General features: G+C 41.3%; 3 protein-coding genes across 3 annotated transcripts; 1 reads left to right on the top strand and 2 right to left on the bottom strand.

Annotated features, from left to right (window-relative positions):
* Nucleotides 1-9,092: 9,092 nt before the first annotated feature.
* On the bottom strand, nt 9,093-33,158 carry psen2 (presenilin 2). The gene is made up of 11 exons (XM_060852378.1): nt 33,022-33,158; nt 30,068-30,255; nt 24,592-24,827; nt 22,524-22,665; nt 18,313-18,380; nt 18,010-18,230; nt 17,136-17,234; nt 15,694-15,771; nt 12,051-12,185; nt 10,630-10,748; nt 9,093-10,209 (listed from the first exon to the last, which is right to left on the bottom strand). The coding sequence occupies exons 2-11, from the start codon at nt 30,197-30,199 to the stop codon at nt 10,054-10,056; spliced, it is 1,386 nt and encodes a 461-aa protein (XP_060708361.1). The 5' UTR covers nt 30,200-30,255; nt 33,022-33,158; the 3' UTR covers nt 9,093-10,053.
* An 18,403-nt stretch (nt 33,159-51,561) lies between these two features.
* Nucleotides 51,562-58,044, bottom strand: fam89a (family with sequence similarity 89 member A). Its single transcript, XM_060852366.1, has 2 exons — nt 57,651-58,044; nt 51,562-54,584 (listed from the first exon to the last, which is right to left on the bottom strand). The coding sequence occupies exons 1-2, from the start codon at nt 57,909-57,911 to the stop codon at nt 54,300-54,302; spliced, it is 546 nt and encodes a 181-aa protein (XP_060708349.1). The 5' UTR covers nt 57,912-58,044; the 3' UTR covers nt 51,562-54,299.
* A 31,542-nt stretch (nt 58,045-89,586) lies between these two features.
* Nucleotides 89,587-143,688, top strand: LOC132835818 (E3 ubiquitin-protein ligase TRIM9). Its single transcript, XM_060854910.1, has 10 exons — nt 89,587-90,372; nt 102,279-102,374; nt 105,793-105,915; nt 121,716-121,826; nt 126,437-126,590; nt 128,843-128,988; nt 133,605-133,743; nt 140,271-140,574; nt 141,622-141,784; nt 143,596-143,688. The coding sequence occupies exons 1-10, from the start codon at nt 89,587-89,589 to the stop codon at nt 143,686-143,688; spliced, it is 2,115 nt and encodes a 704-aa protein (XP_060710893.1).
* Nucleotides 143,689-144,179: the final 491 nt, after the last annotated feature.

The raw sequence follows: 144,179 nt of genomic DNA, 5'->3' as shown, positions 1-144,179 counted from the left end.
GAATCCACAATCTGTGGAGTTGAGCGCTCAGCCAAGCTAAGATAGCAGGAGCTGAAAATGTGTTGCTGGAAAAGCGCAGCAGGTCAGGCAGCACCTAAGGAGCAGGAGAGTCGACGTTTCGGGCATGAGCCCTTCTTCAGAAAGATAGGAGGTAAGGACCATTTCAGATGGCCAATAATCAAAATATTTCAATTGTTGGCCAGTTTTGTTTTTGCAATTGTGGCGTTATGAATTTCAATGATGCTGTACTGAGATACTCCTTGGCCCATTATAACTTTGCCAGCTACTTGATAGAGAATGATGGTTAGGGATGGTTTTCTAGAACACACTGGAGATACCAACATGCCATTTTAGATCTAGTATGAAAAAGTTGTCACAAAGCTAGTCCCTTTTTCCTCTTTAAAAGCTGTTCCTTGGCTCAAAGATACTGTGTCCTTGAATTTTTTTCAGTGGGCGGCACGGTGGCACAGTGGTTAGCACTGCTGCCTCACAGCGCCTGAGACCTGGGTTCAATTCCCGACTCAGGCGACTGACTGTGTGGAGTTTGCACGTTCTCCCCGTGTCTGCGTGGGTTTCCTCTGGGTGCTCCGGTTTCCTCCCACAGTCCAAAGATGTGCGGGTCAGGTGAATTGGCCATGCTAAATTGCCCATAGTGTTAGGTAAAAGGGGTAAATGTAGGGGTATGGGTGGGTTGCGCTTCGGCGGGTCGGTGTGGACTTGTTGGGCCGAAGGGCCTGTTTCCACACTGTAAGTAATCTAATCTAATCCAGGGGTAATAAACCAGGCCGAGCTCCGATCAGTCTGGTTTGGTATAGAGATTGAGGGATATCGAGAGGCTTTTTGTTTATATGTAAATAGATGAGACTTCAAGCTAAAGTGGTCATGTTTTACAAGTGACCTATATAAAGAAAGGGGAGTGGTCAGCTCTCTAGCTGAGCTGAGCAATTTAGTTCAGTCCAGAACTGGTTGGGAGTTCAACAGTGAGCTGTGTGGAAACTCTCTCCTTTTTATAGGAGGTTTGCTTATTGGGACTGTCATGTATATTTGGAACAGTATAATTAAGTCTAGTTTGGATATACTGAGTCCTGTAGGGGTTCTTTATTCTATTCTTGGTGTTTTATTGTGTAATTTTATGAATAAATTTGTTTTAAACCTGGTAGTCAACCTCACTAATTTAATCTGGGTAATTTTCACTGTACACTCACCGAAACAAATTGCAAAGTTATGGTTTGGGCTGCCTGCTTAAGAATGTTTTGAGTGGTCTGGCCTAGTCCATAACAAAATCTAAGTAGTAATCCTGTTGTAAAAGAAACTTCAGAGATTAGTGCTCACAGTAAGACAGAATTTTACATTGTTTTAAAGGAAGGTAGTTCAATCTGTAGCAAGGGTTTCAGATTTGAATAAGCAATGTAATGGAGCATGAGGCAGAAAGGCTGAGCTAGACTGGGAACAGACTTTAAAACACATGACTATACATGGGTATGGACTGCCTTTAAAGAACTACCACATGACTGGCAGGAAATGTCCAAAAACTCAAAAGGTCAGTCAACTATTACAAAGTAACTTAAGACTTCTTGTATTACATTGAGGCCAATAAAGTTGCCAGAAATTATTGTAATTCTGAGGATTGGGAGGTTTATAGAATATAACAAAGGGATCAAGAAACTAATAAGAAAAGGGAGAATACAATATGATATAATCTTTTAAAAAAAAGACATGACTAAATGCTTCTGGAGGTAACGTAAAAACAAGATATTTGCTTAAAACAAATCTGGGTTTAATATAGCTTGCTTTCTCTCAATGGATGCTGCCTGACCCACAGATCGCCAGCATTTTTTGTTTTCAGTATAGGTTCAATATAAGTAGTCAGGAGAAATTATAATAGGGAATAGAGATATGGCAGAGAAGGTAAATTATTACTTTTGTGCAGAGTACTTCCTAAATAGCAAGAGGATGGAAAGTGTAGATGTAAAATGGAAATAAGAGGCCTTGTCAGTAAGTCAATTAAGCAAGGCAAAAGTGAGGACAGCAGATGCTGAAAATCAGAGTCTAGATTAGAGTGGTGCTGGGAAAGCACAGCAGGTCAGGCAGCATCCAAGGAACAGGAAAAGAGGGGTTTCGGGCAAAAGTCCTTCATCAGATTCATTCCTGATGAAGGGCTTTTGCCCGAAACGTCGATTTTCCTGTTCCTCGGATGCTGTCTGACCTGCTGTGCTTTTCCAGCACCACTCTAATCTAGTAAGTCAATTAAGACAACATAGATTCAGTAAGTATTAGGAAGACCAATAGATGTTAGCCTTTATTGCAAGAGGATTTGAGTACAGTAGTGAAGTCTTGCTTCAATTGCATGGGAGCTTGGTTAGACAGCACCTGGAATTGTATGTTGTTTGATCTCCATATCTTGGGACAAATATTACCACGGAGAGAGTGCAACAAAAGTTCATCAGACTTATTCTTGTGATGGGAGTTTGTCATGTGAAGAGAGATTGGGCAAACTGGGTCTGTGTTTTCTAGAATTGCAAAGAATGACAGGTTGAAACTGTCAGTGGAAACTACAAAATACATAAAGGGATAGATAGGTTAGGTTAGGTTAAGACCAGATATCCTAAATTAATCTGATTCCATTTGCCAGCACTTGGCCTATATCCATCTAAACCTTTCCTATTCATAGACTCATCCAGATGCCTTTTAAAAATGTTGTAATTGTACCGGTCTCCACCACTTCCTCTGGAAGCTCATTCCATACATGCACCACCGTGTGTGTGAAAAAGTTGCCCCTTAGGTCCCTTTTAAATTTTTTCCCCCTTACCCTAAACTGATGCTCCCTAATTCTGGACTTCCCCACCCCAGGGAAATGACTTTACCTATTTACCCTATTCATGCCCCTCATGATTTTATAAACCTCTACAAGGTCACCACTCAGCCTCCAACACATCAGGGAAAACAGCCCCAATCCATTCAGCCTTTCTCTAAAGCTCAAATCCTCCAAACCTGGCAACATCCTTGTAAATCGTTTCTGAACCCTTTCAAGTTTCACAACTTCCTTCCAATAAGAAGGAGACCAGATTTGCACGCAATATTCCAAAAGTGGCCTAACCAATGTCCTGTACAGCCACAACATGACCTCCCAACTCCTATGCTCAATGCTCTGACCAATAAAGGAAAGTATACCAAACGCCTTCTTCACTATCCTAGGTGAAAATGTGTTGCTGGTTAAAGCACAGCAGGTCAGGCAGCATCCAAAGAGCAGGGAATTCGACGTTTCGGGCAAAAGCCCTTCATCAGGAAAAGACATGATGAAAGGCTTTTGCCCGAAACGTCGAATTCCCTGTTCCTTGGATGCTGCCTGACCTGCTGTGCTTTAACCAGCAACACATTTTCAGCTCTGATCTCCAGCATCTGCAGACCTCACTTTTTACTCACTATCCTAGGTCTCCACTTTCAAGGATGCAAGGTATCTTTGTTCAGCAACACCCTTCAGGATCTTACCATTAAATATATAAATTCTTCCCTGATTTGCCTTTCCAAACTGCAGCATCTCACATTTATCTAAATTAAACTCCATCTGCCACTCCCCAGTCCATTGGCCCAAATGATCAAGACCCCATTGCAATCTGAGATAACCTTCTTCGCTGTCCAGTACACCTCCAATTTTGATGTCACTTGCAAACTTACGAATCATACTTCCTACCTTCACATCCAAATCATCTATATAAATGATGGAAGCAGTGGACCCAGCACTGATCCTTGTAGCACTCCACTGGTCACAGGCCTCCAGTCTGAAAGGCAACCCTCCACCATCACCCTCTGTCTTCTACCTTCGAGCCAGCTCTGTATCCAAATGACTAGGTCTCCCTATATTTCATGAGATCTAATCTTGCTAACCAGTATCATGAGGAACCTTGTCAAACGCCTTACTGAAGTCCATATAGATCACATCCACTGCTCTGCCCTCATCATTACTTCTACAAAAAACTCAATCAAGTTTGCGAGACATGATTTCCCACATGCAAAGATGATGACTATCCCTAAAGTTCTTGCCTTTCCAAATACATGTAAATCCTGTCTTTCAGGATTCCCTCCAACAACTTCCCACCACAATATCAGGCTTACCGGTCTATAATTCCCTGGATTTTCTTTACCACCTTTTTTAAATAATGGCACCATGTTAGCCAACTTCCAGTCTTCTGGCACCTCACCTGGGACTATCGATGATGCAAGTATCTCAGCAAATGGCCCAGCAATCACTTCCTAGATTTCCATGGACTTCTAGGGTACATCTGATCAGGTCCTGGGGGTTTATCCACCTTTATGCATTTCAAGACATCCAGCAGCACCACCTTTGTAATATGGACATTTTTCAAGATGTCACCATCTATTTTCCCACATTCTATATCTTCCACAGTAAACACGGATGTAATATACTCATTTAGTATCTCCCACATCTGCTGCAGTTCCACAAAAAGGTTGCATTGCTCATTTTCTGAGGGGCCCTATTCTCTCCTTAGTTACCCTTTTGTACTTAATGTATTTATAGATTCTCCTGAACCCTATTTGCCAAAGCTAGCTCATGTCTCCTTTTTGCCCTCCTAATTTCTCTCAAGTATATTCCTACTGCTTTATACTCATGTAAGGATTCACTTGATCTATCCTGTTTGTACCTGACATATGCTTCCTTCTTTTTCTTAACAAAAACCTCAATTTCTCTAGTCATTCAGCATTCCTGACACCTACAAGCCTTGCCTTTCACCCTAACAGAAATATACTGTCTCTGGACTCTTGTTACTCAGAGTGGTGTGAATTCTCTAACGTAGACAGCTCTGGAGGCAGGTCCTTGGGTATGTTTCAGGTGGAGATTGAGAGATCTCTGACTACTAATAGCATACAGGATTATAGGAATAGGGTAAGTAAAAGGACATTGAAGCATTTGATCAGCAACAATCTTATTGAACGGCTGCCTCCATTCCTTTTCAATTAGTCCCATTTTGCTCTCTGCCTGCAATTCTTTTGCCTTCAAGTATTTATCCAATTCTCCTTTGCAAGTTGTTATTGAATTCCTTTTATTGTTTGGTGTATTCCAGATCATTATAACTTGCTGTAAGAGAAATAGCTCTTTAGTCAATCCTAACTTTATATACTGTTTTAGTATTATTTCATGACATGTTGGCATCACTGACAACATTTGTTGTCCATCCCCAAATAGCTCAAATTGATTGGCTTTCTGGGACTTTCACTGGGTAATTAAGAGTCAACCAGAATACCATAGGTCTGCAGTCAGATGTAGGTCAGACGAGGTAAGGAGAGCAGATTTCCTTCCCTAAATGATATCACTAAGTCAGATGGGTTTTTATGATAATCAGTACATAGTCACCATTAGTCACTTTTTTAAAAACTCCAGATTTTATTACTACTGTAATCAGTTTCTGTCCTTTTCTTCATCTTTAAGAGACATAGAATCACTAAGACTGTTACAGCTCAGAAGGTGGCTATTTGGCTAATGATGCATGCACCTGCTCGCTAAATGAGCATCATGCTGGTACCATCCTCCTGCCCTTTCCCTGTAACAATGCACATTATTTCTACCAAAATACAGAAATTGTCTTATGCCCTCTTGAGCACCTCAATTCTTGAGCACCTTTGCCACACTTCCAGGCAGTGTACGCTAACTACTCACTGAGTGAAAAGGGTTTTTCTTACATCACATTTACTTCTTTTGCAAATCACTTTAAATCTGCATCCTCTCATTCTTGATCTGTTTACCAGCACAAAAATAATTTCCCAATCTACTCTGTCCTAATCTCTCATGATTTTTAAAACTTCAATCAAATTTGTTTTTTGCCTTCTTCTTCCTAAGGAAAACAAGTTTTCCAATTGCGTACAGTTCTGGACAATGCATTATTGGAAGGATGTGGAAGTTTTGGAAAGGGTTCAGAGGAGATTTAGTAGGATGTTGCCTGATATGAAGGGAAGGTCTTATGAGGAAAGGCTGAGGGACTGGAGGTGGTTTTCATTCGACAGAAGGTTGAAAGCTGACTTAATTGAGACATACAAAATAATCAGAGGGTTAGGTAGGGTGGACAGCGAGAGCCTTTTCCTCAGATGGTGATGGCTAGCACGAAGGGACATAGCTTTAAATTGAGGGGTGATAGATATATAGGACAGATGTCAGAGGTAGTTTCTTTAGTCAGCCTGGAATGCACTGCCTACAACAGTAGTAGTCTCGCCAACTTCAAGGGCATTTAAATGGTCATTGGATAAATATGTGGATGAAAATGGAATAGCATAAGATAGATGGACCTCAGATTGGTTCCACAGGTTGGCACAGCATTGAGGGCCAAAGGGCCTGACCTGCGCTGTAATGTTTTATTTTCTAATCTATCTTCAGAACTGAACTTTCTTTTCCCGGAACCATTCTTGTAAACTTCTACTGTGCACACCCCAATGCATTCACAATTTTTCAATTTTCAACCTCCAGTATGTTGTGGTTGTCTGGATACTTTTATGCATATTACCAATAGAGTTTTCTCCTCTTGCTAACTTGTTTACTGATTTATTTGAGAAGATGTCATATTAAAAGTTACCACAGAAAATAAGTGTAGGTAATAGCATATTGGTATATATAGCAGTTGGCTGGCAAACAAGGAAAAAGGTGCATAAAATGGGCCTCAGGTTGGCAAGATCTAAGGAGTGGTGTGCCACAAAGATCAGTGCTAGGCCCTCAATTTTTTTTTTAATGATTTATATAAAAGGAACAGATGTTACATTTGATGATGTTACAAAGCTTTGTCGGAAAGTAAGATGTGAAGACGACAAAGGATCAAGATTGGTTAAGTACAGGTCATTCTGCTAAAACATGCATCTCATCAGTGTGAATTAGCTATAACACGATTGATGAAATGTGGACATTGTTTGGATAACACAAACTTTCTACAGAACGGGTATAGCAATTTTCTATTAGCAATCTTTTACAGCGCAATTTTCTATAGCAGTTTTCCATTGCACGAGGTTGCAGAAGAACACAACTGTTGCGTTACAGTAGAATGGCCTGTAAGTGGGCAGAGATCTGGCAAATGGAATACAGTATGAGACACTGAACATTTTGGTAGAAAGAATAAAAGGAAACATATTATCTGAACAGTGAGAGATTGCAAAACTCTGAGATGTAAAAGGATTTGGGTACCCTTGTGTATGAATCATAAAAAGTTATTATGCAGGCATCGCAAGTAGTTAGGCAAGTTGATAGGACATCACCATCTGTCGTGAGAGGAATTGAAAATATAAGTAGAAAGGTTATGCTGTCTCACCAGGACACTGGTGGGACCATGTTGAGAGAACTATGTACTTTATTTGAAGAAGGATGTAATAAATTGGAAGCAATTCAGGGAAGATTTACCAGAATAGTAGCTATAATGCCAGGATTTTAAAAATTATTTTCACTCGATGTGGATAATGTTAGCTAAGTTAACATTTATTGCCCAACCCTAATTTCCCAGAAGGCAACTGTATCATTGGGAGTCTGGAGTCACACCTAGATCAGCAGTTTTCTTCCCCAAAGAATTAGATTATATTCCCTACAGTATGGAAACAGGTCATTTGGCCCAACAAGTCCACACTGACCCTCTGAAGTGTAACCCACGTAGACCCATTCCCCCTCCAGACTAATGCACCGAACACTATGGGCAATTTAGCATGGCCAATCATCTGACCTGCACATCTTTGGATTATGGGAGGAAACCAGAGCACCTGGAGGAAACCCATGGACACAGGGAGAATATGCAAACTCCACGCATACAGTCGCCTGAGGTGGGAAATGAACCCAGGTCCCTGGCGCTGTGAGACAGCAGTGCTAACCACTGCGCTGCCCCAGCATAGATTAAACATAGCTAAGGTGATTTTGTTTTATTCTGAAGCACAAGTGTCTTTTGGAATATGCTTCTTGAAAAGGTTGTGGAAACAAAATCCACGAATTTATTTTTTAAGGAAGAGGTGGGTAGATTCTGGATATTAGTGAACCAGATGGCTTTTCCTGACAATCAACAATGTTTTCAAGATCATCATAATGCTCTTAATTCCAGATTTTTAGGAATTCAAATTCCACCAACTGGTCATGTCTGGATTTGAACCAATGGCCCTAGACCCTTACTTGGGTCTCTGGATTAACAGTCTAGCTATAATACCACACGGTCATCACCTCTATTCGAACGAGAAAAGATAGGACATACTGGACTTGTATCTAGTGGAATTAGAAGTGTAAGAGGTGACTCAATTGTATGTTTGAAACATACAATCCTAAGAGATTTTGACGGGTAGATGTGTTTATCAGAGAACTAGTGTAAAAATCAGTGGTCATCTATTTAATTCATAGATTAAATGATTTTTAAAAAATTTTGGAATAGGCTTCCCAAAAAGGTTAACGGAACAAAATCCTTGAATTTTTTAAGGAAGAGGTGGACAGATTCAGGTTGAGCAAGGGGGTAGTGAAAGGTTGTCAGGGTAGTTAGGAATGTGGATATGAGGTTACAATCAGACCAGCCATGATCTTATTGAATGGCAGTGCAGGCCTATTCCTGATTCATATGTCACTAGTGAATAATTGTGAAGTTTCAGTTCTGGGACGAGACTTTGCGAGGCATGATTTGGAACAGTGGCCAAGTAACATTATTACCCGATCCCAGTACTGTCTTTCTGTTGGATTTTGCTGGATCATGGAATATTACAGCTTAATTTAAAAAGATCAGAGGCATACAGCAATGGAAACAGACAGTTTGGTTCAACCGGTTCATGCCAATCTTAATCTGTAAATTAGTCCCACCTGCCTGCACTTGGTCCATATCTTTCTAAACATTTCTTATTCATAAACTCATCCAATTTTTAAAAATATTCTAACTATACCTGCATTTACCACTTCCTCTGGAAGTCCATTCCACACATGAACCACCACTAAAAAGTACCCCTCATGTTCTTTTTAAAATGTTTCTCCTCTCACCTTAAAAATACGCCCTTTCGTCTTAACAGCCCCGACCCGAGGGAAAAGACACTTGCCAATGCATTTGGCAAAGCAATACAGAGTACGTCACAAATACTGACTGACATAATTGTAAAATTCTATTTTACTTGCTTAAACTTTACAAAACCCTGAGGTAATGTTTTGGGGAGGTTGGGTACAAATCATTTCCTCATACAATCATGATTTGGTACAAATAGTCCAGTGTGATCACATGATCAAGTTTAGGTGACATTAAACATTTGTTTTATAGTTCTTTCACATGATTAGACAAACAGAATGAATCTTGTAGTAAACAGTCACTACTAAACATAGCATAGAGATGATGAAGGACTTTTGCCCAAAACGTCAACTTTCCTGCTCTTTGGATGCTACCTGACTGCTGTGCTTTTCCAGCATCACTTTAACCTTGACTCTAATCTCCAGCATCTGCAGTACCACTTCTGCCACAGCACAGAGATGACTCCATTCTTACATTGACTGGAGAGCACTGATTCTACATTTTATAGGTTATATAAACTGAAAGAGCATCTTTCACCTTCATATTCAAAGTATGACAATTCAATGCTAGGTTAATAAACTCACTTCACTTCCAACTCCTTGCTCCCCTAAACTTTTCCATCCACCTTGCTGACCAACTAAAACACAAAATTCCTCTAACACTAAATAAATAAAAGCTTCTACATATTTAAGTCCGAAACCTCATGGCACATTTTCCATCCTGCACGCTCATATTCCATTTGCTTGTTTACATTCTAAATCCTTTGTGGGGGTTGGTGTGAGACAGAGTGCTCTTACATAACTAAAAGTGGGGTTGTTAGATACTAATAAACATACTTTTATTTCTATAAAGACACTTCTTAAAATTCAATCTTGCACAATTGGTCAGACTCAAAATGGCTATAACATTTGCATCATTAAATTATGAATATATAAAATGATTTTTCTTTTTCTTCTGGACCTCTACAAGGTTAAGATCAGTGCTGAAATTTCCCCAACCCTGCACCTACTATCAGCAGTCCAAGTGAGGTGGAGTTTAAGTCGAGTTCTTAAATATAAAACTGGTGAAAAGCAAGAGTGTCCATGAAAGGCCGAACCAGGTTGTCAGTGGAGAAGTAGAACACCAGGCCAAAGGTGATGGAGATGGGGAGTGCTGGCAAGGCTTTCTTAAACACAGCCAGCAACAGGAGCGTGAGGCACAATCCCTGTTGAAAATAAAGGAGGATGTGACTTTGCTGTTTCCAGTGTACCTAAACAGGAGAAATGTGGGACTGCCAATGCTACAGGCACATACTCCCAAGAGGTGGCATCGTATAAACAAGCCTGCGTTCCTCTTCCACATATTGGTCATCCCACATATCCATCTTTGCATTACACCAAAGTCTGACCAGGTTTCTTAGCTAATTATTGACTACTATACTTTCAAAGCTTTTCTCACCATGTCCAATATGGTGCAGCACATTTCTTCATTGTTTTAAAGAAAGATGTTAAAAACAACTTAAGAGACCCATGATTTTGCACTTTTAGTTTCTGTTTGCAACTGCCTTCCCTGGGAGATTTTAGTTCCTGTAGTGTTGACACAATCCCTTGTGAAACAATCAGAATCAGTATTTTTCTAAACTTACAATCAGAATGGCAATGAAGCAGGCCAAGGTTGTGTTCCAGTCTCCACTGGCACCTGCAGCAGCCTTGCCCACCAGGACACTGTAAAAGATGAAGTCCCCCAAGCCAAGTTTCACGCCCTCTGTGAATAGAGTCACAAGGATACCATCATTGAGAGATTAGAAAGTGATCAAAAACACTTGAATAGGTTAGAAAAGAAAAGGGCTAAAGGGATGGCCTGATTGAAGACACAAACATTATGAAGAGATTTGATTTGGTAAACATTCTACTTCTGGGAGAATACTAAACTGGGGACTATCAACAGAAGATATTCACTCATAAATTCTTTTTGAAAGCATGTTTGTCTAAAGGACAATAAAAATTTGAAATAGGCTTCATCATGATGGAAATAAATGCATTTAAAGGGAAATTGAGTAACATGAGGGAGAAAGGAAGTGAAGGATCCACTGATAAAATGGACAGGAGGAGCTCATGTCGAACATAAACATAGAATAGACCAACTGGATCAATAGATCTTCTGTGTTGTTTAATCTAGCTATAGCCTAGCTCACTATACCTGAAACTGAAACTTCTTTGGAGTATTTTTCTAATTTTTAAGAGGGTGAAAATGCTAGTTAAAGGCAGATGGTAATGAGGGGAATTATAAAAAGTTTACTGCACAATAAGACACTGCGAAAAGAACAATCCATCTGGCCGAATCGCACCAGCACTTGATCATAGCCCTGCAGGTTAAAATACTTGAGCTGCATATCCAGACTCCCCCTGCTAAAGGAGCTGAGGGGTTCTGCATCTTTTAGGCAATGATTTCCACACTCCAACTACCCTTAGGAGCATACTGTTCTGAGAATTATATGAATACGGGTTGCATAACCATTGTGAAGTGATTTTAATGAGCCCAATACTACAGTTACAATGTAAGTTATTTTTGAATTTGGAGTCAGGGTCCAAGCCTAGCCGAGGAAAACAATGCTTGGAGCCAATTCTGGCTTTAACATCTGTCTGAGGGAGGAATGTTGGCCACGACATTATTAGAAAACAGGGCAGTTTTCCTAATGTCAGTGGAAGGCAGGAACAACATTTTAGTTCAATCTCAATTTAAGTTTTCCCTTGGAAGAATTACAGGAGAGTGTGACCTCACTGCACCAGGTGGAGGCTGTGCTAGACAAAACATTGCATTTTTGTAGCATGAAAATATCCCTAAAGTGCTTCACAGGAGTGTAATCTGGCAGTAAACAGCAAAAAGGTTCAGAGTGACCAGCAGCTGTTCAAACAGATGGATTTTGTGGAAGTCTTAAAGGAGGTGGAGAGATTTTAGGGAAGGAATTCCACAAGGTGTTGCCTAATACTTGCATGAAGTTTAGGTTGCATGTGTGTGCACGTGGATGAGGAGATTTAATAAAATGAGCAGGATACGGTCACATACTTTCTTCCTCGAGTTCCTCTCCCCCGGCAGCTGATTGGCGCACCCCTTGGATTTGAGTTGGAGGCAAATCAGCAACATTCTCCAATCCTTCAGTAGGCTGGTGATTTGCCTCAATCTCCACATCAGGATAATTATCTAGGCAGAAACACAACAAGATATCAGCACCTGGCCTGAATGAAAGAATTCTCACTAAATACTGCAACAGAAATAAACAATTCCACACATGCAGTTGATTATGGTCTTAGACTGGATATTTGACTCTAACCACCTCGCCCACACCCACATACTCCTGCCAATGGTCATCCCAGAGGAAGGTGGAAGGGTTCTTTAATGACCTGGTTGGACCATTTTCAACCCTCAGTTAAACAGTCTTTCTTCCCTATTCCAAATGGTGTTACAAGCAAAAACACCACCTTTTTAAAAGAACCCCTGATTTTTCTCTTGGGATTTTTTTTTGCTGAGGGTAATGTTCCAGAGATTAATCTTCAGTCCTGGAGGACTGGAACACCTAATTCACTGTTGCTATGGGCTGACAATTTTGAGAGCGCATTGCTGGGTGAGACCTTATGAGACCATTTTAATGAGTTCAAACCACGCAGCATGAAACCCATCACAGGTAGCAAATCTACTCCTCACCTGTTCCCAAAGCTTCCTTTCCTTCAGATTTCTACTGTAGCCTTTTCAAAAGACAACTTATAGGACACATTTTACTGAAAATAACTTGGAAATCTGTGAAACTTATTCAATGAATGTCTATGCACCATTCATCTTCCCTCTCACAGGTTTTTCTTTACTGTATTTTCATCCTCAGAATGTGAAGCTCCTATCGCACAGTGGGTTGTGCACTCACTGAAGAATAGCTGGGCGAGTTAAAACCTTCCACTGAATGCCTCAGTTGAATTGGAAGCAAGGAGGAACCCTACTTGTGGGGAGAAGATGGTAGTATAGTGGTAATGTCACTGGACTAGTAATCCAGAGTACTAGGCATGTGGGTTCAAATCCCACCAGGACTGATGATGATATTTGAATTCTTCTTTTAAGAAGAATTAAGAATTAGAAGTTAGTTTCATAATAATATGTAATCACTGTCAGCTGTCAGTAAAAGAATCATTTGGTTTCACTAATGCCCTGTAGAGAAACAAATCTGATCTGACCCACATATGACTCCAGACCCCAGGCAATGTGGCTGACTCCTAACTCTGGGCAATTAGGAACAGACAATAAATTCACATCCCATGAGTGAAATGCTGGCCTGGCAACACCCACATCCCATGAGCGACCTTGTAAAAACTTATAAGCAGACTGTTTCTGATGGTTTTGCCACGGCAGACAGTAAATTACTGATCTCAAACACAGAACCAGAATGTTCAGCCCCTCAAGTCTGTTCTTTTGGGTGTTCCCAACACCAGGGTGCACCACCCTGTCATATCTGAATGGCCTTCTTTGGGAAAAGAGGGCAAAGCAATTTCATTGCTATGGCAATGTCTTGAACCTCCCCCCCCCCCCCCCCCCCCCCCCCCCTCCCTCACCGACAGCAAATACTGGGAAGTTTGGTGCTATAGTGCTCCCCCGAAGCCTACCCATACACAGAGACATGTTGTAATATTATCCCTCATCTCTAGGATAGCAAATGGTGTCCTAATTTTCATTATCATAACAGCATAATGTTAAAGATGAATAGTACAAGATAGTTATAGATGAAGGAGGCCATTTAGCCACTCCTGTGACCCAACCATTCCACCTGCTTCTCTTTTCATTACAGCACCCAAGTATTTGCCAAGTTATGCCAGTTCCTATAGAGTCATGAAGTATAGAAACAGGCCCCTCAGCCCACCAGGTCCGTGCTGACCAACAGACTACAAACTACACTGATGCCATTTACCTACATTTACTTCATAGTTTACTATGCCCTGGTATTTTAAGTACGCATCAAGATGCTGCTTAAATGTTGCAAAAGTACCTGCCTCCACCACCATCTCAGGCAGCGTTTTCCACATTTTCCACACCGCCTGGGTGAAAAGCTTTTTACTCAGATTCCCTCTAAACAACTTACTCCATATGTTAAATGTATGCCATTCTGGTCTTAGACACATCTGCCATGGTGGAAAGATTTGCACAGTCTACCCTGTCTATGCCTCTCATAATTTTGTAAACCTTCAGAGGACTGTTGCACAGTGGGGGGGGGGTGTCTGTCTGTGTAACAATTCAGAATTTTTGTTCATGCTGCGCCTTTCACTAAATTGGACCTATTGCCTATTCACTCCCCATATATCATTTGATGTAATATTCAGTCTTTAATCTTTCCACCCACTGAACTACGTGCACAAACTTCCTGTAAGTGGCCTCCAGGAAGCCAGGCTTGCTTCCTCGAAAATAAAATGAAAAGGTAAAAATACAACAGGATCCAATATTAGAAAATGAACTTCTCCTCTGACAGCCAGATTTTATTGTGACTGCAAGGCAATGTTTAGCCCTCAGATGGTTATTTACCAGATACCTTTTGAACTGCCTCAGCTAATTTGTCAGACCTGTATACCACTTGCCTTCTGCAGATAAGAACTGCTTTTCAGATGACAGACAGTAGAAATTTCAGCACTTGATTCTCAAGATATAGGCATTACAAGCAAGGCTGACATTCCCAGTGCTTCCTTGACAAGGTGGATTTTCTTTAGTCCATGTTTTACAGGTATTTTCATGGTGCTTTTACATTGGGAGTTTCAGGATATTAGCCAAGTGGAGATGAAAGAATGGCCACTATTTATCTAAGTTAGAAAGAAGATAGAAATTCAGTTGCAAGACTGTGAAGAAAGAGTGGGAAAGTGAGACTTAACGCAGGTTGGTGGAAGAGATGAAAGTTGTGCTACAACTGGAGAGAGACATTGGTTAGGTCTACATTTAATTCAGTCTGGGCACTGTACCTCAGATGAATGTACCAACCTTGAAGAAAGTGCAGTGTGAAGTGAATAGAACAATATCAAAAACAAAATGGTTACCTTATGACAAATGGTTGGAAAAGCTGGTTTTATATTTTTCTGAAAGATATCAGATTCAGGGTGACCTTAACAAGATGTTTTAAAATGACTAAAGATAGGGTAGATACCAAAAAACTGTTTCCCCTGGGGAGGAAGGGGTCAGACCACTCGGGGGGAGGTCAGGAAGAACTTCTTCATACAGGGAAATAGAAGAAATCTGGAATGTTCACTCAACTAAAATCTGATGAAGCTGGGGTCTTCTGAAAAATGTTGAGATGGAGACTGATACGCTGGATGAGGGTATTAATAGCTAGGGAAGAAATGTGAATAAATGAAGTGAAATTTCAGATCAGCCATGATTTAACTGAATTGTCTCTTCCTACTCTGGCAACGTGAAAGTGTTTTCAATCAGACAGCTACCAGCATTCAAGATAGATTACTACCATCAACTCCAGAGAATTAGAGATACTTCAAAAAAAAAATCAGCACAAGACATAGTGGGTTGGATGGTCTCCCTCTATGCTGCCAAGATCCTACAATAACACATGATTAGCACACAGTGATTGACAAATTGAGTTTGGGAGCTACATTCCACAAACAAACTACCTGGATGGGTTCTAAGATTTTAAAGTGCTTTATGGAAGTTACTTCAGCACGAGTCTCACACTGACCTGCATTACAGGTGTAGTTCAGAGGCTCCTCAGTGTCCACACTTCGCTTCGCCATCGTTACCAACCAAACCATTGTGGCTGCAGAGAAAACGAACTGGTTAGGACACAGTCATAAAAGCAAAATATTGCTGGAGTTGCAACTGAAAGGAGTTGTAGAACTCCGTTCTAGAGGCTGTAAAGCGCTTAAGTAGAAAATGAGGCGTTATTCCTCCAGCCTGTGTTGAGTATCATTGAAACACTCTAGCAGGGCAAGTACAGAAATGTCAGCATTGGAAATACTGAATTCCACAACTTCAACCAATTACCTCTGTCCTCCATTTTTCTTATACCCCAGCCTTCCCTGGCCATGTCTTGTTGACTTTGCCCTCAGCAGAGCAAACCTATTTTCTCTTTTATATGCTTTCATTCTACATTCTATATCTCCTTTACTATCATTCTCACTTCCGATGTCTTTTGTTCCGTTACAATCTGTTACATTTGCTTCTCCACCTCTGCTGTTAACAACAAAAAAAAACACCATTTCACAGTTCTTTTTAGTTCCAAAGAAGAGTTATCTCAGACTTGAAACATTAGCTTGGTTTCTCTCACCAAAGATGCTGCCAGACCAGAGTTTCTCCAGCACTTTATTTTTTTTAATTTTCTAGTTAGAGTCCACTTGTTACGCTCAAGACAAGTTTGACTTGTGTTCTTCTTCCTGTCATATTCCAGCCAGGAAAGAGTGTGAGCTAGTCTTTCCCAAACTAAATAAGGTAAAGTTGCCACGGTCCTACCAGACCGTAGGGCTGCTTTGTCATTAGAGACAGATGTCTGTTGGTGGTTTAGCCCAAGGGTCACCATGTCTCAGGCCGGGGTGAGATTGACAAAGTACATCCTTCAAAGGTAACCTCAGCCAATATAGGAATTGAAACTGTGCTGTTGGCGTGACACTGAATTGCAAACCAGCCATTCAGCCAACTGAGCTAACTGACCCACCCACAAACTGAATATCTTGAGAATCAAGATATGTTATGCCTCAACATGAGCCTGAATTCCAGAACCAGCCTTTGAAATATAATCAAATGTTAAGCCAACTCACCAAACCAAACACAGAAACTGATGTACTGAAACTTCAAATATGCAATTTACTACATTTCTATGCACCATTCATTGAGAATGTTGGGGTATAAATTGGTAACAAACTCGATAATACAACATCCGAACCTCTTCCCACTTGCACTGCACAGTTACATTTCCAAATGCCCTCTACAATACACTGAACCTCACCATCCCAAATCAGTTCCTATTAGACTGAACCCTAGCATTCCAATTTAATCCCTATGATGCTGAATTCAATCAGCCTTTGTGGTGTTCTCATACTTCAAGGCGTTTCCTTCCTTTACAATCAGTGATATTTGGATTTTAAAAATTCCAAAATGTGTAGGTGCAGTTTAATGTATATTTACAGGAATATATTAAGGCAGGAAATATTGGTTCATTCCTCTCCTGTGCTGTTTCCACAAGCATACGCAGGGGACCTTTCGGGCACAACACTGCTATTAGATCTGTAGAAAAAAAAGACATAATGAAGTATCAACACAACCACATTGAACTCAATGAAAACCACTATGTGCAATAGTTATAAAATATCATATTGGTCAGGTGATAGCCTGAGTTAATTTAACGATGATACTAGCTCTTATACTGCTTTCATTTCTATCTGCTGAACACTTAGTTACATTAAAGAAAGATTTCAATCTCGATGGAGCTGGATGCTGAGTGTTCAAAGCTGAAGAAGTATTCTGAAGTGTCATCACCATCGTAATTTAAGAAAGGCAGCAATTTAACTGCACCCTGCAAGCTCCCACAAACTGCAGGATTTTTTTAAGGCATCAGTGGAGGACTAAATATTTACAGGGACAGTGGAGAAAATTCTCCTGCTCTTCTCTGAAATAATGCCGTGGGGTCTTTTACAACTGCCTGACCTTGCTTAGATGTTTCAGCTGAAAGGCAGCACCTCTTGACAGTGCAATACTCCTTCAGCATTATACCATGAGTGTCTGGAGAGTGTGCTAAGTTCCAGACAGGCACTCAGTAAGATAGGCTCAGAGAAGACAGGACTACCCACTGAGCCACGCTGATCACAGTTATGTTAGCACAGCCATGATAACATCTTGTTCTCCATTATTTTTAGGCACATATTGCACCTTACTACACAAACTGTTGTCATTTAATTTTTGGTAAAATAACCCACTGAGACTATCCTGTACTCAATCAATGTGATACATTGAATATTAAATGCTTTCTGTTTATGAATCCTGATGAGAGTTTTGCACATACCATAAATAGATATTGCACCAAGAATGACCCAAGCTGACCATTCAGGGAGGTATTTAATGAAGACCAAGGCCATCAGTGCACTGATCATGATGAGGTAAGCCTGCTGGAGCTGCAGAGGTCCCTTCCAGTGGATGCAAACCATTCCTACTGCTCCAAAGTTCCAAATGATTAGGATCAGGGTGGGATAATCCATGGCCACATTGTATGTCTTAAAGACTTCACTAGAAGTGAGACAAACTGAGCTGTAAGTTTAGCAAGTGACAAAAGCTTGAGGAAGATGGGAGGGAAAATACAAATACATACCCTAGGTAAATGTACGTGAAGAGGAATAGCAACAGGAGAGAGGATAGAATCAGCCATCCATGGATAAACTGGAAAACATGAAAGCTCTGGTTAGGTGACCATTTTCAGTTGTTTGTTCCATCTGCTGCTGAATCCAAAGAGCAGTGAGAAAAAAAACTCACATTCTTCAGTGCTAGCTCAATATCAAACTCCAACTGAAGTTCTGTGGCAGGTTCACAGAGTAATAATAAATTAGACAAAAAGTGCATTTTTACAGCACCTTTCACAGTCCCCAATAAAGACCTGTTAAAGTGCATCCACTGTCATCATGCAAGGTATGCAGTGGCCAATTTACACACAGCAATGGGGTAATGACCCAGTACTTTCTTTTAAAGTTAACTGAATGTTAAATATTGACGTGGATACAAGGGAAAACACATTGCCCCTGCCCATTCTCTGGAATGAGATGGATCAGATATAGAGAAAATATAATGCAAGTTCTTACTTCTTCTTTGCTATTGCGGTGTTGTCTTGATCTGTTATTAGTCTTTAATGCAGTGGGTACTGACGTCATGTGAGTGAACAGCGAGTTGAATGCCAGTTTTGTTTTCAACACAATTATAGAAAGGACTTGTTGTTTGGAGACTCACATGATTGAAATACATGATTGATCCCACTGCTACGTGGAGTCAACAGTGAGAAATAAAACCTCCCTTGGTGTATTCGTCTCATGGTAAAGAAGGCTCCAGTTGCTGGGTAACCTTCAGAGAGTAAGTGACACAAGGCAGGCCTTTTCTGCAGTAGCACCATTAAACAACCATCTTTCTAGTGTATATGGCTGAGCCACGTCTGCTATCAATACCTTTGCAAAGAGGTAATGACTCAAGCTGAAGGTGGTTCCTCCATTGCATCCTAATGATTCCAATTTAATATCACCCACTGGTCACATTATTGGGTGCGGAACCGATATCAAATACCAACAATAGTTTGCAACATTTCATAGTTTTGCGCTAACTCCTTTATAATCTCAAACATACGTTACTGAACAGTCCACAATCTGTAATGTTGCATGTTTCTACACAGCCTATAATATCTCACAATTTAAATATAGTCCAGTGTATAATGTCACAGTGATTAAACACAGAACATGAATTATACAATGCCACTCACAACAATGTAGTGCCCCGATGTGCTATACAACAAGTTAAGTACTTTTGAAGTGAAGTCACTGGTGTCACATAGGAACAGTATAACTCCTGCTGCTAAGTAGAAAGGCATCAGGAATGGCTGCACATGTCCACTTGGCTCACATTATGAACGTTGGCAACACATATCTTTCCAAATACTAAAATTGCTCTGAAACATTGCTGTTAAAGTCCCCAGGAGAGTTATTGTTTGTGGAGCTTAGGGACAGTTTTGAAAAGGTTCAACCACTGTTAACTGGAGATAGCAAGTTTAGAATAAAAGCTAATCTGTGCAAAGGCTGATATTCAGAAATATGAAACATTAACTGTATTAATAAAGTCTCCTTACGAAGGGTCACAGCTGTCCCCAAAGTCAAAAAGGCTTTATGGAGGGAATTATTACATAGCCTGCTGGCTCAGCTGGCAGTGAAAGGGATTGTTAATCCCAGGGTCATGTCTTCAGTTCTGCAAATGACGATTATTATTAATTTTTTAAAAAAAATAAAAAACACATAGCTACAAAAGAAACGCATATTCAAGCGCTTCCGATAAACGTAAACTTCTATTTTCAGCAATGCATAGGTAGATTTCCTCAGCCAGTTATGAGAACTCTCAGTTGTTTATAACAAACTGACGTCAAAAATTCTAGGTGAATCGATATTGAAACAAACTATTGAAAATAAACTACAATCATTCATAATGCCATTACAAGAAAATGCCTGTTAAACTGTTCGCTTGCTACAAGTTGCATTTTTCTGTGAACTGATTTTATTATTGAGAAGACAGTTATGAAAGACCAGCTTGCAAAACAAAATGCATAACTGACTGTCAGAAAGCACAAAAATCATCACTCACTTTTAACAGTCACAGATTCTGATACACTGTGGCTGACACTGCATCTGCAGTGGCACGAATTACACTGCCATATAGGAAACACAGCAATAAATTATAAATGGCACACTCCTACAATCAGCAATGGGCTAATGATCAGGTAATTGATTGTCAGGACACAAAAAAGAGAACTCCCCTGTTCTTCAGCAAAATAGCACCATGGGAATTTTTTACATTCAGGCAAAAGCAGACAGAGCCCTGATGTAATGTCTCATGGCACCTCCAACAGCACAAGCATTGTCTCAGTACTAGATTGGAAGCATCACAGTAAGTCTTCAAGGGTAAAATATTGCTAATACTGGTAATCTGAAATAATAAAATGTTCAAAGTAAGCAGGAGCTCAGGTAATACTTATGGAGAAGTAGTTAATGTTTACTGATGAAGAAATCAACCAGAAAGGCTGTCTATTTCTCTCCACCAATGCTGCTGTTCAAGTCAGATTTGAACACTGTCATTATGACAGGTGAGAATGCTACTTACCGAGCCATAGCCAATGATAGTTCATTAATGGCCGACAGGATCACAGAGTTCAAGCTCCTCTCAGTTAGTGATAGTCCCCGAGGAGTGCAGGCTACTAGATCAGTCTGTAGTTTTATAGTCCTATCTCTGTGGACTCTAGTTCAGTGAACAAGAATCCATCCCAGGCATGTGGGACAACTACATTTTCCCAAAATGAGGTGCTTTGCTCCTCTCCTGCATTTTCAAAATTCCATATTACGCCCCCATAGTTGCTGATCAAAGGGAGGAATGTTCTTAGATCTTAGTGATCAAGTGGAGACAGAAGTTTAAGACTGAGGGAATAAATGGTTTTAAGCCCCAAATACAATTAAGTGGCAATAATAGTATTGTTAGAGTAGGAGTTCCAGGATTTTGACCCAGTGACTGTGAAGGAGAGCTGACATATTTCCAAACTGTGTGGCTTGGAAGTGAACTTGCAGATGCTGGAGCTACCATTTATCTGCTGTCCCTGTCCTTCTCAGAGGTAAAGATTATGGGCTTGGACTGTGCTTTTGAAAAATCCTTGGGTGAGTTTTTGCAGTGCATCTTGTAGATTGTCCACACTGCTGGAACTGTACATCAATGATGGAAGGAGTGAGTGTTTAAGGTGGTGGCAGGGATGCCAATTTATCAGGCCACTAAGGTACAAAATAGTCATAGTGATGTACAGCACAGAAACAGACCCTTCGGTCCAACCCGTCCATGCCGACCAGATATCCCAACCCAATTTAGTCCCACCTGCCAGCACCCGGCCCATATCCCTCCAAACCCTTCCTATTCATATACCCATCCAAATGCCTCTAAAATGCTGCAATTGTACCAGCCTCCACCACATCCTCTGGCAGCTCATTCCATACACGTACCACCCTCTATGTGAAAAAGTTGCCCCGTAGGTGTCTTTTATACCTTTCCCCTCTCACCCTAAACCTATGCCCTCTAGTTCTGGACTCCCCGATCCCAGGGAAAAGTCTTTGCCTATTTATCCTACCCATGCCCCTGATAATTTTGTAAACCTCTATAAGGTCACCCCTCATCTTCTGATGCTCCAGGGAAAACAGCCCCAGCCTGTTCAGCCTCTCCCTGTAGCTCAGATCCTCCAACCCTGGCAACATCCTTATAAAACTTTCTGAACCCTTTCAAGTTTCACAACATCTTTCCGATAGGAAGGAGACCAGAATTGCGCACAATATTCCAGCAGTGGCCTAACCAATGTCCTGTACAGCCGCAACATAACCTCCTAACTGCTGTACTCAATACTCTGACCAATAAAGGAAAGCATACCAAACACCGCCTTCATTATCCTATCTACCTATGACTCCACTTTCAAGGAGCTATGAACCTGCACTCCATGGTCTCTTTGTTCAGCAACACTCCCTAGCACCTTACCATTAAGTGTGTAAGTCCTGCTAAGATTTGCTTTCCCAAAATGCAGCACCTTGCATTAATCGGACTTCAACTCCATCTGCCATTTCTCAGCCCATTGGCCCATCTGGTCCAGGTCCTGTTGTGAGCTGAGGTAACCCTCTTCGCTGTCCACTACACCTCCAATTTTAGTGTCATCTGCAAACTTACTAACTGTACCTCTTATGCTCGTATCCAAATCATTTCCTCTTGAAAAATGTATAATTATATAATAAACACAAATTTAAAAATCCCTACCTTATAACATCGATACTTGTAAAGAAAAACAAGAATTATAGTCATTACGACAATAACACTGATCATTATTAATGTGTTCAGGATGGAGTTAAGGATACGTTGTCCAACAGAGTCTGTATCCTCGGTAAATGGGGTGTAGATTCTGTGGAGGAAAAAGTGAAAAAGAAGTTAATAGAATTTATTTCATTCCCAACAATTCAGTTGTTGTTCAAGTCTTCCTAGATAGCTGTAGCAAGAACAACGTACACTTTAACATACTTTAACTATAAATGGTGGAGGAAAGATCACAGAAGCGCTTCACAGGAGGCTCCCAAGCACTGAGGATGTCACCTAGACAGGGGACGAAACGTCTGCAACACAAATTCCCAGCTCGGCGAACAGAACCACAACAACGAGCACCCGAGCTACTCCCAAACTTTGAACTTTAACATACTACATCTCAATACACTTCCCAATTAAAATTTCACATTGTAACAAATTCAGTGATGTTCAGAGGGAAGGCCAAAAGTTTAATCAAAAGGACAGGTTTTCAGAAGCATCTTAAAAAGAGATGTGCAGAGATCTGGAGACACAAAAGCAAAGCTTAGGCTCTCGTCAGTCATAATACAATGATTAACACACTCGCAGATTTACAGATCATATTAAAGGGACGATAAGAATTTATGTTGTTGTGATGAAAATCTAAAGTAGCAAAATTTGTTATATCTACTAATGATCAGCAGCATCATCATTTAACTATTAAGATTTCCTGTGTCTGCCATGTAACAAAAGGATTAATGCGTGTAATAATTGAAAATATCCTGTCCTGATGGTACACTTGGGAATTCTTTTGTACTGGAGCACATCTAGAAGAATTAAAAATCCTGAAACAAGGGCTGTCCTTTCAGTGTGGACTTAACACCAACAAAGAACATCTTTTGGGCTTTACTAGACTGCATGAAGTTAGAACTGGAGCTGTTGCTGAAACTAACAGGGCCTTAGAGAGCCCCTTCACACACTCAGAAAAATTACTTTTGAAATTGCAACAGCAGGTGCCCTGAGCTCCGTTTCTCCGAGATTCCAAATGAGAACCTGCCCTGGGGTCACTCAGGCAGCTGAAACTCTTCTGCTTTTTGCAACTAGCAAGTTATAGCCAGCATCATGAACTGAAGCTGGAGCAAGTGGTCTCGATTCATGGCCAGAAACTAATTTCTGTTCACCCCTTTCCATCTGCTCACAGAAGGGACACCTGAAGACAGTGCTAGAATAAAGGATTTCCAAATCCACAACAGTTATCCTGGCTTGTTCTGGCTTTGGTCTACAAAAAAGCCTGCAACCTGGGTAACATTTGAATGAGTGTCTCCCTCAGATGGAGCGTGTATGATCAGGAGGGGGAACTGGGAATAAATAAAACATCTTTGAATCATTATAGGAAAGGAAATCCACTTTTCTTCCCAAACAAGTTCTTAAGGGTTACATTAGCTTGCTCTAGTATAATTTAAAAATAAAGCCTAAATTCAGCGTAGTTAGACCTACAATTACAACATTGTGCTCAGTTCTGGTTTCCACAGTATAAAAAAGTCATACAGACACAGGAAAAAGTGCAAACAAAACTCCAAGTCCAATACCAGACCTATATGTGTGAGGAAAGACTGACTAGGCCAAGGCTCGTTTCTCTCAGTTTTGGAGATGTCTGAAGAATGACCTGATAGAAGTCCTTAAGGTCAGACAGGGCTTTGATATAATAGACGTAAAGAACATGCTTCAACTTTCGGGAATTCAGTAAAAGCTTCTTTACCCAAAGAATGATGAGAATGTGGAACTCAATACCAACAGGCGTAGTTGAAGTGAAGCATGTAGATGCATTTAACAGAAAGCTAGAGAAATGCTTGAGGTGAAAGAAATGGAAGACAATATAAATAGAGTTCAATGAAAAGAGTGGGAGGAGATCTGTATGGAGCATTAACACCAGCTTGGAGCTGTTTGGCTGAATGGTGTCTGAGCTGTCTAAATACAGGAGACATGAGCAAGGTTTGCAAGAGATCCTCAAATCTCCAAATCAGAAGGCAGTAATTTGCAGGACACTTACAGTTGCCCATCCTTCTGTGTGTAGAAGCTGACGGATTTAATTGTCACCACCACGACTGCCATACAGAGCGTAACAGGAACAAACAGCATGATGACGTGCTTCGCCCCATACTTTAGAATTAGCTCCTCTTCCTCTTCCTCCTCGCCCTCTCCACCTGTATCTCTGTTTGCAGGCCCACTCTCGGTGCCATTGCTCCTCTCTGCAGGATTTGCTGGTTGACTGGCTGCCAATCGGCGCTGTGCAGGCAAAACAACACAAGGTACCATTAAAGGTCATATTAAACCATAAAGAACCCTGCAGACAGCACACTGCTGGAGTATCATGCACAGATATGGTCTTTGTTACAAAAACCTTAAAGAAGTAATGACAGAGCAAAAATACTTACAAGAATGACGCTACACTAAGATTCAGTATATGGATGTACCTACTAGGGAAGGTGCAAAACTTGACCTACTCTTGGGAAATAAGGCAGGGCAGGTGACTGAGGTGTCAGTAGGGGAGCACTTTGGGGCCAGCGACCATAATTCTATTAGTTTTAAAATAGTGATGGAAAAGGATAGACCAGATCTAAAAGTTGAAGTTCTAAATTAGAGAAAGGCCAATTTTGACGGTATTAGGCAAGAACTTTCAAAAGCTGATTGGAGGCAGATGTTCGCAGGTAAAGGAACGGCTGGAAAATGGGAAGCCTTCAGAAATGAGATAACAAGAATCCAGAGAAAGTATATTCCTGTCAGGGTGAAAGGGGAGGCTGGTAGGTATAGGGAATGCTGGACAACTAAAGAAATTGAGGTTTTGGTTAAGAAAAAGAAGGAAACATATGTTAGGTATAGACAGGATAGATCGAGTGTATCCTTAGAAGAGTATAAAGAAAATAGGAGTATACCTACGAGGGAAATCAGGAGGGCAAAACGGGGACATGAAATAGCTTTGGCAAATAGAATTAAGGAGAATCCAAAAGGTTTTTACAAATATAGTAAGGACAAAAGGGTAACTAGGAAAAGAATAGTTCCCTTCAAAGATCAGCAAGGCAGCCTTTGTATAGAGCCGCAGAAAATGGGGGAGATACTAAATGAATATTTTGCATCAGTATTTACTGTGGAAAAGGATATGGAAGATATAGACTGTAGGGAAATAGATGGTGACATCTTGCAAAATGTCCAGATTACAGAGGAGGAAGTGCTGGATGTCTTGAAATGGTTAAAGGTGGATAAATCCCCAGGACCTGATCAGGTGTACCCGAGAACTCTGTGGGAAGCTAAAGAAGTGATTGCTGGGCCTCTTACTGAGATATTTGTATCATTGATAGTCACAGGTGAGGTGCTGGAAGACTGGAGGTTGGCAAACGTGGTGCCACTGTTTAAGAAGGGTGGTAAAGACAAGCCAGGGAACGATAGACTGGTGAGCCTGACCTCAGTGGTGGGCAAGTTGTTGGAGGGAATCCTGAGAGACAGGATGTACATGTATTTGGAAAGGCAAGGACTGATTTGGGATAGTCAACATGGCTTTGTGCGTGGGAAATCATGTCTCACAAACTTGATTGAGTTTTTTGAAGAAGTAACAAAGAAGATTGATGAGGGCAGAGCAGTAGATGTGATCTATATGGACTTCAGTAAGGCGTTCGACAAGGTTCCCCATGGGAGATGAATTGGCAAGGTTAGACCTCATGGAATACAGGGAGAACTAGCCATTTGGATTCAGAACAGGCTCAAAGGTAGAAGACAGATGGTGGAGGGTTGTTTTTCAGACTGGAGGCCTGTGACCAGTGGAATGTCACAAGGATCGGTGCTGGGTCCTCTACGTTTTGTCATTTACATAAATGATTTGTATGCGAGCATAAGAGGTACAGTTAGTAAGTTTGCAGATGACACCAAAATTGGAGGTGTAGTGGACAGCAAAGAGGGTTACCTCAGACTACAACAGGATCTGGACTAGATGGGCCAATGGCCTGAGAAGTGACAGATGGAGTTTAATTCAGATAAATGAGAGGTGCTGCATTTTGAGAAAGCAAATTTTAGCAGGACTTATACATTTAATGGTAAGGTCCTAGGGAATATTGCTGAACAAAGATCTTGGAGTGCAGGTTCATAGCTCCTTGAAAGTGGAGTCGTAGGTAGATAGGATAGTGAAAGCGTTTGGTATGCTTTCCTTTATTGGTCAGAGTATTGAGTACAGGAGTTGGGAGGTCATGTTGCGGCTGTACAGGACATTGGTTAGGCCACTGTTGGAATATTGTGTGCAATTCTGCTCTCCTTCCTATCGGAAAGATGTTGTGAAACTCGAAAGGGTTCAGAAAAGATTTACAAGGATGTTGCTAGGGTTGGAGGATTTGACCTACAGGGAGAGGTTGAACAGGCTGGGGCTGTTTGAGCATCGGAGGCTGAGGGGTGACCTTAGAGAGGTTTACAAAATTATGAGGGGCATGGATAGGATAAATAGACAAAGTCTTTTCCCTGGGGTAAGGGAGTCCAGAACTAGAGGGCATAGATTTAGGGTGAGAGGGGAAAGATATAAAAGAGACCTACGGGGTAACTTTTTCACGCAGAGGGTGGTACGTGTATGGAATGAGCTGCCAGAGGATGTGGTGGAGGCTAGTACAATTGCAACATTTAAGAGGCATTTGGATGGGTATATGAATAGGAAGGGTTTGGAGGGATATGAGCTGGGTGCTGACAGGTGGGACTAGATTGGGTTGGGATATCTGGTCCTCATGGACAGGTTGGACCGAAGGGTCGGTTTCCGTGCTGTACATCTCTCTGACTCTATCTATTAGGGGAAAAAGAAATGAACAGACTAAGGCCCTTTCCTCTAGAAAATAGGTATTTCTTGTGTGATTTTAAAGAAGTCTTCATATGAAGGGATTTGACAGGATGGACACAGAGATGTTTCCATTTGTGATGGAAGTAAAACAAGGGTCCATAAATGTGAGATAGTCATGAATAAACCTAATAAAGAATTCAGGAGAATCTTTTTTATTCAAGAGAGAAACAAACAATGTGGAACTTACTGCTATAGGGAATGATTGCGGCAAATAACAAGAATGTGTTTAAGGAGAAGCTAGACATACACATGGGATAAGGAGGAATAGAAGGATATGCTGATAGGATATCCTAAGAGGTGGGAGAAGCTTTGAATAGAGTGTAACAATATCATGGCCATGTGGGCTGAATGGTCTGTGTCTGTGCTGTAAGTTCAGTGTAACTATGAGGGTGAAGGGCAAAGTTGGCAGGAATAGGGAACCCTGGATGACAAGAGACATTGAGGCTTTGACCAGAATAAAGAAGGAGGCATGGGTCAGGTACAGGCAGCTGGGACCAAAGGAATTCCTGGAGGTATAAAGGGAATACAGGAGTTTACTGAAGAAGGATCTCAGGAGGGCAAAAAGGGGGCATGAGATAGCTTTGACTGAGAAGATTAGGGTGAATCCAAAGAGGCTCTTTAAGTATATTAAAAGGAAAAAGAATAACTAGAGAGAGAATAGGGCCCCTCAAGGACCACAGTGGACATGTGTAGTACCACAGGAGATGGGTGAGGTCCTCAATGAATATTTCTCCTCTGCGATGACCATAGAGAAAGACATGAAGACTTAGCAACTTTGGAAAGTTAGTGGTGATATCTTGGGGACATCCATATTGAAGGAGGCTAAATCTCCTGGTCCCGACCAGATATAGCCAAGAACGCTGCAAGAGGCTAGAGAAGAAATTGCAGGGGCCGTGGTTGATATTTTTGCATCATTGTTAGCTACGGGTGAGGTCCTTGAAGACTGGAGAATAGCAAATGTTGTGCCATTATTCAAAAAGGGCTGTGAAGAAAAGCCTGGGACCTATAGACCAGTAAGCTTAACATCTGTGGTAGGTAAGTTACTTAAGAAGATTCTGAGGGATAACATATACATGCATTTGGAAAGACAGGGTTTGATTAGGAGTAGTCAGCATGACTTTGTGAGTGGAAGATCGAGCCTCACAAATTTGTTAGACTTCTTTAATGAAGTGACCAGGAAGGTTAATGAGGGAAGGGTGGTAAATGTAGTCTATATGGATTTCAGTAAGGCCTTTGATAGGTTCCAGATAGTAGACTGCTATAGAAGGTTAGATCACATGGAATCCAGGGCAAGCTGGCAAATTGATTACAAAATTGGTTTGATGGTAGGAAGCAGAGGGTAATAGTGGAAGGATGCTTACTGGAGGCCTGTAACTAGTGGAGTGCCTCAGGGGTCAGTGCTAAATCCATTACTGTTTGTTATTTATCTCAATGATTTGGATGAGAATGTACAAGACATGATTAGTAAGTTTGCAGATGACACTAAAGTAGACGGTATCATGGACAGTGAGGAAGATTGTCAGGAATTGCAGCATGATCTTGGTCAGCTAGGGAAGTGGGTCGAGAAACGGCAAATGAAGTTTAATATAGATAAGTGTGTGAGGTCTTGCATTTTGAAAAGTCACATCAAGGTAGGGGTTTCATGGTGAATGGTCAGGCCTTAAGGAGTGTACTGGAACAGAGGGATCTTGGAGTTCAGGTTCACAGCTCTCTGTCACAGGTAGACAGGGCTGTGAAGGCGGCTTTTGGCTCACTGGCCTTCCTCAGTCAGGGCTTTGAGTATAGAAGTTGGGAAATTATGTTGCAGATATTCAGGAGGCCGCACTTGGAGTATTATGTTCAGTTTTGGTCACCTTGCGATTTTCCTCTTATTCCTGATGAAGGACTTTTGCCCAAAACATCGATTTTCCTGCTCCTCAGATACTGTCTGACCTGCTGTGCTTTTCCAGCACCACTCTAATCTAGACTCTGATCTCCTGCATTTGCAGTCTTCACTTTTGCCTATAGGAAGGATGCTATTAAACTGGAAAGAGTGCAGAAGAAGTTTACAAGATGTTGCCAGAATACAATGGTTTGAGTTATAGGGAGAAGTTGGACAAGCTAGGACATTTTCCTTTAGAGCATAGGAAAATGAGGGGGAATCTTACAGAGGTGTATAGGATCATGAGAGGCATGGATAGGGTGAATATACTCAGTCCTTTTCCCAGGGTTGGGGAATCGACAACCAGAGGGCATCAATTGAAGGTTAAAGGGAAAGAATAAAAGGGAATCTGAGGGGCAACCTTTTTACACAGAGGTTAGTATGCATATGGAATGAGCTGCCAGTGGAAATGGTTGAGGCAGGTATGTTAACAACATTTGAAAGGCATTTGGACAAATACGTGGTTAGAAAAGGATTAGAAGGATATGTCTCAAGTGCAGGGAAACAGGGTTAGTGTGGATGGACATTTTTATCGGCACAAACCAGTTTGGGCCAAAGGCCTGTCTCCATGCTGAAGAACACTCTTTGCAATGGACTTATTTCTGCCATATATTTAATTCTATGAAATGTGTGTATGTTTATAGAATACTATGTAATTCAACTTCAGATTTTAAATTGTACAAAGACTGTCAATAGCCCAGCACTGGATGGCTCACTCTGATCTGTTGGCATGCTTACTCGGTTAGTCCGGACATTGGCAGCACCAGGCATCCCATCCCTTTCCTGATAGGAAGGCATTGCAGAGGAGCTGGCTGACATCAGAGCCGTCCTCTCAGTGTACAGTTCCTCTTCGCTATCTGATGAAATCATGAACGATCTTTCTGCAAGCACAAGTGGATAATCTCACATACGATAGCCAGGTAACTCTGGAAAACATAAAGACAATGTCAGTGAACAGATGAAGAACACTGCAGTTAAATATTACCTCCAGTAAATTGATGTTGTTCAGTGTACTGTAACTCCCTTCAATTATGGTATTCAGTCAACTCATCATATTGCAAGACCTGACCTGTTTTAATAATCTAATAGTGAGGGTCAGATTTATTAATGTAACTATGGAGAACTGGCATTGTTAACTTGGCCAAAGGGAGCCAGTACTGGTAATGTAACTGCAAGGAGACAGCTTTGCTAATGTAACCAGGAGGAGCCAGTGTCTGGAGGGACTGATGTCAGTAATGTAAGCGTAAGAAGTCTCGCACTACTTGGAATTGGTGTCCCGAACATAAGTGCAATGATAAGAAAATGGAAAAAGGTAATCTTTTTAATAGGGTAGACAATCATTTTAAAGTTGGATTTGCTCCTTGTTTTGTAGGCCAGACATACCTGGACAATTTTTTTAATATTCTAGGTAACATCAGTGTTGTAGCTGTACTGAGACAGGTTGGCAAGGTGAACAAGTAGTCCTGGAGCACAAATTTTCAGTACTGCTGCCAGTTTGTTCTTAGAGTCCATAGCCTTCACAGTATCCAGTACTTTCAGCCATTTCTTGATATCATGTGAACCAAACATTGCACTGGGCACTTATCCAATTCACTCAAAGTCAAGGATGCAGTCACTGACTAGCTTTGACAAAGGGTCAGTTAGACTTGAAACGTCAGCCCTTTTCTCTCCTTACAGATGCTGCCAGACCTGCTGAGATTTTCCAGCATTTTCTCTTTTGGATGCAATCACTAACCACTGACTTGCATTCCATTCTGTACATACATCATACTCTGTATAAAGTGGTTAAATCTTTTGGTTCCCACTTCCCTGAGTTTCAAGCTATTCCCTTTTATTGCTGAATCCTTGCATCTCACAGCACAAAGGAGGTCACATCTGGTCCATCATACCCATGTTAGCTCTTTAACAGAGCAACACAAGCAGTCTCAACCCTGTACTCTGTCCCTATATTCCTGCACTTTTGTTTTTCTTGTCTCGTATTTATTAGTAAACTTCAAAAGGTAATTGGATAAGTCTGCACCCATTCACCTTTCAGGAAGCACATTCCAGATCACTACAATTTTTATGTTAAAAAATAACACATTTTCCACAGTTCTTTTGACAGTGCCCTCAAGTTTGTGCCCTCTGTTTACTGACATTCTTGCCAGTAGAAATATTTCCTCCTCAATTACTGTATCAAAATCCTTTATTGATTTTTAACATCAGTAATAAAGCTCCATTTAATTTTCTTTGCTCTAAAGAGATGTGTCTTCGCACATCCAATTCAGTGATTGTTAGCACATTAACATTTATTGTGTCAATGGCCATTACAGCAAGATGGCACCACAGCTTGCTCTCCTCCAGTTTAAAAATAGAGCACAAGCATTGATGCACAGACTGATTCACCGTGACAGGGAACTTGGAGCTGCAGAATCCCGACATCTATAGGAAATGTTTCTTCTGTCATTGGTAATATTCTCAGAAGTTTCATTGCATGACTTGGGAACCCTCACCCCTGAGTGTCCAACATGATCATATTCATAGCACCTCACCTTCCCCATTGCCAACCTGGAAATCAAAGAGACTTAACACCACCCAACTGAGTGACATTTGATATACTCAGTAAAACTGCTTTTTGCACTGCTTGTAAAAATATGGGAAACTGGGGAAATAAAAGAATAAAACAAAGTTTTTTTTTTAAAAATCCCCCTTATGATTTATCTCCTAGGTGTCTGTTTGCTTGCAGGTAGAAATCAAAAGTTTAACCTTCTCTTTCCGGACACTCCAGGGTGATTCTGGGGCAGGGTTGGCAATCAAAAATAAGGACTTGACATGGGTTCAGAAAAGATTTACAAGGATATTGCCGTGTTTGGAGGAGTTGAGCTATATAGGAGGAGGCTGAGGCTGGTTTCCCTGAAGCATTGGAGGCTGAGGGGAATATAATCATGAAGGGCATGGATAGGGTAAAGAGACAAGTCTTTTCCCTGGGGTGGGGCAGACCAGAACTAGAGGCCAGAGGTTTAGGGTGAGAGGGGAAAGATTTAAATGGGACCTAAGGGGCGACGTTTTCCACACAGAGGGTGGTGCACGTATGGAATGAGCTGCCAGAGGAAGTGGTGCAGGCTGATACAATTACAGCATTTAAAAGGCATCTGGATGGGTATATGAAATAGGAAGAATTGAGAGAGATATGGGCCAAGTGCTGGCAGGTGGGACTAGATTAGGTTAGAATATCTAGTCGGTTTGGCAGAGTTGAAACGAAGGGTTCGCTTCCGTGCTGTACATCTCTATGATTCTATTACTCTAACCAATCGGTTGCAGTATTCGCACTTCCTCATTAAGGTTTAATTCTCCCCACTCCCCAATCCTCTGTTTTGCAGAGAAGTTTATTTTCAGAACGATCGTTTAAAGCCCTTATTATTGCAAAGTGTGGTTACCGATGCTTCGATTAACGATTTGTGCCGTATGAAAGCAGCAGAACACCACGGTAGCGTACAATGGGAATTACAGGCTGTAGTTGTCCTGAATATAGAAGACAAGGCCTCCTTGTCTCTGGCCCAGTACCATAGGCTTCTAGTTTCTTAGCTCTGTTCCCAAACCCACATAGGAAAAGAGGATCCGAGTAGAAACCTGACTAAAATCAAAGCAGCGAACACACGAACTAAAGTGTCAACCGAAACCAAAAAAGTCCCACCCTCCCCTCTGTAACTTGCCTGGTCAACTGGGAGCCGAAGATTTGTGATTCAGAAAAGATCTGAGCAGGTAACCATCCCACCGTAGGGTAGACAAGAAGGCAGAATATCAGCTGATCCGATCAAAACAAGGACAGAACAACTCCTTCCCACAAACCCTACATCTCATGAGATTTGAACGTTATTTGTGCTGAGAGTGGGACTGCCCCCATCACATGGCTGTATATAGCAACTAAGCTGTAACCCTGCTCTGTCGTTTGGATTGCAGTGCACTGTTCTGAGTCTTTAACAATCTTCGACTTTATATAAAAAAAGTAAAAATAAAGAAAATCAGCTGAGTGCAGAAAGTCTTGCCAACAGAAGGGATATAGTATGCTGCCGAATACCACTGTTTATTTTGTGACACAAATTTTGATGATAGTTCAGCAGCTTTGGTTTCCCCCTTTTAAAAAATGTTTATCTTTTTCACTTTCTGTAGAATAATCCCATTCAAACGTATATCAGGTTCTTTTTCAAAAAGTAGAACAGGGAAACCGGTTTTCCTGTTCAACCAGTTTATGCTGGTGTTTGTGCCTCGCATTGCAGTGACATGTAACTCGCCCTGTCCCACTTGATCATCTGTCGAGTCTTTTCATTGCACAATTTGACTGCAAGGTTCCAAGAATAGCTTGCATTTATATAGCGCCTTTAACACATTAAAACATTTTTAAAAACTCATCGAAATACTACCAAACAAAGTCAAACTACATAATATCAATAAAGACTGAAGGTATTGGATACTGTGAGGGCTATGGACACTAAGAACGATCCGGCAGCAGTACTGAACGGTTGTGCTGCAGAACTTGCTACTCCTGGCAAGTTGTTCCTGTATAGCAATAAGAGTGGCATTTACCTGGCGACGTTGAAAAAATTACTCAGGTATACCTGGCCTACAGAAAACACAAATCCAACCCAGCCAATTACTGCTCTATTTGTCTACTCTGAATAATAGGAAAAATGATGGATTTTGTCATGACAGTAACATCCAGTGGAAATTACATAATGGTCACCTGGTATTCAGTTGGATTTGGCCAGGTTTTTCAACTCGTTGGCCCAAACATTGGCAAAAGAGTTGAAGTTGAGGAGTGAGATAAGAAATACTGTTCTTGGGCTTCAAGGAATCCCGGCAAAACCAACATAAATGGGGGCAAATTCCTTAATCGGTTGGAGTCAAAACCCAGCACAAAGGAAGATGATTGTGAGAAGTCAATAATCTCAGTCCCACAAATCACTTCAGAGTTCCTCAGGATAAATGTTTTCTAGTCGACCTGCTCAGAGATGTTGTTACACACCACTGGAGCAGGTGGGACATGCACCCAGACCTCCTGGGATAGGGGAGAGATAGGCACACAACCACTGTACCTCAAAAGTCTTAGCTAGTTCCTTAGAGTAATTATTTGATCCATGTCTTCAAACTGCTTTTTGTTGCATTTGATACTCCTAACCAGTGTATTAGATATTTTTTAATCAAGTTGTTCAAGCTTGTGATTTAACCACCTGTGGAGCAAATAGGTTTTGAACCTGGCTCAAAGTTGGAGCACAACTACAGTTCCACAAGTGCCACAGCTGTTCCCTAAGGTGTATTTATCTAATTAATCAGTTCAGAGATGTTATGACACAGTTTGGAGCAATTGGGACTTGAACCCAAGTCTGCTGGCTCTAAGAGAGGAGCACTATCATTGTACTATAAGAGATCTTTGTGCTATAAGAGATCTTTGTGTTCCTCAGGTTAGTGTTCTATTCCAAATCATTTTTAGCTGTTTCATTAGAGCCTCCCTCTATCCTAAGGGTCAGAATGATGCCACAATGATGCCATATTTAAGGAATCAGTATCCAAATGCAGCATCATCTGAACAACATTCAGGCACGGGCTGTGAAGGGGCATGTATGTAATACTCATGCCACATAAGTGCCAAGGAATGACAACTCCCAACAAGAGAGAATTGGACCATCTTCCCTTAACATTAAATGGAACTATTATTGCTGAAACACCCACTATAAACATCCTGGGGTTACCATTGATCAGGATCTGAATTGGACGAGCCATTTAAATACTGTAGGATCAGTAAAATTTGCACATTCAGGAAGGACAGGTCACATCCAAAGTGAGACACAGCCTAAATAAGTATATAGTTTGAGAATTTGGAGGCAATGTGGGAATTTGGTGCAGAGGGAAATCAGTACTTTTGCTTGCCTCTTTCTGGCTCCTAGTTTGTAATCGTTAACAGGATACAGTAAATTGAAACCCAGCATCAGGAGCCCAGACAAAAGAGTGAAATCACAGGTAAATCATAAGTTCATTGGTTGGTGATAGCTACTAATTTGATTATATGTTATAGAATACTTTTAGTTTGAAGGTAAATGGGGAAATATTTACAGGCTACAAACTAAAAGATCAGTACAAAATTTTAGACATCAAATTAAGAACGATGTAATTAAGATAGACATGCAAAGCCAGGCGATATGTTGTAACTGCATGACCAAGGGGCTATCCCCATTTCATTACCCCGCCCCCGCCACCTCCTTTATCTGCAGCTCCTCCATACCCACCATCAATCCTGAGGAATGGTTACACCCAAAGGTTACCTGTTTGTGTCCTGAATGCTCTCGGTCAGATCCACCGGTGTTCTTCTCTGACCACTTCCTCCTGCTGGCTGACTGTCACCTACAGGACGAGCAGTGGGCTGGTAAGGGAACGTGGAAGCTGAACACAAAGCTGTTGACCCCGAGAAACATTGAGGACCTCAAGAGGGACTACGTAGGTTGGACAACCGTGAAGCCCCTCTTTCAGTCCCCAGTGGACCGGTGGGAAACAGTAAAAGGGAACATCAAGAGGTTCTTCATCCTCAAAGGTGTTCGGGAGGCGAGAGAGAGGTGGGGAAAACTGTCCCAGCTTCAGGAAAGTATGCAGAACCTGCTCCTGCTGCAGACGATGGGGGTTGATGTCACGGAGGACCTCAAGGAGGTGAAGGGTCAGCAAGCCTCGCTCTTTGTCTCGGAGGCCTCCAAGGTAATCTTCCAGTCCAGGGTCCGCTTGGTAGAGCAGGACGAGACGTGCTCACGTTTCTTCTTCCAAAAGGTGCACAAAGAGATCTCCATGCTCAGCAGCCTGAAGGAAGAAGACGGCTCGATAACGTCATCTCAGGCTAACGTCATGAGGATCAGTAAATCCTTCTATGCCCGTCTGTGTGACGCGAAGCCGACCGACAGTGCGGCCTCTAAGTCATTCCTGTTCTCTATCACAGAGGTCTTAGACGACAGAACACACGAGAGGCTGGACCAGCTGCTATCTCTGGACGAGCTGACCAAGGCCCTCGAGTCCTTCAAAAAGAATAAAACTCCCGGGAGCGACGGCTTAACGGTCGAGCTCTATTCCGCTCTGTGGGACTTGATTGGCCAGGACCTGTGGTGGTGTATGTCAGTATGCTTCGGGCAAGTACCATGAGTGAATCCATGAGGAAAGGCATCATCACCCTCATTTACAAGCGGAAGGGGGAGAGGGAGGAACTCAAAAATTGGAGACCAATCTCACTGTTGAATGCAGATTACAAAATTCTGTCAAAGGTAATTGCCAACCGGGTCAGGTCTGTTCTGGAGTCGGTGATTCACCCTGACCAAACCTGTGCTGTACCAGGCAGGAAGATCGCTGAGAGTCTCGCACTCCGCAGGGATACGATCACCTACGTGCAGGACAGAGGGTTGGACACCTGCCTGATCAGCCTGGACCAGGAGAAAGCCTTTGACAGGATATCACATAGGTATATGAGAGGTGTTGTCTCCAAAATGGGCTTTGGGGAGGGAATCTGCAATTGGATCAGACTGCTCTACACCAACATTGTCAGTGCAGTCTCAATCAATGGGTGGGAATCAGATAGCTTCCCAGTCAGATCTGGAGTCAGGCAGGGCTGCCCTCTCTCTCCTGCCTTGTTTGTGTGCTGCATAGAGCCATTTGCTGAATCCATCAGGAAGGATGCGAGCCTGAGAGGGGTGACTATTCCTGGCAGTGGGGGCCTGCAGGTTAAGGCCTCCCTGTAAATGGATGATGTCGCCGTTTTCTGCTCAGATCCGCTGTCCGTGCGCAGACTCATGTGCATGTGTGACCAGTTCGAATGGGCCTCGGGGGCCAAAGCAAACCGAGGCAAGAGCGAGGCCATGCTCTTCGGCAAATGAGCCGACCAATAGGAGAGGCCGATGGATCCAGGGCACCCCTATTAAAGCTGAAATAGAGGATCAGCAGGAGCTTTCAGCAGATTTCTGGCCGAGATACAGCATGTTTTGGAGAATCCGCTCACCAAGTGGCCAAAAATAACAAACACCAAACAATAGAAAGGGGAGGACACCTCCAAATATGGGGAAAGACTCTTTGGAGTCTACTAAGAATGCTCAGGGCTTCCCCAGACAAACCATTCTGACTGGGCATTATTCAGACTTTCTCCCATTCACTAGGCAGTCCTAAAAATGGGGGTCATCATTCTCCAAGACTATGCCAACCTAGCAGAATGGGCAACAGGTGTTAAAGAGGACACAGGAGGGACCCCCCCCCCCCCACTCCGTGTATGTAAAGCAGGAAAACCTAGACGCCATCACAAAGACAAAATCCAGACCCAGTTGTGGCAAGTGGGCCATTTTGTCCAGGATTGTAGGGAAGGAAACAGAACATTGGGAAACCCACCTGTTTCTGTCAGTACTGTGGCAAAAGGAGTTACTCTGAAGACACTTGTTGGGAAAAACATGGCAAACCAACAAACACCCAGAATACATCAGACTAACGTCCAGCAGCCTGCATGGGCATGTGTGATAAGGAGGGAAGGATTTACATGTTTGCACTGGTAAGGGGCAGACAGTGTGAGATGCTAGTCAACATGGGAGTCTCCATATTAATAACTCACCTATCCCTGCCCACAACTAACAAAATGATTAATGTGAAGCAGATTAGTGGACCACAGACCTCTGCATACTTGAGTGAGACCACTCTAGTAGAAATCAATAACCTGTATATACAGGTGTGATTTTATGTATGTAAAAATAATGAAGGAACTATTATGGGCAATGATTTAATGAAGGAGTACAAAGTCCTTATAGACTGGAGAAAGGGTGAAATAATCAGGCCCCGTCCCAATGGGAGAAAGTGAAAAATGGGGACATATGCAAGCCTCTTGAGCATTGTCCAAGTCACTTCCTCTATCAGACACAATTGGCAGCTAGGGGATTATGGCTTTGGTGCCATTTGCGCCTCCGTCCCAGGGGTATGGGCAGAGACAAAATTAGATACAGGCTTGATTAAAATCGACCCCATAAAACTCAAAACCAGAAGGTTGTGGATATTGTGAAAGGATTGGTGGAGTGGGAAATTCTCTCAGACACGATGACCACTACTAATTCCCCCATATGACTGGTCAGTAAACCTGATGCAAATTACTGCCTCACAATTGATTATACTGCCCAAAACAGGGTCACTCCTAAATTACACCCTATTGTTGCCAATCCATCCACAATCTTAAATGGGTTCTCCCCAAACCACATAATCTTTACTGTACTGGATATTGCGAATGGATTCTGGTCTATCCCCCTCTATCGTGACTCCCAAATAAATTTGTGTTTACTATTGGGGATAAACAGTATACTTGGATCAGACTTCCATAATAGACCAACTATCTTTTAACGTGGAATGAGTGAGGTACTCAGGGAGATCGACCTGCCCCAAAGCAGTACGATACTCCAATATGTCGATGACATCTTCCTGGCTTCTGAATCCAAACCAAGACATCAGGAGACACTATACTTAGTTCTGAAGCACTTCCAGGACAGAGGGTTAAAAGCCAGCCCAAAGAAAGCCCAAATTGGGAAAACTAGAGCTCTTTACTTGGGACATTTAATTTCCCAAGGCACAAAAAAGTGCCTGCAGACGGGAAGACAGCTATACAACAGATGCCATGGTCCGTGACAGTCCATGTGTAAGAAAGGTCTTGGGCTTGTTTAATTACTGCAGGAATTTTATCCCTGGGTTTGCCAAAGTTGTTGAGCCCATACAACGATTGGTAAAAGGAGATGAACCTGCAATGGACCCCATTGACAGGTGACCGGAGCAAAATGATTCCTATACAAAATTGAAAGCAGAGTTAATGTCAGCACTGGGACTGGGCTTGCCAGATGCCAGGAAAGACTTCCACATTTACTGCAACGAAGAGAAAGTTTTTACTCAGTAGTGATAACCCAGCTCCATGGCGATAATCAGCGACCTATAGGGTACTGCGCTACTGCTGAGGGTCCCGTCGTGAATGGGTTGCCTAGACAGATAGCTGCTTTAGGCTGTGCTGTATAGGCTGTGAGGTCAGTGAGCCTATTATGATGACAAGGAATGTAGTCTTGCATACCAAAAACACCTTTGTAGAATGCGGGAAATTTACGCACAGTTTCTAACATGAAAAGGGCAAAATAGTGTTCTTTTGCTACCAATCAAATTCATTACCATTGAATTGAATTGAATTGAATTTATTGTCACGTGTACCGAGGCACAGTGAAAAGCTTTATCTTGCAAGCAAGACAGGCAGATCATATAGTTAAGTAACACGGATAGTGAATAATAGATAAACAGCGGCAAAAACAAAAACACAGGTACAGGTGAATGTTAAGAGTTTGTGAGTCCATTCAGTATTCTAACAACCATAGGGTAGAAACTGTTACGAAACCGGCTGGTGCATGTGTTCAGGTTTCTGTACCTTCAGGTTGTAGAAAAACATTGCCAGGGTGGGATGGTTTTTTGAGAATGCTGGCGACCTTTCCTTGACAGCGGGCCTGGTAGATGGATTCCATAGATGGGAGGTTGGCCTTTGTGATTGTCTGGGCTGAGTTCACCACTCTCTGTAACCATCTCCGATCTTGAATGGTAAAGTTGTCATATCAGGTAGTGATACATCCAGCAGGAATGCTCTCGATGCTGCACCTATAAAAGTTGGCAAGGGTATTCACCATCATGCCAAATTTCCTCAGCTGCCTGAGGAAGAAGAGACGTTGTTGGTTCTTTGTAAACAGCGCATCACATGAAGAGTCCAAGAAAGCTTGTTGTGGATGACCACTCCCAGGAACTTGACATTCTCCACTCGTTCCACCTCTGTGCTGTTAATGTGTAAGGGGGCATGAGTTATATCCCGCTGAAAGTCAATAACGAGTTTCTTGGTTTTACTGGCATTGAGAGCTAGGTTGTTCTCAGTGCACCAATTTTCCAGGTTTTCCATTTCCCATCTGTAGTCTGTTTCGTCGCCATCTGATATTCGACTGACTAAGGTGGTGTCATCAGTGAACTTGTAAATGGCATTAGTCTGGTATTTGGCAATGCAGTCATGGGTATACAATGACTACGTTGTATGAGATACCTGGGAAAACCCAGCAAAAGGGATGTTAGGTGATGGTGAACCACGTGTGTAGGAATGTGAACGATGAAGTAGAGGAAAGTAGGATAAAGGACGTACCCATGGAGGCACCAGATGAGACCCTGTTTGGGGGATGGCTCGCGGAAATATTTAGATGGTTTGCCACGAACGGGAGAGGCAGTAGTGAACACAGAACTACAAGTTGTCCGAGTGGGGAGAATAGAGGGAAACCTGTCAGCCCAAATCGCAGAGTTAGTGGCCTTTACCAAGAAGACAGGGAAGAGGGTTAACATGTACAATGATAGTAGATTATGCACTCAGGATTGTCCACGATTACATGAACATTTGGGGAAGATGGGGATTTGTCACCACAGGGGGCACCCCTGTCAAGTATGGGCAGATAATAAAGACCTTAAGGGAGGCCAGCGAGCTCCTATTGGAGGCTGCAGTGTTGAAGGTCAAGGCCCACCTGAGGGAACCAGATAAACAGAAACCCGAGTGGCACATTTTTAAGGGGAACCAGGCTGCTGACAAAGCTGCTCAATCAGCTCGAGAGACAAAAGACATCCATCCTTTGTCTGACATCTTTGCTGAGGATGGCCTACCATAAGCATTACCCAACTGCTTGCTGATACCCCTGAAGATGAATGAGCCAGGTGAAAGGTGCAGGGGGCTACGCCAGACAAGAGACTGAATGGCAAGGTCCTGGCCTCGGCGTGCATCCAACATACTCTTATGCAGTTACACCCATGGCGTTTCCCATGTGGGAAATGATGCTATGATAACCAGCATCAGGAAGGAATGGTGGTGGAAGGGCATGGGCAGAGATATAACTCAATTCTGTCACCGCTGTGTGACATGTGCCCAGCACAATGCATGCAAACCCATTAAAATTAGAATGGGGCACCAGCCACGCACAAAGGGCCCAGGAAGCACGTACAAATAGATTTTATGGGACCTCTTCCCCCAATCTCATGGGACAGCATATTGTCTTGTGAATATTGACCAATTCACGAGGTGGGTCGAGGCCTACCCTACCCAGAACTGCTCAGCTAACACGGTTGCAACGACTTTAGCCGAGGAAGTGATTCCCAGGTGGGGGTACCATCCCAGACTGACTCTGACCAGGAGACCCATTTTACTGGAAGAGTTGTAAAAAAAAATGTGTCAACTGATGAGCATTAAACAGAAATTTAACACACCCTATCATCCACAAAGTTCTGGCATGGTGGAGTGAATGAACAGAACTCTTAAACTCCCTTGCTAAGGCCATGCAGGACTCTGACAAATGCTGGACTGAAGTCCTACCTGCTATACTCATGTGTCTCCAGTACACCACAAGCCGGTCAACTGGTTTGACCCCTTACAAGTTGACAACAGATAGGGCAATGCAACTACCCAAGTCCATCATTGAACAGAGGCAATTAGAGGATTGTCCAGATATCCCATCAGCGAGTAGTAAGGTTATGGTTAAGACTCTACCTGTTAAACCTGGCTTTGCCCCCTAAGTGGAATGGTCCCTATGAGGTTATCATTAGCAGTGACACCTGTGCTTGTATTGACATGTGAGGGAAGGGGTTCTGGTAACATTGGTCACAACTGAAGAAATGTACAGACACTGGTTGATGATCCTCACCCTCTGCGTAAGGCTTGCTGATGTTGATTGTATATGCACGGTTATTGCGAACAGAACAAGAGCACAGGCTGTTGCATGCAGGTGATATAGCCTTTGGACTGTAAACCTTGTTCAGTAAGCTCTGGGAGGTTTCTGTTTATTTTTGCCTTCGTCCTTTGCCTAGTAGCCACTGAGGGGGTCACACCAAAGGAATTGTGCTGACCGAGGTATTGTTCACCAGAGTAGGCATGGGTTACATGTTAATACTTACATTTACATGTCCAATATGTACGCGCAGCAAAATAACACCTCTAAATGCTGGGTCTGTACTCAGATCCCCGCACACCCTGAGACCAAATTCAGACTGATTACCTGAGGACTTACAATGGTACTTATTTTGTCTGTGGTCTCAAGGCCTACCTTTGGCTCCCACCAGATTGGTCCGGATCTTGTAACCTTGCCTATGAGGTCCCTTTTGTTTGCCATTACAGTTCCTTCTGCCTTAATCCCAACATACATCTACTTTGATCCAAACGGTCCATTGCTGAGACTGAGCGATTCTTTATGATCGCTTTCCTTGCCTATGGGAATGCTAAGGCTGGTAGGAAACTGATAAAAATGGCCTCAACCTTGGAAAGGCTGGCTAATGAGTCCACCGATAGCTTTGCAGCTGTTAGCACGGCCATCTCTGAGGTAGCAACTGAGGTTATTGCCACCTGGACTGTTGTGTTGCAGAACTGTTTGGCCCTTGGATTATTTGCTAGCAGCACAAGGTGGCATCTGTACTGTTGCTGGCCCAGAGAGTTGCACATACATTCTGGATGCCTTGGACAATATAACTAACCTAGCAGATCACATCCACCTGGAGGCTAAGATCTGGCAGGAAAGGAAATGGTTTCACGATTAAAATTCGCTGGGGAGGTGAGGATGGCTTCAAGATCTTGGGGTTCGTACCTATTGCATGCTTTCATCATGTTCATTATTATTGTCATCACTTGTTGTGTTGTTATGGTTGTCCTTAACTCACGTTGTAAAGTTTTGTCAGCAAACATTGAGTCGCCTGGGAGTCATCCCCTTTCTGGCCCCACTGGATGCAGGTGGTCTGTTTGTCATGTTTTTGCACGGCTCAGACCATAAAGGGTGGGGGGGGGGGGGGGGGGGGGGAAAGAGAAGAAACTAAAAATAGAAACTAACTGAAGAAGAAATATTTGCAGAACACAACATTGTGGCACACTGTTCCCAGAAACAGTGATCTATGCATGTGCATGCGCAGAACCCAATGGCGTGATACACCACTCCCAGAAATAGCGATCTCTGTGGCGCTTACACAAGAAACCGTCTTTCATGGGCTTTTTTGTACACTATAAAAACTACTGTACCAGTTGTTCTGAGAGACTTGATGTGATCAAGGCCCAGGGTTAGGGTCAGAATCAAGCTGCCCCTCCCAAAAGCTTTTGATTTAATAAATTTGATTGACTCACTTCTGAACTTGAGTTTTATTAATTTTACTACAACAAAAGGCTTATGCCTGAAATGTTGATTCTCCTGCTCCTCCTTTGGTACCTGTGCTTTTCCACACCACACTTTTCGACTCTGACTTCTCCAGCATCTGCAGTCCTCACTTTCTCGTAGAAACTGTATGGGTAGAGTTGAGGAACCACAAAAGAAAAAAGTTCCTGATGGGAGTCATGTAGCAGTTATCAGATATGGGAAGAAAATAAATCAAAAGACAGTTAAGAAAGGCATGATTACAATAAGCATGAGGGATGTCGGTGTAGGTGGACTGGTAAAATCAGGTTGAACATAGAACAATACAATGCAGAACAGGTTCTTTGTCCCTCGATGTTGTGCCAACCTGCGAACTAATCTGCCCATCCCCTACACTATCCCATCATCATCCATGTGCTTATCCAAGGATTGTTTAAATCTCCCTAATGTAGCTGAGTTAACTACATTGGCAGGTAGGGTAATCCACACCCTTACCACTGTGTAAAGAACCTGCCTCTGACCTGTCTTAAATTGATCACCCCTCAATTTGTAGCTAATCCCCCTTGTACAAACTGACGTCATCATCCTAGGAAAAAGACTTTCACTGTCTACCCTATCGAATCCTCTGATCATCTTGTATGTCTCTATCAAATCCTCTCTTTGTTTTCTTCTTTCCAATGAGAACAGACCCATGTCTCTCAGCCTTTCCTCATAAGACCTTCCCTCCATACCAGGAAATATCCTGGTAAATCTCCTCTGCACCTCCAATGCTTTCACATCCTTCCTACAATGGGCTGACCAGAACTGTACACAATATTCCAAGTGCAGCCACACTGTTGTTTTGTGTAGTTGCAACATGACATTTTGGCTCTGGAACTCAATCCCTCTACCAGTAAAACTTAACACACCATATGCCTTCTTAACAACATTATCAACCTGGGTGGCAATTTTCAGGGATCTATGTACATGGACTCCAAGATCCCTCTGCACATTCACATTACCAAGAATCTTTTCATTGACCCACTACTCTGCCTTCCTGTTATTCTTCCCAAAGTGAATCACCTCACAGTTATCTGCATTGAACTCTATTTTCCTCGTGAATGGTGGTAAAAAGGTTGGTATTGGATCTCAAGAAAAATAATTTGTAGAATATCTACAAGATGGTTTTTGGAGCAGCATGGGTACAGCCCACTAGGGAACAGGCAATTCTGTATTTAATGATGTGTAATGAGGCAGATTTGATTAGGGAGCTAAAGATGAAGGAACCCACATCTGACACAGATAACTCAATTATCTGTAAAGCCAGCAGGAGTATACAAAGTGGATGGATCAACTCAAAAAGGAAAGTGTGAAAACAAAGAAAAATGAAGTAATATTGGCAAACAAAATCAAAGTGAACCCAAAAGATGTTCTGTCAATTTATTAGGAGCAAGAGGATAATTTGGGATGGCATGATAGCTCAGTGCTTTGCACCGCTGCTTCACAGCACCAGGGACCTGGGTACAATTCCACACTCCGGCAACCACGTGTGGAGTTCACACATTTTCTTTGCTTCCTCCAGGCAATCCAGTTTCCTCTCATGGTCCAAAGATGTGCAGGTTAGGTGGATTGGCTATGGTAAATGCAGAGTTATAGAGCAAGGAGATGGGCCTGCATAGGATGCTCTTTGGAAAGTCAGTGTGGACTCAATTGGCTGAATGGCCTGCTTCCACACTGTAGGGTTTCTGTGAGCTAAGAGTGGAGCACATAAGTAGGCTCAGGGATAGCAGATAAAGGGTAAAGATTAAGATAAAGATAGATGGGTGGCTCCTGTAACAGAAAGAATCTTTTCATAGACCATAAAAATGTTACAAACACAGAAACAGCCCATCAATGTGGTTTCACAGGTATCAGTAAGGTTCCGCATAGTAGACTGAATAGTAAAGTTAGATCGTGAGAGATTCAGGGAGAGCTTGTTAACTGGATACAAAGTTAGCTTGACAGTAAGATGGTGGAGGACAGATGTTTTTCAGACTGGAGGCCTTTGACCAGCGGTGTCCACTGTTGTTGGTCATTTATATAAACAATTTGAATGAGAATAAGAGTATTGGTTAGTAAGTTTATGGATGACACTAAAATTGGTGGTATAGTCCACAGTGAAGTAGGTTATCTAAAATTACAAAGGGATCTTGATCAATTAGGCCAACGGGCTGAGGAGTGGCAGATGGAGTTTTATTGGATAAATAGAAAGTATTGCTTTTGGTAAAGCGAACAAGGGCAGGACTTGTATAATTAATGGTAGGGCCCTGGATAGAATTATTTATCAGATACCTAGGGATTCAAGTACATAGTTTTCAAAGGTTGTGTCACAGGTAGACAGGGGGGTAAGAAAGCACTTAGCATGCTTGGCTTCATTGCTCAGACTATTGAGTATAGGAGTTGGGATATCATGTTGAGATTGTACAGCATGTTGGTGAGGCCACTTTTGGAATAGTGTGTATGGTTCTAGTCACCCTGAGATAAAGGAGGATAATATTAAATTGGAGAGGGTTCAGAAAAGATTTACCAGGATGTTGCCAGGACTAGAGTGATAAGGAGAGACTGGATAACTGGGACATTTTCATTGGAATGTAGGTTTAGGGGTGATCTTACAGAGCTTAATAAAATCATGAGGGACATAAATAGCAGAGGTCTTTTCCCTAGGATTGGGGAGTTCAAAATTACAGGGCATATTCTTAAAGTGAGAGGAGAAAGATTTAAAAGGCAGCTGAGGGGCAACCTTTTCTATAGTGGGTAGTTAATATACAGAATAAAATGCCAGAGGAATTGGTAGATGCAGGGACTGATACAACATTTAAAAGGCATTCAGACAGGTTCTTGAATAGGATAGGTTAATAAAGGATATGGGTCAAATGCAGGCAAGTGGGACTAGTTTAGTTTGGGAAACTTGTTGAGTTGGACCGAAGGGTCCATTTCCATGCTGTATAACTATTATTCCTAGGGGGCAGTGGCCATAATATGATGAATTCACATTGCAGTGTGAGGGAAAAGATTGAATCACATGTAACTGTATTACAATTGAGTAAAGGTAATGACAAAGTGAGAGTGGATTTTAAATGAGAGTCTAACACGGAAGATGGTAGAGTAGCACTGGCAGGACTTTCTGGGAAATTGACAGCCACAGCAACAATTCAACCCAAGAAGAAACATTCAAGGGGAGAATGAGACAACCATAGCTGAGCAAAAGTGAGGGACTGCATAAAAGCAAAAGAAAAAGCTTACAGTGTGGTGAAGATTACTGGGAAGACAGAAGATTGGGAAGATTTTTAAAAACCAACAAAGGACAACTTAGAAAGCAATGGGGGGGGGGGGGGGGGGGGGGGGGTGTAGTGAGATAAAATAGGAGAGTAACCCAGCTAGCAACGTAAACAAATATTGCAGGAGTTTTAAAATAAATTTCTAAAAAGGTAAGAGGTAAGAATGGACGTTGGATTGCTGGAAAATGGGGCTGGAGAAGTAGTAATGGGAACAAAGTGGCAGAGGAACCAATAGGTAGTTTGCATAATTTTTCACAGTAGAAGATACTAATAGCAGACCAGAACTTCAAGAGAGCCAGAGGTGGGTGTAGTGGTCATCATTAACAAGAAGATACATTAATCACCGGGACCAGATGGACAACACCCCAGAGTTCTGAAGAGATAGCTGAGATTGCAGAGGCATTGATAGTGATCTTCAAGAATCACTAAAGGATCCTAGTGAGGATCCTAAAGGACTGGAAAATGGCTAATCTAACATCCCTGTATTAGAAAGGAGAGGGGCAGAAGACAGGAAGTTATAGGCTGGATTGTCAGACCTTAGTTTTGGTAAGTTTTGAGAGACCGTTATTAAGGATGAGGTTGCAGAGTACTTGGAACTTGAGGTAAAATAGGGCAGAGTCAGTACAGCTTTGTCAAAGGGGGCAGGGGGGGCATACCTGATAAATCTGTTAGCATACTTTGAGAAGGTAACAAGCAAGTTAGACAAAGGAGAGCCAGTGGATGCTATCTACCTGGATTTGCAGTTTTTTTGACAAGATACCACACACTCAGCTGCTAAATAAAAGAGCGCATTGTGTCAACAGCAAGGTTCTGGCATTGATAGAAAATTGGCTAGCTGGCAGAAGGCTGACTGTGGCGATAAAGGGGTCTTTTTCAGGATGGAGACTGGTGACTAATGGAGTTCTATAATGCCTACACCTCATGAAAAATAATACTTTAAAAAGAAAAGATCTTAGGAGAAAAATCAAAGAAGAAAACAAGATAAGATTTTGACAGAATTCAAGATTGAGCAACTGAAGTATACAGATATCTTAGAGGATTCTAGAACAGGAGATAGTTGCAGAAATTGGGAGGAGCAAGGTGATAGACAGATTTGAATATTTGTAAAACACTTAGAATCAAATTACAGCCAGTGTGGATCAACAAGCACAGGAATGATGAGTGCACACTAATGCGTTTTAGGGCAGAGTTTTGAACGAGCTCAAGTTTGCAATGATGCTCCCTTGATCATGACCTCACCTCCTATCACCAAATCATCATCTCCCTGACCATCCACAACCTCATCACTTCAGGGAGTCTCCATCCACAGCCTCCAACCTCAGTCCCGGAATCCCACACTACCTCTTATCCAAAATCCACAAACCTGACTGCCCCGGTTGACCTATCATCCATGCCTGTTCTTGCCTCACAGAACGTACCTCCTCATATCGACACCTTGATCCAGAAACTCCCCACATACATTTGAGACACCACCCATGCTCCCCACCTCCTCCATGACTTTTTTGTTTTCCCCCACCCCAACCTTCACCCTGGACATCCAGTCTTTTATACAATCCATCCACATGGCAAAGGAAACCAGTACCCCTCCACCAACCCATATTTGATTGGCAGAACTGGTCCTCGCCCTCATCAACTTCTCCTTTGAATCTTCCCACTTCCTTCACATCAAAGGGACAGCAATGGGCCTCAGCTTTGCCTCGGAGTACGATATGTGGAACAGTCCATCTCTGCTACACTGATGACTGTATTAACACCATATCAAGCTCTCACAAGGAAGTCGAACAGTTCATCAACTTCACTAACACCTTCCATCCTGACCTTACGTTCATCTGGATCACCTCTGATAAGTCCTTCCCCTTCCTGGACATCACCGACAACCGACTCAACACAGACATATACTTCAAACCCAACAATTCCCACAGCTACATGGACTACACCTCCTCTCACCCACTGTCCTATAAAAACACGATCCCTTACTCCCAATTCCTCTGCCTCAGCTGCTCTCAGAAGCAGCATTGCCACTCCAGGACATCCCAATTGGCTTCCTATTTCAAAGGCCACAATTTCCCCTCCCATGTAATCAACAATGTCCTCCAATGCATCTCCTCCACTTCTCTGCCCTTGAACCTCACCTATTCAACTGCAACAAAGATAGAAACCTCCCTGGTCCTCACCTTTCAACCCACTAATATCCAGATGCAGCTCATTGTAGTTGGTGGAAATGGCAGAGGACAATCAGACCTCGCCACCAGAGATACATTTCCTTACCCACCCCCGTGTTCTGCAGAGACCATTCCATCGTGACTCCCTCATTAGGTCCTCGCATCCCCCCACCAAACCACCCAGGACCTTCCATTGCTGCAAGAGATGTAAAACCTGAACCATACTTGCCCCTCATCTCCATCCAAGGCCTCAAAAGATCTTTTCACATCTAGCAGAGATTTTCCTGCCATCTAAACACCTCATCTACTGTGTCCATTGCTCTCCATATGGTCTTCTCTACAGTAGGGAGACAGGATACCAACTTACGGAACATCTCTGGGACACACACCAAACCCCACTGACTGGTGGCCAATCACTTCAACTCCTCCATGAAGGACATGGAAGTCCTGCACCTCCTCCACCGTCAAATTCTAGCCATCTGACAATTGGAGCAAGAACACCTCACCTTCCATCTGGAGACTCAACCACACGGCTTCACCAGTTTCCTTTTACCCTAAAATCCAAAAATCTAACAAGAGGAAGCCGCACACAAATATAAATCCAAGCACAAGGAATTTTAAACAAAGTAATTTTGCCATCTATGTTAACGTTCCAGGCAGGCCCTATGTTCACAAAAACCTCAATATGCTTCTTCTTCAGAGCAACCTGGGCACAGGCAAGGCCGCAGAAGACCAGAAGAAGAGGGGCAGTACATAGATGAAGAATAGGATTTGTCAAATGACAGATCCTTGGGGCAGGGGTAACCCAGACTTTAACTGGATAAGAGAAGGAATCTTTCTAGTTGCATTTTGTGCCTCAAGATATGCTGAGATGACAGATTAGGTTCGCGTCTAAACAAGCTTTATTCAAAGTTTTAAAATGTCTGAGCAGCCATATAATTACTGTTTGTTTTAGGTTCTTGACGAACGACAGACAACTGTATATTTTCCCACGTTGACACTAATTGTGTTTAAGTGGTAGTCTCTATTTCAATCACTAACTGTTCAGTTTCTCGTGTTTTCTGCGTAAAAAAGGTTTTAAATTTATTTATTATCTCATCCTTTTAACATTCCAAACACCTAAACATAACCATGGTTAGAATCCTACGATATCCTGGGACAAACCTTAGACAATTGTCTAACATTGTCTAGAAATAGCAGGAAGATAGTCAAAAGATTCACCTTCCCCACACCAACTAAAATTTTAAGAACTAAACTTCACAAATGTTAACCCCTTCCCAGAAGCGTCAACTTAAATCTATAATGTTAAAATTTGTAAGGAACACGAATATCCAAAATCAAGAGGAAGAACACCATAGTACACAATCCCTATAAGTACCTACAAAACAGGAATATAGTTATACAGACCCTACAGGGACACAACCCACAGGGAATGCATTTTCTTTCTTACAATTAAACAGTCCTTATACTCCGAACAATTTCACTCACAAAAAGAAAGTCAAAACCATAAGCTTTGCTAGCCATCATTTTCTGCTGTACAAAGGATGATCTCTGGGATTAAGTCAGATTTGTTTGGTTTTAATGCAATGACGCACTTAGGTCTCAAATTTTGATTCTGGTAGTTAGATAATCTGACAGTTTATCAGGTTAGATTGAAGATGACAATGGGGATTTTAAACAAACAGGAAACTGAATTTCCACACCTAGAAAATAAGCCTGTAACTCCCAATCACATATGGTTAGTTGGGTCTTGCTTTTATGGATAGGTACATTTGAGAATATTAGTGATTTCCACCCTTAAATTCTTAGCTTGAAGAAATGTTCAATTCATGGAACATTTTGCTTTTAAGCGTACAGAACTGTTTTGGACTTGTATATAAAAAGAACAATATCACTAAGGTTGGGAATCCAAAAAAAAAGCAAAGACTGTGAAAGACAAGTTGGCAGAATTGCAAGCTAAATTTTGTACAGAAATATAGGGATTAGGAAAATGTACCGAACAGTATGACCTTGAATGGTGCAGATATACATGAACATTAGTTTTCATAATTTATCTATCTGCGCTTTGAAGGAATTAAAGTATTAAAATGCTCAGAGTATGGGGTTTCAGATAAAGTGTGCAGCTAATAAATGTAGCATTGATTAAACTACACAAAAAATTGCTTTAGCTACCAAATGCAGTTTTGTGCATCTCATTATAGAATACAGGAATTCTCAGTACAAGCAAAGCATTCACTGTCAAGGTCTCTCCAATGAGCACAGCATAATTGTTACAACATGTGGTCATTTGACCTACTGTGGAAATAGCTACAGACAATATTTTCCCCCATGGAATAACACCAGGCATGCACTGAATTAGGTGCAAGGAACTTGAACCTTATGACATGCGTGGGAGTTGGGAGCTATGATGGTGATGGCACAGGGTCTGTGTGTAGCAGTTACTGATTTCTAAAACCCACAACACATCCATCAGCAAGCTGGCCAAGCAGACTAAATTAATATTAAAAGAAATACAATTCTGACTACTAAAATACATAATGGAGCCAAGAGCAAATGATCTGTTAGCCATTATTTAGCTTTAATACCTTTCTGGGAAAACATGCATTTTTCAATATTGCTGAGACTTTGTTTACAACACACTAGAAAATAAAAAGCCTTTTTAAAAATAAGATTCACACCAAAACTTTAAAAACAAAAACAAATGCACTTAAAAGATTTATATATAACAGTCTTAAAGTCAGGAATCAAAAAGTATTTTATTTCTTTAGAACCAGATGTAGTGATGGAGGTTCATCCTTTCCTGAACCATTACAAACTGGAGCACCATACTCTGCATGCAGATCAGTGTCATGCATGTAACTCAAATGCAGCAAAGGAAACTAATATTGTAGGAGCAGAATATACAGGTGCAAAAAAAAAAACAGTTTAATATTAAAAGCTTTATATTAAATGTCCTAGCTGTTTTCTTTGGAATTTTTTTTCCAGTATAGCAAATTGGAAGACTTGTTGATTTTGCGGTCTTTTGAATACACTATAAATTACATGTTAGGTAAAATTGTAAATTTATCAAACTGTAAATTAACAAGTTGATGGGGCAGCTGGCTCACCCAGTTTTTAAAAAACATTCTAATGGGTTACTTCTGTGTTCAAATGACGTTAAAACTCCATGGAAAACACCACAAAATCCTAGTTTTCCCCACTAGAATGGTGCATGAATACTCAGTCTCGACATCTGGTACATGACAATTCCAGAGTCTGAAATGTGCCACAGATGCAGATCTAGTAAAGAACTATGTAAGAAATCTTAAACCGTATTTTTTCCTCTTATAAAAGAATTAACCAAACCATTTAAATACAAGTGTTCACATAGAATTCTGCACTAAACTTTTATAAATAAGAAATAATGTTATAAAGTACTGTTGTATTGACAGTTCAAGATTGTGAACCTCAGATACAAAATCAGTTACAAAAAGACTAACAACCATTGAAGAATTAAAAGCAAATGCATTCTGATTAGAGTTCTATACAGTTAAGAAATTGCACTTTTAGTTTGAAATGCAAGCTGCACATTTGTACTCCGTGTACAATAAAACCAATGTAACTCAGAGATTATAAAAGCCAATCTCCTCAGTGACACTCATACTTCTGCTGGGTTTTAATTGTGGATCATTTTACTTATTTGTAAAATAAAAATCCGGTAAACCTCAGCAATAGAAATTTATTAAAAAAAATAAATAAATTCCATAACGAATGCTACATATAGGGAGCTTATTCCTGCCAACAATTCAAGTAGAGTGCTATATTTAAGTGATCAGATTGGTTTCTCTCCCATTTAACATTTAAGAGTCTCAAATTGATGCTACTTATTCTACAGAAATATTGCTATCACATTAATAAATTCAAATCAAACTCCTATATTCATTTCAATTATCAGACAGACAGTCAATCCAAATCGCATTTGAAGTACTTGGTGGTAGCACGGTAATATTTTAAATAGATTTTTGTGACAATGAGTGGCAAATATAAAAGATAAAGCTGCCATAGTCCTATTGGATCATAGGGCTGCTCTCTCATTAAAGAGAGAGAGAGAGAGAGAGAGAGAGAGAGAGAGAGAGAGAGAGAGAGAGAGAGAGAGAGAGGGAGAGAGAGAGAGAGAGAGGGAGAGGGAGAGAGAGAGAGAGAGAGGAGGTTGAACCAGAGGGTCGCCACACTTCAAGCAAGGGGAGAGGTTGAGGGGAAGAGTTCTTCATAGTAATTTCAGCTGGTGTGGGAACTGAACCCATGCTGCTGGCATATTTCTACATCTCAAGCAAGTTGTCCATCCAATTGAGCTACTGCAATTGCATTCCAAACTTCATTTATCAGTTCCCAGGAACATTTCTAAAAGAGGTGCATACCTCCCAAACCATCTTCTAGTCTGCACACCATTTTTATTAGATCAAATAATGAAAAACCAACTTTGTTGGATTAATGCAGAGTAAGATAGGCCAGAGTTATCAGTCAGTAATATGAAAATTCTTAATTTAATAATACTCAGATACTTTTGCTTTAAATCTCTTGTCTAGCTCAATTCACTATATATTCACAACTTAAACCATTTTTCAGAGCTGGACAGCTCTCAGAACAGGAAGCACAGGACTACTTGGCATGCAGACTTGTATCAAACTCTTACCTAATAGCATTTTATACTCAGCACAAAGCATTTACACTTGGCATAGATTGGCCTTTCACCCTGGTGTAACATGATAAGAAGGATCAGTTCTATCCTTCACTGCAATTGAAATTGGAAATAGGTTTTAAAAAAGTTGTTTACATTCAGTCGACTGAAGCCAGATTTAAATTCTTAGCCCTTAATGTGGTAATCACAGTGTTTTACATTAGTGGTACCTACAGAACTCTCATTTGTTCACCAACTTGAAAAGCAAGTCTGCCAATCACACTTCAATTTCGGTATAGTCCAACAACAAGTCCCAGAATCTAGAAAGGTGAAGAATGATCCAGAAAGGTGGTGAAATACCTGTTGCAGAGTCTGCAATATGAAAAATTAATGCTGGTTCAAAACATCTTACTCTTTCCAAACAAAAAACAAATCATTTTTAAGAACCAAGCTTATTAAAGGTTTCTTCAAATGTATGGCATTTAAAACTATAAATGACAACTTAAGTAAATTTGCTTAACTAAATCTGGTTACTAAAATTTTATCCTCACTCTTTTCAGCCACCCACCACCTTTTGCCCCAAACAAAACCAACCCTCGCATGAATACCTTTCAAAATCTATAACAGCACAATGTCAAAAACAGTGAGAAGGTCAAAGTTGTAGGACATCTGCTATATAGTGATATGAAAGGAATCCTGCATCCACTGGTCTCGTGAATTGTGTGTTTTAGGCACTGCAAGATGTGTCTCTAAGTTGTCAGCCTTCCCGTTTTCCACAACACTTTGTTCCTGAAAATACTCCTCTTCTTCATCAAAATAACCGTTTTCCAATCCATACGAACAGTCTGAATTTGCTGCAGCTGACAAATCTTGGCATGTTCCTTTATATTCCTGGATGGATTCATAGAGAGACCATAGCTGACATAGCAATGACATATCCAACTGACGCAGACCAACCTGTATTTTTGGAAAGGGAATAGAAGGCAGCATCTTTATGCCAGCAAAATGACAATGTGCTTTTGTATGCATTAGTATATTACAACCAATTGAATTTCATAGAGGAAATCAAATTATGCATGATGTGTGATGTGTGAACAATTTTAAGTGAATGGAAACTAAAACTTTAAAAGTGCATCCTTCAACATAAAATTATACTGTGATATATATAGGGTGAATCCAGAGTATTGGTTAATCGCATTACAAACCTAAAGAGAATTATCACTCTTCCAAATAATTCAAAAAATTCAACAACTCTTCAACATACTCCTCCCTCAAGACTAAGTAGTGGGTGAATGAAAGGTCAAGAACGAGACCAGACTGCTAGCTTTCCAATCAGTTTCTGGACATTCTCGGATGGGGTTAAACCTCCAAGCACTCCAAACATGAGAAACAACAACATAGTCACACCATGATTATGACATCTTTTGCTGAAGCCCTCACCCACCCCTTTGTTACCTCTCCACTCAATTACTTCAATACACTCCAGGATACTCTCTCAACATACAACACCCAAAACTTTTGGCAAGTTCTGTTCACATATCACTTGTGCTCACTGAAGTCTATTCTCTTCAAGACAAACAATGACAACTTTTGAATTCTCATTGTTTTCATTTCTCTCCAAGGCCTATGATGGTAATTTCTTTCAGCTTTACAGCTCTCCAAGATGTGTGCCCCCCTGATTCTGGACTGTTACACATTTCCAATTAGAATTGCTACACCACTGGTAGCTGTTTCATTGATTATCAAGGATCTAAGTTCTGGAATATACTGTATACATTCACTTCATTTTTCTCCTATAAAAAGACTTTTTCATATCTATCTTTGACTAAGCTTTCAGTCAACTGATCTAGTTATCAGGGTGTAAGCATTTTGCTCAGTTGATAAAGTAAATTTTAAAATGGGACAACTAGATCTAGCAATACAAAATATTATGAACAATGTAGAAAATCTAATGGGAGACAAAGAATTTGAAGACTAAAAGGAACATCCTGTAACAATCAAACTTTCATACTTCAGCCATTGCACATTTAAAATTCCTATGTGATCAGATTTGCTCAATTCTTCTGGTGAATTAACTTGGATCTGATAAAACTACAAACTTGTAGATAATATAAAAAGGGAAAGACTGACAAGTTTCAATACAATGTATAAACAAGTAAAAAAGTTGAGGGTATTTTAAGACCACTAAAAATTGAAAGTATGGAGTATGGTATTACAATGGTACAACTTATTACATGGACCTACTGGGGAAGTATATAGAACAATTGTTGTGGGAAATTGTGGTTTCTAAAAATTAGTTTTTACAACGGGCTCTGACAACATGCACCTCCTAGAGTGATGAGGAAAGTCAACTGAAAAGGAGATAGGAGGTTCTGATTATAATCTTACAATGTATCTGCAGATGCAAACATCTTACCACTGGTCAATGGAAGTAGGGCAGTTTGACACCTTCCCCAAACTGTCAACATTGGATTCCTTTTAAGACAGATTTCAAATCATTAAACAAACTGAAAATCTTAAATCTAGCCATAATGATTATATTTTTTAAAAAAGTATAAATCAAGGGTATATTTTAAGTAGCTTGCACCCCTCCCCACCTATGCACCTAATGACTAAGGAATCAACACAACAGACAGGTTAGGTGGACCTGATTATTTTGTTTGCCTTTTAATATTGCGTATTTCCACCACCTTAGCTCAAGTACTTAACTAAAAATTGATCATGTAACTGCTATTTCAACTGGTAACAAAACAAAACAAGATTGCTTCTCTATATTAAGCACTTTGGCAGGGAAGAATATCAGAATTGCTCATTATCTGAATAGAGAAAACTGCAGTACAAAGGGATTTAAGGATCCTAGTGAGTGAAACAAAGAACTAGCATTCAAGTTCAGTGGGTAATAGCAAAAGCAAAATAGAATGTTCACCTTTATTCCAAACTTAGTGGAGTATAAAAATAGGGAGGTATTTTGACAAAGAATCATTGGATTTGAAACAGCAACTGTTTTCTCTCCATGATCCTGCTTTTCTCCTGCAATTTATTTTTGCTTCATATAATCAGCATCCACAGTTCTTCATTTTATGATAAAAAGAGAGGCATTGCTAAAACTATTGTGGGCAGCACGGCGGCACATTGGTTAGCACCGCTGTCTCACAGCGCCCGAGACCCGGGTTCAATTCCCGACTCAGGCGACTGACTGTGTGGAGTTTGCACGTTCTCCCTGTGTCTGCATGGGTTTCCTCCGGGTACTCCAGTTTCCTCCCACAGTCCAAAAGATGTGCGGGTCAGGTGAATTGGTCATGCTAAATTGCCCGTAGTGTTAGGTAAGGGGTAAATGTAGGGCATGGGTGGGTTGCGCTTCAGCAGGTCAGTGTGGACTTGTTGGGCCGAAGGGCCTGTTTCCACACTGCAAGTAATCTATACAAGGCTCAAATCAGGCCACACCGGACATTGAACAGATTTGGTCCCTACCCAAGCAAAGGAATATTGCATGGCAGGCAGTCCAAAGAAGTTTCACTAGGTTGTCCCAGGTATGTACAGATTTTCTTGTGGAGGTTGAACAGTTTCACCTTGGACTCACTGCAGTTTAGAAAAATGAAACATAAGGTACTTAATAGAGTAATTACAAAAAGGTTGCCTTCCCTTGTTCGAGAGGGCTTTTGCCCGAAACGTCGAATTTCCTGTCCCTTGGATGCTGCCTGACCTGCTGCGCTTTAACCAGCAACACATTCAGTTCCCTTGTTCGAGAGCCTATGATCAGAATCTCAAAATAAATGGTTGCTTATTTGAATTTCTTCCTGGAGTAGCGAATCTGTGGATTTTTTTAAACCACACAGGGCTGTCTGTATAGGCTTGGGTCATTAAGAATATTCAAAGGCTGAAATAGATTTTTAACCTGGTAGCGAAATCAAAGACTATAGGGTAAAACCAGGAAAGTGAAGATGAGGCTAATCACACCAGCGTTCAACTGTTCCCCAGGTCCCCTCCCTCAGCATCCGACCGCTGTGCTGTCCACCCGCTCACCATCTCTTTCCGAAGCAGGGCCAGTGCAGCATCCAGGTTGGCGGGTTTGCTGGGCCGGTTGGCGTGGCGGCTGCTGCTGGCGGTGCGGCCCCGGCTCAGGTCCTCCTGGATGCGGCACCGCTTGGCATAAACCCGCTCCATTTCTCGCCACGAGCCGCCGCTCGAATTCAGCAAACCACTCAGGCTCTTGGGCAGGGGCGGCAGACCCTGCAAGCACGTCGTGTTGGGCACTGAGCCGCCATTCACCAGCTTCCCAGCCATTGTCAGCAGCTCCGGATGGGAATGAGAGAAGGGAGGGGGGGATAGGAGCACTCTCCCTCTCACTGGAGACACGAAGGTGCGGCCATTCTGCGCACGCGCACATTCACTGTCTCGAGCAGCGGCCGTTAAATCACCTTCAAATACGCACTGAACTGCCTCAACATCCCGCCCCCGACTTTACGTCACACCAGAACTCCAGCCTCCTCTTCTCCTTAATTGGGCGTTTCACACCAGACGTCATCGGCCCTCCATGCCGATGGTTCAAATAGCTGTCAATCGAACAGGCGCTTTCATATCAGCGGAGAGAAACATGAAGTAGGTGGTGATTTACCAGGACGCCTTTCCGATTGGTCTAAATAGCTGCCAATCGAGGATGTGGAGTCAATTCGGCGTGAGGTAAATGTAAAAAACACATTCCGTGCTGGGGAAGGCCAATTAATCTGGCAGCATCTGTGCACAGAGATTATAAAATAGAGTTTACGGTTTTGAGTCAAGTATGACCTTCTGTTGCTATCTCAAGGGAAAACAACTTCCCTCCTCCTTTGGAAAACCTTCAGGAGAACCTGAGGGAGGTGTCCCGCCCCTTTTTAACTATTCTGTTGCATCTCTAAGGTTGGATGGTGGTGATGAACATAGGTTAGCTGATACTATTAGGTTGCTTAAAGTATTAAACGGGTGTTTTTCAAATATGTCTCAGCTGGTGGCGGAAATACTTAGCCTGCCTAGTCATAAAGTTTGCTATTTTACAAATGTAAGCAAATGCCACGACTTGAAAAGAATGTAACCACAAGACAAAACTTAACCCATTCCTAAGCATAAGTACCTAATTAAGGACCACTGGAGGATATAGGTAGGATTCTAAATAAATAGTTTGTGTTGGTGTTCACTAGCAGAAAGATAATGTGTGTGTAGAAATCTGAGAGAAAGACTGTGGTATAATTAAATAAAGTAACATAAATAGAAAGGAGGTCATGAGTAATCTGACAAGATTGAAAATAGATATATCGCCACGGCCAAATGAAGTGAATCCCAGGCTGTTGAGTGAGGCGATGGTAGATATAGGTGCACTGGCAATAACTTTAAATTCGGTAAAAACAATGACTGCAGATGCTGGAAACCAGATTCTGGATTAGTGGTGCTGGAAGAGCACAGCAGTTCAGGCAGCAGTAAAATTGACGTTTGGGGCAAAAGCCCTTCATCAGGAATAGAGGCAGAGAGCCTGAAGGGTGTACAGATAAATGAAAGGAAGGTGGGGTGGGGAGAAAGTAGCATAGAGTACAATGGGTGAGTGGGGGAGGGGATGAAGGTGATAGGTTAGGGAGGAGGGTGGAGTGGATAGGTGGAAAAGGAGATAGGCAGGTAGGACAAGTTATGGGGACAGTGCTGAGCTGGAAGTTTGGAACTGGGGTGAGGAGAGGGAAGGGGAAATGAGGAAACTGTTGAAGTCCACACTGATGCCCTGGGATTGAAGTGTTCCGAGGCGGAAGATGAGGCGTTCTTCCTCCAGGCGTCTGGTGGTGAGGGACCGGCGGTGAAGGAGGCCCAGGACCTCCATATCCTTGGCTGAGTGGGATGGGGAGTTGAACCACACGGCGGTGTGGTTGATTAGTGCGGGTGTCCCAGAGATGTTCTCTAAAGTGCTCTGCTAGGAGGCGTCCAGTGTCCCCAATGTAGAGGAGACTGCATTGGGAGAAATGGATACAATAAATGATATTGGTGGATGTGCAGGTAAAACTTTGGATGTGAAAGGCTCCTTTAGGGCCTTGGATGGAGGTGAGGGAGGAGGTGTGGGCACAGGTTTTGCAATTCGTGTGGTGGCAGGGGAAGGTGCCAGGATGGGAGGGTGGGTTGTAGGGGGGTGTGGACCTGACCAGGTAGTCACGGAGGGAATGGTCTTTGCGAAGCCGGAAAGGGGTGGGGAGGGAAATATATCCCTGGTGGTGGTGTCCGTTTGGAGGTGGCAGAAACGTCGGTGGATGATTTGGTTTATGCGAAGGTTGGTAGGGTGGAAGGTGAGCACCAGGGACGTTCTGTCCTTGTTACGATTGGATGGGTGGGGTCTGAGGGTGGAGGTGCGGGTTGTGAACGAGATGCGTTGGAGGGCATCTTTAACCACATGGGAAGGGAAATTGCGGTCTGTAAAGAAGCAGGCCATTTGGTTTGTTCTGTGGTGGAACCAGTCCTCCTGGGAGCAGATACGGCGGAGCGGAGGTATTGGGAATACGGGATAGCATTTTTGCAGGAGGTAGGGTGGGAAGAGGTGTAATTCAGGTAGCTGTGGGAGTCGGTGGGTTTGTAAAAAATGTCGATGTCAAATCAGTCGTCATTAATGGAGAGGGAGAGGTCCAGGAAGGCGAGGGAGGTGTCATAGATGGTCCAGGTAAATTTAAGGTCAGGATGGAATATGTTGGTGAAGTTGATGAATTGCTCAACCTCAGGAGAGTTGCCAGAGGATTGGAAGACTGCCAATATTGTACAGCTATTCAAGAAATGACAGGACAGCCAGTTTCACTGTGGGAAAATTATTAGAATCAGTTCTGAGGGACAGATTTAATCTGCCTTTCGGGAGGCATGGATTAATAAAAAAAACAATCACATGTTCCAATTTGGGAGGTAATGCCTGACCAATTAATCATTTTTTTGAAGACATGACCAGATGTGTAGATGAGGGCAGTGCATCTGATGTAGTAGACGAACTTCAGCAAGGCATTTAATTAGGACTGACATAGAATGGTAATGGAGATAAGAATCCATGAGATCCAAGAAACTTTAGCTAATTGAATCCAGAAGTAGTTGAGTGGCAGAAAGCAGAGAGTGAAAGTTGAGAGGTGTTTTTGTGACTGGAAGCCAGTGAGGCTTTGCAGGAATCAGTGTTGGGAACCTTCCTGTTTGTGGCATATATAAATGATTTAGACTTGAATATAGAAGCATTGATCAGAAAGTTTATAGATTATATGAAAATTGGTGAGATGGTAAATACTGAAAAATATGGCATTAGATTAAGAGAGGATATACATCGGCCAGTCAAATGGACCGATCATGTGGCAAATGGGATTAAATCCAGATAAGTGTGAAGTCATAGTCATAGAGGTATACAGCAGGGAAGCAGACCCTTAGATCCAACTTGCCCATGCTGACCAGATATCCTAAATAAATCTAGTCCCATTTGCCAGCATTTGGTCCATATTTCTTCTAAACCCTTATTATTCAAATAAGCATCCAGCTGCCTTTTAAATGTTGCAATTGCACCAGCCCCCACCACTTCCTCTGGCAGCTCATTCCCAACATGCACCCATCCTCTCCATAAAAAAGTTGCCCCCGAGATTCCTTCCTAATCTTTCCCTTATCACCTTAAACCTATGCCTTCCAGTTTTGGACACCCCCATCCTGGGGAAAAGACCTTGTCTATTTATCCTATCCATACCCCTCTGCTCCAATGTTTCAAGGAAAATAGCCCCAGCCTATTCAGCCTCTCCCTAAAATTCAAACCCTCCAACACTGGCAACATCCTTGTAAATCTTTTCTGAACCCTTTCAAGTTTCACAACATCTTTCATATAGCACGGAGACCAGAATTGCATGTAATATTCCTAAGTGGCCTAACCAATGTCCTGTACGCAACATGACTTTCCAACTCCTATACTCAATGCACTGATTAATAAAGGCAAGCATACCAAACACCTTCTTCACCGTCATATCTACCTGGGACTCCTCTTTCAAGGAACTATGAACTTACACTCTAAGGTCTCTTTGTTCAGCAACACACCCTTCCCTTTAAGTGTACAAGTCCCTCCCTACTTTGCTTTTCCAAAATGCAGCATCTCACTTTTATCTAAATTAAACTCTATATGCCACTCCTCGACACGTTGGTCCATCTGATCAAGATCCTATTGTACTCTCAGGTAATCATCTTCCTTGTCCACTACACTTCCAGTTTTGGTGTCATCGGCAAACTTACGAACGATACCTTCTCTGTTCACATCCAAATCATTTGTATAATTGGCAAAAAGCAGTGGAGCCAGCACCAACCCTTGTGGCCCACTACTGGTCACGGGCTTCCAGTCTAAACAAAACAGCTCTCCACCTTCCTCTGTCGTCTGCATTCAAGCCAGTTCTGTATCAAAATGGCTATTTCCATGAGATCTAACCTTGCTAACCAGTGTACCATGAGGAATCTTGTCGAATGCCTAACTAAAGTCCATGTAGATATCTACTGCATTGCCCTTATCAATCCTCTTTGTTACTTCTTCAAAAAGCTTAATCAAGTTAGTGAGACATGACCTCCCATGCACAGAGCCATGTTGACTATCCCTAATCAGTCCTTGCCTTTCCAGATAAATGTAAATCCTGTGTCTCAGGATTCCCTCCAACAACTTGCCCACCCCTGATATCAGGCTCACTGGTCTATAGTTCCCTGGTTTTTCCTTACCATCTTTCTTAAATAGTGGCACCACATTAGCCAATCTCTAGTCTTCTGGCACCTCACCTGTGGCTATTGATGATACACATATTTCAGCAAGGGGCCCAGCAATCGACTCCTTAGTATCCCAGACTTCTAGTGTCATAATCTTGCTCCTTTAACAAGGTTAGGTTGGCCTTGGATTTTTTTATGCGGGGTCATGAATGCATAGATTCCAGAATGTCTACATTTATTTTACTTGAAGAAGCTTTTTTAAGGTTTTTAAACAAACACTTGTACAATGAAAGCGGAGTGGCCAGTTCTCCCAGTTCAGCTTTTCTCTAGTTTGGTTTGTTTGGTTTGGTTTTAGCAAGCAGTCAGTTTTTTTTTTGCTGCTGGTCAAAGAAACAGCTACATAGAAAAAGGTGTTTCATGCTGAAACTCTTTGCCATCTCTCTCTCCTGTAAGACCCTGTGTTTGATTTTACCTTTTATGCCAAAAAGTTTATAGGGATTGTTGAAGGAATTTGGAAAAGCATAATTAAGTTGGGATAATCTGTTGGGTTTTTGGTTAGGTTAAGTTATTCTACATTCTGTTCCCTTTTGTTTGTTTTTCATTCTGTAATCTTGCAAATACATTCTGATTTTTTTTAAACTAAGTGGTTGGGACAGCTGCATCACGCCTGGAAAATCAATTTTTCACCTGCTTAAATCAACTAGCAAAGTCAGGGTCCAGGCTACTTTTTAAAAATGTTTTGCAGGATCTGGCCTGGTCCATAACAAATTGTGGGCTCTGTGGGATTTATTCTATAGTTCTGATTTGGGATTAGAGTTGCTGGACTCGAAGGTAGCGAGTGGTAGGTGTTAGTGTCTTTTCTTCTGGGTATTGATTTTGGTTGGTTTGAATGGTGCTTGGGATAGCAATGGCTCTTTCAGTTACTAAGAGGTTTCTGGGGCTGGAAGAAGCGATGTTTACAAAAGATGAATAAGGCCAAGCTGCTGGAATAAGCAGACTATCTGGACTTGGAGCTGCCTCCTTCCATGAGGAAAGGAGAGGTAATTACAGCAATAGCTCAGCATCTAAATTTGCTGGAAACACCATCAGAATCTTTGAAGATAGCTACAATCCAATTGAAAATGAAGGCAGCTTGATTTAGAGGCAAAAGAAATGAAACTGCTTGAATTATAAGTATGAACAGCAGAAAGAGAAAAAGAACAAACCAGTTTGGCAGTACAAAAAGAAAATGAGAGGGAAAGAGACAGAAGAGAGAGAAAAGTAGACACAAGAAAGAAAGAGAGAGGAAGTTTGAACTTCAGAAATTGGCACTTAGACAGGAAAGTCTGCTGAAAAGGATGAAGATGAAGGCTGAAGGTAAGCTTAGTGAGAAAGAGAGTGACATTGAGCAAACCCATGCTAGCCAAAGCCTGGTGAGAATATGTTTAACTATATTCACACAATGCCTAAATTTTAAAAGAAAGATGTAGAAGCCTTTTTCATCTCATTTGAAAAGGTGGCTAAACAAATAAAGTGGCCAGTGACAATGTGGATTTTGTTGAACCAAACAAAACTTGTAGGTAGAGCTGGTGAGGTATTTGCATCACTATCAGAGGAGGTATCTGGGGTGTATGAAGAGATGGAGAAAGTCATCTTAGAGTATATGAGTTTGTGCCAGAAGCCTACAGACAACATCTCAGGAATCGAAGGAGGCAGCCTGGTCAAACATATATTGAGTTTCAAAGGATCAAACAAAGAATTTTGATAGGTGGATAAGGGCATTAAAAATAGAGTAAACCTATGTGCTCTTAGAGAGATTATTATTTTGGAGGAGTTAAAATATTCAATATGAGCTCTTGTGGAAGAGCAGAGAGTTAAAATGGCAAGATTAGCAGCTGAAATGGCTGATGATTATGAGTTGGTCCATAAATCAAAGTTTGGCTTCCAAAACCAATTTCAATTTGTGAGGGATAGAAATTGGGGAAAAGAGAAATCCTCATATGGGAAGAGAAGGGTAGATCTTGGTGAAGGTCAGGACGATAACGTAACACAGGGTAAAAAGGAAATGCTTGAAGGGAACAGAGAAGTTAAAAAGCTCCAGTGTTTTCGCTGCAATAAAGTAGGCCACGTGAAATCACAGTGTTGGTGAGTTAGGAAAAGCACTGGGAAGCCAACTGTAGCCAAAAGCAGGATAAGCCAGTGAATTTTGTTGGAATGGTAACGGAAAGCACAGTGGATGCTAGAAAGCTGCACCAGAACGTACAACCTGGTTGGAGGTTTGTTAAGCAACAAGTACCAGTTTTTTTAAAACTGTAAACTTGCAAAGGTAAAGTTTACTCGTGTAGGCCAGGAGCAGTGTGTAAAGAGGTCACAATATTAAGAGATACAGGATGCTCTCAATTTTTGATGTAGAAAGATGAGGAGATATGTACCTTGCTCACAGTATAGCTGGTTCATAGGTAGGAGTGCTGCCTCCTGTGTTTGAAAAGCCAGTGGAAACTCAGGTAACTGAACTATTGCAGGACATATATCCTGGGATCTTTCTCGACTGTGGTAACTGGGTCACAAAGTCATCAATGGAAATAGGAAAGATCAAAAAGTATAGATAAAATAAGTTGAAGTGGAATTAGCAGAGACTCTGTTTGATCAAATGATTGAGAGAAACCAGGAGCAGATAGATGCCAAAGCAAACATCTTTAGTTCAGAGAAATCAACTGAATTATAGTAGAAAGATAGAACATAGAACAATACAGCGCAGAACAGACCATTCGGCCCTCGATGTTGCGCCGACCTGTGAACTATTCTCAGCTCGTTCCCCCTACACTATCCCAAAATCATCCATGTGTTTATCTAAGGATTGTTTAAATCTCCCTAACGTGGCTGAGTTGACTACATTAGCAGGTAGGGCATTCCACACCTTTACCACTCTCTGCATAAAGAACCTGCCTTTGACATCTGTCTTAAATCTAAAACCCCTCAATTTGTAGTTATGCTCTCTCGTACAAGCTGATGTCATCATCCTAGGAAAAGACTTTCACTGTCTACCCTATCTAATCCTCTGATCATCTTGTGTGTCTCTATCAAATCCCCTCTTAGCCTTCTCCTTTCCAATGAAAACAGACCCAAGTCTCTCAGCCTTTCCTCATAAGACCTTCCCTCTAGACCAGCCAACGTCCTGGTTAATCTCCTCTGCAACTTTTCCAATGCTTCCACATCCTTCCCAAAATATGGGGACCAGAACTGTACACAATATTCCAAGTATGGCTGCACCAGCGTTTTGTATAGTTGCAGCATGGTATTGCAGCTCCGGAATTCAATCCCTCTACAAATGAAACCTAACACACCATATGCCTTCTTTACACCACTCTCCACCTGGTGGCAACTTTCAGGGATCTATGTACATGGACTCCAAGATCCCTCTGCAAATCCACACTACCAAGAATCTTTCCATTGACCCAGTATTCTGCCTTCCTATTATTCTTCCCAAAGTGCATCACCTCACATTTAGCTGCATTGAACTCCATTTGCCACCTCTCAGCCCAATTCTGCAGTTTATCCAAGTTCCCCTGCAACCTGTAACATTCTTCTAAACTATCCACTACTCCACCGATTTTAGTGTCGTCTGCAAATTTACTAATCCATCCACCTGTGCCTGCATCTAAGTCATTTATAAAAGGGACAAACAGCAGTGGTCCCAAAACAGATCCTTGTGGCAGACCACTAGTAACTGTACTCCAGGCTGAATATTTTCCATCAACCACCACTCACTGCCTTCTTTCAGAAAACCAGTTTCTAATCCAAACTGCTAAATCACCTTCAATTCCATGCCTCTGCATTTTCTTCAACAACCTGCCATGTGGGACCTTATCAAAGGCTTTACTGAAGTCCAAGTATACCACATCAATTGCCCTACCCTCGTCTATATCCTTGGTCACCTTCTCAAAAAACTCAATAAGTTTTGTGAGACACCACCTGCCCTTGACGAAACCATGTTGACTATCTGAAAGCAAATTGTTGCTTGCTAGATGATTATAAATCTTATCTCTTACAATCCTTTCCAAAACCTCTCCTACAACAGAAGTAAGGCTTACCGGTCTATAATTACCTGGGTCATCTCTACTGCCCTTCTTGAACAGGGCACAACATTTGCAATCCTCCAGTCCTCTGGTACTAAACCTGTAGACAATGATGACTCAAATATCAAAGCCAAAGGCTCTGCTATCTCCTCCCGAGCTTCCCAGAGAATCCTCTGATAAATCCCATCTGGCCCAATTGACTTGTCTACTTTCACGCCTTCTAGAATTGATAACACCGGTTCATAACTAACCTCGATCCTTTCCAGTCTAATATCTCATACCTCATTCTTCTCCTCTATAATATTCTCCTTTTCCTGAGTGAAAACTGATGAGAAATGTTCGTTTAGCGCCTCTCCGATCTCCACAAGGTCCACATTCAACTTCCCACATCGGTCTTTGACTGGCCCTATTCTTACTCTAATCATCCTATTATTCCTCACATACCTATCGAAAGCTGCCAAGGCGGCACATTTTGTGCAGCCTTTGGTGACTAAGCTACAGCGGATCACGGCCCTCTGGGCTCCCTTGAATACAACACTGACACAAGATTCAAAGAAAGAACTTCCTTTTGCTAGACAAAGGCTGTTCGAATATGGGGATAGGCCAGGGAAGTATTTAGCGTACCTGACTAGGAAAAAGCGTGCTCCCAATCCATTACTGCAGTCAGCGACATCGCTGGGGTCCTTACATACGATGCTAAAAAGATTAATGAAGCTTTTCGGAGCTTTTACTCTGAATTGTATCGGTCTGAAGGTTGTGAAGACGGGAAGACTAAAATGGAGCCCTTTTTTAAGAACCTGGACCTCCCAGGGGTAATCTTGGAACAGGCCTCTCTGCTTAATGCCCCCTTGACAGTTCAGGAAATACAGGAGACAGCTAGGCAACATCAGAATGGGAAAGTGCCTGGCCCTGATGGTCTCCCGGGTGAGTTTTATAAGGAGTTTATAGGGATTCTATCAGGGTTGATGTTGGAGATGTACGATCATTCCTATATATATAAATGCCTACCACCATCTTTGAGAGAAGCCAGTATTTCCTTAATTCTTAAGAAGTGGAAGGTTCCTGAGGATTGTGCCTCATACAGGCTCATCTCTCTATTAAATTCAGACTTCAAGATTCTGTCTAAGATCCTGTCGCTGAGATAGGAAAGGGTGTTGTCCCATATTATTAAAGAGGACCAGACAGGCTTTATAAGGGGCCGTAGGTCCTCTAATGTTATTAGAAGTTGCTGAATATGGGCCAAGTTTGTCAGCAACGATTGATTCAGGGGTTGGTGATTTCCTTAGATGCAGAGAAAGCATTTGACCAGGTGGAATGGCCATATGTTTTTATATCTGAGAACATTTTGGGTTGAATGGAGCCTTTGTTGGGTGGATGGAGATTTTATATCACCACTCTCTGGCTGTAGTCATCACCAACTGGGTGAAGTCTGGGAATTTTAGGATTGGTAGGGGTAAGGCTGTTTACGTTGATGATAGAGCTGCTGGCAGAGGCCATTTGTCAGAATGTCCATGTAACCGCTCTGGAAGTGGGATCGAGGGCACACAAGATTACACTATATGTGAGTAATGTCCTTCTGTTTTTATCAAACCCGATGGCCTCCGTACCCTGTTTTATACAATGTATCAATTCATTTGGGGCTATTTCAGGATATAAGATTAACTCTGCAAAATTGGAGGCTATGCCTTTGGGGTACTTTAAGGATGTACCAGAAGTTGAAGGTGGCGCCAAGTTCCCTTTCAAGTGGTCACGGGCAGGGTTCTGATACCTAGGCATTTTTATTACCCCCAAGTTTGATCTGTTGTTTCAGACTAACTTTGCTCACTTGCTCAACAATATGCGAGATCTCCAGAGATCGGAGGCTCTTCCAATTTCATGGCTGGGCCGAATATCTCTCATTAAGATGCATGTTCTTTCTCGTTTGCTTTATCCATTGCGCATACTCGCTATAATGTTGCCGAGGTCAACACTGCGGAAGCTTATGGGGTGGTTTGGTTCCTTTGTCTGGCATCATGGGAGGCCCCTCATCAAACTTACTAAATTGCAGTTGTCTCAAGGCGGGGGAGGAGTTGATTTTCCAGACATCAGAAGGTATCAATTGAGTTCCCTGCTGTCCTTTGTCTGTGATTGGGTAGGTAATGATCCAAATTCAATATGGATAGATATTGAGGCCTACCAAGCAAAGTGCCCTCTTATTAACCTGTTGTTCATGGATAAGATGAGGACAGTTATGGACCACTGCCAGAACCCCATTGTCATTAGTACAGTCAATGCGTGGAGGGCGATGTGTCAGAGTGAGGGTTGTTTATCCAAAACTTTGCCACTTACGCCTATAGTTGGCATGCCAGAGTTCTGACCAGGGATGATGGACTCAGGGTTCAAACTGTGGGCAGCGGGAGGAGTTTCTAGTTTGGGAGACTTATTTGATGGGGAGGTTATGATGTTTTTGAGCAACTGAGCAGCTAAGATCCAGCAGAGATCTTTTCCGTTTTTTTCAGGTTAGGGATTTCATACAGAAAAAGACTACGCTTCTCACTAAGTCCTATAAGCCCGATACAGAGAGGTTGTTTCTATGTTCCACAAGCACCCTTTTGGTTAATGCCCTCTATCGCCTGCTGGTTGGCAGGGCCTGGCAGGATATTAACTGGTTATGTGAGGTCTGGGAGCAAGAGCTAGGAGTGGAGATCTCTTCTGAAACACGAGAGAATACTCGAAAGATCTCAATCTGTAATAGGACTTACGCTACGCAGTTAAAGATTCTGCACAGGGGTCATCTGGCACCAGACCATCTGGCGAAGTTTAAAAAAGGGGCAGCTTCAGTGTGCCCCAAATGTAAAATAAGTGTAGGTACTCTTACCCATTGCTTCTGGACATGCCACAGGCTCTTGTGTTTATGGGAGCACTGTGGCGGGAGAGATAGGGAGGGTATTGAGGACTGAAGTCAAAGTAGACCCAATATCTCTCCTCTTAGGACGACCGAATTTACCATCTTTAGATGGGCATGAGAAGAAACTATTTAATATTCTTGCATACTGTGCACAGAAGAATATTCTGATGAATTGTGTGTCTGAAAACCCGTCAGGCTTGCTGGGATGGCAGAAATTAATAGGAGCACATTCCCTTGGACTTTTTTACAAACATGGTGCACCACGCTACAGACCATTTTTATAGGACATAGCAGCCCTACTTGTATTATTTGAATATAGATTTGTCAGTTATCTTAACTCGGGTGTTTGTTTAGATTTGTCAAGCCCTGGGCCCTGGAGGGGGTCTCCTGAGTTAATATGGTTATATATACAATGCTCCTGTTCCTTTGTTTGGGAGCTTTGTGTCGAGCATAGCTGTTCTGTATTTTGTGGGGTTTTTAAAAATTTTGTTTTTTGCTTTTCTTTCTTTTCTTGGTGTTGCTTTGCACAGTGTTCGGGTTTGTTTTGTATTATAGGGTAGGTGAGTAGTTGGTAGACAGTAGTTGTATTGTAATTCGTGGTTTTTTTGTTTTTATTATACTGATATTTGTTATTGTATTTTTCAATAATTCTATATGTTTTTGTAAAGTTTAAAAAAAATTGCAAATAAATATATTTACAAAATAAAAGGATGTGTGCATTAAATTTCCAGAGGCCACTTCGTTGTGCAACATCACAGCTAAAAGGATTGTAGAGGAGTTACTCAAATTTTTCATTACACATGGACTACGCACAGAGATATAATCAGATCAAGAGTCAAATTTCACCTCAAAATTATTCAAGAAAATTCTGGACAGTTAAGGAAAAAAAACAATTAAAATCTACTGTGTAGGGGGATCTAAGATGGCAGCGATCTGAGAAGATCACACTGCAGAGCTTCGCATCGCAGCAGGAGCAGGATGGTCCTTTAACCCGCCTAACCCAGGTCATCAGGATTTCTTGGGGCGTTGGAAAGATTGTGGAGCCCCAAGAAACATTTAAAAATTGACTTACCTGTATTTTCAGGTGTCCAGAAATGCCTAAAAAGGGAGGAGGAGCATCTGAGGCTGGGCCTGCAGCTCAGCCTGCAGCAGCCTCGGAGCCAATTACTCTCCAGAACCTGGTGAACCCGCTCTCGAAATCACACGAGATATTGGGGAAACAGATTGAAGAGAAACTGGTTCCAATCTCTCTCATGCTGCAGAAGCATGAGCAGCAGCTGGGAGACCTGGAGAAGAGGACGGATGAGGTGGAGCATAGGGTCACAGTGGTGGAAGCTGATGCCAGTTCATTCAAGGAAGAGATCCAAGCCCTGAAGACGCAGGTTTGTAATTAGTGTGACCAAGTGGATGATTTTGAAAATGGACAGGAGAAAAAACATTCGGATCATCGGTCTGCCTGAGGCTAAGTAAGGTAAGTGCCCTGCTGAATTTGTTGAAGATTGGTTTTCAAAATTCCTTGACTTGGAGACTGGCGTGAGAGGATTGAAGATAGAGAGGACTCACCGGGTCGCAGCGCGGAGGCCGGGTCTGGGTCAACGCCCTCGTCTTTTTCTGGTGCGGTTCCATCGTTACTGGGATAAGGAGAGAGTCATGGAGGCTTCCAGACTCCAGGGGAAGGATCCAAAGGCCCTAATTTACGAGGGGTCTAAGATTATGTGTTTTCAGGACTTTTCAGTGGCGGTGATCCAGAAACGAAAATCGTATGATGGTGTCAAGAGAAGACTGAAGGAGCTTGGGATTCAGTACTCTCTGAGATATCTGGCAGTGCTTCAGATTCCCTTAGATGGATCCATGCATCTCTTTGACACCTCAGAGAAGGCAAGAGACTTTGTGGACAAACTAACCTAATTTAAACAATTGTAGTATGTATAAATATATGCTTAGGTATGCGTTTATCATTCTGTAAAAGAAGTGGAGAAAATCCGGTTGGAGCTTTGTTTTTCCCCCTTTTTTTTCCTCTATTGATAATAGTTTAGTTCAAACTATGTCTGGCGGTGGTTAAGATGTACATTTTAAATTTCTAAGTTAGGACATACCAAAGGATGGGTGGGGTATTTATTCCCTTTTTTTAATAAAATAATGTTTTTTTTATTCATATTGATATTCTGTGGGGTGTTTATTCTTTTTAGCTTGTGCTTGTGATGCGGCTCTAGCTGGGAGAAGTGAAGGTAGTTGAGATGGTTAGTTGCCTATTTATGGGCAGTTAGGGATAGGTAGTTGCCCCCTCTGGGCAGGGGTGAGTTCTCCTACTCAGGGCTATTGGCGCTTTATATATTTGTTTGTTTTCTGGTTTTTGTTTTTTTTTATTTTAATAATTTCGTATGTTTGTTAAATGTAGTGGTTTTAGTTTATGTAGTTTTTATATTTGGTGGACCATGTGACATTAAGGCTTAGCAATTTGTGGTTCGGGTTCCTCCTCTCTGGAATTTAAATGTAATTGCAGAAGATTATGGCTAATGATTTGATTTAATGGTGCACCTGGAATATCAAGGGAAATCACTCACCAATTAAGAGGAATAAGGTACTTTTGAGACTTGGAAAGGCGAAGGTGGATATTGCTTTGTTACAGGAGACATGTTTGGATGACAAAGAGCATCTGAAATTACAGCAGAATGGCTTTGACCAGGTTTATTTTTCATCATTTAATACCAGAAGTAGGGGAGTGGTTATATTGGTAAGGGAAAATATCTCATTTAAATTGTTGGAATGTGTTAAAGACACAGATGGGAGGTTTGTAATTCTTAAAGCCTTGATAAATGGGGGAGAAGATGGCATTTTAAATGTTTATTGTCCCCCAGCTCATCCTCTTAAATTCTTGGTAGATGCTTTTTCTAAACTGATAAGTCTCTAGTCTCAGCACATCATTATAGGCAGAGATTTTAACTGCCTCATGGACCCCACAGTAGGCAGGTTGCCTAAAGGTCCCTCGATACCCTCTGCACAAACTATACAGTTATTGGATTTGTGTGGGGAATTAGGGTTGGTGGACGTCTGGAGGTGTCTCCACCCTGCAGGTAGGGATTTCACGTTTTTCTCCAATCTGCAGAGATGTCACACAAGGATTGATTTTTTTTTTCTGACTCCTGCGGTAACCATGGATCTGGTGACATCCTGTACAATTGGTAATATTGCCATCTCTGATCATGCTCCAGTGTACCTCATGGTTAAGATTAAGGATGTTACAGTAGATTCAAGGTACTGGCAAATGGACCCCTTTATTCTCATGGACATTAAGTTTGTGGAGTATTTCTCTCGGGAATTTCGGGCATTCCTAGACATCGACATAGGCTTGGTTGATAGCTCATCTGTTCTCTGGAAAACTGCCAAAGCTTATGCCAGGGGGTAGTTATTTCATATTCCACCAGTAGGAAGCGGCAGAAGGGTGAGCAGCAACGTCTCCTTGAAGCACAGTTGAAGGCAGCCGAGAAGGTCTATTTTGACAGACCCTCGTTGGTCAAACTACAGAGGATTACGGCACTGCGGTTTGCACTAAATTCCGTGCTCACACAGATGGCAAAGAAGGAGCTGGCTTTTGCAAAGCAAAGGTTATACGAGCATGGTGACAAGCCAGGCAAATACTTAGCATACCTTGCCAGAAAGAGAAGTGCCCCACAAACCATTACAGTGATTAGGGAAGGGTCTGGGAACCTAACATGTGATTCTAAAAAGATTAATGTGGTGTTCCAGAGATTCTACTCTAAGTTATATCAGATGAGAATTGTGAGGAAGGGTGGGCCAAAATGGAATCCTTTTTTAGAGATCTGACGGTCCCGGGTGTGACTCCCGAACAACAGTCCTTTCTCATGCCCCATTATCAGAGCAAGAAGTGCAGGAAGCTGTGAGGCAGCTTCAGAGTGGAAAGGCGCCCGGTCCTGGCGGACTATCCAGTGAACTCCATAAGGAATTTATAAGTATACTGTCAGGTCCGATGCTGAATATGTTTAATGAATATTACAGTCATGGTTGTCTCCCACCTCTCTGAGAGAGGCCAATATTTCACTAATCATTAAAAAAGGGAAGGATCTGGAAGACTGTGCTTCGTACAGGCGCATCTTGCTCTTAAATGTGAACTTTAAGATCCTCTCTAAGGCTTTCGCGTTAAGGCTGGAGACTGTATTACCCTGTATTATTAAAGAGGATCAGACGGGCTTCATAAAGGGTCGCAGATCCTCCAATAGCATTAGGAGGCTGCTTAACGCAATTCAAGCATGCCAAAAGCAGTCAATACAGGGTGTTGTGATTTTTTTTAGATGTAGAGAAGGCATTTGACCGAGTTGAGTGGCCGTATCTTTTCTATATTCTAGACCAGTTTGGTCTGGGCGAAGTTTTCATAACATGGATAAAGGTTCTCTACAGTGTACCTCTCGCAGCGGTCATTACCAACAGGGTACGATCAAGTAATTTTAATATTTCTAGGGGCAGCCCTAGAAATGGTGTCCCCTTTCACCATTACTTTTTACGTTGGTGATTGAATTGTTGGCGGAGGCCATTCGTGAGGATCTCAATATATCAGCTGCAGAAGTGGGGTCAAAATTACATAAGATCTCACTGTATGCAGATGATGTTCTAATTTTCTTGACAAATCTAGCAGTTTCAGTGCCTTGCCTGATAAAATGCATTCACGAGTTTGGTGCTTTTTCAGGGGATAAGATTAATTTTGCTAAATCAGAAGCTATGCCTATGGGTGGTCTTACGAAAGAGTTGGCTCTTGAGAGTGACTCTAGATTCCCATTTAGGTGGTCATAGGGGAGTTTTGTGTATTTGGGCATATTCATTACTCCAGTCTGGATTGGCTGTTCAAAGCCAATTTTACTCAATTATTTGAAAAAATTAAATACGATCTCCAAAAATGGGAGGCACTTCCAGTCTCATGGTTGGGTCAGATAGCACTTATTAAGACACAGATTTATCTGCCACACTAACAAGGGCTTTTATAGTGCCTTAACAATTGTGTTTCATGAGTCCAATATCCAGGGAGGAGGAACTATGAATGTATGAGTGTTTTGTTTGGCTGGGCTGAGTTATTACTATTTATTGGTTTATTGCTAAGTATTTATTTAGTTAAATAGCTAGTTTAGGTTTTTTAAAATTTAATACTTCTCTATATATGTTTATACATTCATATAGGAGGGTGGGTTGGGGAATTTTTTTATTATTTGGATTTAGTTTTGTACTATTTTTGTACTGTTTTGAATTGCATTGTTTTGTATTTGTTGTAATATTTAAAACCTATTTTTTCTTAATAAAAATATATTCTAAAAAAAATCTACTGTGTAATATCCAGAATTGTAGGGTGCACTAGAAAGGTGACATTAGACATTAAAGACCATGTTGAGGGCTTATAGCCAAGGTTATCCAGATGATTGGGATAAGGGAATTCCACTTGTACTTTTTGCAATCAGAGATGCACCAAATGAATCAACCAAATTCAGTCCATTTGAATTCGGTTTTTTGGGCATGACTTGAGAAGACCACTAAAATTGATTTAGGGGAAATTGTAAATCAGAATTGAGGGTTCCCTATTTAGACTATATGTCAGATTTTAGGAAACACTTATGTAGAGTGGGGGAGTTGGCTAGACAGCATTTAAAAGTATCACAGCATACAATGAAACGGGAAGCAGATAAGAAATCAAAAACTCGCAATTTTGCTATCAGAGATAAGGTGTTAGTGTTACTTCCAGTGATAGGTGAACCTTTAAAAGCAAGGTTTAGTGGATCTTATCAAGTCAAAAGTTGATTGAGTGAGGTGAACTATTTGATAAGGACTCCAGACAGAAAGAAATCTCAAAGAGTATGTCATGTGAATATGTTCAAAAGGTATTTTGGCAGGGTAGGAAAGCCAAAGGAGATTGTGTTATTGGTTACAACACAGAGGGAAGAACCAAGTTCAGAGGATTCTGTATTGGACATTCCTCAAATTAAATTGCACAATGAGGAAGTTCTCAAAAATTGGGATAAGTTATTGAGTTACCCTCCAGAGGAAAATCAAAATGACCTGAAAGAGTTAATACTATTGCATGGGGAGATATGTGGAAATAAGCTGGGAAGTACTAACCTAATTATGCATGATCTTGACGTAGGAGATGCTGTTCCAATTAAGCAACACCTTTATAGGCATTACCCTCTGAAGTTGGCACAGGTTCAAAAGGAGATTGAATGCATGCTCCAAGACAACATAATCAAAGTGAGTTACAGTGACTGGAGCTCATCCATTGTAATGGTGCCAAAACCAGATGGTACCCAATGGTTATGTGTGGACTATCGCAAAGTCAATGCCGTTACAAAGACTGATGCATATTCGATTCCATGTTTGGAAGACTGTATTGAAAAGGTGGGACAAGCAGCTTATTTTTCTAAGAGGAATCTGGCAGGTACCTTTGTCGGAAAGAGTGAAAATAATTTCAGCTTTCATAATGCCGAATTAACTGAATCAATTTAAAGTCATGTTGTTTGGTATGAAAAATGCACCAGCCACATTTCAAATACTAACCAATATGGAAATTACCTGCATATCTGATTCTGCGTTTGGAAGACTATGTTGAAAAGGTGGGACAAGCAACTTGTATTTCTAAGTTGGACTTGCTCAAGGGATAACTGGCAGGTACCTTTGTCAGAAAGAGCTAAGACAATTTCAGCTTTCATAACACCAAATGGACAATCAACTTAAAGTCATGTATGAAAAATGTGCCAGCCACATTTCAGAGACTAACCAATAAGGTCATTTCCAGATTACACAGTTGCCTCGTATTTATAGATGACCTGGTGATTTTTAGTTACACATAGAAGGAACATTTGCAACATTTATCAGAATTGTTTGGTTGACTTTGGAAGGCAGGCTTGGTGATAAACCTGGCTAAAAGTGAATTTGCCAAAGACCAAGTCACCTTTCTGGGCCATGTTATTGGACGTGGACAAATGACCCCACAGAATGCAAAAACAAATTGGTGAGTTTCCCAGACCATTATCAAAAAGAGCAGTTTACGATTCCTGGAATTGAGTGGATTTTATCGAAAATTCTTACCAAATTTGAGCAGTGTGACTGCTCCATTCATTGAATTGCTAAAGAAAGGCAAGAAGTTTCAAGGTACAGTGGACTGTCAGAAGGCATTTGACAGCCTCAAAGCTGCGTTAACTAGTGCCTCAATATTAGCCACACCTAATTACACAAAGCCATTCAAGATGGCTATCGATGCGAGTGATGTGGCTGTTGTTGGAGTGTTCTTACAGGAAGATGACAAAAAAAAATACCTATTCAGTATTTCTCCAGAAAATTGAACATGCATCAGCAGAAATATTTGACAGTTGAGAAGGAGACTTTGAGCTTGGTGTTGGTGTTACAACATTCAATGTTTATGTTACTAATAATGTATCTGAGACAATCATATACACTGATCATAACCCATTGAAGTTTGTGGAGAAATTTAAGGACAAAAGTTCTAGTCTGTTTAGATGGATCTTGTTACAGCCATTCAATTTGAAAATTGTGCAAGTGGCAAGACCAGAAAAAGTGATTGCCGATGCATTGTCAAGATTTGGATGAGAAATGGAGGCGTTTGGTGGCAGGAGTAAACAGACTGAAATAGAATGTAGTAGTGCATGTTTGTGTGATTATAGTCAATGTAATATATATGGGTGTTGTAGTGTATGAACAATGTAAGATTAAGGGGTTTTAAAATGAAGCCATCTTTGGATATTGATTATGCTTTTTTTAATGTGGAAGGTGTAACGATGCTCCTTTAACAAAGTAAGGTTGTCCTTTGGTATTTTTCAGAGGGGTTGTAAACACATAGATTCTGAAATTTCTGCATTTATCTACTTGAAGAAGGTTTTAGGTTTTTAAATAAACACTCGTGCAATGAAAGGGGAGTATCCAGTTCTCCCAGCTCAGCTTTTCTCTGGTTTGGTTTTAGGTAGCAGTCAGTTGTTTTTTTGCTGCTGGTCAAAGAAACAGCTACATGAAAGAAGATGTTCCATGCTGAATCCCTCTGCCATCTCTGTCTCCTGTAAGACCCTGTGATTGATTTAACCTTTTCTGCCAAGGGGGTTTTAAGGAGATTGTTGAAGGAATTTGGGAAGGCATCATTAAGTTAGGATAATCGTTGGGTTTTTGAATAGGTTAAGTTATTCTATATTCTGTTCTCTTATGTTTCATTCTGTAATCTTGCAAATACATTCTGTTTTGTTTAAAACTAAGTGGTTATGCCAGCTGCATTACTCCTGGAAAATTCACTTTTCACCTGCTTAAAGTAACTTGCAAAGTTAGGGTCCGGGCTAAATTTTTGAAATGTTTTGGGGGTTCCTGGTCCATAACAGTAGGGTACACCTGATCAGGTTCCAGGCATTTATTCACCTTTGTGTTTTAAGCTGTTCAGCACCTCCTCCTCTGTAAAATGGACTGTTTTCATGATGTCACAATTTATTTCCCCACAATCTACAAAGTCCATATCATTCTCCACAGTAAAACTGAGGCAAAATACTCATTTAGTATCTCCTCCACCTCTTGTGGTTCCACATGTAGGCTGCCTTGCTGATCTTTAAGGGGTCCTTATTTTCTCCCTAGTTACCCTTTTACCCTTAATGTATTTGTAGAATGCCTTTGGATTCTCCTTAACTCTATTTATCAAAGCTATCTCATGTGACATTTTTTAATCCTCCTGATTTCCCTCTTATGTATACTCTTACTGTCTTTATACTCTTCTCAGGATTCACTTGATCTCTGCTGTCTGTATCTGATATATGTTTTGTTCTTTTCCTTGACCAAAACCTCAACTTCTCTCATCAACCAGCATTCACTACACCAACCAGCCTTGCCCTTCACCCTAATAAGAACATCCTGTCTATGGATTCTTGTTATTCCATTTTTCAGCCATCCTTTTCCCTGCAAACATCCACTCCAATCAACTTTTGATAGTTACAGCCTAAAACTGTCAAAATGGAGCTTCCTCCAGTTTAGAACATTAACTTTTAGATCCGGTGTGTCCTTTTCCATCATTCTTCTAAAACTAATAGAATTATGGTGCTGGCCCCAAAATGCTCCCCCACTGACACCTCAGTCATCTGCCCTGCCTTATTTCTCAAAAGTAGGTCAAGTTTTTCACCTTCTCTAGTCAGTACATCCACATACTGAATCAGAAAATGTTCTTGTATGCACTTAACAAATTGCTGTCCATCCAAGCCCTTAACACCAAGGTAGTGCCATCTATGTTTGGAAAGTTAAAATCCCCTACCATTACCACCCTATTGTTCTAACAGATAACTGAGATTTCTTAACAAATTTATCTGTCAATTTCCCGCTGACTTTTTTTTTCTTGGGGGGTGGCGGGGTTGGGGGGGGAAGGGGGGGGGGGGGGGGGGTTTGCTGGTGATGTCCACAGTACAATCCTAATAAGGTGAACATCCGTATATTATTTCTCAGTTCCACCCAAATTACGTTCGTGGACGTATCCTCCTTAAATACAGCTGTAATGTTATCCCTAATCAAAAACATTGCTCTTCCTCCTTTCTTGACCCCTCCTTTCTATCCTTTGTATAGCATCTATACTCTGGAACATTAAGCTGCCAGTCCTGTCCATCCCTGAGCCATGTCTTTGTAATTGTCATGATACCCCAGTCCCATATTCCCAACCATGCCCTGAGTTAGTCTGCCTTCCCGGTTAGGCCTCTTACATTGATGTAAATGCAGTTTAATTTATCAATCCTACCTCGCACTCTGCTTTGTTCCAGCCTGGCCTGACTGTCAGAGTTGCAACTTCTCTCAACTGTACCAGTGTTAGACTGATCTCTCTCCTGACTAATTCCCGGATACCACCACCCCCCCCCCCCCCCCCCCCCCCCCCCCACACACACACACACACACACACACACACATAAAACTTCCCTCACTCCCATCTTACTGGTTTAAATCCTCTCATGCAGCTCTAGCAAATCTCCCTGCCAGTATATTAGTTCCCTTCCAATTCAGGTGCAATCTGTGCTTCTTATACATAAGTACTTCTTCACTTCTACCACAGAAGAGATTCCAATGATTCAAAAATATGAATCCTTCTCACCTGCCACCAGCTCCTCAGCCACTCATTCATCTGCTCTCTCCTCCTATTCCTACCCTCACTAGCTCATGGTACTGTGAGTAACCCAGATATTATTTCCCTCGAGGACCTACTTTTTAAAATTCTGCTTAACTTCCTATATTCTCACCTCAAAATCCCATCCTTTTCCTGTGTCATTAGTTCCAATGTGTACAATAACTTCCTGCTGGTCCCTCTCCCCTTTTAAGAATATTCTGCACCCTCTCTGAGACATCCTTGATCTTGGCACTAGGGAGGCCATTGCCATCAGGCACAGAATCGTCTGTCTGTGCCTCTGACTAGGGAGTCCCCTATCGCAATTGATCACTTGAAACCTCATGAACCTCTTGTTACTTGAGAGGCAGTCTTGGTACCAGAAACCTGGCGGTCAGTGCTATATTCCCCTGAAAATCCATCACCCCCTACATTTTCCAATACAGCGTACTTGTTTGAGATGGAGTTAGCCACAGGAGACTCCTGCATGACCTGCCTCCCTCTTCTACCTTTCCTGGAATTAAGCCATCTACCTGACTGTATCTGCTGTTTTTCTCCCTGCAACTGCCATCCATTACACCCCCTAGCTCCTGTAAATTCTTCAATGCCGTTAACGGCCGCTCCAACCGATCCATGCGATCTAATAGAATTTGCAACCAAATATAGTTCCTGCAGACTTAATCATCAGTAACATGGAAACCCTCCCTAATCTCCCGCATCCAACACGAAGAGCACATCACTGTTCTAAAGGCCATCCTTGCACTTTCATAATCCACAGCTCCTGAAAATAGCACTACTCTAAAAACACTGCTTGAGGCTAACTTAGCAGCTATGGTTTATATTTTTAATGTGTAATCAAGAAACAAATCTCAAAAAAAATCAAAAAAGAACACACTCCACTCATTGTTGTAGATTTACAAAAAAAGTAGTTACACTTTAAAAAGCCACTTAGCTGCTCCCCTGCTATGAGCTCTCCCACATAGGTTTCTGCAACGTCATCTGGGAATTTTGTTGTTTGTTAATTTTTCTTTTAATGAACTCCAATGTTCAGAGATACCTGAAATCAAACTGCAGAACAGTCAGCTTTTCAGATTCACTGCTTGTTTATTTCTCTGTTTGATTCACTTCCCAAGTGGTCACTACCTTTGTCAGTCTTCCCTCTTTTTAAAGTGTTGTTGTTTTTTTGATTTTTGTACCCAACGTTCCAAAACAATGCAACAGTTTATAAAACAGGTGATGCACTTGGACAGGACAAACAAGTCAAGGGAGCACATGATTTACAGTAGGAATCTGAGAAGCACTAAGAATAAGATGGACCTTGGTGTATATGTCCAGTGGACCCTTCAGATGGCAGGACAGGTAGATAGTGATTATGAAGGCATATGGAATGCTTGCCTTTCTAGCTGAGGCAGAGTTTAAGAGCAGCAAGATCATGCTGGAACTATATAAAAGATAGGTTCGGCTAGAGATAGAATATTGTGTGCAGTTCTGGAATCCATACTATAGGAGAGATGTGATTGCATTGGAGAGGGTGAAGAGTTGATTTACCAATATGTTGTCTGAGTTGAAAAGTTTTAGCTGTGAAGAGAGATTAGATAGACTGGGGTTGTTTCCTTGAAGTGCAGAAGACTGAGTAGGGGGATATGTTTGAAATGTATAAAATTGAGGGGCATAGAGTAGACAGGAAGGAATTTCCCCTTGGTGGATTGGTCAATGACCAGGCACATAGATTAAAGGAAGGGACATATGACTTAGAGGGGATGTGAGGGAAGAATTGTTTTCATCCAGAGGGCAATGGAATCTAGAACTCACCAATTGTAAGAGTGGTGGAGGCAGAAAATCTGATAACATTAAGAAATTTTTTTGATGTGCACTTGTTAAGCAAAGACCTAGTACCAGAAAATTGAATTAGAAGAGTTAACTGCTTGTTTTTCACTGGCACAGAAGAGCCTTTTTCTATGCTGAGATCTCTATGATTCTCATTTTTAGGCTTTCCTCTACATTTACACTTTTTATGCCAGGCTTTTATTGAACTCAAACTTCACCATCTGGTAGGTTTCAACCTCATAACCGCACAACTTTAGCCTGGGGCTGTAGATTATTAGTGCAGGAACACTACACCACTGCCTCCTTCCCAGGTCCTGTACACTTAGTTATTTTCTAATCAGACTGTTCAGTGATGTTGTTATGCACCTCTGGAGCAGTTGGAACTTGAACCCTGGCATTCTGGCTCAGAGGTGGGCACTTTACCTCTAATCACAACAGTGCTATCCTCTGCACTTACAAGGTTTCACCCATTATCTCTATTACCTGAAAATGTGTTTACACATGGTTGTCAGTTTGCACCTACTATTCTTGTCTTTATTGCTCACATCCAAAGTTGGATCTATATCTATCCATGATCATAGATAACCAGGGCTGAAAATGTGTTGCTGGTTAAAGCACAGCAGGTTAGGCAGCATCCAAGGAACAGGAAATTCGACGTTTCGGGCATAAGCCCTTCATCAAGGCTGATTCCTGATGAAGGGTTTATGCCCGAAACGTCGAATTTCCTGTTCCTTGGATGCTGCCTAACCTGCTGTGCTTTAACCAGCAACACATTTTCAGCTCTGATCTCCAGCATCTGCAGACCTCACTTTTTACTCATAGATAACCAGGGGCCATTTGTTGTCAATGACCTTGCATATCCTATTTCCAAGTGAAAAGTGCACTTGATGAAAAATACACTGCTACAAATACCACAACACACATCCTGTCCCACCGGAGGCCCAAACACCTTAGACTATTGTTGAACAATCATCAAAAACACCTACCACTCTATTCTCCACCCACACTTTGGTAAATCAGACCATAAGGCTGTGCTCCTCCCAGCTTACAAGCAGAAAATGAAGCTTTAGGATCCAATACAGAAAGTGGTACTACGCTGCTCTGAGTTAACAGATGACTTCATACGTGACTACTTGGAGTTGGTGGACGTGCATACTTAACAACTCAGCAGCCAATCTAAACAAATATGCCACTACCGTTACAGACTCCACCAGGAAGTATATGGAGGAATGCATGCCAAAGAAGTTAATCCAAGTGTTCTCCAATCAGAAGCCACGGATGAACTGGAAAATCTATTCCCTATTGAAGTCCCTATTCAAGTCAGGTGACCCTGACCTATACAGAAAATCTAGGTGCAATCTTCACAAAGCCATCTGGGACACCAAGAGACAATACCAGACTAAACTAGAATTCCAACCCAATCACTTTATGATTCTATGACATGAACACATGTTGACTGTGGCAAGGTTTACATGATATAACAGGCAACAAAGTGAAGTTGAGTAGAATTGCTGGTGACATTGCATCCCTCCCTGATTAGCTCAATGCATTCTATACTTGTTTTGTATAGAAGGTCAGTGAAATGATGTCACCTGCCCAACAGCCTTGGGTGCACCTGGACTCATAGTCACTGCTGCAAATGTCAGATCAGCCTTCATGACCCATAGAAAGTGACTGGCTCAGATATAGTCCCTGGCCATGCACTTTGATCTTGAAAGGACCAGTTGGAGGGAGTATTTTCAGATATCTTTTACCTGTCCTTACTATGATGTAAGGTCCCACGTGCTTTAAGAAGACCACTTCATCCCAATGCCAAAGAAAAATCAGGCAATATGCTTTCATGACTACCACACCACACAATGGTTCTACCACATCCCTTTTGAACCTTTGAGAGGTTAGGAATGGTATACATCAACTTCAGCCTCCTAGATTGCCTTGATCCACTACAATTTACTTACTGTCACAATAGGTCCACAGCAGACACCATCTACCTGGCACTGCACTCACCCTTGAAATATATGAATAACAAGGATATCTATGTCAGCCTCCCATTTATTTACTTTAGCTCCGTCTTCAACACTATAATTCCAATAAAGCCCTCCTCCAAACTCTGAGGTGTAAGACTCTGCTCCCTCTCTGCAACTGGATCCTCAACTTCCTGACTCAGAGACCACCATTAGTAAGGATAGGCGACTACACCTCCTCCATAATAATCCTCCACACCATTGCCACACAAGGTTTCGTACTCAGCCCTTTACTATACTCCTTATACACTCACGACTGTGTGGCCAAATTCTGCTCTAACTCCATTTACAAATTTGCTGATGACACCACGATAGTGGTCAGTTCTCAAATAACAATGAGCCAGATTACAGGAAAGAGATAGACAGGTTAGTGGCATGGTGTCAAGATAACATTCTTTCCCTGAATGTCAGCAAAACAAAGGAACTGGTTATTGACTTAAGGAAGTGGAGTGGATGATCTGCCCTGTCTGTATTAATGGTGCTGAGGTGGAGGTAGTCAAGAGCTTCAAGTTCCTGGGTGTAAATATCATCAATGATCAATCCTGGTCCATCCACATTGATGTTACACGCAAGAAAAAAAAGTCATTGCCAAAAGAAGGCTGTGGAAATTCGGCATGTCCGCATTGACTCATACCAGTTTTTAAAGATGCATCATAGAAAGTATCCTAACTACATATGTCACAGTGTGGTATGGCAACTGCACTGACCAAGACTGCAAGAAATTAAAGAGAGTTGTGAATGCAGTCCAGTCCATCAGAAAAACCAGACTTCCTTCCATGGACACTGTGTACACTTTCTGTTGCCTTGGGAAAGCAGCCAACATAATAAAAGACCCCCCTACCTCTTCCATCGATCTAAAGATACAAAAGTTTGAAAACACATATGAATAGATTAAAGAACAGCTTCTTCTGTTATGAACAGACCTCTCGCGTATTAAAGTTTATCTTTCTCTGCACATTTTCTGTAGCTGTAACACTATATGCTGCATTCTGTTCAATTACCTTGTACTTAGTAAGGTATGATTTGTCTGGTTAGCATGCAAAACAGTACTTTTCACTCCATCTTGGTACATACGACAACAATAAATCAAATCAAATTAGAGGCTACAATGAAATGAATGGCTTCATGAAATGGAAGTAATGCCTTATAATTTCCTTAGAATACTTTGAGTAGGTAACAAGTAGGATAGATAAAGAGGAAGCAGTGAATGTAATGTATTTGGATTTTCAGAAGATGTTTGATAAGGTATCACACATTAACTACTTAATAAATGAACTTTCAAATACAAGTTGAAAGTTGTATTGTTTTATTTATTCATGGGATGAAGGCATTGCTGGCTAGGTCAGCATTCATTGCCCATCCCTAAATGCCCAGAGGGAGTTGAGAGGCAATCACATTGCTGTGGGTCTGGAGTCACATGAAGGTAAGGTAAGAATATCAGTTAGCTTCCCTAAAAGATATTAATGAACCAGATGGGTTTTTCTAACAATCGACAAGAGATTCATGGTAATCATTAAACTCTTAATTCTGGATTTTTAAAATTGAATTCAAATTCCACCATCTGTTATGGTGGATTTTGCAGGACATTACCTTAGTCTCTGGATTAATAGTCTGTTGATAGTACTACGAGGCCATTGCCTTCCCTATTATATTAGTATGGTTAGAGGATTGGCAGAAAGTGAGGACTGCAGATGCTGAAGATCAGAGTCAAGAAGTGTAGTGCTGGAAAAGCACAGCCAGTCAGGCAGCATCTGCGGAGCAGGAGAGTCGATGTTTCGAGCATAAACTCTTCGTCAGGAATGAAGGCATCCTTGGAAGAGGCTTTGCAGTAAGGTTATAATCAACTGGGCGAAAGGGAGGACTGCAGATGCTGGAGATCAGTCAAAAAGTGGGGTGCTGGAACAGCATAGCCAGTCAGGCAGCATCCAAGGAGCAGGAAAGTCAATGTTTCAAGCATAAGCTCGTCATCAGAATGTGAATGATAGATGATTGAGTAACTAATAGAAGACGAGAAGTTGACATGAGAGGGAATTTTCAGGCTGGCAACCTGCAATTAATGGAGCACTGCAAGGTTTAGTGCTGGGGCCCCAATTATTGACAAATGTATTAATGACTTGGATGAAGAAAGTGAATGTACTGTTGTCAAGTTTGCAGATGAGACAAAGGTGGGTGTGAAGGCAAGTGGTGAAGATGACTCAGAGTTTGCAGTGGGATATAGATAAATCAAGTGGGTGGACAAACGCTTGAAAGGTGGAATATAATGTGGGAAATGTGAGATTATGCACTTTGGCAGGAAGAATAGAGAATTGAGCATTACTTAAATGGAAAAAGACAAGCTACAGAACAGAGGGATTTGAGAGTCCTCATCTATGAATCACAATAAAGGTAGTATCTTTAAGCAGGTAATAGGGAAGACAAATAGAATATTAGCCATTATTTCAAAGGGAATGGAAGTTACAAGTAGGAACATTTTCTCCAAACTATACAAGGCACTAATCAAACCACAGCTCGAATGAACAGGTTTAGGCCCCTTATTTAAGGGAATATATAATGACATTGGTGGAAGTCCAAAGGTTCACTGGGCTGATGCCAGGTACTGTATTATGATAGAAATTGAGTAGGTTGGGCCTGTACTCATTAGGATTCAGAAGAAAAATTGAAGCATTCAAGATTGTTATGGGACTTGACATGGTATGTGGAAAAGGTGATTCCCCTGTAGGAGAATTTAGACATAATCTCAGAATAAGGGATCCCGTATTTGAGACAGATAAGGATAAATTTCTTCTCAAGGAGTGAATCTATTGAATTCTTTACTATAGAGGCTGACAAGTCTGTGTTGTTAAGCATAATAAGGACTGGTAAAGATTTCTAATCATTAAGAGAATCAAACGTTAGACAGATTTTTAAAATAGATTTTTAATCAGAAGGGATCAGTAGTAATTGAGAAAAGGCAGGAAAGTTGAATTAAGGATTGGCGAAGCAGACTGAACAACCTACTTCTGCCCCTACATTTTATGGCAATTCTACATTCTAAAGTCTATTGCTTAGGGATACATGACAGCTTGGATCAGCCACTGTAAAGTTGTAATGGAGAAAGGCCTTTTAGCCATAACACACTGAGGGGCTGGAAAATAGGTCAAATCCCCTAGGCTATTGTGACAATGCTGAGACTTTAAGAGTTAATTTTGTCCTTTTTAATGGAGAGGTTGTAAGGCAGAGGTAATGAGCAGCCTACCAAAATCATTAAAGTAAACAACTTATGAGGCAGGTGTTGCACCATCTGCAGTTACATGGGAAGGTGACATGGAGATGGAGGTGGTGTTGATAGTTGTGGAATGGAGTAGGATGTCCCAGAGAGGATGATCCCTTTTAAATGCAGACAGGGGAAGGGAGGGGAAGATGGATTTGGTGGTGGTGCTCTGCTGAAATGGCAGAGAATGATCCTTTGGATGCCGAGGCTGATGGGATAAAAAGTGAGGACAAGGATAACCTGATCACACTGTTGTGAGTGATGGGAAGGGGCATGGGCGGAAGCACAAGTGATAGGTCAGATGTTGAGGGTCCTGTCAACCACAGTGGTGGGAAACCACAGTTATGGAAGAAGCAAGCCATGTCAGCAGCAAGCCATGTTTTCAAAGGTGGCATCATCCAAACAGATGCGATATAGATGAAGAATGCGATGGAATCCTTGCAGTATGTGGGGTGTGACAAGCTGTAGGGAAGGTAGCTATGGGAGTCTGTGGCTTTGCAGTGGATGGCCATGGACAGTTCTCTTTCCCTGAAATGGAGATAGAGATCTTAAGGAAAGGAAGTGTCAGAAATAGATGGCGTGAAATTTATAGAGGGATGAAAATTGGAGGCAAAATTAATGAAGTTTTCAAGGTCCTGGAAGGAGCATGAAGCAGCACCAAAGCAGTCATCAATGTACCAAAAGAAAATTTGTGGGAGGGGGCCAGTATAAAACCAGAACAAGAATTGTTCCACATACCCAATAAAGAGGCAGACATAACTGGGTGCCCATAGCCACTCCTTCCACTTGGCAGAAGTGAGATGAATTGAAGGAGAAATTGTTCAGTGAGAGAAAGGTTCAGCCAATCAGAGGAGAATGGATGGAGATTGTTCAGGCCTCTGGTCAAGTAAGAAGCCAAGAGCTCTCAGACCATCCTAATGGGGAGTGGAGGTATAGAGGGATTGGACATGCATGATGAACAGGAGGCAGTTAGGGCCAGGGAACTGGAAATCATTGTTATGTTGGAGGGCATCAGAGAAGTCACGGTTGTAGGTGGGCAGGATCTAGATAATGTGTTGCTGGAAAAGCGCAGCAGGTTAGGCAGCATCCAAGGAGCAGGAGAGTCGACGTTTCGGGCATGAGCCCTTCTTCAGAATGGCTTTTCCAGCAACACGTTTTCAGCTCTGATCTCCAGCATCTGCAGTCCTCACTTTCTCCTAGGAGGGAGGATTGAGTCAAGGTAGAGGAAATGAGTTCAGTGGAACAGAAACGGCTGATACGATGGGTCTGCTGGGACAGTCTGGTTTATGGATTTTGGGAAGGAGGTAGAAGCGGTCTTTCTGGGATTGGGAGACTACTAGGTTGGAGGCAGTTGGGGGAAGATCTCTGGAGGTAATGAGGTCAGTGACAGTCCTGGCAACCAATGGATTGATGTTCAGATATGGGGTCATGGTCCAGGAGGCGGTAGAAAGAAGTGCCCGAGAGTTGGCATTGAGCCTCTGCAAGGTACAGATCACTGTGCAAGACTACAATAGCAACACCTTTGTCGGACTGTTTGATAACAAAGTTAGGGTTAGACCTAAGGGAGGGAATTGCAGCAATTTCAGAAGGAGACAGGTTTGAACAACTGTTCTTCACTCTCTTTTGACTCTGTTTCCACCTACTGTTTACTCTTTACCCCACCCTACCTTCTGCATAAAAAACAATCCTTTCCTAGCTACTGTCAGTTCTGAGGAAGTATCACCTGACCCAAAACATTAACTGATTTCTTTTCACAGATGCTGCCAGACCTGTGGATCTTTTCCAGCAAATTCTGTTTTTGTTTTTGACATTGACTCAAAGCGATTTTAGATCTGCAACAATGCATAACTTGTTTACTTGTGAATTAATTGTAAAACTTGGTGGGTCTTTGGAGTAAAACTGGGAGATCACCTCTTCTAAGTTTAAACTACCTTGAAAGTGGAGTCGCAGGTAGATAGGATAGTGAAGAAGGTGTTTGGTATGCTTTCCTATATTGGTCAGAGTATTGAATGCAGGAGTTGGGAGGTCATGTTGCAACTCTACAGGACATTGGTTAGGCCACTGTTGGAATATCGCATGCAATTCTGGGCTACTTCCTATCAGAAAGATGTTGTGAAACTTGAAAGGAAAAGATTTATAAAGATGTTGCCAGGGTTGAAGGATTTGAGCTATAGGGAGAGGTTGAATAGGCTGGGGCTGTATTCCCTGGAGTGTTGGAGGCTGAGGGGTGACCTTATAGAGGTTTATAAAATCATGAGGGGCATGGATAGGATAAATAAACAAACTCTTTTCCCTGGGGTTGAGTCTAGAACTAGAGGGCATAGGTTTAGGGTGAGAGGGGAAAGATATAAAAGAGACCTGAGGGGCAACCTTTTCACTCAGAGGGTGGTACGTGTAGGGAGGGAGGAGCTGCCTGAGGAAGTGATGGAGGCTAGTACAATTGCAACATTTAAAAGGCATCTGAATGGGTATATGAGTAGGAAGGGTATGGAGGGATATGGACCAGGTGCTGGCAGGTGGGACTAGATTGGGTTGGGATATCTGGTTGGCATGGACGAGTTGGACCAAAGGGTCTGTTTCTGTGCTGTACATTTCTATGACTTTACTTTTGGTCTAAGCTTCTCCTCTAGACTCAGGTAATATTCACATTGGGGCCAACATCTCCATAGAAACGAAGTAAGTTACAGTTTGCAAACTGCAGATATAAATAATTGCACTGTTAAAATATGCTGTTTCCTCTCAGGAATGCTTCTCCACAGGCAAGTCCTCTGGATTGAAGATGATAAAATTTCACTGAAAATAAAAAATACTGGACATCGTAGCGGCTCAAACAGCATCCATTGGATAGAAAGCAAGCAGTCGTTGCAAATCGAGATGACTGTTCATCAGCAATAGCCGTCCTTGGGTGAGGGGCGTAGGCACATCGCATTGAGTTATGATCAAGTCCGGGGAAACCGGAATGTGGACATGCGCAGTGAAGAGCAGCGCCTGGGCAAGGGGCGTGGACACATGCGCAGTGAGTGGTTGCGCTGTCCCTCGACTGGTGCTGAAACGGCGGCTCTGGGTGCTGCACGTCCCGCCCATTTCCCCCGCCACTGTATGGCTGACATGGAAGAGGAGCTCAAGTGCCCGGTCTGTGGCTCTTTCTACCGAGACCCCATCATCCTGCCGTGCTCGCACAATGTTTGCCTGCCCTGTGCCCGCACCATCTTGGTGCAGACTCCCGAGGCGGAGCCGCCATCTCCCCAGGCCCGGGCCCGGGGCTCGGCCTCGGACTATGATTACCTGGAGCTGGACAAGATGAGCGTGTACAGCGAGGCGGACAGCGGCTATGGTTCGTATACGGGCATCGCGCCGGCCACCCCCAGCCAGAAGTCTCCGAACGGCGTGCGGGTGTTCCCGCCTGCGCCGCTGCGCCACTCGAGCCTGACCTGCCCGCAGTGCCACCGCAGCGCTCTGCTGGAGGAGCGGGGACTCCGCGGCTTCGCCAGGAACCGCCTGCTGGAGGCCATCGTCGGCCGCTACCAGCAAGGCCGCGCCGAGCACGCTCGCTGCCAGCTGTGCGAGCTAGGCTCGCAGGAGGCGGCCGTCCACTGCGAGCAGTGCGACGTGTTCTACTGCGAGCCGTGCCAGCGGCGCTGCCACCCAGCCCGAGGAGCCCTGGCCAAACATCAGCTCATCCCAGCCGGCCAGGCCCGTGCTCCCGCCCCCACCAAGAAACAACCGCTGCCCCGCAAGCTCTCCACCTGTACCGAGCACGAACTGGAGAACCACAGCATGTACTGCGCCAGTTGCAAGATCCCCGTGTGCTACCAGTGCCTGGACGATGGGAAACACGGCAAGCATGAAGTCAAGGCACTGGGAGCCATGTGGAAACAACATAAGGTACGAAGTCCTGCTCCCTTGGAGGGAGAAGGTGCTGAGGGACGAGGAAGGGGAAATTCCAATAGTTCATTTTCACTGGCTGTAATAAGGGAGTACAAAAGAATTGCAGACCCAGGAGGAAGGGTCGGGACAAATCGTTACTCCTAGAAAGTGTTCTGATTGTGTAAATGAGAGCGTGATTCCCTTACTCATTTTTTAACCAATCCATTATAACTGCCAATAATCAGGGATTAGGGAAGAACCTTGCTGGTTTCGAAAGCAGTGTCTTTCATGGCAGCTAATCGTCATGACCATGGTTTGTCAGTGAAGTTGATCTATCAGAATCGACACTGCTTGATGTGTAGCTGCGAGGTTAATGAAGAGAGTTGATGTATAAGTATCGCTTTTCAATTAAGAAATGCTTGCTGCTTCCCCTGGCCTCCCCGGATCTTGATTAAAATTAATGCAACTACAGATTTTCTTGTTCAACCAACAATGACCTTGACTCTGAAAGATATTGAGGATGTTGCTTGCTATCTCCCACGTCAGGTATTGACTTATTGGGAATATTGGCTCAACTGGTAGGAATTTCTTCCTAACATTTTTATTTTCAAAGTTCCTTCCAGGTGGGTTGCAGTGGAGCCCACCTACCCTTTGTGAGGATGAGAGGGTCAACACATAACAATACAGATATCCCATGCTGGATATCACTGCAGTTTTCAGAGCCAACACTGTGGTCTTGGCTCACTGGGGATATCTGAGTGGAGATTGAACCTTTCAGTCTCTAGGTCAGTGGTGGGAATATTGATATTGTGCCAATGGTCACTCGTCCAATTTGACTGTGTGGTTGGATGTCAGCCCAGTATTTAGAGACCATATTCCAGGATGTTAGACTTGAACCCTTCACCTCCTAACTCTGTGGTAGAAATGCTACCAGATGTCCAAAGGCTCTATTGAGATATCACTAGGTAAAATGAAGGACATGTGCAAAGAGATCAATTGGCATCTTGATAGTTATCCCTCTGTCCAATAATTCATTTATTTACCTTGTACTAAGGCTTGACGGTGTCCCCAAGCCAATCACGCTACCCACACTCAAGCTAGCTGATAGGTTAGGTGAGGGTTAAGGTTAACTTGCTTTAATTGTAATTTACTTGTCTTGTGCCATTCATTATGAATAGATTCCCATCCATACAGAGGAAGATTTGGGGGAGGGGAATGGAAGAATAAACTGAAGCACAATAAAAAGAGGAATGTAATTAACCTCTGGTGAACTGCTATGTAGATAGCATAGTCAAAGAGATGAATCACTGTAGTTAAAATCCTTTAAGGAATATTGTTCTTAAATTATTGCCTCAAATGAAGCATGTGTGGTCTGGCCTTACAATTGATTTGGGTTGTGTAATGTTTAAGATTCATATTCCTTTTTGGTCTGGATCTTGGTTTTGTTTATGTTCTATTGCTGTGAAATTAGATTTGTTACTTAAAACTCCCAGCATAATTTCCTGTCTTGAAAGCGAAAATAAAAGCAGATACGCAGAAAAGCTGATTTGGAATTCTGATGTGCTGGCCTGTGGGGAAGTAAATTAGCTATTCAAATAGTTGCATGTGGGATTTGAGATGATGAGGTGTCATCCAACGCATCCTAAGATGACTCATACCTTTTAGTATTGGAATGGTTTTCATTTTCAGTGATCAGCAGGAGATTTTAACTGAACAATGTAGTTATCATGGCTCCCACGCTAAGCCTGGGAGTCATATATTCAAGGGAGTAAATTTGGCAGCTGTTGGATGCAGAGCATGATCCATCACCACTTGACTCAGAGGTGAGAACATAACTACCATGTCAACTGGCATATCCTGACGTAAGTTCATGGCTGGATATCAATTCAGTATTTAAATATCATATTTTGATTTTTACTTACCATGACTGTTGGAGTGGTGCCCAAAACCTTTACCTTTTGACTCAGAAGTGAAAATACACAGAAAGGCAAGGGAAGGGTCATTCATGCAATTTTCTTTTTACTTTCAATCTCCCTAGGTTTAAGTATCTTACAATTTGTACCTGGCATGTGCATAGTGAGACAGAAGACATCTTGCTTTATACATTTGATGACAATCCATTCATTCATAACATATTTTGTTATTTCCAATGTTGGGAGAAGCAATGAAGTAGATGTATTTCACTCAAACTACTTTCTGTTCATTCAATTTTCTTTTATTTGCTCATGGGATGTTCATGTTGCTGGCTAGGCTAGCATTTATTGTCTATCACTAAATACCCAGGAGAAAGTGGTGGTGAGCTGTCATCACGGACTATTGCAGTTCTTGGAGTGCAGAGTGCAGAGATACCTATAGTGCTTTTGGCAAGAGAGTTTCAGTATTTTGACCTAATAACAGTGAAGGAATGGTGATATACTTCCAAGTCAGGATAAGGTAACTTAGAGGGGAGCTTGCACTGGGTGGTGTTACCATGCAGCTTTGCCCCTGTTCATCTAAGTGGTAGAAATCATGAGTTCGCAAGGTGCTGTTTCAGGAGCCTTAGTGAATTACTGCTGTGCATCTTGTAGATAGTACATACTGAACTTGATTGTTTTGAACTTCTCAAATGCAGTTGTGTTTGCATCCATTCAATTGAATGGTGACTATTCCGTCTTAAAAACTTTAAAATATACTCAAAGGACAATACATTAGTAGGAAATCAGAGAAATGGTGAGCTACAAAAAGCTTCCTTCCTGTATTAGAGAATTCTACTCTCCTCTCTTAAATAAACAATACAAATCTATTGAGGGCAGAACAGAAAAATGTCTTAATGCTAGTAATAGCTAAGATTGAAAGATTTTGGGGGGCTATTGCAAATTTTGGTTCTGTGTTATATCATCTTACAGGTTAGGCATCACTTCAGGTGGATCTTGTGTCCCTGACTAGATGCTGTCACTGAGCTACTCACCACTTGCTGCAAATTCTCCTTCAAGTTACACTATCCTGACTTGAAGTGAAAGTGCCGGCATTGGACTGGGGTGGATAAAGTTAAAAATCTGACTTGGAACTATATTGCTGTTCCTTCCCTGTTGTTCAGTCAATATACTGGATGATGGAGGGAATGAATGTTGAATATAATAGGAGGACTGTCTATCAAGAGGGCAGCAGTGTTCTAGATGGTGTTAACTTTGTGTATTGCTGAAGCTGCACCCATACAAGCAAATGAGAGTACTGTATCATACTCCTGAGTAGTGCCATAGAAGGTGGAGAGGCATTGGGGAGATAGGAAATTATTTTCTTTTTGCAGAATTCATAATCCCTGACCTGCTACTGTAGTCACAGAATTTATATGGTCAGTACAGTTCAGTATCTGGTCAATGGTAACCCCAAGGCTGCTGATAGTGGGGTTTCAGTGGTGGTAATGCCATTAAACACTAAGGGGCAATGATTACATACTCTCTCGTTAATGATGTTCGTTGCCTGCCACTTGTACAGCACAAATGTTACTTGCCCCTTATGAACCAAATCTTGGATGTGGCTGCATATAGACATGGACAATTTCAGTATCTGAGGACTGTATGATCAAACAATGACCATTTCCACTTCTGACCTCATGATGGGGGAAAGGTCATTGATGTTTGGGTCTAGAACACTACCCTGAGGAAGAACTACAGGTCTGCTGTGATGTCCCGGGGCTAAGATAATTGACCCCCAATAGCAGAACTAACTTCCTTTGTGCTTAGTATGATTTCCCCCTTCATGGGGTAGATATGCAGAGCCTAGACCTGCTCTGTTTGTTGGACTACTTCACCCTGTCTATCTCATGCTCCTTCTGCAGTTTCTCCAAGTAGTCCTGTGTTCTATGACAGACTAATACTTAATTTTTAGGTATGTCTGGTCTGTTCCTGTCATGCCCTTTTGCATTGTTCATTGAACCAAAGTTGATGTTTTGCTTGATCATAATATTAGAGTGGCAGATATGCCAAGCTTTGAGGCTGTAGATGGATACCAAGCTTTGAGTTCCACATTTGTTTGAACTCTGATTCATTTCACATAGAGATAGTAGTACAAAACATGATGGACAGTTTCCTTGGTGTGAACTTTGTGTCTACAAAGAAAGTTCAGATGTCACTCCTACCAATAACCTTATGGATTGCGCATCTGCACCAGGTTAATTGACAAAGGCGAGGTCAAGTAGATTTTTCCCTTTTGCTGGTTCCTTAACTCAGTTTAGCAGGTATGTTTGTTAGGACTCAGCCAGCTCAGATAGTCAGGGACACAGGGTCCACCTGCAGTGATGCTGAATCAACGCAGAACCAAAATTTGCAATAGCCCCCCAAAATCTTTCAATCTCAGCTGTTGCTAGCATTAAGACATTTTTCCTATTCTGCCCTCAATAGATTTGTAATGTTCATTTAAGAGAGGAGAATAGAATTCTGTAGTACAGGAAGGAAGCTTTTTGTAGTCCACCATTTCTCTGATTTCCTACTAATTTCTTTTCCTTTGAGTATATTTTAAAGTTTTAAGATGGAATAGTCACCATTCAATTGCATGGATGCAAACACAACTGCATTTGAGAAGTTCAAAACAATCAAGTTCAGTTAGCATACTATCATTGTAGTCTGTACCCATCCTTTCCTCTAAGATAGAACAGAGAACTGTGGATGTTTCACGTGTGAAACAAAAACTGAAATTGCTCGAAATACTCAGCAGGTCTGGCAGTGTCTGTGGAGAGGAAACAGAGTTAATATTTTGAGTTCGATGACTTTCTTCAGAATTATTAGTAATGAAGAAAACATGGCATTTATGCTGATGACAGTAGAAGATATAGGTGGTGACCTTTCAGGAGTCACTGGAGTTAGGGAGGGTTCCAGAGGGCTAGAAAATGGCTAATGCAACACTCGTGTTTAAGAAGGAGGGAGGCAGAAAACAGGAAACGATAGACCAGTTAGCCTGACCTCGGTATTGGCAAGATTTTAGATTCCATTATTAAGAATGAGATAGCGGAGTACTTGGAAGGGCATGGTAAAATAGGGCTGATTCACCTTTCAAGCATGAGAAATGCTTGACAAATCTGTTAGAATTCCTTGAGGAGGTAACAAGCATGTTAGACAAAGAACAGCCAGTGGACATGATGTATTTGGATTTCCAGAAGGCCTTTGACACGGTGCTGCACAAGAGGCTGCTGAATAAGATAAGAGCCCATGGTGTTAAGGTCAAACTACTGGCATGGATAGAAGATTGGCTGACTGACAGAAGGCAGAGAGTATGGATGAAAGTATCTTTTCCAGGATGCCAGGCGGTGACTAGTGAAGTTCTGCTGGGTTCAGTGTTGGGACCACAGCTATTCATGTTGGACATTAACAATCTGGACAAATGAACTGAGGGTATTGTTGCTATGTTTGTAGATATCATAAAGATAGGTGAAGGGACAGGTAGTGTTGAGGGCTGGGGAGGCTGCAGAAGAATTTGGACAGGCTAGGAGATTGGGCTAAGTAGTGGTAGATAGAATACAGTATGGGAATGTATAATGTCATGCACTTTGGTAGGAATAATGAGAAAATGCTTCAGAATTCTGAAGCACAAAGAAACATGAGAATCTAGTTCTCTTAAGGATTCTCTTAAGATTAACATGCAGGTGTAGTTAGCAGTTATGAAGACAAATGCAATGTTTGCATTTTTATTTCAAGAGGGCTAGAATTCAAGAGCAAAGATGTACTGTTGAAGGTGTGTAAGTCTCTGGTCAAACCACATTTCAAGTTTTGTAAGCAGTTATGGATCCCTAGCTAAGGAAACATGTGCTGGAATTGTAAGGGGTTCACAGTAAGTTGACAAGTATGATCCAGGGGATGAAGGGCTTGTCGTATGAAGAGAGGTCTGTCTCTGTACTCGATGGAATTTGGAAGAATGAGTGGGGGATTTGATTGAAACTTACAGAATACAGAGGGGCCTGGATAGAGTGGATGAGGAGAAGATGTTTTCAGTACTAGCAGAGCCTGGGAACTGAGGTCACAGCCTCAGAATGAAGGGATCACCCTTTTGAACTGAGGAGGAATTTATTCAGCCAAAGGGTGGTTAATCTGTTATACTCATTGCTGCAGTGCTGTGGAAGCCAAGTCATTGAGTGTGTTTAGGGCAGAGGTAGATAGATAGGTTCATGATTGGTAAGGGGATCAAGGGTTGCGGGAGAGAAAACATAAAAATAGGGTTGAGAAACATATCAGCCATGATCAAATGGTGGAGTATGCTCAATGGCCTGAATGGCCTAATTTAACTCCTATATCTTATGATTGTATGGACGGGGTGGGGGTGGGGAAAAGGAGTGAGCCATTAGGTAGTGACAGAACTCAGAGCCAGAGAAAGACAGTTAGGCAGTCAAAGGGATTGCTGATAGTAAACCAGGGAAGGAGAAAAGCTGATGATGGGGATAATGAGAAGGTGAAAATAGGTTGGCTCTGCTGAAAGCAGAAGAAAGTGAGGACTGCAGATGCTGGAGATCAGAGCTGAAAAATGAATTGCTGGAAAAGCGCAGCAGGTCAGGTAGCATCCAAGGAGCAGGAGAATCGATGTTTCAGCATAAGCAGCCAATGTCATGACACAGCCTGGGGTATGGGGATGGATCGAGGACATTGAAGGAGCGAGGCTCAGGGCAAGCTGAAAAGATTGAATGTCATCTTCCTTGTGAGGACCCTGCAGCTTTCTGGCTAACTATCACCCATCCCTTCGTCTGCCTGATTTCCTTTCTCACTCTCAGGTCTCCATCTCTACCTCCCCACACACCCCTCCCCCATCCACTCCAACCCCCTGGTATCAGCATAAATACCATTTTTACTTAGCTGCTATCGGTTCTGAAGAAGGGATGCTGAACTTGAAAGATTAACTTTCCCTCTACAGAGATTAAAAGATCTATTGAATTCATCCAACAATTAGTGTTACCGCAGCAAGTAGGATCTTCCAGTTGCTCTACAGCAACTCCCAAGCTTACTTTGACACCACATTAACCTCTGCTATCAAGAAAGAGATGCACAATAAAGTAATGAAGACAGCATCACTTATTTTCCATGCATCACCGTTATTCTCCAAATTGCACGCTATCATTAAATGATATGATTCAGTAGACAAGCTATGTAGCTGGAAGGCTTTCAAGTTATTTTCACCAACCACCTACATACCTGTTACCATGCATTGCAACTCAGATGGTAAAGTGGCTCAGATGGTTTATTGTTAATCTGATTATATGATGCAGAGCAACAGAGATTTACAGTATTGAGAATCTAAGCAAATCAGAAATTGAGATTTTAACAGATCTTTGCTAGACTGTGAACTTATTATAAAGGATTAATTGTCTCGTTCTCAGCTAGCATATCATTCAGAAATATCATATACTTATATTATCATAAAAAGTGAAATTAGCATTTATATAGTGCCTTATATAAGGGTAGCATCATCTACATCATAGTTGTAGAGCCATAGAGATGTACAGCACGGAAACAGACCCTTTGGTCCAATTCATCCATGCCGACCAGATAAACTAAACTAATTTAGTCCCATTTTTAAGCACATATCCCTCTAAACCCTTCCTATTCATATACCCATCCAGATGTCTTCTAAATGTTGTAACGCAAAGTTTATGAGAAGATTTGTAGCTTGTGTGCTCGTTGTTGTGGTTCTGTTCGCCGAGCTGGGAATTTGTGTTACAGACGTTTCATCCCCTGTCTCGGTGACATCCTCAGCACTTGGGAGCCTCCTGTGAAGCACTTCTGTGATCTTTCCTCCGCCATTTGTAGTGGTTTGAATCTGCCGCTTCCGGTTGTCAGTTCCAGCTGTCAGTTGCAGTGGTCGGTATATTGGGTCCAGGTCGATGTGCTGATTGATTGATCAATCACTACAGATTCAAACCACTACAAATGGCGGAGGAAAGATCACAGAAGTGCTTCACAGGAGGCTCCCAAGCACTGAGGATGTCACCTAGACAGGGGATGAAACATCTGAAACACAAATTCCCAGCTCAGCGAACAGAACCACAACAAATGTAACTGTACCAGCCTCCACCACATACCCTGGCAGCTCATTCCATACATGCATCACTCTCTACATGAAAAAGTTGCCCCCTAGGTCACTTTTAAATTTTTCCCCTTTCATTCTAAACCTATCCCCTCTAGTTCTGGACTACCACATTCCAGGGAAAAGACCTTGTCTATTTAACCTAGCCATGCCCCTAATGATTTTACAAACCTCTGTAAGATCACCCCCTCAACTTCCGACTCTCCAGGGAATAATACCTCAGCCTATTCAGCTTCTCCCTTTAGCTCAAACCATCCAACCCTGGCAAGCCTACTAAATCTTTTCTGAACCCTTTCAAGTTTCACAACATCCTTCTTATAGGAGGGAGACTAGAATTACTCACAATATTCCAAAAGTGGCCTAACCAATGTCCTGTACAGCCGCAACATGATCTTCCAACTCCTATACTGAATGCTCTGACCAATAAAGGAAAGCATACCAAACACCTTCTTCCCTATCCTATCTAACTGCAATTCAATTTTCGAGGAAGTATGAACCTGCACCCAAGGTCTCTTTGTTGAGCAACACTCCCCAGGACCTTATCATTAAGTGTATAATCAACTAGGAGAAATTGAGAACTGCAGATGCTGGAGATCAGAGTTGGTGCTGGAAAAGCACAGCTGGTCAGGCAACATCCGAAGAGCAGGAGAATCTATGTTTCAGGCATAAATTCTTCATCATTAAGTGTATAAGCCCTGCCCTGATTTGCCTTTCCAAAATGCAGTGCCTCACATTTATCTAAATTGAACTCCATCTGCCACTCCTTGGCCCATTGGTCCATCTGTCAAGATCCCATTATTCTCTGATGGGATACATTTGTTGTCTGAGCAAAATAAACCTCAATCCAGATTTAACCTGGTGAAAAAATTGTTTATTTTTACTTCTAACTCTATATATTTTATTCTGCTTACAGTGTCAATGGGACAATTGTCTCATATTCAGTCAAAACCAATATCATAGTTAGAAATCAGGTCATTTTATCACTGGGGCACATTCTATCATTACATGCAGATAGTATTTCATCAATCTATTACTGTACCTAGCAGCTCCACAATACATAACATGTTCAAGAAAGTTATTGAATTATTTTTGGAATACAACTGTTACTTAGATAAATGTGGCAGCCAATTAGTACTTAATATACCGAGTCTGATCTTCTTTTACCTGTTCCATCTGGCATATGTGAGTAAACCTTACCCTCACAAGTAAGTTCTTTAAAGAGATCTGGCCCTTTCTTTTCAACCAACCCCTGACCAGGCTATATATTCTGGTGCAGCTTTTTTAGTTTCCACTGTGTTTTTTTTGATCACTTCACCAAAACTAACCAGCTTATCCGGTTTTCCCACATCCATCTTCCCAGTGCTTTTTCCAAACCACCAACACTGTGACATCATGTGGCCAACTTTATTGCAGTGAAAACACCTTTTTTTAACTTCGCTTTCTCCCTCATGGGTTTCCTTTTTACCCTGTGATAAAGTATCTTTACTATCTTCAATGAGATCTCCTTTTACCTCACCATTGGAGGATTTCTCTTTTCCCCAATTTCTTTCCCTCACCGACTGAAATTGATGTCAGAAGCCAAACTTTGATAAATGAACTAGTTCATAATCATCCACCATTTTCACTGCTAATCTTGCAGTTTTAACTCTCTGCTCTTCAGAAAGTAAATTTTTGACCTTCTCCAAAGTAATATTTTCTCTATTTGTTTCATCAATTTTCAATGCCCTTATCCACTGAGCAAGATTACTTTGTTTGGTCCTTTCAAATTCAATGTACGTTTGGCTGGGGTCCCTCCTTAGATTCCTGAAATATTGTCTGTAGGCCTCTGGTATTAGCTTATGTGCAGTTAAGATGGCATTTTCCATCTTATTATACTCCCAGATGCCTCATCTGATGGTGATGCAAATACCTCGCTAGCTCTACCTATTAATTTTGTTTGGATCAACAATATCCAAATGGTCACCAGCTATTTTATTTGTTTAATCACTTTATCAAATGAAATGTCAAAAGCTTCTATATCCTTGTTTTAGAAGTTAGCCAACGGTTGAACATAATTAAACAGATCTACACTGGACCTTTCACTACCATGGGTTTGCTCGTCATCACTATCCTCTTCAGTAAGCATACCTTCTACATAAGAACATAAGAACATAAGAAATAGGAGCAGGAGTAGGTCACAAAGCCCATTGAGCCTGCTCCACCATTCAATAAAATAATGGCTGATCTTTTCATGGGCTCAGCTCCACTTAAGCGCTCACTCACCATAACCATTAATTCTGTTACTGTTCAAAATTCTATCTATCTTTGCCTTAAAAACATTCAACGAACCAGCCCCAACTACTCCAAAGGGCAGGGAATTCCACAGATTCACAACCCTTTGGGTGAAGAAGTTCCTCCTTAACTCTGCTAAATCTTCTTCCCCTTACCTTGAAGCTATGCCACCTAATTTTAGTTTCACCTGACAGTGGAAGCAACCTCCCTGCTTCTATCATATGTATTCCCTTCATAGTTTTATATGTTTCTATAAGATTCCCCTATGTTTTCCAAACTCCAATGAGTATAGTTCCAGTCCACTCAATCTCTTCTCGTAAACCAACTTTCAATTCCGGAATCAACCAAGTGAACCTCCTCTGCATTCCACACCCCCTGCTCTCTTTTTGTTCTGCCAAAGCTATTCTTTACTTTTCATTCGTCTCTAATTCAAGCTGCATCAATTGCAATTGAATTTTAGCCATTTCCAAAGATTCTGATGACGTTCCTGGCAATTATAAATGCTCCACGATTGCCACAAATATCTTTCCTTTCTTCGCAGGCACAGGCAACCCCAGTTCCAGCTTGTTTGCCAATTCTGAAACCCTTGTCTTGCTTACTGCCTGTAAAACTCCTGAGGTGGCTTCTTCCACCCTCTAGGAAGCTCTTACTGACTGAAAGAGCCATTACTACACAAGGCACACTGTTTAAACCAACCAAATTCAACACGTGAAATAAAATACACTAATACTTACCTTTGATTCCAATAATCCCAAATCCTGGAATTAGAGATTTTGATCCTGACAAAAGCCCTCAATAATTATGGACCAGATCTGACCAGACCCCTCAAAATATATTAAGAAGGTAGCCTAGACCCTAACTGTTTCTTAATTTCAAGGTAAATGTCAGTACTGTGTTCCAGACGTAACTACTTGACATTAAGCAAAACACAATTTATTCAAACATTATAGTTAAAATGTAACTAAAAGAAGAACTTGGAATAATTTAACTCTATTGATAAACTTAACAGAATAATAGGCATAGTAACTATTACTAATTAATTGTTCTAATATTGTAACACCTTATAAGCACACCCTTGACAAAAGGTAAATTCAGTATAACAGATTTATCTCACATGCAGTCTAGCAGCCTAAGAAGAGAACCCCTAAATTTTGACTGTATTCGAGAGAGGGAAAAGTAGCTCCTATTTTTTCAAGACCCCAACAGCAACTGTTGCTGAAAACTAAAATTCCCTGGTTCTGTGGGTCTGATCTTGATCACAACCATTTAGGCTGCTTTTATTATTTTAGCTTTTAAAAATATACACAAGTCTTCACAAGTTGTTTATTTTTTCATAGACTTCTCGTCTCCTATCTCCCAATTTCTTTCTAAAGGAAACTAGGACAAATTGCACCTCTTAAAGCCACAGCATTGTTGCAATTTGTTATTGTGTTTTTAAGCACTGACTTAGATGTGTAAGGGGTTGAAATCATAGGCTTCTTTTTTTAGGAAAGTTTTACCCAAAAAACCAACCTTCCATATATAACTTGAAGGTGAGACTAGAAAGTGAAACTTCATGACTGAAATGTGTAAATGGAAAACTATTGACCGTGCAAATTTTTATTTTCTAGGCTCAACTGTCTCAGGCATTAAATGGTGTGTCTGACAAAGCAAAGGAGGCCAAAGAGTTTTTGGTACATTTGAAAAATATGGTCCAATTAATTCAGGTAAGTTGAGTTTAAGATTTTGGACATCCCATGCATGGTTGCTTTGTGAAGTTTCAGTTGAAAGAAAATGGTCAAACACTCATGTTTTCTTTCAGTGGGTTCTGCATGCCCACTTGCAGTATCTTGTAAACTACTACTTCCTTTCAGAGAAGATGCAGCTGCAGAAAGCAATTTGGATAATTGTGATGGACAACGAATGAACTGCTCACATCACTGAATTAACCTTTCTGTCTGTTGCCATTAGTGTGCAAGTTCTGATCCCAGCAATATTTATAGATAGATCCCTCAATACAGAGCAGCCTGGATAAGTGTCAGATCTGTGTACAGTGATTGTAAACCAAGAAGCTAGATTGGACAGTGTTAATTTGTTTCAAGGAGCTACAGTGAAATCAAAAGTTATGGTAACAGATCTAATGTACTTGATGGGTTACTTGTGGGCATATGGTTGGAGAAAGGAGTGCTATGATGAGTCAACTAAGAGAATAAATAAAGTCTAAAATGTCTTATTAAAATAAAATAATCCACATTGTAGACAAAGAGAAAATACTGTAAGCATTCAGCTATTTTGAATTAAGTATTGGAAATTATTTTACACTGTAACTTATTTGGACTTTAGTAAAGCCTTTGATAAAGTTCTCCATGGTAGACTAATCAGTAAAGTTAGATCACATGGGATTCAGGGTGAGCTTGCCAATTAAATACAAATTGGCTTTCTGGTAGGAGACAGAGGTGGTAGTAGAAGGTTGTTTTTCAGACTGGAAGCCTGTGATCTTGTGAAGCAACATTCTTACACAGAGAGTGGTTGGTGTGTGGAATGAACTGCCAGAGGAAATGATGGATGCAGGTACACTCACAATGTTTAAAGGCCATCTGGATAAGTACAGGAATAGGAAAGGTTTTGAGGAAAGTGGGCCAAATGCAGGCAGGTTGAATTGAATTTAATTTTTTGTCATGCATACTGAGGCACAGTGAAAAGCTTTGTCTTGCAATCAATATGGGCAGATCAAATAGTTAAGTAACATAGATAAATAAATAATAGGGAAACAGCGGCAGAAACCAAAACACAGGTACAGGCGAATGCTAAGGGTTTGTGAGTCCATTCAGTATTTTAACAACAGCAGGGTAGAAACTATTTTGAAACCGGTTGGTGCATGTATTCAGGCTCCTGTACCTTCTCCTTGATGGTAGAGGGTGGGATGGATCTTTGAGAATGCTGGTGGCCTTTCCTTGACAGCAGGCCCGGGAGATGGATTCTGTAGATGGGAGGTTGGTCTTTGTGATTGTCCGGGCCGAGTTCACCACTCTCTGTAACTGTCTCTGATCTTAAATGGTACATTTCCCATACCAGGTAGTGATACATCCAGACAAAATACTCTCGATGGCACACCTATAAAAATTGGCAAGGGTATTTGCTGTCATGTCAAATTTTCTCAGCTGCCTGAGGAAGAAGAGATGTTGTTGGGCCTTTATGACCAGTGCATCTACATGAAGAGTCCAAGAAAGCTTGTTGTGGATGACCACTCCCAGGAGCTTGACTTTCTCCACTCATTCCACCTCTGTGCTGTTAGTGTGTAGGTGGACATGAGTAACATCCCGTCAAAAGTCAATAATGAGTTCCTTGGTTTTGCTGGCATTGAGAACTAGGTGAGACTAGTTTAGTTTGGGAACGTGGTCAGTGTGGATTGGTTGATGCTGTATGACTCTATGACTTTCTGACTTGTGATCTAAGAACTGTAGAAACTTAAATGATGTTTCCATATATTAAATTCTGTGGTAAATTTGCTTATTTTTAAACTAAATTTATCTTTGTGTCTGCCTTGCCGCATTGCCTACTCTATGATTACTGCCAATGTCTTTTTAGCCTGCAGAACAAGGAGCTTTGTTTTTTTTTTGCTTCGTACTTCTACACTCATTGTTGCTCAGATTGGAGTCTAAGAGTGAGACCTGGGTAGGGGTTCATCACTGGTGCAAGCCACTTGTACGTTCATCTGTCACAATCTGCAGCATCTGGTGTTAGAAATATTTTGCTAGCCTTATTTTAAACATAAATGTTTTTGTGTAAAGTACACACAATCAAACAATGAATTTTTTAAAATTGTAAACTATATTTATACTAAAAGTTTGAGTGAAGAAATCTTATTTTAATTTGTTGATGGTGATATTTGCAAAACTAAAATATTTTGGGCAGAATCTTATTGGAGTCTGAGTGACGTGGGGTATGGCAAAATGAGTGGTGGAATTGGACAAGGTGTTTGTCAAGACACTCGCTACATCTTGGACACTTTTCCCAAGCAGCATGTTGAGATTCTTGCTAGGAAGCAGCAAGTTTCCATGTGATATAAATATTACATGTTAAACAACTTGCTAACAGCCTCACCAGAAGTGGGAAAGATGTTTCAGTCAATAATTAAAGTGGTAGAGCACGAAACTTGGTGGGAGGTAGGTCCAGTCACAGAAAGAGAGAGTGAGGGTGAGGTATCAAAGAGAAGCTGTTGGCATTTGTGCTGGCAGGGTGGAGAAGAACATTAACATTCTTTGTTCAGTGTTGTACATTTCTCCAAACAACTGAATCTTTTTTAACTGGATAGCAACTTCAGAGCAGGTTGATGTAGTTTGCTGCATTGGCCTACACTGCTGGTCCTGGAGAAAAGGAAATCTTGTCTGTACACCAACCCATCCATCAAGATCTCCAGGACCATGACTGCAACGCGGAGTGAGAAATTTCCCCTATCTGCCAATTCTGGGCAAATGTCTGGAACTGTGCAGGGCTGGTCTGTCCAGGTGCAAAATGGCTTTTTAAAGTTGGCACCAGTGCCAGAGACGACCGTCAATTCCAGAATCTCCAGTGAGTGTTGAGTTATTCTGGGAATGACGCATGGTAAGGTAGTCAGATTTGGACGTGATACTTGTCATAAGGGTTGAAATGCCAATTAGTACAGTGAATTTAGTACTTTATGACAAGAAAACTCACTCGGTCTCACAGCAAGAATCACTCCACCAAACTCAATGTGACTCATACCTGGGCAAAAAAGCATAAGATCAAGGCCTTTGTGTTGCATTTATAAATAGTTTTTCAATAGAAACTATGTTTTAAATAGGAGCAAATTACTGCAGATGCTGGAATCTGTACTGAAAACAAAAAATGCTGGAAATCACAGCGGGTCTGCCAAAATCACACTCCAATCACTTAATCTGCATGGTCAACACCCCTGGGCCACCATTGCATAAATTCTGCCTCCTCCAAACTCATATCAGCTCTGATGGAGAGTCATCTAGGCTCGAAACGTTAGCATGCTCTCTCTCCTTGGATGCTGCCTGACTCGCTGTGTTTTCCAGCATTTTTTGTTTTCAACATTATAAATATATCTGACACCCAATGTTTCTAACCCTCACTGTAATTCTCTTTTCCATTTTATAGGAGAATGGAGTGGAAGTTGAGGCGTGCCTTGTGGCACAGTGTGATGCACTTGTTGATGCATTAAATCGCCAGAAAGCCAAGTTACTTACTAGAGTTACCAAGGAGCGAGAATTTAAACTAAAGGTGAGTCCATGACAAAATAGTGATTATGACATTGATCACACTCGTAATGCAATAATATTTAATAATATTTATGAAATGATAAATTCATGCAGAACAGAAAGAAGTCATTCAGCCAGTTTGTTCTTTGAAAAACAAATTCTGCTCCTTTTTCCCACAGAACTGGAAATGTTTCCTTGAAGTGAATATTTAACTTACTTTTGAAAGCTTCACCATCATTCCAGATCCTAATGATACTCTATATTTAAAAAACAAACTCATTTCTCCTCTGGTACTTCAGCCGATTATTTTAAATCTTTGTCCTCTGGATACTGGCTGCCCTATAAATTTCTCTCTTTTTCCTCCTTTGAAATCCTTCGTTGAAGAGAAGTCCTAAAAACTATTTCTATTTAACGCTCTCTGCTTCCTGAAGGGAATAATCTCATCTTCTCCAGCCTCTACATAAATGAAGTCCCTCATCCACAACATCAATTTTTTAGATCTCGTCAAGTCTTTTCAATTTTAACTTTGTAAAATTTTGTTTATAGTCATTATAAAATGAAGAACTGGGTTTTACTTGAAAATATTCAAAGTTTACATAATATTGTGTTTTACAAGTTAAATGTTTAAATGTTAAATATTGATTTGGATGACATAACCAAATTCATTTAGAAACTGTGGAAAAGACAAACCATTAAGTTAAATTAATTGTTACATAAATCAAATAAAGACAAAATAGTTACCAAAAAATCCAACTAAGAATTCAGAAGAAATAACTTTACACAGAGAAAAGTTAGAATGTGGAACCCGCTGCAGCAAAGCACAGTTGAGGTGAATAGCATAAATATATTTATCTACATTCCTCTCAAATTCATGATGGAGAAAGGAATTCAGGGTGTGTTAATAGGTTTAGATGAAGAAGGGTGGGAGATGCTCATATGAAGGATGAACACAAGCATGGAGTGGTGGGCTGAATAAAAAAACATGGAAACATAGAAAGTAGGAGTAGGCCATTCGGCCATCCGCCTACTCCATCATTCAATATGATCATAGCTGATCATCCAACTCAGTACCCTATTTCTGCCTCTTCCTATAACTTTCGATCCATTTAGCCTAAGAAATCTATTGAACAAGCACAATCTACAAATAGATTAAGTTAAAAGTCACACAATGCCAAGTTATAGACCAACAGGCTTATTTGGAAGTACAAGCTTTCGGAGCACTGCTCCATTGTCAGATAGCTAGTGGGAGGATTAAAGAACACAGAATTTATAACAAAAGATCAAAATGTCATACAACTGATGCAACGTATTAAACAAACATAGATTGCTGTTAAGTTTTTAATCGCTTAGAATGGGTTGCAGGTTTCGATTCATTAATATGTCCATCCCAGAACTTCTTTCAAGTCACATTCCCAAGATAAGGTTTAAAAAAAATTGACATCTCAGCTTAGACAATCGAATAAAGGTGAGAGATTAGAGTCTGTCTGTATTCGAACCTTGAGTCAGATCGTTCTATTTACAAAGTAAGAATTTATAAAATGTCATATGGACTGACTGCCTACAGATTGTGTGCTTTTTGAACAAAATACAAAATAAAATATCTGCAAATACAAATTCAACCATAGACGTGTGTGTGTGTGCGCGTGTGTGTGTGTGCGCGTGTGTGTGTGTGCGCGCGTGTGTGTGTGTGTGTGTGTGTGTGTGTGAGATCCTGTGTAAGAGTGCATGTGTAGTGTAGTGGGGTCACCTGTAGTGTGACATGAACTGAAGACCCCGGTTGAGGCCATCCTCATGGATACCAAACTTGGCTATCAGCTTCTGCTCGGTGACTCTGCATTGTTGCGTATCCCAAAGTCCGGCTTGGAGGACGGTCACTCGAAGATCCAAAGCTGAATGTTCTTGACTGCTGAAGTGTTCCCTGACTGGGAGGGAACACTGGCACCTCCACATCATGGCTACCGTTGACATCATCAACTACCGACTCAAAGTTGAGAAGCTCTCCAAGAAGATCATGCATATCGACGCAGTCATCAAGTTTCTGCAGAAATGCAAGAAAGCAGGAAAGATACCAAAAGGACGATGGATCATGAGCCGACTCAAGTCAACCTACAACACAGCCTACACTTAGAGACTTTGCCGTCGCACCTCTCATGAACTCACCAATCATGTAGTACACCAACTCTACAGCAGGCGCCATAACTTTGAAATCAAGATAGAGTCCTAACCTCAGTTTGCACTCAAGATATAGCAGTACAGTTATGAGACACTGCCAAGCAGCCAAGGCGATGGAACTACACCACCTACATTCAAACCAAGGACAAGAAACTGGAGAAACTTGACATCACCAGCAGTAGCCAAGCCTCCCCTGGCACCACAGTTGAAAACAGTACCACCATGGGGAAATTGATTGTCAACTTATTGGACCATATCCTTCAACTGAAAGAGATTGAAGTTCTCAGCTGAGGGCTCAACTTCTGTCCCACCACCAAAATTGACCCCAGTGGTCTTGTGACAGACAGAAATTAATTCATCAGACAAATAAGACTCTGAGAATTCTTCCAAGGTGTTAGCAGTGATCCCAAAGAGACAAACAATGAACCGGAACAATCATCAGAGAGATCTGTAGAGGTGTGACCAAAGGAGTCAATTTGGACCCCTCCGGTGGGCCACTGCCTTGGGCTTGACAGGTATGTTCAAACCCTCAGGAATTGTGTAAATGCCAGATTCATCAGCTGCACTCACAAGGTAGAGTACAACGTCACCCTATTACAATGTAATGCTATCCATGCTCTCAAAACCCATCACAATATTGTCATCATACCAGCAGACAAAGGAGGAGCCATCGTCATTCGGGATACAACGGACTACTGCAAGGAAGTGTACTGACAACTGAACAACCAAGAAAACTACAGGCAACTACCGACCGATCTGACCAAAGAACACACCCATGAACTAAACAGATTGATGAAGACTTTTGATTCAGTTCTTCAGAGTAACCTTAGCACTCTCATCCCATGTACTTTTCGCGTAGGGGACCTCTACTGCCTCTGAAGGTACACAAAGCCAAGAGACCTGGACGTCTCCTCGTATCAGGCAATATGACCCTATATGAGGACCTCTCTGGCTATGTTGAGGGGATTTTGAAACCTGTTGTACAGGGGAACCCCCAGCTTCTGCCGAGACACTACAGATTTCTTACAGAAACTCAGCACCCACATTCCAATCGAACCAGGAACGTTCTTCATCACAATGGACATTTTAGCACTCTACACCAGCATCCCCCACAATGATGGCATCGCTACAAGATACCAACAACTGCCAATCTCCAGGCACCATCCTACAACTCATCCAGTTCATCCTCAACCACATTGTCTTCACCTTTGACAACCAGTTCTTTATTGAGATACATGGAACAGCCATGGGGATCAAATTTGCAACCCAATATGCCAACATTTTCATGCACAAGTTTGAATAAGAATTCTTTGCTGCACAGGACCTCTAACCAACACTATACACCAGATATATTAATGACATTTTCTTCCTCTGGACCCATGGCCAGGAGTCACTGCAACAACTACACAGTGATATAAATAAGCTTCATCCCACCATCAGGCTTACCGTGGACTGCGCTTTAGAATCTCATTTTTGGACACATGCATCTTCATCAAGGACAGGCATCTCAATCTACTACAAGCCTACAGATAACTTCATGATGCTGCACTTCTCAAACTTCCACCCTAAACATATTAAGACAGTCATACCCTATAGACAAGCCCTATGCATACACAGATTCTGTTCAGTTGAAGAGGAACGCGACAGACACCAGAAAGTGCCAAGGACACTCTCATAAGAAACGGAAATGATGTCCAACTCATCAGCAGCCAGTTCTGATCTGCCATAATGAGAAACTGTAATGACCCCCTCAGGAGTTAGACACAGGATACACTGACAGGGTGCTCTTCGTTATCCAGTACTTCCCAGGAGTGGAGAAATTACGGCATGGTCTTTGCAGCCCGCAACACATTATCGACGAGGATGATCACCTTTCCAAGGTCTTCTCTACACCTCCACTTCTTGCTTTTGAACATCCGCCAAACGTAAAACAGGCCAATGTTTGCAGCAAACTGCCCAGCCTTGAGGACAACATCAAGTGTAACAGCATACAACCCTATCATGGCAACCACTGCAAGACATGGATACTATCATTACATGTGGCGACACCACCCACCACATGCACAGCAGATACTCATGTGACTCGGCAAACGTTGTTTTTCTCATATTCTGCAGGCAAGGATGCCTCAAGGCATGGTATATTGGCAAGACCAAGCAAACGCTACAACAACAAATGAATGGATACCACGCAACAACAGCCAGACAGGGATGTTCCCTTCCAGTTGGGGAACACTTCAGTGGTCAGGGACATTTGACCTCAGATCTTCAGGTGACTGTCCTCCATGGCAGACTTTGGGATACTCTGCAGCAATGCAGACTTGCCAAGCAGATGCTGAGAGCCAAGTTCGGTACTCAAGGTTCGCCTCAACCAGGATCTTGGGTTCGTGTCACACTACAGGTGACCCCACTACACTATACATGCACACACATACACCCTCTTAGATACGATCACACTCACACACTCATGCAGACCCTTTCTCATAAGCACGCTCTATCTCAGACACACGCCCCTACACACTCATACACGCACACACCCTCTCACAGGCATATACTCCAACACACTTACTCACTCTCATTCATTCTCTCACAAGCGTACACACACACACACACACGTATAAGTCTGTGGGGTGAATTTGCATTTGCAGATGCAATATATTTTGTTCAAAAAGCACACAATCCGTCGGCAGTCAGTCTATGTGACATTTTATAAATTTTTAATTTGGAAGTAGAACCAGTCTGACTCAATGTTGGAATACAGACAGACTCTAACCTCACACCTTTAATGCATTGCCTGAGCTGAGGTGTCCCTCTTTTTTAAACCTTAAGTTATCTCGGGAATGTGACTTGAAAGAAGCTCTGGGATGGACATATTAATGAATCGAAAACGGCAACCCATTCTAAGTGATTAAAGACTTAATTGCAATCCAGTTTTGTTCAATACATTGCATCAGTTTGTATAATACTTTGATCTTTTATTATAAATTCTGTGTCCTTTGATCCTGCCCCATTTGCTGTCTGATAAAGGAGCAGTGCTCCAAAAGCTTGTACTTCCAAATAAACCTATTGGACTATGGCCTGTTGTCGTGTGATTTTTACCTTTGTCCACCAGTCCAACACCATCACCTCCACATCATTACAAATAGGTTGACCAGTTCATTTGAAAAGGTGGATTTGAGATGCTTATACTATTTGATCGTTAGAAAGTGCATTTACTTCTGTTTTAAATTTTCTCATTATTCATTCCTTCCACTTCTGTAGCCACATGTGGGAAATCTTTAGACAAGGAATAGAAGTTAGGACACAAAAGCTGAAGCTGCTTGAAATGGGAAATAAAAACAAAATGCTGGAAATTCTCAGCCACCCAGGCATCCCCTGTGGAGGGAAATAGAGATAATGTTTCATCAGATAAAGCATCATCATCAGCTTCAGACTTAGAACTCTGTTTCTCTGAATGGATGCTCCCTAACCTGATGAATATTTCTAGCTATAATGCAGCTTTTGAAACCTGGCTATTAGCCTTAAGATGGATGTTGTCACAAAATATATCCTCATGTGTACAAAACAATTACTGTCTCAGTGCTGATCAGTTTTCCCATTATAGTTTCATCACAGAGGAGCTTTACTTTAAAGTAAAAGACTGATCCACGCTCAAGTACTGCTGGCAATGGGCTCTTTGGAAGTACTGGTTGTAAAATCATAATAGGACCATGGGGACCATTTCTGTAGTATAAGTATTTTGAATAATTCAGACACCAATTTTCATTCCCAGATCGGGTGCCAGAAGCAACAGAATTTGTGGCTCTGGAAACTTTACTATTCTGCGGTGGTGCTTATTTTTTCCCCAACACCAAGTTGTGTGTGTTCTGACACTCTTTTTATCTGTCAGCCAGGTTCTCTGATTGGACCAGATTAACAGCACCAATCAGGAAAATCATATTCCATGAGGTCCACTGGCTCACCTTATTACGATGACTACATTCTTCCGTCTCTGAGTCCGATGATATCGGCCAGTTTTTTTTGTAATCTTGGAATCCTGGAATTCTCTCCCGAATGGTATTGTGGGTCAACCCACAGGAGTTGCACTACAGAGCTTCAAGTAGGCAACTCTCCACCACACTCTCTAGGGTAAATAGGAACATGACCCTATGACTAGCCAGCCCAGTGATCCCACGTCCCACAAATGAGTAAAAGACAAAGCTCTTCCTGTGGTGTTTTAGCACTGGATCTGGTTCCTTCAGCTCTGCCTCGGATATGGGCAGCGTGTAGTGTATAGTGGCTCACCTCTTGTGTCCGGAGCGTCTCGAAAGTAATTCATTCTCTTCAGGTGGCAAAGGCATTGGGGTATCGACATTCGCAATGTCCATCTCAGATTTTGAGGTCTCTTCAATGCTTGACAGAGGGGGAGCACCCATGGGCCCCAACAACCTTTCCGATTGTTCTGCGGTGCCAAGCCTGTTTTGCTCCCTCCCAATTTGCGGTGCACATCCTTGTTCAGGACTGTTGCACCTGATTGAACTTTATACATCACTGGACCTGATCTACATTCGACTATGTCTCTTACCCATGCACAACTGTTGCTGTGATTCCTACATCAAACTTTGTCCTCTGAAGTAAACTGTCTCTCTGGCTTAGCGGAGTCTTATGTACAGCACTGACATTCCTGATGCCGTTTCAACCTTGCTCCACCACCAGGTCCGGAAAGATCAAATTTCACCTGGTGCAGAATCTTCTCCCCATTAGCAACTCTTCTGGAGCTATTCCTGTAGTTGTATGAGGGGTGGTCCTGTAATCAAGTAGTAACTGGGACAATTTGGAATCAAGTGAAGCTGTAGACTCTTTATTTAAACCTGCCTTCAAACTTTGGGCTGCCCTTTCTGCCAGACCATTGGACAATGCAAGGTATGGAGCTGTCCTTATATGCCAAGTGTGATTCGACTTTCAGAAATACTCTAATTCCCTGCTGGTAAATGATGGCCCATTATCTGTGACCAACACTTCCAGAAATCCATGTATTGCAAAAGATGCACACAGTTTTTCTGATATCGCCCTCGTGTTTGACGAATGTACTCTATGTACATCCAGTCACTTCGAGTGGGCATCCACAATGACTAAGAATGTTGATCCTCTGAAAGGACCTGCATAACCAAGTCCAGGATTTACCTGGCCATTCCCATGAATGTGGGATGCTGCTGGTAATTTTTGTCCTTGTTGGCACTCAGGGCAGTGCCCGATCACATGGCTATGTCTGCATACAATCCTGGCCATCAGATGTAACTTCTTGCTGACATCTTCATTTTGGAAATCTCTGGATGACCTTGCTGGAGTTCAGCATATTATCTGATGGCAACCTTTCCATGGGACAATAACTCTTACTCCCTGTGAAAAGATGTCATCCTCTACTGTGATCTGGTCTCTCTGGGTCCATAAAGGTTTCAGTTCTGGTTGTGATGGGCCTTTGATTTCCCCTATCACCACCAGCTGTTTCAGTTTTGCCAGGACCGGATCTTTCTGCTTCTAAAGTCTGATTTTGTCTGCTGTGACTCAGAGTATGTATAGAAAATCAAAAACCATTGTGGGTTCTTCCAGTGGCTGACCACCAGTGATAGGGCAGTGGGAAGCAGCTCAATGCATCTGTATTTACTACTTGGCACCCTGATGATATTCCAACTTGTAATCATAGTGTTTAGTATTCGAGCCCACTGCTGAATTTGGCCTGAAACTATAGGCAGCACAGCCTTTTCCTCTCTAATTAGACCTGGCAAGGGCTTGTGGCCGATTATTATTATAACTTTATGTCCTGACGTATTAATGGAACTTCTTGACCCCAAATATGACCGCAAAACTTTCCTTCTTTCTCTGGCTGTTTTTGTATCCTGCATTAGCCAAAATCCTGAATGCATTTGCTATTGGGCATTCCTCTCAATTGCGCCACCTATGAGCTAATACTACCCCTATATCTTCCAGGGAGGTATCGCCAGTCAATAGCAGATCTCACTTGAGATTGTATTGGGCCAACACCTTTTGAGGTTTTCATTTCTTTGAAAGCTACTGCTTGGCTATGTGAGGCCAAGCCTGACACTTTTTTTAAGAGATGATGCAAAGGTGCCAGGAAGGAGACCAGGTTATGTATGACCTTTCCATAATAATTCACCAGCCCAATGAAAAATCTAAGGTCTGTAATCGATGTGGGGGCACTTTTTATCATCCTCACTTTATCTTCCAACAGGTATAATTCGGCCTTGTCGACTCTGTAGCTCAAGGAGGAAACTTGGGATGCCTGGAGCATACATTTTCCCTTTTAAAGCATGAGCTCGCCTGGGAGAAGCGTCTACAAATAAATAGCAACCTAGGTTACAAAATATAAAACGTTCTCCGTCATCTGCTGAAAATTTGCATAGGCAGATGATATCCCAAATGGTAGTCTGACATATTGGTACAAATCCTTATGGGTAGTAATTGTAGCATATGTTTGGGAATCTTCATCTAACTGCAATTGCAAGTACGCATGGCTCATGTCCAGCTTCATGAGGGACAGCCCTCCTGCCAGATTTGCATATGAATTTTTTAGCCAAGGGATTGGATATTTATCCAGCTGAAAAAAGCAATTTATCATTTGTTTAATGTCCCCACAAAGGTGAACTGACCTGTCAGGCTTCACAATCAATACGACTCGTGCTGCCCATTTTGCAAACTGGATTAGTTTGATGATTCCTTCGCTTTCCAGGCATTACTTTTGTCCATAAGGCAAATTGCACTGGGCATGCCTTGCAGAATTGTGGAATTGCTTTCTGGTCAACATGCAAGGTGACCTTGACTCCCTTGATAATCCCTAGACCTTCCTGAAAAACCTCTGGGTATTCAATTAGAACTTCATCCATGCGCCATTTTCTAATTGAAAAATGTTGAGCCAATCTAGTGAAACTTTCTCAATTTTGCCCCATCAGGCTAGAGCCTGAGCCTTTCATTACGATCAATGATAACTGAACCAACTGCTTTTCATAAGAGACACAAACCAAACTTGCACCCTTAATCTGTAACGGTTCCCAGTATCAGTTCTTAGTCTAGCCAAGGTCTTGTGCAAACGTAAGGGTTAGAGTTCATAGTGAATTTTGTTAAAGACTGGTTCTGCAAACACTCTAATGGCTGTGTCAATATTGACCTCCGGGGGATTTAAGATGGCGGCAATCTGACAAGATCACACTGCAGAGCTTCGCATCGCAGCAGGAGCAGGATGGTCCTTTAACCCACCCAACCCAGGTCATGAGGATTTCTTGGGGCATTGGAAAGATTGTGGAGCCCCAGGAAACATTTAAAAATTGACTTACCTGTGTCCAGAAATGCCTAAAAAGGGAGGAGGAGCATCTGAGGCCGGGCCTGCAGCTCAGCCTGCAGCAGCCTCGGCGCCAATTACTCTCCAGAACCTGGTGAATCAGCTCTTGAAATCTCGCAAGATGTTGGGGAAACAGATTGGAGAGAAGCTGGCTCCAGTCTCTCTCATGCTGCAGAAGCATGAGCAGCAGCTGGGAAACCTGGAGAAGAGGACGGATGAGGTGGAGCACAGGGTCACAGTGGTGGAAGCTGATGCCAGTTCATTCAAGGAAGAGATCCAAGCCCTGAAGACGCAGGTTCGTAATTTGTGTGACCACTTGGATGATCTTGAAAACAGGGGCAGGAGAAAAAACATTCGGATCATTGGTCTGCCTGGGGGTAAGGAAGGTGAGCGGCCTGCGGAATTTGTTGAAGATTGGCTTCCGAAATTCCTTGACTTGGAGACTGGCATGAGAGGATTGAAGTTAGAGAGAGCTCTCCAGGTCTCAGCGCAGAGGTTGGGTCTGGGACAATGCCCTCGTCCTGGTGTGGTTCCATTATTACCGGGATAAGGAGAGAGTCATGGAGGCTTCCAGACTCCAGGGGAAGGATCCAAAGGCCCTAATTTACGAGGGGTCTAAGATCAGTTTTTTCAGGACATTTCAGTGGCGGTGATCTAGAAACAAAAATCGTATGATGGTGTCAAGAGAAGACTGAAGGAGCTTGGGATTCAGTACTCCCTGAGGTATCCGGCAGTGCTTCAGATTCCCTTAGATGGATCCATGCATCTCTTGACACATCGGAGAAGGCAAGAGACTTTGTGGACAAACTAACCTAATTTAAACAATTGTAGTATGTATAAATATTGTTGCTTGGGTATGCGTTTATCATTCTGTAAAAGAAATGGAGGAAATCCATTTGGAGCTTTGTTTTTCCCCTTTTTTCCTCTATTGATAATAATTTGGTTCAAACTATGTCTGGCGATGTTTAAGATGTACATTTTAAATTTCTATGTTAGGACATACTAAAGGATGGGTGGGGTATTTATTCCCCTTTTTTTATAAAATAATTTTTTTATTCATATTGATATTCTATGGGGTGTTTATTCTTTTTAGCTTGTGCTTGCGATGTGACTATAACTGGAAGAAGTGAAGATGGTTGAGATGGTTAGATGCCTATTTATGGGCAGTTCAGGACAGGTAGTTGCGCCCTCCGGGCAGGGAGTGAGTTCCCCTACTCAGCGCTATTGGCGCTTTATATGTTGGTTTGTTTTCTGGCTTTTGTTGTTTTTTATTTTTAATAATTTCGTATGTTTGTTAAATGTAGTGGTTTTAGTTTATGTAGTTTTTATATTTGGTGGACCATGCGACACTAAAGCTCAGCAATTTGTTGTTCGGGTTCCTCCTCTCTGGAATTTAAATGTAATTGCAGAAGATTATGGCTAATGATTTGATTAAATGGTGTACCTGGAATATCAAGGGAAGTCACTCACTAATTAAGAGGAAGAAAGTCCTCTTGAGTATTAGAAAGGAGAAGGTGGATATTTCTTTGTTACAGTAGACACATTTGGATGACAAGGAGCATCTGAAATGACAGCAGAATGGCTTTGACCAAATTTATTTTTCATCATTTAATACCAGAAGTAGGGGAGTGGCTATATTGGTAAGGAAAAATCTCTCATTTAAATTGTTGGAATATGTTAAAGACACATACGGGGGGTTTGTAATTCTTAAAGCCTTGATAAATGGGGAAGAATATGGCATTTTAAATATTTATTGTCCCCCAGCTCATCCTCTTAAATTCTTGGTAGATGCTTTTTCTAAACTAATAAGTCTCAAGTCTTGGCACATCATTATAGTGGGAGATTCTAACTGCCTCATGGACCTCACAGTAGACAGGTTGTCTGAAGTTCCCTCGATACCCTCTGCACAAACTAAACAGTTATTGGATTTGTGTGGGGAATTAGGGTTGGTGGACGACTGGAGGTGTCTCCACCCTGCAGGTAGGGATTTCACGTTTTTCTCCAATCCGCATAGATGTCACACGAGGATTGATTTTTTTTCTGACCCCTGTGGAAACCCTGGTGGCATCCTGTATGATTGGTGATATTGCCATCTCTGATCATGCTCCAGTGTACCTCATAGTTAAAATTAAGGATGTTACAGTGGATTCAAGGTACTGGTGAATGGACCTCTTTATTCTCATGGACAGTAAGTTTGTGGAGTTTTTCTCTAGGGAATTTCGGGCATTCCTAGACATCAACATAGGCTTGGTTGATAGCTCATCTGTTCTCTGGGAAACTGCCAAAGCTTATGCCAGAGGGTTAGTTATTTCATATTCAACCAGTAGGAAGCAGCAGAAGGGTGAGCAGCAATGTCTCCTTGAAGCACGGTTGAAGGCAGCCAAGAACGCCTATTTTGACATACCTTCATTGGTCAAACTGCAGAGGATTACGGCACTGCGGTCTACACTTAATCCTTTGCTCACGTAGATGGCAAAGAAGGAGCTGGCTTTTGCAAAGCAAAGGTTATACGAGCATGGTGACAAGCCAGGCAAATACTTAGCATACCTTGCCAGAAAGAGAAGTGCCCCACAAACTATTACAGTGATTAGGGAAGGGTCTGGGAACCTAACATGTGATTCTAAAAAGATTAATGTGGCGTTCCAGAGATTCTACTCTAAGTTATATCAGTCTGAGAATTGTGAGGAGGGGCAGGCGTTGAGTGGCTGAACGTTTTCTATACTCTCGACCGGTTTGGTCTGGACGAAGTTTTCGTAACATGGATACAGGTTCTCTACAGTGTACCTCTCGGTGCGGTCATTAGCAATGGGGTACGATCAGCAATCTTAATATTTCTAGGAGCAGCCAGCAGGGCTGTCCCCTTTCACCATTACTTTTTACGTTGGTGATTGAATCATTGGCAGAGGCCATTCGTGGGGATCTCAATATATCAGTTCCAGAAGTGGTGTCAAAATTACATAGATCTCGCTGTATGCAGATGATGTTCTAATTTTCTTGACAAATCCAGCAGTCTCAGTGCCTTGCCTGATACAATGCATTCACGCGTTTGGCGCTTTTTCTGGGGATAAGATTAATTTTGCTAAATCAGAGACTATGCCAATGGGTGGTCTTATGAAAGAGTTGGCTCTTGAGAGTGACTTTAGATTCCCATTTAGGTGGTCACAGTGGGGTTTTGTGTATTTGGGCATATTCATTACTCCAGTTCTGAATTGGCTATTCAAAGCCAATTTTACTCAATTATTTTAAAAGATTAAACAAGATCTCCAAAGGTGGGAGGCACTTCCAGTCTCATGGTTGGGTCAGATAGCGCTTATTAAGATGAATATTCTCCCTCATTTGCTATACCCTATATGAATGTTCCCCCGATTTTCAATAAACAAACACTCAGGAAACTGAACGGTTGGTTCAGCTCCTTTATCTGGAACTGTAAATGGTCCCACATTAAATTAGCCAAACTGCGGTTGCCTCACAGATTGGGGGGAGTAGACCTTCCGGACATTAAAAATTACCAATTAAGCTCGCTTTTGATCTACGTAAGTGATTGGAAGGGTTTGTGGAGACCCTCTTTCAACAGATTTAGCTGCCACACTAACAAGGACTTTTATATAGCCATAATGATTGTGTTTCATGAGTCCAATATCCAGGGAGGAGGAACTGTGAATGTATGAGTGTTTTGTTTGGTTGGGCTGAGTTATTATTATTTATTTGTGTGTTGTTAGGTATTTATTTAGTTAGTTAAATAGCTAGTTTTTTTAATTAATTTTATACTTCTCTATATATGTTTATACATTTGTGTAGAAGGATGGGTTGGGGAATTCTTTTTATTATTTGCGTTTAGTTTTGTACTATTTTTGTACTGTCTTGAATTGCATGTTTTGTATTTGTTGTCATATTTAAAAATCTATTTTTTCTTAATAAAAATATATTATATTTAAGCAAAAAAAAAATTGACCTCCACTAGAACCAGATGACCATTTAACCAGATGTTTACTTTGGTTATGATTTGGATTTTGCCAAACAATTTAACTGTTCCAAACCAGCTGTTGGTGACTTTCCAGGGTGTGCACTCTCCTGGAAACTGACCTATGAGTTCTCTTACTCAAATCAGGTGTCTCGAGTCCACATACAAGCCGCAATTGCAATGGCTTGCCAGCCTGGATCCTGAAGAAAATTTTAACTGATTGACCAAGGCTTGGCATTATTTTGGGGTTTTCCTATGGACTGACCTAGAGTGCCTCTATTCAGGTTATCTCCTGTATGAGGCTATGCAATTTCCTTCACTGAAGTGATGTTCTACAAGCTCAGTCGGACTGGCAAGGGTGCCCACTTCCATCAGAAAATCCTGCAACTCAAATGGTCCATTTGCCACATTTTCCAATAATAAAGCCAGTTGTTGTTGCTGTTTGAAGTGCAAATGGGCTTCAACTAGTAACTGCTTTTGTAAGGTTACTTCATTAATACCACATACCAAATGTCTCTCAGCATTTCATTAAGGGTTAAACCAAAGTCACATGCCTCTGCCAGTCATCATAACCTAGTCAAAAATCCCTATACAGATTCCCTTATTTCTCAAATTGCTGAGTTAAATTGATAGCATCTCAGAATTAGAGGCAGCTTGGAGTTGTAATCTTCCTTAACTAAATCCATCAACTCATGAAAGGTTTTAGTATTTGGTACCTGAGAGAAAGTCAGGCTCCTAATGACTGAGAAAACTGTAGGTCCACAAGCTGACAGGAGAATTACAAAGTACATTGCTTTACATCTGCTTTAATGTCATTTGCCAGAAAAAAAAAACACATTCTTTCCATATACTGGGCCCATCTTCAATGGCAGGATTAAACAAATCAAGCTTCCCAAATAATGGTATGGTGCCAGAAATGCTTACTCTAACTCAAAGAGAACTGTTGCGAGCAAATTTCTTCAGGACCATGCTTTACTCTCATCACCACTGAAATAACTCCAAGTCCCCCTCGATTATACATCAAATGCCCTTGACACTATCCAGCTCTCAGAGTGACAGGTCTGAGTCAGATGTTTCTCTTTTTATCTGTCAACCAGGGCTCCCTGATTAGAACAGATTAACAGCCCCCAATCAGGGAACTCATATTCTATGATGTCCACCTGGCTGACCTCATTACAATCACTACTTAGGCATTGTTGTCTCTACTATTAACAGTATCAAAGGATACCTGACCCCTTCCATCATGTACAGCTACCACACATACCCCGGCGGTGTTACCACTGCCACCAAAGACAGCCAGGTACCATATCCACAGGGGTGCCAATTCTCTCTGAAGGGCTATCTATCTCCTGGTTATCCTAAAAGATCTACAAAGGGCAGACATACTCTTAGCTGATCCAATATGCACACTCTGGGCTCCATGCTACAGGGATACTAAATCCTACCTCATTGGAGGCAGCTAGTGACTTAAGTGGTCAGCTGCCTCTGTTAAATACTTGTGCAAAAGTCAGCCTGACTCCACTCCCTCCTCAACAAAAATGGGAAATACTATCTTAAGTGGCAGTACTTGTGATTTTGTGCTGAAAATTTGGGCCACTGTGTTTCATTACATCTAATTGTTTTTTATAACAACCTGGTAGATCCATGATCATTTTTACTGATACCAGCTCTATATTCCACATTCTTAAAAGCAAATTAAAATTATATAGCCACAGGGGTGAGACTTAGTCCAGACCTCTGGATCTCTCATGTGATTACATAGGCACTTCTTTACCATTTCGCTTGTTTCATGTACTTGTATGTTTGGCAGAAGGGGAAACCAGACAAAAAAGCATGTATGTTTTCCATATGAACTGATGTATTTATTGCTTTACCAGATGAGTATGACATAATCTATAGCAGTATTATGTAGAAGCTGTACCCTTGGTTCTCCAGGGAATGGTTTAATTAATGCACAATGATTTTCCCATAGCCTTGAATGAATACTAAATGTCTATACATAAGATAAAACAAAGAACTGTGGATGCTGGAAATCTAAAACAAAAAGTACAAATTCCAGGAGAAATTCTTGGCAAGTCTAGCAGCATCTGTGGCAAGAACACTAATGAAGAACCACTGGACTCAAAATGTTAACTCTGCTTCCTTCCTACAGATGCTGCCAGACCTGCTGAGTTTCTTGAGCAAATCCTGTTTTGTTGCTTGCATATAAGATCTTTATTCTTTCACTTTCAAGTAAAAACTGAGAAACTGTACACACAAGACTCATTTTAAGAGAACATGCAAACTTAATGATGTAAATTTCTCTTTGTACTTTATATATGTTCAGTTTTAATATAAACATTCTACATGGACTTTTCAGGTTGTTCGTGAGCAGATAAGCCACTGCACATTGAAACTTCGCCAGACAACAGGTCTCATGGAGTATTGCCTAGAAGTATTAAAAGATAATGATCCCAGCGGATTTCTACAGGTTTGTAGTATGCATCTTATTATATAGTAAACATTTCTGCAATGAATATTTGAGTGAAATTACCTTTCAGAAATGTGTTGACAAGAGAAAATGACCATTTATTTGAGAATTTATTCAGAGATATAAAGATAGTTGGGAAGCAGGTAGTGCAAGGACGCAAGGATTCTGAAGAGCTAGTTAGGTTAGGTGCACAGGCGATTGTTTGGCAGATGGAGTATGTTGTTGGAAAGTGTGAAAGGATGAGTAGAATAGTATGTTATTTAAACAAAAAGAGATTGAAACACACAGAGGGATCTGAATATTCTTGTATGTAAATCTCAAATAGTTACTATGCAGGTGAAGCAAGTGAGTAGTAAGGTTAATGGAATATTGTTGTTTCTTGAAATGGAATATTAATGTTGCCAGGAATGGAGCATTTCAGTTATAAGGAGAGGCTGGATAGGCTGGGACTTTTTTCACTGGAGTGTAGGAAGATGAGGGGTGGCCTTATAGAGATTTATAAAATGATGAAGAGTATAGATAAGTGAATGATAGGTGTCTTTTCTCTTGGGTGGGGGATTTCAAGACTGGGGGCATATTTTTAAGGTGAGAGGAAGAAGATTTAAAAAAGACAGGGAGGACTTTTTTTTAATACAGAGAGTGTTCCAAACATGGAATTACCTTCAGAGTAAGTGGTGAATGCAGGTACAGTTACAACTTTTAAAAAAACACTTAGACAAGTAAATGAATAAGAAATGTTTGGAGGGAAATGGGTCAAATACAGGCAGATGGGACTAGTTTAATTTCGGATTATGGTTGGACCGAAGTGTCTATTTCTGTGCTGTATGACTGTATGACTCTGAAGTATAAATGTTTTGCTATAGTTGTACAGGGTATTGAGAGGATCATATCTAGAGTACCGTGAACAGTTTTGGTCTCCTCATTTAAGACATGACATAAATGCATTAGAAACAATTCACTCAACTGATTCTTGGGATGAGAGTTTTGTTGTGAGGATAGGTTGGACAAAATGGGCCTGTATCCATTGGGGTTCAGAAGAATGATCTTCTTGAAACATATCCTGAAAGCCTGCTGAGGATGCTGAGGGAATGGATCGTTCCTATTGGGGGAAAGACTAGAACCAGGGAGGAGTTTTTAAAATATGCATCTTCTACTTAAGGCAGAGATGATGAAATATTTGTTTCTCTCAGAGGGTCATGAATTTGTGGAACTCTCTTTAGAGAGTGGTAATGGTAGGCTCATTGAATATTTTTAAGGCTATTAGATCTTGGCTAACAAAGCAGTCAAAGGATATAGGGAATAAGTAGAAAAGTAGAGTTGAGGTCACAATTGGATCAACCATGATTTTATTGAATGATGGCACAGCCTCAATGGGCCAAATGGCCTACTTCCACTTCAGTTATTGCATTTGTATTTCAAGTTTACAAATGGGAATATAGAAACGTATACCAGCATGAGTCCCATCTATTTCTCTGAGGCAGCAATCTCAAAGTAACCTTCTCATTGGAAAACAATAAGATAGAGCACATCAGAAAGCAATAAGATGGAGCACAATCTTGTAAATTTATTCATTCAGTGTTTCTGCACTTGATCACTTCTAATAAATTAGCACTTTATCTTAATACTCAATCTATTTGCAACATTTATTGAAGAAACATGACATGACACAGCTCAAGAGAGAGAATTATTTGAACATGACTTGAAATACTAATTCTTTGTTTCAGTCAGATAGGAGAAACAGCATTGTTTTGCAGCGAATGTGTTTTGTAAGCAGGCACATACAGTGCAATTATAAAGAAATGATGATTTATTTATATTAGTCATTGGTTGGGGCATAGGATATCTATCCAGTTTTGGGTGCTCTGTTCTCGAATATTAAAGGCACACAGTGATGATGAAATGTAATTATTTAAATGTAAACTAATTTAAAATTGTCACTGAAAGAAAGAAATAAGATTAGATTAGATTAGATTACTTTACAGTGTGGAAACAGGCCCTTCGGCCCAACAAGTCCACACCGACCCGCCGAAGCGCAACCCACCCATACCCCTACATTTACCCCTTAGCTAACACTATGGGCAATTTAGCATAGCCAATTCACCTGACCTGCACATCTTTGGACTGTGGGAGGAAACCGGAGCACCCGGAGGAAACCCACGCAGACACGGGGAGAACGTGCAAACTCCACACAGTCAGTTGCCTGAGGCGGGATAATGTATTTATGAGGTGACTTATTAGAATATTATCCACAGAGTGTGGTTGAACCTAGAAACCTATTCACTTTTTTGTTTGTTCATGAAATATGGATGTCACTAGCAAGGCCAACGTTTATTGCCCATCCCGAATTGCCCTTGAGAAGACAGCAGTGAGTTCTTGCTGTCCATGGTGGGAGGTATACTCACAGTGCTGTTATCAAGTGAGTTTGAGGACTTTGACCCAGTGATAATGAAAGAGTGGCAGTGTCACTCCAAGTTGGGATGGTGAGAAGCTTGCATGGGGACTGTAAGTGGTGCTATTGCCATGTGTCTGCTGGCCTCGTCCTTCCAGGTGGTAGAGATCCCTGGTTTGGAAGGTGTTGTTGAAGGAACTCTGGTCAGCTACCGCAGTGCGTCTTGTAGATGATACACACTGCTGTCCCTGTGGAGAGAGTGAATGTGGAATGTGGTGGATGAGGTGCCAGTCAAGTTGGATACGTTGTCCTAGTGCACTCATAGAATCATAGAATCCCTTAGTGTGGAAGCAGGCCATTCAGCCCATCAAGTCCACAATGACCCTCTGAAAAACACCCCACCCAGACCCACTCTTCTAACCCTATCCTTGTAACTCTGCATTTCCCATGGGTAATCCATCTAGCCTGTACATCCCTGGACACCATAGGCAGTTTAGCATGGCCAGTCCACCTAAACCTAATATTCAGACTGTGGAAGGAAACCAGAGCACCAGGAGGAAACCCACATAGACACAGGGGAATGTGCAAACTTCACACAGATACTTGCCAGAGGGTTGAACCCAGGTCCTTGGTGTTGTGAGGCAGCAGTGCTAACTACTGAGTCATTGTGCAACCCTCAAGTAAGTGGAGAGTATTCCAACTCATGGCCTTGACTTATACCTTGTAGATGGCTGTCAGGCTTTGGAGAATCAGGAGATGATTATTTGCCTCAGAACTGCTTTAAAAATAAAATTAAAGCTGAGGAGAAAATATTTGAAGGCAGCAGGGTTTATTTTGCATTTCTCACCAATAAGCTGACATAGGTATATAGCTATCATTTTAACTTTGAGTGATGGTGTGGAACCAATTATATAAAATTAGCAGCCAACTGTATGTAGCATGTCAATTTTGCTTTCCATTTAAGTCACAGGAAGAAACAAAATTGAGTACAGTCTGTTATGGGCAGTCAATTTGATATTGCTTATTCTATATCATCATCCAAATTTTAAGGCCTTCTTCTGTGATGTAAATGCTTTTGCAATGAAAGCTTGTAACCTTCACTTACCTGCTAACCATTTGGTGCATTCCCAGTTTCAAATGTATCATGTGGGAAGATTTAAGGTGAGTGGAGAGAGACTTAAAAATGATATAGGGGCAATTTTTTTACACAGTTCATGTGTGAAATGAAATTCCTGAGGAAGTGGTGAATGTGGTTTCAACATTTGAAAGACATTTGGTAAGTATACGAATAGGAAACATTTGGACGGATATGGGCCAGGAGCAGGCAGGTGGGACTAGTTTAGTTTGAAATTATGGTTGACATGGACTGATTGGACTGAAGGGTCTGTTTCTGTCATGTATGACTCTATGACTCCATTTCAAATGAAAGATTTAAAATTAATTCCACACTTCAAAGAATCCCCACAGTGTGGAAACAGGCCCTTTGGCCTAACAAGTCCACACTGACCCTTCATGCAGCACCTAAATCAGGAAAGGTTGTTTAGAAGTTTTCAAGTTGTGAGAACTGAGAAATGTTAGGCTACCAGAACTGTGAAAGGTTCATGCAAGGATCAGAAAAGAATCATCAAATTTCCTCCAAAGAAGGAAAATAAACTGCGAAGAATCAATTAATTAAATAGCTGACATAGAAATGATGTTTTTTTCTAGAATTGAGTATCTGTGAAAAAATAGTTGGGAAATTGATTTAAACTTTGTTTTGCTGTATAAATTAAGATAATTTGAAATTTGGTAATCTTGTGTTTGACTTGATAAGTGTAAGATGATATGCTTCAGTTATGTCTCCCATTTTACCAAGCAACTAAATTCCATGATTCTAAATTAAATGTAGATTTGATGTGGATGGACTGGGTTGGACAAGGTCAAAAATCACAGAAGCCAGATCATAGTCCAATGGATTCATTTGAAAACATTAGCTTTTGGAGCACTGTTCCTTCATCAGGTGTTAGTGATCAACCTAGTGTTATGAGATTTTTGACACTGTAGGTTTGGAAAGATCATCCCCAAATATTAGCAACATTTTGTTTATAAATAATGTTCTTAATTATTACAGTAAATAAATTGCTCCATCCTATATCAATTCCATCTCTTGGCATTTATCTGAAATAAATTTGAATTAAAAAACTTTAAAAGTGGACGTGCATTATGTTAAATGTTGTTCTAGATTTCAGATGCTTTAATCAAGCGTGTTCAAGTGTCTCAGGAGCAATGGGTTAAAGGAGCTTTAGAAGCCAAAATAAATCCTGAATTTGACCTGACTCTCGACAATGGCCCATTACTGCAGTCAATTCACCAACTTGATTTTATTCAAATGAAAAGTAAGTAATGATGTGTGAAGCAATAATACAATATGGCTTTAGATTGACTTTTGCAAGGGGTATTTTAGTTTACGCCAAGAACTTGACATGATACACTTAGATTTGCAAGCCAGTCTGTTACCCCATACAAGGCTTGTGTTATCAGAACTGCTTACAAACTGTTTGTATTAAAGATAAAGTTGGATTTTGATGGTTCCTCATATTCCTGGTTCCTGTAATCATATGATGATTACAGTCATCATATGAGCTGTAATAGTGGTATCAAGCAGACTCAACTTGGAGATAATTGCAAATCAAAAATGGAAGCATCATTTCCCTAGTATTCTATGTAAAATGTTTGGAATTATTCAGAATGTGAAGGGTAAGAAATACTGTGGTATTTTGGTTGTGATACAACACAGGACAAAGAAGGGCTGTTATTTCTCTACACACATTTCAAAGTGGAGAATAGGTACATCTTTATTTACATGCTTCATGTCCACTTTTGTACAGACTGAATAATGAGGTCAAACCCAGATAAAGACAGAATCATTCACATAGTATTGTAATTAGGTAACAGAGATGATAACATGTCTCTCTTCTCAGTTTTCTGGTCCTCCCTGAATGACCATCTAAAGCCACTGGGCTGCCAACGATGTTTTTGCTGTTATGCACAATAAGTTAGCTTTTGTTTCTAACAGAGTCCAAGTCCATCTTTTTAGAGAGAGCTTTAACCACACTCCATAATACTCACACCTCACTGATTGCTAGCTCTCTGTATTAACACATCACATTCACATCAACTAACCCTTCATTAGTAAATGTATTACCCTGTTGCCTCATTCCATTAGGTCTCAGGCATCCCTTGAGACCATATTAGGTGATAGCATTTGCTGTTTCTAGACAGGCGAAATGAGGAATCTCATCTGTTTGAAGCAGTTACTCCTGCATCCTCCTTCACTTGGCTACGTGCTTCAGGCCTACTCCAGTGGAGTTTTGAGGTGAGGTGGGGTTCCTGCACTGATGAAACACTAGAGATGATTGTAATGAACTGAATATTGTGCTGCCAAATACTGGCAGTCTTTTAAAACAATGTGCCTGAGATATCTGTGCCCAATTTAGACTGACTATAGTGAAGGAAAGCGGTATGTTGGAGTGGCAGATAAGGTCACAGGAGGCCTTCTCTATTATCAGGGACCTATTGACAGTTCTAACAGTTGTGAACTATAGCTTTTGTAAGCCATCAAGATAATTCTATTTCAGAACAGTCATGTGAGCAATTTTTAATTTTAATAAATTCTCTCTGAAACAGTTGGTAGCCATGTGCAATGTTCTAGTTGATCCTTTTGTGCTGTGGTCTAAATTCAGTCCCTTTTTGCTGATTGACACTATATTTGATACTTATTTTTGGGATGAAATAACACTTATTTGCACATGGACTAGTCTGTGCCATTTTCAAATTCAGATTGGCGCTTAACATTCTTGCTTATGGCCCGACTTGCCTGTCCACCTTGGAAATGACTCTTTCAGGTTACTTCAACTCCATAATAATGTGCCCTGTGATGGTAAATTGAAGCCAAACTACCTTAATGTGGCAGATTCAATAACTGATACTTCGACTAGTCAGGTACTCAGTCACTGTTGTTTGTTCTCCAGCCAGCTTGGCTATTAATTAGACCTGAGAGTTGTGATTCTGCTTGGCTCCAGGAATTCTACCAGCCTGTTTGGTTGCAGACCATTCTTGGAACCAGCCAAAATTGTACAGATATTTGCGGGTAAACTGCAGGATTTTAGATGTTTAATATCTAGTAATATTTACTTTTTTTTAGGATTCCTGAATCTTCCCTTTTTTAATCTATGCCTATACTTTCTATGCTTGAATAAATGATGTAAGTATCTCTTGATAGACCATTTACTGGAAATGTTGTATCAATCTGTCAGTAGCTTGTTTTGGAGACAGGATCGAGGATACACTGCATTTTTGGAGCTGAGCGAGTGCCCTTGCTAGTATTCATTCTGCAAGCACTACAATTAGACAAATTAATCTGTTGTGAATTTCAGTACGGTTTGTGGAATGTTGCTGTTACAAACTGTATAAAGGTAAAGTTGAAACTGAGTGTAAATCCATTGAACCACATTAATTTGCTTGATGTAATTTCAAATCTCCATATTCTAAAATATAGATTTTGTGGAATTGGGAACTGATTGCAGGTTTATTAATGTTATTGTGCAAAGACAGAGTTAGACTGAGATATGCTTAGTTCCTTCTGCAGTGCCACCTGCACCAATACTACAACTGGAGAAATGTTGTACTAATAACAACATTGCTACACTTGCATGGAAGGCACCTCCACTCAACCAGACTCAGATCGAAGGCTACATACTAGAACTTGATGATGGAAATGGTGGGCACTTTCAGGTAAAAATTTCATCTTTCACTTTGTAATGATATTTTACATCTGTGAAGATCAACTTGATTTTCTTACTTGCCATCAATGAATGTTATATTTGAGCAGTGTTTTCTTTGAAAATGAGCAAACTTGTCCTTTTATAATGATATATAAAACAAACTGCAGATTTTTTTTTGCTTACCAATTTTCCCTTCTTTCGTCTCCTGAAGGATACTCCTTGTTGGAGTATGGGGGCATGGAGAAATGTACTGTTGAGTAGTTAGGTAATAATTGGTCATCATTCATTCATGAATCTTTACAGAAAGAATGCCAATAAGCTATTCCTTCAAAGAATCATCATATCTGCACCTGATCCTATCTACAATCATGGGAAAATCACTGAATGGCTAGGGAGAGTCTGTTTTGTTTCTCCCTCCGTGCCTAAATCAAGGAGACCAGTTCAGCTGAAGTCAGAGCATGAACTGGTGACTGAGTCTGGAATCTAGCTGGTGTGTTTGGATCAGCTGACTGCTAAGGAAGGATTTCCTCTGATTGCTGTTTAGAAATTATAAACAAGCTCTTTAAAAATACATTTGAGTTTACTAGAACAGTGCACTAGGAAAATGTTCCTGTATTTGATAGATTCACTGAGCTCTGGCCTTCATTTAGAAAATAGAGCAATAAACTTCAGACATTTTTTAAACATATAGTTATAATTGCCAAACATACAAAGTTTTTATGAGCTAAGACTTTTTCCCTGGGCTGATTTCCACTTTGCTTCACACATGATAAATTCTTAATGTGACCAAATGACAGGATGTAGACTCTAGTTCTGTTCTACAATTCAGAGCAAACAAGGCCTAATGACCATAATATTATCTTTGTCCTCTTTATGAATAAAATGTATTATAATGATTGTAGTTCTATGAGTAATGCTGTTAATTTGATCGTAATACTTCAGATGATGAGCTGCATCTATTTGAAAATGACCATGAATAAATGGGAATTTAGTTTTTCCAAGCATTGTCTGATAAATCAATATGCTTGCAGTGGATGTCAGTTTTCAATATGGATATCAGCATATTAACTCTAACAACTGTAAGTAATTACACAGATTACCTGAAAATAAATCCTTAAAATAAGGCAAATCTCACTGAAATCCATAGTATTGTGTTGGATTCCCAGACTATGGATCACATGTATAATTTATCTCTCATAAACATTTGAATTTGCTTACTTCCAGTTTAAAATGGCTGCTGTCCAATGAAAAGACTAATTAATTACAGAAAGTACTTTTTTTAACTGTGTTAAAAATCACACAATGTCAGGTTATATTCCAACAGGTTTATTTAACTGATAACTGACCACTAGAAACTTTTATGGATAAAATTCTCTATTCTTTTGTTTCTTGCATATAAAATTGTTGCAAGACCATAAAACATAGGAGGGGAAGTAAGACCATTTGGCCCATCGAGTCCACTCCGCCATTCAATCATGGCTGATGGGCATTTCAATGCCACTTACCTGCACTCTCCCCGTATCCTTTAATTCCTTGCAAGATTAAGAATTTATCAGTCTCTGCCTTGAAGACATTTAAAGTCCTGGAATCCACTGCACTCCGTGGCAATAAATTCCACAGGCCCACACTCTCTGGCTAAAGAAATGTCTCCTCATTTCCGTTTTAAATTGACCCCTCTAATTCTAACGCTTTGCCCACAGGTCCTAGTATCCCTGCCTGATGGAAACAAATTCCCAGCATTCACCCTTTCTAAGCCATGCATTATCTTGTAAGTTTCTATTAGATCTCCCCTCAACCTTCTAAACTGTAATGAATACAATCCCTGGATCCTCAGCCGTTCATCGTATGTTAGGTCTACCATTCCAGGGATTATCTGTGTGAATCTCCGCTGGACATGCTCCAGTGTCAATATGTCCTTCCTGAGGTGTGGGGCCCTAAACTGGACACGGTATTCTAAGTGGGGCCAAACCAGAGCTTTATAATGCCTCAGTAGGACATCGCTGTTTTTATATTCCAACCTTCTATTGTGTTTGTATTTACTAGAACCATAATTAGAATATGAGGTAGATGGAGGGTAAACTAGAACAGTGAATGATTGTACATTGTATGAGCTCCACAGTTGGTCCTAGAATGCCTCCCTGGCTCCCTGGTCCAGTCTCCTGACCCACTTGCCAGGTTTCAATAGCAGTGTTTTTAACTTTTCCTTGTATATTGATTCAGGAATCAGGGACAACCATACCCTCTTCCATTTATATTGTCTTACCATCTAATTTGGGAAGAACCCAGAAACAATGAACTTCACTCTGTACCAACAAGATGTTTAAATGAAACTCTGCTTCTCCCACAGACCTGGCTGACTCCCTGTCTGCTCCCTTATTGGGGGCATCTACCTTGACCTCTGAATTGTCTCTTTGATACACTGCTTTTGTTGCTTGAGTTGTACTTGGCAATTTCAGGCAATATTGCCCACTCTGTTACACCTGCTGCATTGAGCTTCTCTCATCATAACATGTTGACTCCTTGTGGCCACTCTTGCCACATCAGTACCATTCTATAGTTGGTACCACACACTGCTGAGTTTCTGATGTTTTATGCACCTGGGCGTTGTACTTTGCTGACAGCTAACTCCATCGAGGTAGCAATTTCTAAAGCTGTCTTGGAATCCAGGTCTGTCCTTGTCCGTAGCTTCTGTTGGATGGTCTTGTGACACAAGCCAAATGGTCCTGCAAGATATCTTGAAGTAACCCTTTGAACTTGCAATGTTCCGCTAACCTCTTTAAGGTGTCCACAAATTGGGCAACAATTCTCCTTCGTGCTGTACAATTGATAAAAACAGAAATTTTCCGTCATCTTCAGTGGCTATGGTAGAAAATAACTCTCCAGCACTTTGCAGAGCTCTTGGAATATTTTCTCTATGGGTTTCTCTGGTTGCATTAGACTCCTTGGAATCATGAAGATCTTTTTCCTAATGGTACACAAGAAAACCAATACAATTATGTCTTCAACCACCTTATTCACCTATAAAGGTGCATCAAAATGTTTGGTGTACAGTGTCCAACATTTTAACTCTTCAGTGGTCCCACTGCTCCAAATTGGCCCACCGTTTTGTTTTCCTGCTGGTGGGAATTTTTCCCGCCATTCGAGTCTAGTAGCTGGTCACAGTTGAATTCCCTTGGTGAACAGTCTCCACGTTGGCTACTTTCTCTTTGACTGTATCAGTGCACTGACATCTCCCACAGCCCAGCTCCCTTGGTGACTGCTTCCCTCGATGTTACCTGCACAATCTCATACTGTTTTTGAAATACAGACAATGTTCTTCCTCCTGACAAAAAAACAAAATGGCATTCACAGACAGTCTGTGGTCCACCCTACTCTTGTTGCCAGTTGTTGTGTTTGCAGTTCACAAGAGCCATAAGTCAAATATGAGATAGACGGAGAGTAAACTTGAATAGGGAATACTTTATTGTGTGTCCTCTCAGCTCCACAGTTGTTCTTAGTTGCCCATTTAACTCTCACCTCTGGGTCACCCAACCCATTCACTCAAAGAGACAACACCCACCTAACTAGATACATAACAAAAACAGGCACAATGTATACCAATGTTTAGGTGTGAGGATTTGTGCTGCCGACTTAGTGGGTGCTTGCTATTTCTAGATGGCTGCTAAATTTTATTATTTGATGATTCAAAATAAGTAAATCAGAATCTTGTGTTTGTTTCAAAATTCTTCTGCAAAATGTATGAAGAACGAGATTGAATGTCTATTTGTCATTCTCAGACAACCACCTGATGAAGGTGGTTGCAGCGCTCTGAAAGCTAGTGCTTCCAAATAAACCTGTTGGGCTATAAACTGATGTTGTGATTTTTAACATTCTCAGACTACCCTTGCTGGCTTACCCAGCAGCAGAGGATGTTGTTCCCTCCCATTGACATCAGGAGTGCTCCTGCTCGTACCATCACAGACCTACAGTATGATGCTTACTCCCTATCTCCACATATATCCCCCTAACCCTGGATTTAATGAAAGGTTTCTTCCTTATAGTAGGCATGTCAGGGAACAGAGCTGAAAGGGAACAGTCCTTGCCTCTTCCTTAAAAGGAAATCCAAGGCTCAGTTTCTTTCGTCTCAAGTATGTCCCTAAGAACAGGTGTAAATGAATCTCCTATGACTGTGTCATCCTGTCTGAAAGAGAACAATCCGGGAAGTCACCACAAATGAGAGATCCGGAGGGAGTTTTTAAAAATATTAAATGTTTACATTTATTTGTTTCAGGCTAGGCTAGATGAATTTACTTACTGAAGTTGATTTGTAATTGAAGAAAAAGTTGAAAGACAGCTTCAGGCTAATTTTTCAAAAAATGTTTGCAATATTAATGCTCAATAAGAACTGATGAACATATCCATTTAAACACAAACAAATGTTATATCAATACTCTCGACATATGGATGCTTTTATTGCAGAATAATTTATTGGCTTATGTCACATGATTTTTAAAATTATTTAGTGCTTGTGATTTGTGTGACTGAACTACATTTTACATAAAGAAGCTGAAAGCCAGAAGTACTGTAGTTCTGACCATGCACCGGCATTCTCCCCTTAACTAACAACTACTATACTTGGAATTTCAGGAGGTGTATGTTGGCAAAGAAACAGTGTGCACAGTAGATGGACTTCAGTTCAACAGTGTCTACAATGCAAGAGTAAAAGCCTTTAACTCAGCAGGTGTTGGACCTTACAGTAAAACGGTTGTGTTGCAGACATCTGAGGGTGAGGAAAACCAAAATACCAATTTAGTTTTACGAAGTTAATAACTTCGATGCAACTGTTTTGTATCATTAGAATTAGCATTATTATCTGAGTTATTGTGACTCTGCTGGGATCTTAGCCTTTGGTTGTGTATCTTGTCTGAAAAAGACCATAGTTCACATTTTGCTTTACTAGTCTTAATATTGTTTCATCTCCCTTACATCTATATACTTGATGTAATCTGTCAAAATTAAGTAATTGAAAATTAATATTAATTGAAAGTAAGAAGTAAAAGTTTATTATGCTCAAGTATGAGTGAGTGTCATTGGAGTCAATTTGAATTTATCAAACAAAAAAAAATCTTAAATAGAATATAGTAGCACGAGAGAAGGCCACATTGTGCCTGTGCTGGCACTTTGGAGGAACTATCCAATTATTCTAACTAACAGGTTTTATCTCCCATACACACTTTGTCATAGATGTTTCCAATTAAATCATTACATGGTGGCTAAAGAATATCCCCTCTCTCTAAGTTAGAAATCAATAAACAATAACATTTGTTCTTCACCTTAAGCTGACAGATTTTAAAATTAAAGTCAGATTCATACAAAGTGCTAGTCCAATCACATTTACAATTTTTAAAAAATAGCGTTTGAAGATTATGCAATTTTTAACACAGTTACAAATATATAAGAGTTTGGCATCATTAATACACAACTCGTGCAAGTGTTAATTATTTTTTTCATGTGTACAGTCTCCAGGCATGTCATCTATAAACAATAAATTGAAAAGTTCATATATTGGCAAGAGATCGTCTATCAAATAATGTAAACAGGTGCAGGGAGGATAAAGCAAATTATTCTACGATAAGCTAACTTACTAAACAAAAAAAGTAAAGAATTACAGATGCTGCAAATCAGAAACAAAATCAGAAATTGCTGGAACAATTATTCCCTGAAGAAGGGTCACTGGACCTGAAACGTTAACTCTGCTTTTTCTGCATAGATGCGGCAAGATCTGCTGAGCTTTTTGAGCAATTATATGTTTTTATTTAAGATAATTTACATGTCTTTAGATAAGCAAATAAAATGTATACTATTAAATAGACACTTAATTTAAAATGTGATGGAAAATTCAGAACTTGGTAATTGAAAGTATTGGAATTGAATGAAGAAATTTAGATTGCAAAGAACCTCTGAGGCTGAGCCCTACATTAGCCTTTGGGAATGCTGAGAATATTATAGTTCCAAAGGATTATAAAATTCCCATCAGAAGAATAGTTTATGCTTTTGCTTTTGAAACTCCAAAGATAAATATAAAAGATAGACTTATCAAATATTTTCTATCTTTTTTGAAAAAAATAACCTACTCAGAGTTATTATGACAGACCTCTGAAGCAGGTGGGACTTGAACCCAGACCTCCTGACTCAGAGATAGAGACAGTACCACTGCATCACAAGAGCCCTGTACATTTTCCATAATTAACTTATCATTTATGAAGCAGGCTCCCCACCATTGTTCCTATCCCTAAGCTTTTTGATATTAGCAGTCCCATTTTCCATGTTAGGTTAGTTAGCAATGTAAATCCATAAATAATAGATGTAAAAGTTTTGACATTTATAATGGTTTATATGAAAACAAGTCCATTCTAGCTAAGCTGGTGCAGTAAAACTAGCAGATAGTTTATCCAATGCATCACTGGTCTCTGTATCTATAAGATTCTTTATACAATCCAGTAGCAGCGGTGTCTCAACTAATGTGAAACATCACTAGAACCCCAGGAGGTTAGGAGAGTGATTTTATTAACTTACATCCCAAAGAGGCAAGGGAGGTGATTGCAGAGTCTCTGGCATTATTTTCAAATCCTCTCTGGCCACAGGAGAGGTGCCAGAGGACTGGAGGCCAGATAAAGAAGGGTGATAGTATTAACCTGGAAACTATAAACCAGTGAGCCTAACATCTGGTAGCGAAAGTATTGGAAAGAATTCTAACTGACAGAATTAATCTCCAATTGGTGAGGTAACAATTGATCAAGGACAGTCAGCCTGGGCTTTGCAATGGAGAGATCATGTCTGTCAAATTTCATAGAATTATTTGAGGAGGTGACTAGATGTGTAGATCATGGTAGTACAGTTGATGTAGTTTACATGTCACAAATGCTTTAGATAAGGTCTTGCATGGAGGACTGATTAAGAAGCTAAGAACCCATGGGATCCAGAGCAATTTGGCAAATTAAACCAGTGATAGGATTCAGAGGGTGAGGTTGAAGGGTGTTTTTGTGACTCAAAGCATGTAACCAGTGGTGTACCACAGGGTTTGATGCTGGCTCCTTTGCTGTTTGTAGTGTGCATTAATGATCTAGACATAAATGTAAGAGGTATGATGGGTAAGTTCACAGATGGCATGAAAATTGGTGGTGTGGTAAACTGTACGAACGAAAGCATTAGACTACAAGACAGAATAGGTATGCTGGTCAAATGGGCTGAAAAGTGACAAATGGATTAATCCTGAAAAGTGTGAGGTGATGCATTTTAGGAGAACTAACAAAGCAAGGTCAAGTGGTAGGACCCTAGCAAGTAGAGAAGATCGGAGGGACCCATCTTGGTGTGCATGTCCATAGATCCTTAAAAGCAGCACATCAGGTAGATAATTTGATTAAGGAGGAATATATGATACTTGCCGTCAAGGCATTAAAAGAACAAGGAAGCAATGATGTCATTATATATAAGTGTTAGTTAGGCTGTAGCTGGAGTCCTGTTTTGTTCTGGTCGCCTCACTGTAGGAAGGATGTGATTGCCCTAGGAAGAGTGCAAAAGAGATTCACCAAATGTGCCTGAGATGGAGCAATTCAGCAATGAGGAGAGACTAGATAGATTAGAGTTGTTTTCCTTAAAGCAGAGAATGTTGGGAGATGTCTGATTGAGATGTTCGGAGTTTTGAGAACAGATAGTAGGGAGAAACTTTTCCCCTTAGTAGAGGGTTCAATAACCATGGGGAACAGTTTTAAGATAAGAAGCAGGAAGTTTTGAGGGGAGTTGAGGAAAATCTTTTTCACCCAGAGGGTTGTGGGCATATGGAACTCACTGTCTAAAAGACTGGTAGAGGTGAGAACCCTCAAGACGTTGAGGAACTATTTAAATGAACACTTGAAAAGTCTTGCATATAAGGTTACAGGCTAAATATTGGAAAAAGAGATTAGAATAGATAGATGCTTGATGATTGGCATGCAGATGATGGGCTAAAGGGAGTCTTTTTATGTTGAAAATACTCTGATTCTGTGATTAGTTTGCTGCAGCATCAAATTCACTGATTCAAAAGGCTGTCAGAACTGTACCAAAATTGGTGTTGATGGAGTTAAAAGGCAGTGAGTTTCTAGTTATTCCTAATGCACAGTATGTAACATTTGACCCATGTTCTTTGTACTATCTTTGTACTGAAGACTGTGGACGTCAAGATACATCCAAAAGCAAAATACCATAGATAATGGAAATCTGAAATAAAATCAGAAAATGCTGGAAATGCACAGCACATCAAGCAGTGTCTGTGGAGAGGGAAATGGAGTTAATGGGTTCAGATCATTGACCTTTCCACTAATACCTTCCAACACTAGTAGGGAGGAATCTTTAGATGAGGTAAAAGGAGGACATGTTGGAAAGACTGATACAGAAAGTAATATTGTCAGAACAGATGTATTGACAACATTGGGAAAATGAAATAGAGTCCCTGCAGTAAGTGGGTGGGTGGGTAAAAATGCAGACAAGGTCAACTTTTGGGGTTAGCAAGCTTACAATCAGTAGCCAGTCCCCAGAAATGGAAACTGAGATGTTGAGGAAAGGAATCAAACAAATGGAGCTGGACCTTATGAAGGTGAAAGAAATCTGGAAATTAGAGGCAAATTATCTTATTTATCCAATTTGAAGCAAAAATTTTAAACAACATCGTGGATGCCCACCACGAAATGAAAACAAATGCAAAATACTGCTGATCTGGAAATCTGAAATAAAAACAGGAAATGCTGGAAGTATTCCAATGGATCTGATAGTATTTGTGGACAGCGAAAATCAACCTTAAATGTTAATACTGTTTATCTCCATTTGTTGCTGTCAAACATGGGAAGGAAACAGAATATTAGAAATTGTTGAAGTGGCAGAGAGATAAGTACTATTTCAACTAGTTAGTGACTCAGAGCTGATTGCTTTTAATTGTTTCTCCCCTTTTTTTCCTACAACTGTCACTTCGAGTTCTCAGTTTCCTGGCCTTAACCATCTCCTTTACATCATCAATGTCCGATCTGGTCTGAAAGCTATCCATTTCTGCCTTCAACAGACACCCAATTAGTTATCATCCACCAATGCTATGCTCCTCTGCCAGGCTGAACATTGAACATTGAACATTTTTTGTTAAGGTGCACTTCCAAGTAAAATATCATGCTCAGTGAACCCTTATAACATTTAACTATGCCTGCCATTTTGAGGAATCATGGAACATTCTTTCTTCCAGATCTGCCCAGCACCCCATCCCATTTTTGAGCATAGCCTATGGAGCAACATCTATGAAAAGCTGACTGGTTCCTCTTGATACCTGACTAGATTCCTGTAAGGACTTCCATACATTCTCAGTTTGTCTATCTGTGTTGCATCTGTCTTGACAATGCCACCTTCCAAACCAATGCCTTTGATATATTTTTGCTTTTCCCCAACCAAAGATTTCAACTATCATTGTTGACAGGGCCCTTGACCATCCCTATTCTATTTCCCAGACAAATTCTCTCTTCTCTTCCCTAAACTCCAGGGCTACAATATGCTTTCCCTTGTCCTCACTTTCTGCCCAAGGATTCTCCATATTGCTATCACCAAACACATTTTGTCTTCCTCTTTCTGCATTATGAAGGAATTGTTCCATCTGTGACAAGCTGGTTTACTCCTTTAATCACCTCTTGCATCCTGACCCTTCCAAAAGCAGCTGCCCATGCAAAAGATTTAACACCATCCTTTTACCTCTTCCTTTATCAACGTCCAAGATCCTAAATATTTCTCCTAGTTAAATGAGCAACTTAATTATACACTCAAGTTAGTATACTGCATCGACCTTTCATGATGTGGTCTCCTCTACCTTAGAGAGATCAAACACACATTATAGATATATTTGTGGATCAGCTCCATTCAGTCTACAAGTATGACCCTAAAAGTTTAGACTCTTGTCATTTTACTTTTCCACTTTCATCCATTCTGACCTCTGTCCTCAGTCTCCTTTTCATGATGCTGTGCATAAGTTTGAGGAACAGCACATTGTTTTGATTAGACCATCAGAACTCAAAATTGATCAAAACAATTGTAAATGATAATATTTGCCCCTATTTATATAATTAATTGAAATTAATGGAAGTTGATGGCACTAATCTTGTTTTTACTCACATTTCCATATGTTTTTCTTTATTTGTATCGGGGTTAGAGGGATATGGGCCAAGTACTGGTAAATGGGACTAGATTAATTTAGGATATCTGGTTGACATGGATGACTTGGACATCTCGCTGACTCTATGACCATTAACCTTAATTGCCTTATTCTACCTTTTGTCAATTTATCTTTCCTGCCTTTACTTTATCACATGCCCTCTCTTTCCTTCTTTCTGTCTTCCTTCCTTTCAATCTTCTGTATCTGCTTGAACCTGTTGCATTTCTCATTTCTTCCAGTACTAACAGAGGTCATTGATCTGAAACAATTACTCAGTTTCTGTCACTAATAGTAGCTGTCTAACTTGCTGAGTATTCCAACTTTTTCTGATGTGAAGATAAGAACTTGGAGTCTTATTGTATTTCAGCCAATTATTGTCAGCTTGATTGATCAGTAAAAATCCATAAAGCACAGCTAAACATTGAATAAAAAATGAAATAAATAAAACTGTCTTTGTTCTGCAATTGCAGCGTGGTTTAGACTTCAAATCAGGAAACCACCGCGATTATTTCTTGTCTCAGACAACCTCTATGACCAAATTGTGGACAGTTTTATGTTGGGGAGGGCATGGATGGTAGGTTGAAACTGCTGAATTCACTTCATACACAACTTTTACACAGGCGCATGTACTTAAAGGATAATTAAAGAAATGTTCTGTTAGTTCCTTAACTGCATTGTGAGTAAAGCACCACCCAGTGTAGTTCTAAGTCTACCAGTTAGAAGGTTAGAATTTGGACTTTTTGACTGTTTTGTTTGGATGCCACAGCTGACCTTGACATTTCTGTGCTGGGGAAGAGTTTAATCAGTCAGCGTTTTCTTTCCTGCTGTGCTCTGCTGGAATGTTTAGGTGCCTGAACATCAAATTAGAGTTTGGCTATATTGCCTGTCACCCCCTCGCACCAAGCCTTGAAGACCAGTCTGCCATGCTCACTAGCTAGGCTTAAATGAATACTGGCCATCTGATCAAGAAATAGAAGAAAATTAACAATCCTGCACAATCTCTCAGGAGAGAAGGCCTGAGATGGAGGAAGGGATGCAGGGAGAATAGAATATATTTCTTATTCTGAAATTGCTGTTCTGTTCTTCCATTTCAGTGGCTTGGTTTACCTTTGATCCCAATTCTGCCCATCCAGATATCCTTCTGTCTAATGATAACCTGACTGTTACGTGTAATAGCTACGATGATCGCGTTGTGCTAGGATCTGTTGCATTCTCCAAAGGAATCCATTACTGGGAACTGTCTATTGATCGCTATGATAACCACCCCGACCCTGCTTTTGGAGTGGCAAGAATTAATTTAGTAAAGGATATGATGCTAGGCAAGGATGATAAGGCCTGGGCCATGTATGTTGACAACAACCGCAGTTGGTTTATGCATGGCAATTCCCACACAAATAGGTAAGTGTTTCATTTTCTGACTTGTAATACTTTCAAAATCTTCAATAACCAAATTTCACTGATAATTGCCACTTTCAGGTGTGAAAAATAACTGCTGCAGTAAACTAATGATTAAATTACTCAATGAAAATGACAAACAACTTTCTTTGGAAATTGTTAATTATTCATCCTTGGGATATGTTCAGCTATTGCTGCCTTGAGGACATTAAGAATTAGCTACATAGTGAACCTGAAGCTATGTAGACTAGATTGAGTAACTGTGGCAGTATTTCTTCCCTGACTGCACTTTGTGTTTTTTTGTTTTCAGTAATTTAGTGGCCATATTGTCATTTTCTATTCCTGGTGGCACAACACAAATTACCAGCATTGCTGAATTCAATTTCACAGCTTACTATGATGGTACGTGAATTGAAATTCACTGAATTACTAGTCCAGGACTACAGTCACTACATGACCCCAGCCCTTTATCAGAAACTTAGCTACAATGAGGCTGGGCCAACACTTTACTCAACATATCTGTGACCACATTGTCATATTTAATATGGTAGGGCTGTACTAGCTTCTCATCCAGCCCCCTCCACCTCAGACAGGGTAAGGTTCTGACTACTTGCATATGTCTATGCACATGACACTGCTGCATCGAGAGCAAAAGCAGTGTGGGTTTTCATATGAAACGCACTGTAACAAGTTGACATGAGGCAGTGCGTTTTTCAATCCTTAATGGTTGCCTTGAGCTGTTTTCTTGCTAAGGGTTCAAAGGATATCTCTGCCAGTTAATGATCAGAAGAAGTACTGGCACGAGGGCTATGTCAACTAGAATGTTACTTTTGCCTGATCCCTTGAAACCTTCTTATAGACATCAGGGTAAGAATCCCTGATTGGTATAGCATTTGTCTTTTTGCTTAATTGGCATACTTAAAACATTTCTACCAGTTTTGTGATACTGAAATTTCAATACGGTGTATTAATGGATATGTCAAACAAGAAATTTGTTTAATTAAATGGAAACAGTAATATTTGAATAAAATTTATTTTCATGTTTTCTAGGACAGAAGGTGGGATTTGTAAAGGTACAACAATTGGAGTTCTCCTGGACCTAAGCAAGCATATCCTTTTATTTTACATCAACAATGTTCAGCAAGGCCCTGTAGCCTTTGAAAATTTGGAAGGCATTTTTGTGCCTGCTATCAGCATTAATAGGAATGTCCAGGTAAGATTGGGCCATGATTAAAAAATGTGTCTTCTTTAGACTCTCTTAATGTGAGAAGAAAAATATCCATAAAGATATATCATCTACTGGGTTGAACCAGTGACCCATTGGTCACGTCTGGCACCCAAGTCCAGGCAAGTCAATCCTAGATTTCCCTGATGACAATTTTTGGATGATATTTAATTCTCTAACTCTCTCAGTAGAAGTCACAATACCCCAGTACCTTCGTCCAATTTTAGCTTCAATCTTTTATTCATTAATCTGCCCTGTTCGAATTCTGTATATAGTACTAGGGGCTTAGGAATAGGGTTTTCATAGTGTGGTTGCCTCATTGGTGACTGAATCTTTAATCCTGTACCATAATGAGCCTGTATTGAGATTTAATGTGTATGCACGCAAATGCCAGTATAGTTTTATATTTTATATATGGCCACTGGGAACCTGTGAAGTGAAAGAGGTTTACAGCCAGTCACTGCATCCCAAGCTAAGAGTAGAACAGAAAGTTATTGTAATGTGTACTTCTACATGGACAAAAAAGTGAAAAAACTTATAAGTCACACCACCACGCACCTACGCCAAAGACAGAAATCATACTAATAATTTAAAAAAGTAAAATTAAAACAAAGTTCATCACAGTTCAGTTAACAGATCCTGAGCTTGGGGAAAGTCAATTAAGGAACAATGGAATACCCTGAAAACACAGCCGGGATGAAACTGCCTTGCTGGGCCACTAGAATACTGGGCCAGAAGCCTCCACTGAAGAAGACTGCCATACCAGGCTGAGACTGCCACTCCTGAACAAGACCACCATGCGGGGCCAAGACCGCCTGCCGGGCCAGTGGAATACCTGGATGCCGTAGATGGAGAAGATCTCCACATTGGGACAAGACCTCTATGCTGTGACAAGACCACCACATTGGAAGAATTCTCCTCCTTCAACCACCCAGGCCAGCTGCAGACATGGAGCATTGGACTAGCCCATGAGTCTGGATGGGAGGAGCCAGCCCAGGACCTGCTCCTTTCTCACCAGGAGACCCTGAGCTGGGGTGGAGCTGTGTCCAGCTCATCCTGGCTTTGGTGGCACTGCTGCTGGAGGTCTCCTCTTTCTTGGCACTCTCCAAGTCACTGATTACCAATTAGGGTAGAAGCAGCCCAGAAGTAGTGATCCTGTGGCTGAACTATTGTTGAAACAGTTAAAAAGTGTAAGAAGAAACTTTAGCTCTGAGAGGCAATGCCAGAACTACATTGAATGATGTGATGGCCACACTCTTACTGAGCTAACCTCACTCACCCACTTCGAGTAGCAATAGATCTGCACTCTTTAAATTTATTTCTTCCTGTCATTGACAGGATGTAGTGGGAGCAACTTGGGAAATATAGGCCAGAATCCTGGGTGCCATGTCCTATAAAGCTAGTCTTAATCTACTGATTTTATTCATGAAGGAAGACCGGGGCACAGAGAATCTGAAAATGAAAGTCCAATCGGTTCTGCTACCATGTGTTCCTCCAACGCAAATTGGATTGAAGGATTTAGACCGTTATTTGTAGAACGTGAACTTTTCTTACCAGTATTGGCTATAATTCGATTCTGGCCCCATTATTTAAATGGCGCGGCTATTGTGTGGTTTTCTTATAACGCGAGATTGCACGAAAATGGAACTGTCGCGTTATATCAGCACTGACAATACATAAAAATAGGGAGACTCTATTGCAAGGATAGGACCAACCAGAGAATAAAACAAAAATCATGTGGTTTACTTTTCAACACTTGATGGTGTCATGTTTTAACATTTGTTTTTTTTTCCCAACAGGTAACGCTTCACACAGGACTGGAAGTTCCAAATCATATCAAACAAGGAAAATCTTCATCATCCTGCAGCCCCAACAGCAAGTCTAAATATTGACTACCAACAAAATAGCAAACTGTCCAAGTATATTATGTTTGTTCCAAGACTCCTGATCCCATATATAGAAAATCAATCAGAAAACCTTTAAAGAACCACAATTTCCAGTTGCAACTAAACCTTAGTTACATTACACGAGTGTAACGTGACACTCAAAAACGTCTTTCAATAATTCAAAACTATTTTCAATATTAACACTTTTTAATCAAATGACTGTCAATGTTTATGTTAGCAAAGTTGAAGTAAACAAATAGAAGCTCCCATTTCATTGCAAAAGACTGTAGGTAGCAGTTAAGCAGCAATCTCTAAACTGTTATCTTTTTATAAAAAGTGTACCTCAGATTTTGAAATCATAATATTAATTTTAAGGTGTACCACATAAAACCATTTTGGATGTATTTGGATAAAAATCTTCATCTCTGAAAGGGAATTAAGCTTCCTTTTAGTAGCAAGAGACATTATTTAATTTTCCTCAAACCTTAAAATCTGCT

Source organism: Hemiscyllium ocellatum, chromosome 3, assembly GCF_020745735.1.
Source record: "Hemiscyllium ocellatum isolate sHemOce1 chromosome 3, sHemOce1.pat.X.cur, whole genome shotgun sequence".
Lineage (NCBI taxonomy): Eukaryota > Metazoa > Chordata > Chondrichthyes > Orectolobiformes > Hemiscylliidae > Hemiscyllium > Hemiscyllium ocellatum.
This window is presented reverse-complemented; position numbering and strand designations above follow the sequence as displayed.

Excerpts from the sequence above, each read along its gene's own strand:
- psen2 (XM_060852378.1), bottom strand. The coding sequence starts at position 30,199 with ATGATTTCATCAGATAGCGAAGAGGAACTGTACACTGAGAGGACGGCT. Across the intron at positions 18,381-22,523 it reads ACAAGTATCGATGTTATAAG|TTTATCCATGGATGGCTGAT; the intron begins GTAGGGATTTTT and ends CATGTTTTCCAG. Across the intron at positions 17,235-18,009 it reads TGGTGCAATATCTATTTATG|ATCTAATAGCAGTGTTGTGC; the intron begins GTATGTGCAAAA and ends TTTTTTCTACAG.
- fam89a (XM_060852366.1), bottom strand. The coding sequence starts at position 57,911 with ATGGCTGGGAAGCTGGTGAATGGCGGCTCAGTGCCCAACACGACGTGC. Across the intron at positions 54,585-57,650 it reads CCCTGCTTCGGAAAGAGATG|GTTGGTCTGCGTCAGTTGGA; the intron begins GTGAGCGGGTGG and ends CCAAAAATACAG.
- LOC132835818 (XM_060854910.1), top strand. The coding sequence starts at position 89,587 with ATGGCTGACATGGAAGAGGAGCTCAAGTGCCCGGTCTGTGGCTCTTTC. Across the intron at positions 126,591-128,842 it reads TGATTTTATTCAAATGAAAA|TGCCACCTGCACCAATACTA; the intron begins GTAAGTAATGAT and ends TTCCTTCTGCAG. Across the intron at positions 141,785-143,595 it reads GCATTAATAGGAATGTCCAG|GTAACGCTTCACACAGGACT; the intron begins GTAAGATTGGGC and ends TTTTCCCAACAG.